This window comes from Rhopalosiphum maidis, chromosome 2, assembly GCF_003676215.2.
Source record: "Rhopalosiphum maidis isolate BTI-1 chromosome 2, ASM367621v3, whole genome shotgun sequence".
NCBI classification, from domain to species: Eukaryota; Metazoa; Arthropoda; class Insecta; order Hemiptera; family Aphididae; genus Rhopalosiphum; species Rhopalosiphum maidis.
This window is the reverse complement of record NC_040878.1, coordinates 61191998-61336176: the sequence shown is the minus strand read 5'-3', so window position 1 is coordinate 61336176 and position 144179 is coordinate 61191998. Positions and strand designations below refer to the sequence as shown.

Here is a 144179-nt window from a genome sequence, read left to right as displayed (position 1 = left end):
GTAAAATCAAGGGACAATCGTCCAAAAATTCAATTATTTAAATTAAAACATTTGATTATTGTCACTCAGTCAATTTTGGTTTTAGCCAAAGTTAGGAGGTTAAAATCACAAAAAACTCAATCTATCCAAATTTAGTATTGAAAATACCTGTTGTTATTTAAAAAATGCAAGTTCAATTGTGAATGCGTGAGCTGAAAGATGTAAAAATTTGAAAATCATCAAAAATATGTATTTAGGTTTTTTACATCTCCTCCCGAAAACCCCTTATCAATCCGGAGTTACTGAACTGAAATATTTAGTGTTACTTTTGAAAGGAAACACACTAAATATTTCAATTTTTGTAATACTTAAATTTTTAAATTAGAAAGTTAGAAAAAAAGAGTTGACTCATCTTTAGTTTAGTAGGTAATCCCTGTTATTTAAATCATAAAAAAACATCACAACACCAAATTATAAAAAATGGCAAAATAAAAAGTAATTGTTTTTATAAATAAATAAATTAGCGATGTATTATCTCCTTTATTTACCCATACTTTATATTTATCTATATACTATATTAAAAAATATTAAAATAATAAATCTTAAATTCTTACTTTGGGAACAAGGAATTAAATACTGCAGACCTATGCAATATTTACTAAATGCTGCTTTATATTGCTTTTCAGAATCTAGTTGAACTGCTTGGTGAATAGCTTCAAGTCCTTTAGCATATGATTCAGTAGTAGGCATATGATCTAAATCTACAAATGGGTGTTTAAAAAACTGGTGATAACTCATTCGCTCAGATGGATTGTGTTTGAGAAGACCCAATAATAAATTTCTACACTCTGAACTGACTTGATTAGGTGGTATTTCTATTGGTAAGACTTTTTTAACCTTCTCACATAAATCTTTTATAGAATCTGAAGCGTACGGAGCACGTCCAAATATACATTCATAAGCAATCACTCCAACTGACCAAAGATCCGCTTTAACATCATATCGATTGTGTAATAACATTTCAGGAGCCATATATAGAGGTGAACCACGAATATTTTCCATTTGAGTTTTTTCACTCATAAAATTTGCTAAGCCAAAATCTAGAACCAAAAATTTAAATTTTAAGTCCCTAATAAAATGTAAAACACAAAAATATAATTATTATTCAAACAGAAGTAACTATAAGTACAAACCTCCAACTTTCAAAGTTAGTTGCGGTGACCTCATAAGTAGTAAATTTTGTGGTTTGAGATCAAGATGACAAACATTATGAGATCTTAAGAATTGCAGAGCCAAGGCTAATTGTTGCATGAATTTACGGCATACTTTTTCAGATAGTCTTTTACGTTGTTTAATAAATGTTGACAAATCACCACCATCACAATGTTCCAGTATAATATAAATATTTTTACGATCCCATATAAAGTCAATCATTTGAACAATATGTTTATGTTTAAATTTTTTCATCACTCCTATTTCAGTTACTACAGCATCCTCTGCACTCTTGGATAATTTACTGCGTTCTATAACTTTTATTGCAACCATATTATTGGTTTTCTCCTAAAAATAAAAACAATAATCATGAATAAAATAATTTTGACAACAATAAATTAACTGCCTTAATGATTACTGATTACTAGAGATAGGATATAATTACTTTTGCATTTTTCCCCTTAATCCTATAAAATACTATCTTAACTGAAAATTTGTTTCATGCTCGCTCCCTTGATTCAAAATATACTAATTTTATTTTACATTTTTATTGTATTTTCAGGTCATATTTTCATATTAAAGGTAGGTTTTAGTAGTTTTTGTATAATGTGGTGGCATTTTTACAAATTTTAGATTTTAAAGAAATTTATTCAAAAATAATTTTTGGTAGGTTTTTGTTGTAACAAATATTATTAGTTATTACCATTGAATATAAATACTAATATAACATTGATTATAAATAATAGTATTTATAATCAATGGTTATTACTTATTAGTTGAATTTATATTTTACTTTTTAATTTATTAATAATAATAATATTTTTTTTCACTGTAAATTTAACTTAAAATTTAAATGTTTACTAAATTTGAATTCCAAATATTTTTTATATTTTTAGGCTGTTTATACATTTTTAAAAGCATTACAGCCCTTTTTAGGTCATTTTTGATACTTAATGAGGTCATCAACATCCTATCCCAACTGATTATACATATAGAAATAGAGAATATATTTTAATGCACAAGCCACTAGGTAAGTACAGTAATCAATACAAAATTAAAGATGCAAGTGTTATTTTAAATTCCATCTAACACTCATTTCAAGATCAAATTATCAATGAAATGATACAAGTTTCTATAATCAACAAAAAATTAATAGCAAATAAAAATATAATTAAGTAAAAGTACCTTGACATGAGCTAGATACACAGTTGACGTGCTTCCTTTTCCGATATTTTTAATTATTTGGTAACCCTTGACTTGTGGAAAGGCAGACATTTTATATTAATTATCTATCTGCAAACATAAAACGTTATTCATAAAAACACAATAAGAACACAATAGTGTTAATAATAATTAACATTAGTCGCAATTGATCATCACATAAACTTATCAAACTTTATAATTAAAACGATCGAATATAAAGGGGCTTACATAATTATTATTTATTTTTAACGAAATTCAATATCACAGCACTTTAAGTCTTGAAATGTTTATCATATCGAGGATTTACTATACGCGTCTTACGACAACTAAATCATAATCAACATTGTTAGCTATTCATTACTAGGTATGTACATTCAATATTTAGATTAAATTACCGTCATCTCGTAACAATAATATTGATATGATTTCCGAGTGACCAGTGTCATACTACCGCCTGGCACGTAAATAGTCACGTCGAGTAAACGAAAACGAGTTACAAGTTACAACTTCCTTTCCAGTTTCCACATATATTCACGTTATAATATTGATTACCGTAAAAATGCGCCATAAAAATTGATAACACGAGGGTTGTGGTTACCAGAGTGTCCAACGTGACAAAACAAATTCCGAAGTAAATGAGAAAAAAATAATTATCGTTCGTGTTCATCCCTTCTTCACATTCATTCGATTTACATAACACTATAATATGGTATTACAGTTTAGCACTTGTCTTGTTTAGCAGTCACTAGTCACCAGTCACCATTCACCAATCATAATATACTCAAATACTGACATACTCACGTAGTCACGTTCATATATTTTTATACGCCGATGTAACGTGTACAGTTATAACTAAGACTAGGATTTATATGCATTTGCGTGTTTTTTTTCCTTAAGTAAAAATTGATTGGTTGTCAGATTTGTCCAGGATTTGGCTTATGCTTCTTTAAATAGAACCAATTTTTTTTTTTGCATATTTTGAACACAATGCATATAATTACATAGTTATAGATTTTTGAGATTTTGATTTTTTTTAACTTAAATTTTTAAATTTATAGATAATATATAGATATATATAAATAGAATAAATATTACCTATCTAATCTTATCTTAGTCGGGCGATCGATAGAATCACCTACACATGATTAAACGACGTATACAGTGAGATAGCACAGATTTAATTTGTAATTTCATTAGTACGTTGTGTGTTGCGTAAATGTGCGGACACTTATACTTAAAAATTTGAGCAGTTTTTACTTTTAATAACAGCATCAGTCTTATAAAATTCCGAAAGTTCAAAGTGAAAGTACCAAGTTATGTCAATTTGTTGAAGAATTTTCAAATTACGTTTTTAAAACAGATGGTAAAATATTATATTGTATTTTTTGTGATCCAGCTGTGCCCGTAACAAAATGTTTTCAAGTTGTACAGCATTTAAATACAAGCAAACATAACAAAAATATTAATTTAATAGCCAAATCTAAACAATCATTCATTAAAAATACATTAGAAAACCAAGATAAACAAACAAATTTTCCTCTAGATTATGTCAAGGAATATTAGAACCTGATATACCTTTATGGAAGTTAAATCATCCATAATTTAAAATTTTTTTAGAAAATTATACAGGTAAATGTGTTCCTGAACAGTCTATAATTCGCAAAAATTATGTTTCTACAGTTTATGAAAATACTATTTCTCGTATTCGTTTGGAAATTGGTGATAGCCCAATTATGTTTAAATAGATGAAACCACCGACGTTGACGGTCGATATATTTCTAACGTCATAGTTGGTCTCCTCCACGAAGACAATTATTCAAAACCGTATCTATTAATGTGTGAAGAACTTGAAAAATGTAATTTCCAAACTATTGGTAAAATATTTAATGATGCGATGCACCTATTATGGCCATCAGGAGTGAAGTACGATAAAGTATTATTTTTTGTTTCTGATGCCGCGCCATATATGGTTAAATCCGCAGATTTCTTGACTATTCTAATCCCCAATTTAATTCATTTAACGTGTTTGGCACATGGGATTCATAGAATTCGTAATGAATATTCTACTGTTGATAAATTAATAGCGACGGTTAAAAAAGTATTTTTAAAAGCTCCCAGCCGAATTATCAAACTACGTGAACTATTCTTGTGTTTACCTTTACCACTCCAGCCAATTATCACTAGATGGGGTACATGGTTAAATGCAGTTGGATCATAGATCTTATACTCTGCTTATAAAAAATTGTTAGTCCATAATGAAATTAGTGGTTCACAGTATGATAATTGTGTTGCAATACTTGATAGCACTCAAATATCTGTGGTTAACGTAAGGCTAGATTGTATCATAAATAATTATATTAAAGAGGATTTAAATACAATTAAACAAGATCATGATTATATACAATCTTTTGGAAGACTGACACCATTTTTAGATGAGATAACAAGTTATATTGCTAGTTTTAAATAAAAAATAAAATAACTTGTAATATATGTCACCTATTTTTGATTGATTGCTCAAATCAAAATTTTAAATTAATAAAATAAAAAGATAGAAATAATGCATTGATAAAACCCAGTCAGGATGTTGTGGAAATATGTCAAGAAGCAGAAAGAACCTTTCGATCTTACAATGTTTTTTTATCAGATATTAAACACAGAATGTTTAATGAAGTAAAAAACAAATTTTACCAAAAACCAAATATTTTTAATGAATTAAATGACTATTGTAAAGGCCAACAATTATTTAATACACACCGAGATCAAATAATAAGTTTAGCTATTTTTACATACTTAAATTCGTTTTCACCATGTTGCTGCGTCAAAAGAAAAAAAGAATAGCATTTCTATAAGGAAAAAATTTACAAAAATGGTTTTATTTCGCAACGAGTAACAAGATAAAATATAAAATTTAATATATGTTATAAATATCTACTTAATGTAATAAATTGTTTTTATTATTAGATGTTAATGTTGTAGCAGTAGACATGTACTATTTTTTTTTTTTACTTGTATATTTATGTTTTACACTATAATTTCAAATATTTATATGTTGACTATCTAAATTATCTATATATTATGGAAATTGTACGAAATTACGTTTGATGAATAGGGAGGATTGTATAATTTAAAAATTAATCCAAACTGGGATGGATATGAACATCTCAACCCGCCTTCCCCGTGAGAGCACCACTGAAGGAAGTACCAATATATCAAGAATGACTGCGTATCACCAAATGGCGCAACCATACAATATGGCGTGACCGTTAAATCGCGCATTTATACACATCATGCGGTTACGTAAGTATTGAAATATAATGATATTCGTGTACCGGCGCTTATTTCTCGCCTTAACGAATGGGTTTCGACTGCACACAAGCGCAAATGCGGACTAATATCGTATTATATCCGCGATGATATTATAGTCTATTTTCGGCATGAGATAGCTCACTCATCTAGATGAGCTCATGCATAGTTAACACCACGGGTTACCTAACCTAGCTTACAACGACCGCATCGCCCACGCTCGGTAGCATGTATAAACGAATTAAAGGCTGTGGGTCGCAAACTCGCAACCACCGAAAACAAAACCGTCGAATGTCGATGGCCAACATAAGCGCAATTTGAGTTTTAAATTTGGGAGGGCTATTATAATTTGCATATATGAGTATGTATGTGTGTATGCTCCCTGAGATATAGAGAGGTGGAAAGAGATATATACAAACCATGTTGGGAGGGGCTATGATTGATTTTGAGGGGGTTAGCACCCTTATACCCTCCTCAAATTGCGCTTATGATAGCCAAAACCAATAACGAAAATGAGCACAACAATATTAATATACCGGACAATAATATCATATATAGAGTATCCCGCGAGGATTTACCCATTAGGATATCTCCTGAAATAATGGAGATATCATAATTCTGGTTTTTTAATAAGATTCACAGGAACAAAAACTACAAATATTTCATGTTATAATTTATTTTTATGTTTTGGTAAAAAAGTTAAAAAATATATTTTTTTATTTAGTTATTTAAAAAAAAATTGAAAATAGCCATTTTGTAGAGTTTTTTTTTCTGGAAATATTGATGTTTTAACATTTTAATTTCATCAATTTTTTGATTTTTAATATTTTTTCGAAAAAAACTGCGAATTATTTATAATACGATAGTGCCATAGTGGTATCGCTCGTTATTCCTTGTAAATTACAAAATGTGTTAGAATTATATGAAATCAAATACAAAAACCCCACACACTAAAGTGAAAAATATCGATGAAATATTGAAATGTTTATAAATCAAAATAAAAGTTAAAATGTTCAACATTCTATTTTAATTCCAGGGGAGAACAAATGCCCCGTCTTATTCCCCTCCGTGCGCCCATACTTATATATATATATATATGCTGCCTATAATAATGAAATTTGTAAGAAGTTGTAATTTCCTAAAATATAGTATATTCGTGTACTCGTGACATAATAGTTATTTTTTCAATACCTTATAAAACTTTTAAACGATTTAAATCTTCAATTAAAAAAGACATTGGAGACTTTGAAGACTTCGGTTAATTGTATACTTACACCTACTATCCAGTGTCAAGTTAAATCAGCTCCAAATAGTTATCTTGAAACCAGTGGCGTCATTTGTGGGATGCAAGGGTATACAAATGCATCCCATGAACAAAATTATTGTTATTTATTTTATACTATAATTTCTATAAAATGATGTACATTTACAAAAAAAGTGTGTTGAAAAAAATTCATGGGATGACTCGACCATGCGAGTGACTGGTATTACTTTAAATTTTCAATATTGGTTTTGCATCCCATAAAAAAATGTGAAATGACGTCCCCCCTGGTTGAAACACTTGAAACACTTGAAACACTTCGATTAGACATTTAGACATTATAATATTATATATTATCATCAGGGCTCGGGACTTTATGTGTTTAAAATCTTAAAAATATGCGCATACATATGCACCAAAAAATATTAAAATATGCATTTATTTTTAATTAAGAAATACATACTTATTCAAATTTAAGTTTTAAAAAAACATATCTTGTACATATTACTAAAAATGTATATTTTATACATACTATATTATTAAAAAAAAGAAGGCAAAATGTCTAGCAATTACAATTTTTATGTATTAAAAAATAATTATTTTATAATTCTAATTATGTACTAACCTGCGTTAGGTAAGTAAAAATAATATTGTCTTCAAAGATAAAAATATAATGTCTTTCCCGTAACGCTATTGATTATCGCCTTATCGGTATTATTGCCGACAAAATCATGTAGATAAAATTGATTAATTTACTAAAAATATGATTTAAGAGTAAATAATCAAAAATTATTTTAAAATATGCATTAAAAATCAATAAATCTTAAAAATATTCATTTGTAGAAAAAATTTCAAAAATATGCAAACATATGCACAATAAACTTTTAAACTTTAACTCCAAACACCACAACACAAATTTGTACCGGATCAGATTTTTCTATTTACTTCCCGAACAAATATGCAAATGCATAAAGTCCTGAGCTCTGATTATCATCATTATTATGTTGCTTTACGCATAAATGTACACAAATTGTCTATACAATACGCCGGACAAGCTGATTCCACATGTAATGTTTATTATTTATATTCATTTTATCTTTTTAGCTTTAAATACAGATGTTAACAGCTATAAATACTTACTACACAAAAACAATTATTTTATTAATCATTCATTATCGTAATAATTGTATTTACTACATAACTATTTTTCCTTTATCTTAGACAATTATTTATAAACCATTTGAATTATTGATATGCATTTGATTTTTTAAATAAACTTACTATTTTAAAATTAAAGATTAATTTAGTTTACTGTATAAATATAAGCTATACAGAACATTCGTTCGCTCATTTTTTTTTTATAATTTTTAATATTAAACATTATACTTAATACTTTAGTATCTACCTAAAATTATACTACATAATTAGGGTTTAAATAGCGAAATAGCCATTTATTGTGATATTTTGATAAAAAAATGTATAATTTCAACAAATATAATGATTACAATTATGAGTGTGTATTTGTATTCTAGCTGATGTTTTTTAGATAATGCGCAGCTAATCGAAACTATATTAATTAAAAAAATATATATTATAATAATTGTTTTAATAAGAAAAACAGTACATATAGTGTTTAGTAAGTAAGTTTGTTGATCATTGTTTTTGTATTTGCAATTACATTGTATAAAATCTGTCAATGATATCTGTATATATTATGAGATCTCGTCACATTACTGATTTCTGTTATATATTCTGTTTCTCACACGTAGACGTAACCTGAGGTTTCTTATAATATATTAATAATGGTGTACTTGCACCCGGGAGGTGCGAAGATATGATGGCTTTTGAAGTTGAACTTCAATCAATTTAAAATACAATAATATTTCCATAGTCAATTTATATTTATTGTTTTATTGTTGAATTTTTTTGATAAAAGATTATGTGTCCAGTAGACAATACGTACGCTTTATAAGGTGTAACAAGACTATTTAATTTTTAACAAACTTCCATTACAAATGTTATTATATTTGTTAAATAGTCCTGGTACACCTCGTATATCTGTATAAATATATTCGAAAATTATTAACGTAAATGCCTTTTACCAAATTGACCGGATACTCGTGAGCCGTGGTTGGTTTATAAATAATATGTTTATTTGATATATTAATTTATGATGTGATTTATAATATTTTATATGTAAGTACAACGTATAAAGTATAAGTTTTGACCAAATATCCAAAGTTAAGTATATTTATGACATAACACACAAGTATTCAACATTTCAATGAAATAATAACTTAATAAAATACATTTCATTGTTGTTGTCAATAGTCATCAGTCATTAGTCAACTTTGAAAAAATTAGTAAAAATATTAAAAAAACACGTTCTAGTAACTACATAATAGATATATTATATGACCTTATAGGTTAAGTATTAATAGTATTTATTCCAATGATACCGTGATACCTACATATTATTTTTACATGAACATTTAATTAATACTTTTAGTTTGACTTAAAATATATTATTTTTACATTATAAAAAATAAAAAGTACAAAATATGATTAAGTACCTAGTAACCTAGTAGGTTACCTATTTAATAGATTTTTTAGGGTGGTGACCTTATGATGAGCCTATAAAAAAAAAGTGAGCCCATGGAACTTAATATTGATAGTACACCTAGTCACCTAGACCTAGTCATAAACGCCTAAGACACTTAAAACACTAGGTTTTATCAAACTAATTACATGTATTGTACCTCTGACCCACTATTACCTCAAACTATTGTAAAATTCAATTCTTGTCTTTAAAATGTGCTCTATGATGAAAATAAATAGTCTACCTAATGATTACTTTTTAATACACGACTGAACACCAGCATCTAAAGCTTAAATTTCATGGCTGATTGCAGGCATTATATAAACTTCTTGAACAACACACCTGACTTACCAGCTATTATTTCAAGTCCTATTAAATGACCTCTCTTGTCATACACACCAATTTGTTCTATTTCATATTTCTAGATCTGCTACTCATTACGAAGACAATAAAGCTCTCCCTTTGCCATTTAATTTGTATTCCTTTTTCTCTCATTTATTAATTTGTCATTTGTTGCTCTTGTAAAACTAATTTTTTATAAAATGATGATGATGAATAAGTGGCGGCATCAGGATTTTTTTCTAGGTAGAGCCAATAGAAGGCCATCAATTATAAGATAGGGCCACAAAAAATTAAAAATAAGAATATTATAATGTCTAAGGTTAGGCCAGAGGTAGGGCCATGGCTCTACCTTGCCCATCCTTGACGCCGCCACTTTCATGAATATGACAATTTTTATGTCAAAATTTGTATGTCTATACTTCTGAGTTGTAATATAACTATATAAGTTCATTGAGAACTTAAATTTTCTTAATTTTACTTGGTGTTATAGGTACCCGGTTTCACCTTTATCAACTCTTGAACTACACACATACAATAGTGTATTTAATGTCAAATTAAGGATTGAAAATAAACAATGTAAAAAATAAAAATGTATTTATTTGTTTTGTATTAATTAATCAACTGTATAAAAACATATTAATTAGGTAGTAGGTATACCTATTTAGTGTCTATCTACATGTACATACATGCACGCACAATAATTTTCTTATAGTAAAATATTGCTTAGATTTCGATTTTATCAATATTTTCTAAATATAACAAACTATGATATCAGTAAATTTAATGTATTGCTTTATTTATACAGTTTGTTGTTTATTTATCAAAAATTAAATTAAACAGATAGTAAAAAAATATGGAAAAAAATACAGAAGGTAATCAAAAATTTAATTTAATTTTCAAATAATGTAAAATATAAATCATATAATATATTAAAAACTTATCATTCAATTAAATTAAACATTTACGTTTTTTATACTAAAAATTAAAATATTAGCAAAGGAATATTTTTCCAAAGTGATGGGCACAATAAAATTTCAATAATAGAAAATAAAACAAAGAAACATGTAAATTAAAATTTGGTAACGTAACTTATTGCACACAAATATAGTTAATTATATCATTATCAAATACTTCTGATTAAAACAGATATTAATTAAATGGTTCAAAAACTATTAAGATTTTCAAATTTGGTAAACATTTTATGGTAAGTAGACAGAATACATATGAATAATATAACATAGAAATATAATAATTAAGTACAATCAATTGAAATAGAAGACAGCCAGCCCATCACTGTGTATTATATTATTAAGTACGCGGTATTCTAAAAGAATAACCAATACCGAACACTGATAGAATTTGAAAAAAAAAATGAGTTTTTTAACAATAAAACCCTGTACTACATATAATTGGAGATTTATAATTAATATATTCATTATTTACACACATAATGTTAATTCTATTTTAAGATCACAGTATTCAGACTGTTCTGAATTTATGTTTTAAATATAACTTTTTTTATACTTAAAAAATATTAAAATTAGAAAAATATATCTACAAATTACAATTCTAAATTTCTTAGATTTCAGTTTAATCCAATAATAGAATAGAGGTAAAAATTACCTAAAATGTCATAAAAACAAAATTGTGTAGGTTTGTTACACAAAATGTCATATTACATTAAATATTTCTAAATATTTACAAAAATTATAATAACTTCTTAGATAAATATTACAGATAAAAACTTAGAAATACTTTCACAGACGTTTATATAATAATAATAATAATAATAATAATAATAACTATTAATGATCACCCCTTAATAATTCCATTAAAAGATTGAAGCTTTGCCCTTCTCCTTCCTTACTCTTAATTGATAACATTTCTTTACCAACCTAATAACAAAACACATAATAAATAAATATAAATTGAATACAATTACAAATCTTACTAATTATTAGTTAGTAAAAAATTATGATAAGGACGTATAATTATAAAAATATTAAACTATAAAATTTAATATTTTATATTTGAACGCTAATCTCATCTCACCATTAATCCAATTTCATAGGATAGCTACATAAAACGATTTAATTGTATTTGAATGTTGAAATACATACTCACATTCACACAATTTTACTTAAATCAGAGGTATTTCAAATTTTTCATCTCACGGTTAAGTGTCTCTTCACAATTAAGTGGCTTCCAAATTATTAACGACATAAAAATATTTTTACATTAAAGGATTTGTGATGAATGACATTAATAATAAAAATAACCGCAATATACAACTGGTCATCTGAATACGGTATGTATCAACAATAACATTATTTCCTTGATAATATTCTAGTTTATTATCAACTGGATATTATTGTTTTCCTTTTCTGTACTGCAATTCTTTTGACCAACATTTAAACACCAAAGACCCATTGAAGCCGTGACACATAGATGGAATACCTCTAACTTAAAATAATTTAATAGTATGTCATATTTACCTGACAAGTACGTTGTAAATCAGGTATTCTTAACAATAATTCTCCAAATTTGGATGGCATCTCGGGATAATGTGTCAGAGTATACTGTTGTAGAGCATGTAATGCTTTTTCTTGAGATGCACGAACTTTTTCTGGTTCTTTCAGATCATTTGTATCTAAAAAATCACAATATTAATATAATTAAATACATCTGTTTGTAAGCCACATGTACATATATTATTGGTTTAACTCATTTAAGTATGTTTCAAAAAATTAGACTTAACATATTACATCATACCTGATGATAATAGTACAATGACTTTCATGGCTACATATTCATAACGATCTACTCTCAAACGTCTCAGGTGCTGAGTGAAATTCAACATGCGCTCAATACAAGGTGCTAAACCTAATTCTCTTGCTTGATCTAAAGAAATAGACTTGCCCAAACTAACACGTATTTCTCCAGGGCTGCTAACTGATCGATAACAACAACTGAATAACAATAGCTCACACCAGGCATTTATTAATAGCGATATCTGATCATCAATCTAAAGAAAACATTTTAAGTAATTATAGTCCTTACATGAATAGTTGAAATATATATTTATTTTATTACCGAAATGTTTTTAAATAAGGGTAAAGATTTACACCACTTGACTATTTTGTATAGCCGATGATCAGCAATGTTGCATAAATTGGAAAGAAAATCTGTTCCTGAATTCTCAGCCATTAAGCGACTCTTAGCTAATTCTTTGGCACCACCACAATGGTTCATAGAACTTCCACTAGCATTTGATGATTCAAATGATCCTTCGTTATAAGTCCATAAATGTTCCACTTCCATTATTTCCTAAAACAATTTTATAAGTGTTAGTTAATTAATTAAAAACTAAAAGATAATCAAATCCTAAAAGTTAAATTTAATATTAAATATTTTTGTTTGTATAAAGTAATTAATCATAAAATTAATTATAATTTTATAGAACATATGAAACCATTAGAAAATTGTATAGCAATCCTGAAGTTAATATTATGTATATAAGTTTAGAAATTGCTATTTCTTATTGGTAGAGAATTTATATTTTGTGATAATTATACATTACTTACTTGCAATAATTGAGGGATCAGTCTGGCTGTTTCTTGGGGTGGGGTCCTGCATGCTCCTTCTTCCTGCTTGACTTTATTGTCTACAGAATTAGTGCTCATTCCAGAATGCTGTCCACTATGCTGTGGCTGCATATTGGAAGGTGGTATTGTGTAAGTAAATGGATAGGTACTACGCCCACCTCTTGTTCTATCAACTCTGATTGCTTCTAGTTTCATACCCATGTTCAAGCACTTGTCAAAGCGGCAAGCTGGACACTTCTTGCGTGTAGCTATTGTAATCAAACATGTTGAACCATGTAGACACACATAGTTCTTGTGATTTTGTACAGTGCGCTTGAAAAATCCTTTGCAACTCTCGCATGAAAATATGCCATAATGAAAACCGGAAATTTTATCACCACAAATAGGACAAGGACTAGAAAAAAATTAAGAAATTCTTTATATTAATATTACTGTAAGATTTTTCATATTTTATTAATTTTACATACAATATACATACCTATTTATCAGTTGTTGTCTTGAAATACCTGATGTTATACCATGTTGTTGACCAATGTCAGACATTGACAATTTCTCTTCATAGCCATTGGTTTCCTCTGCCACAGTATATTCATGGAAATTTCTTTGTATGTGCCTTGGTTGTATTGGTGATTGTGTTGGGGAAAAATGTGTAGGCGAAACAGACAACGAGGAATAACTGTAAATAAAATAAATAAATTTATCATTTTCAACAGTAAAGACAGTACAAGTGTATAACCTATAGTCACATTATACAAGAAAAATATAAACTCTTATAGATTTATGATTTTACCTTTGACTATAACAAGAACTATGCTGTGATCCACCATATTGCGAAGCATCGCTATTATTCCTCGACAATGACGATGGTGTGAATGTAGATGGGGACGAAAACCCTGAGGATGACGGAGGATTATGTCTGGAAGTAATTGGTGACTGTGCAGGTGAGCAACAAGAGTGTATGGCCGAGTCTGGGCTTTGAGTCGGTGGAATGTGTGACGTCTGTTTGATTCCATTTGTTCTATGTTGAAGTAATGGGCTGTAACCGCCACCTAACAATTTATCAACAAGTAACGGAATGTCGTTGTTCGACGAAGTTACTTTGCTCTTAACATGCTCCATCACTCGGTCAACCTGTAAAAAGAATACATAAAGAAGTTAATGAATATAAAATGTATTGACGAGCTTTAAACAAGAAACTCTCACCAAGTTATTATCATTATAAATAATTCGTTTAACTGGGGACGTTTGCTGGTTATTTACATTTTCATTTCGTGTTAGTAAATAATTTTGATTCGCTGTCTGTACATCCACTGTCCTATCTTCTTCCTGAAAATCAGTTACGTTTATGAAAATTTCTATCCAGGTCCGTTTTATTATAATTAGAGAATAGCATTTACTTGTTTCATTTCCGAATCGGATAGTTCTCCTTCCCAGGACATTGGCCGAGGCATGTTTTCTTCAACCGCTCTCATTTTTTTACTTCTCATAGTAACTCCTGAGAAGTCGATCTTACTTACTTCCCTATCGCATTCAGAACCGACTTCATCGATGATGTCATCTTTTATTTCGGTCATTGTACTGTCCTTGTCGTGAGGTTCCTCTGTTGGTAGAAAAACAAAATATGTTATCGAAAGTCGATGTAATTTACAATTTACAATGTATATATTGAAATTCTTTTTTTTACATAGTAGGTATACCTATAGTTATTCTACAGTGACGGCCATTTTCAGTTAAAGTTTTGAATGGATATGTAATGAATAATGGTTCATATTTGAACTAGTTATTATACATTTACTACCCAGGATACATACTGTAATATCATGGTGTTATAGAAATTAAAGGTTGCAATTAATAGAAAAATCAAAATTATATAATACAATATAAAAAGTACATTTAAAAAAAAAAAATATTATCGAAGTATATTTGCAAATGTTTTATTAAATATATTTACTAAACAAAACAAAACAGGTATAATTATTGACTTTGAAAAGTGACAGAAATGGTGTAATGTATATTTTTTAATTGAATCAATTTTGATTTAAATATAACAGTCAATCAGCATATTATATTAAAAAAAAAATTATTCAAATAAAAATATATTAAAAATTAGGTAAATTAAGCAAATTAACATTTAAAAAAAAATTTGTCAATATTATGTAATATTAGAAATTTAAATATATAATCATAAGCTATTACACATTTATAAATAAAATAATTCATATATTAACTAAGAACTAACTGTTATTCAATATGTATTAACTACCGAGTGAAACTTTGTATAATTCATATACATTAGCGAATATATTTAGGAATTCTATTTCTAATTTCTATAGAATAACGCAATATATTACATTATTATCATTGCAATATATTATTATAATTTATAAGCAATGGTTATAACACTTTATTGGTAAGCAAGAGGATGTAAAGACATCGTATTTAGATATTAGATATAATCCCGAACACTTAATTTAATCGGACAGCGGTGTGTAATCATTTTTGGAACAATTACTGTATTACGTCTCAATGTGAAATATTATGTCCTAAGCGATTATGGTTATTATTATATTAGTACCTATAGGTATTCATTTGAGATTTAAATATAGTACATACTCATTTTTACCATAACAGTAGCCAGAGAAATAGACAGATGTATAATTTTATAACGAGAATATCAAATATAAGATATGATAATTCAATTCAAATTTTTACTTGTATTTATAATTTTAATAATCTATATGCACTCGATACATATTGGTGTGTTCACTGGAGTTGAGACAGATAATATTTACAATTTGTATTTATATGTCTCCAATAATTTTATAGAATTTCGTAAATGAGTCAATAGATTTCTTAATATTATATATTTTGTAATGAGTTGTATACACGTTTTTGTTTCGTAAAAAGAATTCGTCAAAAAAGTTTTTTAAGATAAAAATTGTTAGCGAAATCTTATCACCTACTCTCAAATGGTTTTTGTGTAAGACAGGCCATATTATTTATGTTTGTGGCCAATCGAATTATTCATCTAGCCTAGTTACGTTATATTAAAATACTCAACTCGTATATATACCTGCATAATTTATATATAATACCACTTTTATTATGTTTAGGTAAACAAACCGAATTTAATTTTAATAAAATTACTTTGATAAGTTATCCCTGCAAGACTTTTGAATCCACCCCATCAACATTTAAAGTCAAATCATGGCTCGTATAGGTATAATAAGAGAATAATACCAATATTATAGATAATAATATTTGTAAATTGTATAATTATGTTTTACGATAGGCATATGATTTGCTTTATCGTAAGTGATTAATCGTTACAGTTTGGCCCGAAAAAAATAACAGAATAAACATGTAATGATTAATAATTATACTGGAGATAATTAATAAACTTGGTTTGGTTACTGTTAATTTATGATATATTTGCGCCAACTTCAAGCTTATCCGAGAGGATTTCCTGGAATATTATCTATGTTGAGTTATTTAATGAGATGATTTAGATGATTAGTTAAGAAGCTAAGTCAAAGAGGCCAGATAGAGAGTGGATGTTGCTATAGATAATATATGGTGTTTATATGCACTATAGCGGGACATTAAATGTCTATAATTATAGTAATTCTTTTAACACAATCAATTTGTTTTTAAGATGAAATAATGTATTTTTATTCAAAATAAAGTGAGGTCCTTTTGAGACTTTACTGAAATAGCAGCTTCACTGTATAATAAGATGACGATTATCAGCTAAAGGTCGTATAAATACAAATCAATAAAACTAAAATTTAATAATATACTATTAAAGAATAAAGAACACGTCATAATAAACGATTAGGACGCCTCATATCAATAAATTGTTTGTGAAAATCGATTTGCACAAAAGAAAGAACCACTCGGACTAAAGTTACGGTTTAGAAACCATATTTTTAAACAATACAAATGACAATATTTTGGGTGTTATAGCCTTTTTTTTATGTAAATATATAATATACATCATTAATATAAAAAAAAATATTGAAAAATCAAAAAAAAATCAAATTTTAAATCAACAATAACTTTTATATGTATTAATTGTGATATTAAATTAATCGAAAAAAATAAAATTGACACGGCTAATATTGTCATTTTTGTGGTGGATACTTACATTTGATTTTTTTTTTTAACAGTTGTAACTTAATTATTAGTATATAGTTCAATTTCAAGCAAAACTATTCTTCTACATTATATTATAATCTCGTTACAATTCAAAAACCACCGGTTATGGTATCGACACTGAGTAAAGATACTCCAATATATATTTATAGACACCTACACTAAAAACTAGGGTTTTATAATTCATATCGAAATTGCCTACACAGAACCCCTTAAAAAAAACGCGCGGGCAATATTATCATATGCCTATATTATCCCTACGTATTATATAGTACACACCTTTTATCGTGGTGATCTGCGCGTTGGGCTGCAGATGAGGAGTGATCAGATTGATGGACGTGACGGTGACCGGGCCGGACGATACCTGCACGCTGTGGCCCCACATTCTGGTGTCGCTGTCGGCCATGGTCTCAGAACAGTGACCACCGCGGTGACGGGCCGACGGCGGGACGGTGTAGCATCGCGGCGTCTCGCGAGCACCGAAAAGACGACGACGCCGAAGCGCCTACTGCAGCAGTTGTCGTCGGGCGCGCCGGGCCGTTGTGTACTACGTGACCGCGTAAAACCGTTGGCATTCGACGCAGTCCCGGTAATGACGGATGTGGGCGCGAAGGTGATGGGCGGGGGCGCGCGCCATGTCGCTATCGTCTCGCGGGCGAAATTTTATCAGATCCTGCTGTCGACGACGTCGCGTCCTCTGCGCGCTGAAAACCAAAAACGCAAACGTTATTATAGGTATAATATAATTATATGCATAATCAGTATGCGATGATCGTTGGCCATGCACATTACAATATATAACGACAAGGCCGATTTTTTTTTTGTGGTGGGGGAGGGGGGGAAACGACGACGGTCGAATATAAATCCAACCATATAGTTTATTTATTTTTATGATAATATTTTATTTTGTGTTAATAGCTCAATAACGAGCCTTACTCTAAAACAAGAGTGATAGTTAATAACAAAGATTAATAAAATCATATTATAATGTGAAATGAATGACCAATCAGACGTAAAATTTAAAGTGTGTCCTCTTCATTGGTAACACGATTTAAACTTTAATGACGGTATTAAAAGAATTATATGAATAGAAGAACAAGACGTTTTGAAAGGAATAGAGAGAATCTGATTTGGAAAAGTCTGCGGTCGCAACAAGACTAGGTACTTAAATTTAAAGCTTTTTTATACCTATACAGGCTATAAGCTTATATAGTGTATACGTTATATATACCCGGCATATTATACCGATGAGTTATGTTTTGTAATATAAAATCCAGTTCATACCTATATAGATATGATATTGCCACATTGGTATAAAGTTGAATACTGAAACTATTGAATAACGTTCCATATCATATAATATATATATATATATAGGGTTGTTTTTCAATTTTTAATTCTGGACATATTTCTGCTGTAAACACAAACGGAGATATAAAGAATGCGTAGAAGCCGACGTAAATCCAATATTGTTAAGACTTGGTATTTTTCTTTGTGTGATTGTGATGTTTGCGTTAAAAATATGTTAAGAATTAAGAAAACAAATCATAAAATTATTCATTTTAATCGTGTTCATAATAGTATTTGATTTTAAGGGCATATTTCTATTAATTATTATTATAATAATAAATAATTCGTAATAAAAAAAATTATATCCACGTGTAGAGCCTCCCTATTGCAACAATGCAACCCATATAGTGATTTAAAAACATGCGCAAGCTATAAGCACCTTCAGAGAGCAAAGGAACCTATTGATGTACCATGCATTTTTATTGAAAACGGTTCTATAGTTTGTAATTCCAGAAAGAAACATTCAAAATTTTAATATGATACAATACGATTTAAAATTTATGTACCTCAATAATTTGATGTAGGTACACGTTTTAAAAACGGAAAAAATCACCATGCCCTTTCCTTCCTACAATCGAGGACCCCGCATTACGATGTCAAAATAATACGTATAAGTTGCAGATATTTATATCATATTATTCATATTATTGTATTATATGACATATTATAGAACGGAACGTATATTCACATCGCGCGCACGGCTTGTATTATATTATTCATTACGTTTGTAAAAGTTACCAACGGCCGGGCCGCGATTATTTGATTTATATATTATATATTTTATACGCGCTTGTACTGGGGGGCACATTTTATTACGACCGTACGGGCAGATAGGAGAGAAACGTTACGTGTTCGGCCGAGTAACCGCCGAACGGCTACCATAATAATATGGTATATACCTATACATTAAGTTATTACTCGTGTGCAGATTGTAAAAACGAACGAGCCGAGTGTGGTGAAGCAACGACACACACGGCGCACGGCGACGAAACCGGTTGTGTGACCTGACGGCCGAGTGAAATGGCCAATGCGCGCGCGAACGATCGAGGAATGGTCGGCGGCGGCGCAGCTCGAAGGGGTTATTGATGTCTTGGTTGCATTGTTTATAATTGGCAGTGAACAGCCACAGCAGCAGCTACACAAAGTGTATTTGTTTTATTCCGACACGAGACTAATTTTATTTCTTGCGCCTCCAATAATAATGTTATATAATATTACACGTATATCGTTATATACCTACTTATAAATAAACCGTCAGCATCGCGCGATATAATATACATAATAATAATAATAATAATAATAATAACCTATTATTATAGAGTCCAGATTTCTATGTACCAAAAAATGCATTGGAAACCTTCAGATTACGTTCAGTAATGTGTGTGGTATACACTATACAGTTATTTTCAACGTATAAAATTAATACACGTATATCATTATGATAAATTATTCTTAAATAGAAACAAAATTAGGAATTTGGTATTTTAATAATGGTCACGGAGAATTGTTTTTATAATAGTACGCATGTATTATAGGTAACTTTTTAAAACTATTTTTCTTAAATATTTTAAATGTTATTATGGGTAAGTACTTCAAGCTATAGTTTCTGGTTACTGTTCCAAGTTTTTATTAACAAGAAAAAACATTAGGTATTAATTGGTTTACAATTTGTACGCAATTGTCAAACAAAACGAAGGGTTTGTTCCGAAACGTATAATATCATTTTTTTCAATATTATCAAATATAAATTAAACTTTAAGGTCCCTTGCTTATCTCCTCTTAATAGTTGCAGAAAATGTATATGTTTTCTATATTGTCTTTATTTTTATAATATATTTTCTTTTTAGTTTTTCTCCTCATATTTAATTTAATAATATAATTTTTAAGTGATAGGACAAATATCAACATTTGTTGATTTATTGTAATATGTTTGTTATTTTTTGCCCCAGTCCTTATAATTATATTATACTTCTACAAAACTCGCGTTCCATATGAATAAAATATAAAAATACATAAATATACACTAGAAAATACGTATATTCCCGTATTCCGCTACAAAGCTATTCGAACTTCGAAGAAAACCCAATATACACGTATATCTAAACCCCTTAATAAAATAATAACACATGCAAATGTATACTTTTTTTTTATTAATTATTAAATTTGGTCAGCCTAAATAATAATTCATATTATAATATAATATTTTTTTCATTACATATTAAAAAACAATAGTGAACATTGGACAACCATTTGAAACAATTATACTTAGAAGTTTGAAGTATCGTTGCTCCATATGCGGTACATATCGTTAAATCGTAATAATAATACCTACAGTAACATTAAATCATCCTAATACGACAGTATGCATGTATAATATGTTGACTAGGTCGATTAAAGTTAACGAAAAAATGTTACGTCAATATAATATATGTAATAGATAATATAAATTATGTATATTTAATATTATACTGACTCGTCGCTTAATTCATATTCAGTGTAGCTGGTATACCAACTAAACGAGAATTCAGTATTTTTTTTATAATTTGTCAATTTATTTCTACTAATGACCGTGTGTGTACGCTTGATAAAAAATGCAGAATACGCGTGTAAAAAACGATTTGGGCAACGCGGCAATATTCGAAGAATTAAACACTCGTCGTAATCATCGAACCCAGTGAGAGGAATATTATAACATGTAACTCAAACATAAATATATAAATAATATTGTATATTTGTATATAATATAATGTATGTATTAGCGTATACTGCTGCAGTATCAGATCTGTACGTTGCGGTCCCAGTCGGCCGTTGGCAACTCTCTTCGTTGCGCAACAAGTTCCAATTTCACGCGGGGCATTTTTTTTTTTTTAATTTTAAATGTTATTATTAATACCACTGCGGCGGGACGGCCGTGCAGTTTATTTTATTACACCACACGACGCGTTATACCATAATATAGAATGTAAAATAATAAATAACTGCAATTCGAATACAGTTTACAGTTGACCGTGGTCACATAATAATATATACACGCATTCCAAGAGAAATACGCCCTTTCCATTTCCTTTGTACGGTGTTTATGTGATCTGGTTCGATGGAGACTATATTATTCGAGATATTGATCACCTAATCTGGCTAACCTGACAAAAGAGACGAATCCCTCAACATATACAATTGAATTGCAGTAATTCGCAGGCCATCACTCACAGGATGTTACGTTATTCAAACAAGATAGCATGTATTTACACGATTGGACTTAAAAATATAATATAATCTATAAAATAGAATATTCTACTCATATATACCACTGTACCGGCTATACCTGAGAAAATATAGTGCATATAAGAAACTCGAAATGGACTCGGAAGAAGCAGACGAAAGTGGGGATGTTAACTCTTGGAGCATCGACTCACCCTAGAGACAAAGTCCTACAAATTGAAATGGTGGTCTTTGATCTGATTTTGTATGGGCTGTCTTACCCAAATTCATAGTAGCCGGCTATAGACGCTATAGTGCTGTGATTATGTATTTAAGCTTTTTGTGATTGGCGTGATTATGTTATGTGTACATAGACGAGGTCATGTACCTATAAATGTACACAAATAAAATTCCTGATTATACCAATTAGGCAATTATTAATTTTTAACAAATTTTACAGTAGTATTAATTATAAGATAACATAGTTATCTTTTATAACATGTGTTTTCTTTTTTTTAAACTAAACATTTATTTCACTATTTAGCTTACCTAAACACAAGTCTTACACTGATATATATGTATACTACAATAATATATATATATATTATACAAAACTATAACTAAATAATAAAATATACATAATACATGACTATTATGTACAATACGTATCCAAGAGTATCATGGGTCGTCGTACGCGATCAACAACAATAATAATATCATAAATTATTAATTACCGCATTGACGAAGCCATCATTTCTAATTTTTAGATAGTACAAAAAGAAACTCAAAATCCAATATTATTGTTTATTTACTTTATACAGACGTTTTACGACGTTTTGATAAAGTCAAGTTTACCATTGGCTCAGCCATTCAAAATACCTATACGCAAATATAGGTTACTTATAATACTTGTACGTAAATACGTAATATTATTTTATCAAATTTATTGAATTTCCAACGACGAATGAAAAAAATTTAAATTTATATATCGGTTAATTACTACAATATGACTGTTAGTTTTGAAATATTAGCATTATTATTAGCATTGGCGTAAATAGACACAGACATACACGCGCGCATAGAGCAAAAAATTGGCATGGTATATATGTAATTGTAATAATTATATAATCTAAAATTGTTTGATGAGTGAGTGACGTGAACTAGTTGACAGCTAAGTATAAGTGTTTTTGAATTGGTTTCGTTTTAAGGACCGGAAAACATAATAATATTCTCGTAACACCGCCCGACCGCCCACTCGCAGAAAAACGTATACGCTTTTCTCGTTTTCCAGCGGCAGACGTACCGTCACCGTCGCACACTTTCGCACGAACACGAACGCGACACCGTTGAGCGACGGCTTTAGAGGACACGGGCGCCGCGAGGTTGTTTATTTTTATAAATCGACGAGAGGACGTCGGCGGCGGTGACGGCAGACGTTACAAAACTATTACTATACTCGCGTTGACTGTGCGTGCGCTAGTGTGTGTGTGCGTGTATGTTTGCGCGCGGGCGCGGGCGACGTTGCCGCGCAGTTCGTCGGACTCAAAATTCAACCTTGCCAAGGTCAGGCACGGACGCGTGCGCGCGCGCAGCTCGTTTATTATAATATTACTATTATGTGTGCGCGAGTGACCGTCCTCCTGCGTTCCCTTCGTTGCATTTTTTTTTTATTTACTATTATTGTATTTATCACTATACTGATTACTGTGTTGACAAACGAGAATGTGCATTTGCTGTTGCTGCATGCTGGAGCGAATTATGTTCTTTACACCGCACGCCGTTATTTATCATAATAAAGTCACGTAGATAATAGGTATACTTGTACGTAGCCTCTGTCTATTTTTATAGTCCGAAATTGAAGTGTGCATTACGGATTTGAAACTTGTGGTGTGCGTGTATTGATGTACTAATAAACATATAATATAATATACATATGAACTAGGTATAAGTTCAGTCGATCATGACTTAAAACAACAATGCAGGTTACAGGCATTTTTCTTCAAGCGATAGTCCGAGCAAATAGGATAACAAGGAGTAAAGTATTGGAAATATCACAGGGGGGTAGGAGCTTAAACCCCCCGAAATGTATGGTTGGTACGGGTATTAATTTTGATTGTACAATTAATTATAATTTAAGAATGGAAATTTTTTTTAACCCCCCCTGAAATTAATTTCTATACACGCCCCTGGGGGGAGTGCCTACGTTCGCAATTTTATACAATCCCTTCCTCAATGATACAAAAAAAACATGCCTTAAATAGGAATTTATATTTAAAAAAGTGTGAGGTGCTTGCATGACGATCGATCGAACATTATCGTTTTTCGAGTACGCATTGTGTACACAAATGATGAGAAATTAAGGGGGAATTAGATAAACATAGGCTATAGACAGCCATTCCGGTGATTACATGTAGTAATCAGTATAATGTCATGTATATGGTGGATGGGGTGGTAACGGGGACCTCAATTAAAAATCCGTACAAGTTACGTACTTACATGTGACGTACAGCTTAAACTTTAGTATGTATCTAATAATAATTTAACGTGACAATATCTTATCTAATGATACACAATTTTAGTAATAATATTTATGCGTCACGACATTCGAAGATACATTCATCACCGTTACTATAAAGAACGTATTATTATTATAACAATATTTTGTATGCACATAAATAATAAACACACGAACGATGACGGCGGTATCGGGGCCCGAAGAGGTTTGACGTTACGTATACAATAAAACAGGTATATTATGTATAGGTTAGGGATTTGATATATTAAAAATAACTAAGAAAATCACCAATAAAAATGCATTAATGCTGTAAAATTTAAATTATGACAAACACATAAGAAATACAAAATTTTTTAAATTAAACATACATTGTATAAATGCATAATTAATTTAATATTTAATAATTTGTTAATTTAATGATGTTGGATTTGATTTAGTTTATTTATGTTCAGTGATCATAACACTCCGAAAATATTAACTATTATAGCCGTACCTATCGATTTTATTAGATTAGTGTTAATCTTAATTAATTTAAAATGCAAATTAGATTAATTATTTTCTACGATAATAGAAGAATATATATTATACAATTCATTTGGAATCTTGAAATAAACATTTTAGATAAATTTTAAATTAATTTAAATACTAAATGCCTAAAATCATAAAATTCAGTATATCCAATCAAAAAAATTCATGAACTAGATTAGTATCAAATCGAGCACCATCATATTATAGTTATACAATAGTTACCAGTTTACCGCTAGTAAAAAAAAATCCCAAAAGCATTAAAATCTCAGACCCATCACCACTAACTAACCGCCGCAGTAATATATTGTGGGTTACGCAAAAGGAGTTTTTAAAAATAAATCATTCGCATATTTTTTAATTGACATATTTTTTATACCTATATCATCTATTCATCTCCGAAATTAAGGAACACGTGTGAGGCGATTTTTCTTCGTCAACCAACGTATGTAAACGCTACAAAATATTTCTACTGGCATTCTGGCAAAGAACAGATATACCACTTATATATGCACTTGGCCGCCTTCACAGAACACCATTTAACGACGAATGTACGAGTTAACAATGGAACCCGCCATCGCACAATTCACAAGTCGCCACAAATACGGCATTGACAATTATTTATTATTATCATTACTATTATGATAAAATATACATATATTTTATTTTATAATGATATTACGATGTTTACGTATATTACATGTATACAAATGGTATGTCGGTATAGGTAATAGGTATAATGCAATGTGCCGTTATTGCAATATTTCTTTATGTATACATAAAAGAATTTTATTTTTGTGTTACATTTTTATAACAAAAACGTTCGGTTTCTTTAACGTTCGACCCGGCACCAGGCTTTTTTAACTTCATTTAAATCTCTCGAGATAATCATCCACACTGTAGTATTTACTCAAATTCTTATAGTAATAGGTTCAATATTACTTATCAGTAATCATATACAATGAACGGACACCTTCCAATTACAGACATTAGACATTTTTTTAAGAACGGGGATATTTTCACTGCTTTTTAATGAGAAAATATCCTAATAGCAGACGCCTATTTAATCTTTATTTAAAAACAATATGACAAAACGAAGACATAAAATCACGCTTACAATAGTATAACGACAACAAACACCGTTCAAAAACTGATTTTTTCACCAAATTGAATTCTATTTATGGATGTTTGCATTCCTTTTTTTAATAATTTTGTATTTATTTAAATATATATTTATATACAATATTAAAATTATATATTATTAGAACAATTAATTTAATTTAACATCATAATGTTTGTTTTTTCTTTTACGTATTTACCTTTTTAAATTTCAAAAATTTGCCTCCTCTGATATCAGATATTTCCTCGGATATCTCTGTTCTCTGAGTAACGAACGAAATGTTGATAACTCGGAGTGTCTGCCATATTGCTATTTAAAGGTTTTACTATAAATAATATGACGAATTTAAAAATGACCAAATTTCTACTTGTTGTCTGCAATTTAAAATTTATATACATAGGTATCATATTTAACATTTATAGTTAAAATTTTCAGTAAACACGAACAAAGTATTATCGATAGTAAAAAAATAATTTTGACACAAACAACGGTGGTCGGGGGGTAAATATTTTAAATATAAAATAATATTTAAAAAAAAATTGACGTATTTTTATTCTAAGGTGCTCTTTTACTAATTATTATAGTAAGGAGATGGAAATTCTGAAAACATTTTTGAATTTTAATTTTTCGTCAAGTTGATCACATCGATCATTGAGATTGATTTTTCTAAAAATATATATCTTTTGTTATCGTTCTGAATCTTGAAAAAAATACAAAAAAAGTAGAAATTAAAAAGTTGTTATATTTAACTCAACTTTTGAAAAAGTTCATCTTTAAGTAATTTAACGACAAATTCACAGTATCAATAGATCAATCTGTATATTAAAATGAAAATATGTCTAAATTCTTAGGCTTATTTGTGTATTAGACGAAAACACGTGGAAAACCCCTATAATTAAAACTAAAATTATTGTGATTTTACAATTAAACATTTTTTTGAAAACTTATATACTTTTGAATTTTAATAACATTATTTAAACCGTTTATTAATATTTACAAATTTATTATACAGATAAATATATTGGTCATCAGAACGAACAATTAGTGTATTCACACTTTATTTTATGAAAATTCTTACATGACATTTATGAAAAGCGAATATAGATTATCGAGTCACGACTCACGATTGTGAAAGATATATAATATGTAGTGTATTGCAGTTACTCCGTATAGTATAGTTTATATAAAAATGACATTTAATGTAAGTTTCTACTTCCCACACTATAACGGGTTTACAGCCAATGTCGTCTATTCGGTATGAACTTTCATATAGTAATTCAAGGGTTATTTTTGATTTTCAAAATGAAGTGACGGCGCCGAGGAGTACAGCAACCGATGCCAAACATCCGAATAATTGGCACGTGTGGTAACATAATATATGCCATTTTTATTCTAATATAGGATCTTAGATAATACATAGTTTTTATATGCTTGTATCTATAAAGAAAAGTATATATAATTTTTTTAAACTGATGCCTTTAAACTACACTCAATATAGTTTTCCATACCAGAGCACTAATATATTTATAGATATTATATACATATATATAAACAATCTCATTTTACCAAAAATAGTTCAAAATATTACATAAAATATACTTAAACTGTGTTTGTACTTAATATCATCCAGAATGACCAAGATAAAATATTCATTGAAACACAACTGAAAACACATTGATAACACGACGTATCACTGTTTGTATTTGGGATTCATATTCGTGATTATTGAAAATATACTTAAATATGTATGTCTTATAAATAATAATACTTAGAAAAGTTGATAAAAAATAAACAGCATCGTGTAAAATATAAACTCGTGACGACCAACTGACGTATCATATTATAAAATGAAATCCCTAACTAGCTAAGATATGGCTTTACATTCTTCGTAAAACGAAATATAGAAACGGATTAGATGTCTTCTATACGTTAACAATTTTTATCCAAGGTAAATTGAATAATGGTGTTATCTCTAACATTTTTATTCTAGATTCCTAATGATCAAAACCATTAGCAAAAATTATAACAACGAATTCTTTAATATTCTACCTATAGGTAGCATAAGACTTAGCGAAAATGAAGAAAAATTGTATACAATATTATTGTCAATCATTTATCAATACCTACTAAAAAAATGATTTAATAAAAAAAATAAAACAATTAAATTATTAGTTTAACACTTGGGTATTAGTTTTTTCTTTACAATTTAAAATATTTTTTTTAATAGTTCTATAGGCATCAACAATAAATTAACAATGGATATACCAAGTCGACAGAATGTTGAACTATCAATATTTATTTATGTGTTTATTCAATATCTCTTTCCGTCTTTGCGATTGGTATATCATTGAACAATTAATAAAGCACATTCAGTTTATATTCACCTTGTTACCAATGAATTGAGTATATTATACAGTATACACAATACGAAGCATGCAATGTATGCTGCTTTAGTGAAAATTCCAATTATTAAAATAAAATATTTACATTATTCATATCATATTATATTGACTATTGTGATATGTAAAGTGTATGAATTGTATGACACAATCTCTGAAATCGTAAACATAAAAACCAGTATACCATAATATGCGTCGAAAACATTCAAAGAAGCAATATTTGTTTTCATTCATATTTTAATTTTTATGTATTAAGAAGTTGTTTTTAAAAATCTGATAGTTATCCGACTATTATACAAATTATTCAACTATCAAACTTATTCTTCACTTAATGGTAGTTCAATTTCGATATTTTTTATTCAGAATGAATGGTAAAACGGATACCTTTAACCCAATAATCAAATAAACAGTACACATATATGTTAATAATTAATAAACGTAAGGTTGAGTATATCATCTCAAATATGATTTACAATATTATTATATAAAATAGTTATAATTTGTTATAAGCCATAACAGAATAAGGTTTATTGATCACTGTTATTTTTATTCATAAAATTAAGTTATAAAACAATAGTAATACTGTAAGACAATTTGAAAAACATAAATAGAGATTAGACAGGTGATTAAATCGTCATTTTGGGTCACGGGAAAAAATTCATTTAAAAAACGCAGGAGTCCTATAGTAAATAAAAAGAGAGTATACACATTAACCAATACCAACCAGCGAGTCATGTATTGCAATAATGAGTAAACGGTATAACCTGTTTGGATAAATAACTGAATTAATTTAAACTAGTTTAGGTATACATAAATATTAAATACCTATTATGATGTCGTTACTATAGTTACGTTAAGAATTAAAAACTAGTATTTGATTATCAGCATATTGCATATTATCAAGCCATCGAGATGCATATTACACACAATATATGGACATTATACAGACATAAAGTACGAGTACCTCCTATACGGTTAATATGTAGTAATGTGTATTGTATTATGATATTATATTATATATAGTAGCGAATCTATACATAAATGAAAAGTTAAACACCTGTTGAATTGTGTGTCATTGCGTCCAAGTCTACCGTGTTTCGAGGTAAACAAAACGAGATCGAGGAATTTCGAACAATCGGCTTATAATATTATCGTTATATAGAATAGCTGGTAAATTATAATATCGTCGGGTGTTTTTGTTCGATAAAGAGAAAGTTAAGCACTGTGTTATCGATCCGTCTTTGTTCTTAGGTAATTTTGTATAATAATATATCATTTTTTTTACGCGCTTGTCCGTCCATTACACGTTGTTGTGTTTTATTATATTTTATATTGTGGATAAACGACGACGCGTATAATAGCTTTAGGTCAATATAAGTTTCAAACGTGTATTTTTCTTTAACGCACAGCGCGTTTATGACTTCGTGTAATTTCGTCAAACGGAATTTTACGTATTATTTGTCTGCCTGACAGAAGTGCGACTGCCTTCGCAGTGGAGATGGCAAAAAATATATTATTATTATTATTTTATATGATTTGACTGTGCACACAATATCTGCATTTTATTATTATAATGTCAATGTTGTTGACGCGTCCTTTTTTTCTTATCCGGCACAATAGGAATGATATATATATAGTATTATAAAAAACAATCAGAATCATGACCGAACGTAGCACACCATCTGTTCTTTCTCTCTCTTTAAGCGTATACAGTTATATATTTCATACGATCACAGTGGCGCAATTATTCTGTGGGTATAAAGTATTAAGTAGTACAACTGTTCAACAAAGATCATGGGGTTGTTAAGAGGGGCTATGGTATTTTTTATGGGTGATGTAATTTTGTGCAAATATTAAGAACAATAATATTCAAACTGTAATAAACCTGATCTAAGAATTATTAAAAACGTTAAAAATACTCACAGTACCCATTACATACTTATTAATTGATGTATAAAATTAAACTAAACAAAGATTTTTTTGTATTACAAACACAACACTTACCTATCCAACGGAATAATAACTGATTCACGCAAGATAGTACTCAGAAAAATGTCACACTGGACAATTTGGATAAAATAAGGTAAAAATCACGAATATAACGCATAGGTGAATTTGATTACAGTCAAAAGCCAGTTATACAAGGCATTGCTCATTTGATCCACAGCGTGGTATTCGGCATGGTAATAGTGTTCTATTAAAAAAAAAATGTCCTATGAAAAATATTATTTGTATCAAACATTATATAGTGATATCGGTAAGATGGTAATGTTACCAATTTACCATTGCGCAACGGTCGTCTTGAACGCGCGGTTCAATGATATAGTTAAACGTGACCAATTATTGGACGTGTAAAACAGTTATACTTGGTGGGGACACATCTATACTCCGTTTTTTCGCACATTTTTACTACATACTACTGTTGTCTGCTAGAATGGTACTGTGATTTTTAGAACAATATTTTTGTTTATAGACGTCTATCTAGTATCTATAGTGTCTATACAGTTCTACACTACATTTATAATAATAATTATCCAGTCGGAGGATTTCGTCTATATGGACAAGTGATAATAATTTAATTGAAATATGATGTATTACATTATCATCAGATGAATTTTGGTTACGACACATCGTTGTCAGATGTATTGAACTCTCGTCGAACCACTGCGCATACGCGGTATAAATAGAAGAATTTTTACGGATATTCTATTATGTAGATATCGTAAGAGGAATACTAAAACTAAAAACAATTTTGAATAACAGGTTTACACCCAATAGGGCAAGGCCGTATTGATCATCCGACGTGACAACTATTACCATCATAAGAGACTATTAATGGAAAAAACAAATTATATCATTCAGTGACGTGCAGATATTTTCAATATACCTAGCCTAATAATTTTATATTTTTGTTTTTATATATAGATATATACTTTTTGTCTTCTGGTTTTATTTATATTATTATCACTTTGTCTATTAGTTTCATATGTACCGATTATTAAGTAATGTTTGTTGATTTATTGTTTAAAGGTTTATGCCCGTTGATTATAAATAAATAAAAATAAATAAATATATGGGAGGGGGTTATATTAAAAAATATGTTGTATAATGTATAAAAAGATTTTTTTATAGAACAGTATCTAATTTTCTTGATTGTCTTTCTAATTCGTCAATGACCTCTTTAGGAGATATAGACATACCTACCAGAGTATACTGACAACACTGTTAATCCATTTAATCTGTCCTAGTTAGGGTTTTAGTATATTAAACACCCATGACCATGAATGGTAGAAGATGATATTATTATTGAAAATTAGTATATCGGCATCGCGCAAAACATCGAAACGGAATTCATTCAAACGAACGTTGCATAATAATATAGCCTAATACATTTTGTAACACTACGAGTTACGAGTAATAGCTTAAAATTCGCTAAAAAATCAAAACCATCTTAGTATGTCATCGTTGTTTTTCGATCACGCGGTTATGAATATATTGTTTATTATTATTTATTTTTCCAATATTGTAATATGCATCGGCGAGATAATAATAATCAAATCACTTATTATACCTATGGAGTCTCGACGATAAAACAAATATTTAATAAAAATAAAAAATTATGCTGGGAACTCGAATAAATACTTATTGCAGCTATCCGTTATCGGTCCTATACACACGCTTTATGGCTCTGTAGTGTCTTACGGCCTTTTATTTTCAAATACCAATCTTAATTCGACTAGGAATCAATGTTTTTACATTATCTCGCATATCAGGTATGGTACAATTTTATATTTTAACTATTTTTCACTGTATATTAAGCCCAACCTAAAAGTCTCTAGTCTCTATAATACTTTCAGTTTAACGTTCACTCCCTGGGCACAGCTCCTTTTGGGCCAATAGTGTTATTTCGGTCCTATTCACTCCTATTTATTAGGCGAGTCACAGTATTACCCGTAAAGATATATCAAAAAACGGTGGCGGTTGGTTACATTATAGCACCGAGGAGCGGTGACTTCACGTGCATCGTATAGGTTTGGAGTGGGTCGATAGTTGTTGACGGAAAAAAATAGGAATAAACAAATAAACAATAGTGTCTTTTTAAAATGATAATAATATCATCATTATCATCGTCGCCGGGCGTTTAACAGTGACCTTGACCGCAGTTTGACGTGGCCTAGGAAAGATGACCGAGACCGTGGGGCGGCGCGTATCGGCCGTTGACTTCGCGACTATTCGGGAGTTCCTATCACTAACATTAGTGTGTATAATGTGATATCATGATACTCGTATGTACACACACACGTTGTATATACTTATGGAATTATCGTACGTATAATAATAATCGCGTTTGCGACTTCCAAACGGAACCGCGTGTTCGACCAGCCGTCCGTCGACGCGAAATACTATTCGCGGATCACGGAGAAGCGTACGCGGTCCGAGGTAAATAAAAACAAAGAATATTATGGCGACCGAACGCGCGCGATCGACCGTGGATTCCGAAATCGTCGGTATACAATGAAATTACGATTTTGAGTACGGCTGAAAATAAATAACGTTACCGTGGCCCTTATAAGGACGACGGCGGCGGTGCGCGCGCGAGCGTCCGTGCGGCGCGGCGTGCGCGTTCAAGGTCAACGGTCTGAAAAATCGTGGAAAAGGGTGGCGGTAATGTGGTAGCGGCTGCGGCGGCGGGAAAGAACGGTGGCTACGGCTGCGGCGGCGGAGGTGGCGGCGGCGGGGCACGACGAGAGTTCACAAAGAATGGCACGATACCGTTACAAAACATCCGCAGCTAGAGGCCGTCAACCGGCATCTCTGTTGGCCACGTCCGTTACGGCCCCCCCTCTACCCATCTCCTTCCACCCCACGACCGCCGATTCCCGTCCTTCCCTCCGCCCCTCACCCCCCCCCCCCGATCACCGACAAGCCGACACCTCGTGTCCATTCCAGCACAGGAACGCCGCAAAGTTCCGTCGTGCCGACATACAAACAATGGCTGGAAACGAACGAAAAATATTAGTAACAACAATAAAAATAATAATATAACAACAACAAAACTACGGCGGCGCTATTACATTATTATTATTATTATTATTGCACGCGAAGCCACTCTGCGCCGCGGATACCATTTTTTGAATTTTTTTTTTTTTTGTCACGACGGACTACCGACACCTGAACACCGTTTGCGTCTTGTGTACAACAACATTGTTTTGTAAACAACGAGTAGCCTGTCGACGACGCGACAGGACATTACGAGACACGACACATCTCCCGTTACAAATCACTGAATTCGTGTACAATATTTATAGCACTATCGTTGACCTTATGACTCGTGTTTGATGATATACTGTGTCCATTAATATCGTTTACCTGGCGTTCTAAACGTTATCCCGGTAATCCGTTGGGCTGACACCGCGGAACGTGGTGGACGGCAGGACGAAACGGTAGCCAGGAAGACGTCGGTGAACACGACGACAACACGGCGCACGATTTGTTAAGTTATTATATTATAATATATACTATTTACCGTCGGCGAGGGACAACGCTGTTCGCTCTTCTGGCGAATAATAATACCTCCCGTGCGGCCGCGTATAACGTCGAGATTTGGGAAAACAAAAAACAATAATAATAAAAAAAACGGCACGGCTGCGAGGACGACAACAACGACAGCGACGGAACTGAACGACGAACGACAACGGTTAAAACGCGACCGCGTCCGCGACTGACTGCGACTATTCGGCGGCGGCGGCGGCGGCGGCGATGGTGTGACGGTGTGTGGAGCGCTCTCGTGTGTGCGTGTGCGTGTACCAGGCGGCGGCCGCTTTGCTGTTGCACCGGGACGACGGCAGCGGCGGCGGCAGCGACGGGACGTAGGAACGCATATATTGTATTTATATACAATATATATGTATATAATAAAACGATGTGTGTGTGTGTGTGTATATATATATACGTATGCGTATGAGTAATACACGACGAACGAGTGACGGTGACGGCGGTGGTGTTTATGGCGGGAGGGGAGAGGATGGTCGTCGGGCGCGATCGGTGAGCGGTGTGCGCAGGGTGAACGGGAATGAAGATGAAGGTCGTCTGGGCTTGACAGCGCGTCGCACCGAGGGAGCGGAGAGCAGCGACGGCGGCAGCACACGCACGCGGCGCCGTGCACTCTCCGGCTGCCGCCGCCGCCGCCGCCGCGTTATGTTACAGAATGGAAACGGGTGTAAAATATTATTATTATTGTGCACCGCAACGCCATCTGTCGCGACCGATTCGCGTCCCCGTCGATCTCCGTCCTCCGCGAGATTCGCGACTTTTGAACGACTGCGGCGGCGGCGTGCACACTACTTGTGTGTTTATAATCACAAACGTGCGATTGCGTGCGTGTGCGTGTTTTTTTTCAACCGATAAAACTTATCGGGGGCGGACGCATATGCGGCGACTGCGACGACGGCGTTGACCTTTTATTCATTATTCATATCGACCTTGAACCCTCAAGGTCGTTTTTTTTTCACATTTTTGTCTCACGCCCCACACTACCCGCCCGCCCGTCAGACCGCCAGCTACCCCGTCGCTCGCTTCTACCGGCGCGACGGTGATAACAATATTATCATTATTATTATTGTTATTTGTTAATGTTGTACATCATAACAGACACAACATACCGTTTGTTTGTTTAGAAGACGCTCAATAGAGTTTATTATTGTTTCGATTACGTCCGAGCCGCAATCTGCGTTCGGCGCGTGGCGCGTCCCGTGTGCGTAACGCCTACGCACGTCGACGCGCCGCACGGTGCAGTCATCGCGGGTCGATCGAGCGTCGCACGCCCCCCCCCCATCCCCCGTCAATGAATTTATCGGTAGACGCACATTTCGTCGGACTTTTGGAGATTCCGAGTGTTCATACAATTATACGTGAAGCGCGCGCGCCGATATCTTTCGATTTAACATATTTTAACGGTTCCGCCTGTCACGAAATATAACGTACCTACTCCACACGTAATAAAGGATTTATTTTTTTTCCAAGTAGGGGGGTTAAGTAGTCAAAAACATAAGCTGGCGTTTGTCACTATACACTCTTAAAACAATAGAATTACTCGCATTCGTAAATTGCGTAATTATTATTTTCAAAAATTATAAATCATGTCACTGGCGGCCAAACTTATTTTGGCAGAGATCTACTCGGGGCTGTCCCGAATGTATATAACTACTTGTTATGCAATATCAAATATTATTATATTTATATATAATTAAATTGTCAATTTAAAGAACGTGCGACACTGATACGTTGGCAGTCGACACGTCACGCTGAAAACAATAAATATGTTATACTGTTATGGTTAATTAACTAATTTCAATTGTTGGTTGTTGACAATCAGCTACGATCCTGGTATCTTTAAACTGTTATTGGGTTTGTTTTTCACTGAAAATGATCTAAAAATACATTTTCCGTGAATGTTGATAGTCGCCAGTCGGTAAATCGTCATACAAGGCACAGCCAATAGACGTATTGTGAGATTATCATTATAGTTATACTACTTGCTACGTTCTACATTAGTTAAATCTTAAATCGAAATCGAAATTTGTTTTCGAAATTTTTTATTTTACGAGTGAAGATTGGCGACTGTGTATACGTGTAGTAACGTGTTTTATATTTTTTTTAAATAATAGGCACGTGCGTTCAGAGCCGTCCCGAAAGGGGGTTTTAACTTTTAGGGGGTATCCCGCCCCCCAAGTGTACAACGTGTATATGTCAGTTGGCATATTGATACATTAAGTATTTGAGTAAGCACTTGCCAAATTATATTTTTTTTATATAATTTATAAATAATTTTGTAACTACTACAAAGTACAAATATGACGGCATAATAATTCATTAATAGGTGTATTATAATTTATAATAATGATGAAGGTATATAGATTAATTAGATTAAATGAGAAAGTCCGTGATCATTGTCACCTGTCCGGAAAATTTAGGCAGACATTATGTTCTAAATGCAATATTAGTTTACAGCAGCCTAAATTCATTCCATGTTTTTTTCATAAATTAACTAATTACGATGCACATTTTATAGTTACTGAATTGGGATATGATGCAAAAACAATTAAAGTCATTCCTAATAGCGAGGAAAAATTTATAACATTTTCAAAATATATTAGTAAAACGTTTACCATACGATTTGTAGATACGTGTAGGTTTATGGCGACAAAGTTGGAGAATTTAGCTAAAAATCTTTTGACGCTAGATTTTTCGAAATTCCGTGAAGCACCTAAGCATTTTTCTGTCGATGATATGTCACTGGTTACCCGACAGGGTGTATACCCCTATGGATATACAGATGGCTGGTCCAAGCTTGAGCAAACAACTTTACCACCGATTGAAGACTTTTATAGCTCATTGACGGAAAAAAACATTAACGATAGTGAATATCAGTTTGCGACCGAGGTCTGGGAACACTTTGGATGTCGAACACATGGTGATTATTCTGATTTGTATTTGAAAATTGATGTACTTTTACCGGCGGACGTTTTCAAAAATTTTCGTGATGTGTGCATGCAAGCCTACAACTTAGACCCGGCATACTACCTATAGCTTTGACGCTATGCTAAAGCAAACTGCAATAAAATTGGAATTGTTGACTGACTACGATATGTTGTTAATTTTTGAAAATGGTGAGTATTAAAAAAAAAAAATAAATAAATAAATAAATAAATGAATGAATATATTTTTTTATATTAGGTATACGTGGAGGATTAGTTCAGGTGAGTATGCGGTAAGCCAAAGCCAATAATTATAAGGCACCTGATTTTGACCCAACAAAACCAAAATCGTGGCTGGTATATCAGGACTGTGAGTAGAAAATATTTTAAGTTAATTCCTTTTAATATTAACTTTGTTTTAGGTAATAATCTGTACGGATGGGCAATGTCTCAATACATGCCATATGGTGGTTTCAAGTGGGTTGAACCGAACTTGAAAGGTCTTTTTGATTTAACCGTTACCTCTCCTATTGGTCGAATATATGAAGCTGACGTGACGTATCCAGAAGAATTGCATGACTTGCATAACGATCTACCTTTCTTACCTCAAAACGGCGTACCTGTAGGGTCAAAAGTGACAAAACTAATGGCTACTTTCGAGTCGAAAAAGAATTATATTGTTCATTATCGCAGTCTACAGCAAGCCATTAAAAACGGATTAATAGTTAACAAAGTAATTTTTAATTTTATTTAAATATTTTCACATTTCTACATTACTTTTCTTTTATATAGGTGCATAGAGTAATACAATTCAATCAGTCAGCATGGCTAGCCGAATACATTAAATTAAATACGGAGATGAGGAAGAGAGCTTTGAATGATTTCGAGAAAGATTTCTTTAAGCTTATGAACAATACAATTTTTGGTATATATAAATTTAGCGCGATAAAGATTTTATATTAATGTTGTACTTTACAGGAAAGACTATGGAACAGGTTCGTCGTAGGATAAAAGTAGAATTGGTATCGAGTGATGATAGATTACGGAAACTTATAAACAAAACAACATTTAAACACGCAACGGTATATAACGAAAACTTGAGTGCAATAACATTGGAGAATAAAATCATAAAATTCTATAAACCTATTTATATAGGTATGTATTATACACACATTTATATTCTTAATCTTAAAAATTATAAAATGATTTAACACAGGACTCGCAGTTCTGGATATAAGCAAGACACTTATGTATGACTATCATTACAATGTCATGAAGAGGTACTATGGAGAAAAAATATCACTCATGTACACTGATACAGGTGAATTAATAATCTACTTTATAACCAACTTAATTTCTTAATAAATTAATTTTTATAGATTCACTAGTGTATTTGATCGAAACCGACGATTTCTATGAAGATATGGCAAATAACCCAATTTTACTTGATCGCATGGACACGGCGAATTTATCAAGAGATCATCCCTGTTATATTGCTGAAAGAAAAAAAATTCCGGGACTATATTTCTGATTGTAGTGTTTTTTCATGTTAGCGATTGAACCGGCCATGATTAAAAGTATACGAGAAATGAAGAACACTGAATAAAAACGTTTTAAACACGGAGCGCGAGAACGGTTGTGGTGCGAAGAGCTATAAGGCTGGAGAAACACTGAAGAGCTGCCGGCTCTTAAATTGGTTCATTATATATAATATTCATGCTATTAAGTATCAATACATTAAATCTAATACATTCTTTACATTTTCGGTGGTATAAATGCTAGACTTTAGCATTAATGTGTACATTCCATAATGTATATCTCAATGACAATCCGGGATATTACAAACAAATTAAGAAGTATGAATACATTTATATGGCCGGCCGTGTTGGCGGAAGTGTGTCGTTTGCTAATGACAGGATATGGGTCTGTGCTATTAAGTATCAATACATTTACCTAACTGGTTGTGTTTGGGCATATCGATATTGGACAAAACGCGCGCGAAAAAATATATGTCGGTTCCGTTGCGGATCGGGCGATATGATAACATTTGTGATAACAAAGTAATAATACTTGATAACAGTGATTGCGGCGGCAAATGATAAGAAATGCTTGTCACATGAGGAGCGTCTAAACACAGGAATGCACCTTATGCACTCTGCGCATGCGCGTAATTTATTCACCACTATCATTGTTAAGCTGTTATCAATACATACCACATATTATATTTGAAAAGTTAATTATTTTGAATTTGTTTCCGTTTACTACATGTTGTATAAATAATATAATAATAACAATTTAAGTGTTAAAATAATTTACAGTTTGTCATTTCATTTTAGTTGTTAAAAAACATGTCAAATGTATAAAGTATAATAATAATATTTAAAGTGCTAAAAAAAAATCAAAAAACATCTATTAATTTTACTTCTTAAAATAAGAATGTTCAGTTTCGTCACAACTTAAAATATATTTTTTTTTTTTTAGTAGTATAGTATTGAGCTGTTCAGTTTCAACTCTCGTTGGTTTTATTAATTCGTTAGGTTTTTCCTGTTTTTTTTTTTTTGTAGAGAAGAATGTGTCTTGAGTTTTAAGTTTTTTATTTGGTGGTTCATTTACTATCTTACTAAAATCTTCATGTGTCTCGTCATTATTTGATGTTGCATCAATGAATGCTTCTAAAGAGTTTAATTGTTTTAATGCTTGTTTAAGATGTTCACTGTTTTTTATATTGTTTATTTTATTGGCTAGACTAATGGCCTTTTCTTTAAATTGTTCTTGCATATTTTCTGTTTTTTTTTTTTCAAGTGTCTTAATATGAACTTGTATTTCATCATCTTTGTTTGAAGTTGCATCAAAATTTATATTTTCTGTATCTGCTGCTGACAAAATAGCAATATCTTCAGAATTTTCTGTTGACATTGTCTTCAGAGCAACATAATGTATGTGCTTACATATCATAGACTTGATTTGGTAATCAGGACAAGAACATTGAAATGTGTGAACACACAACTTACAAATAGAACATATCATTGGACAACATACATCATCATTATTTTTTTTTATTTTATAAAACTGACTTGGTGTAAATTCACTTTCAACACTCCAGTTATTCTCACTATCCAGATTGATTGTAAGTTCAAGTAATGTACTTTTATTGTGTCTTTTTTTTATTTCCTGAATCCTTGTACTTGTTTTTCCCTTAGTTAATTTTATAATTCTTTCAACTTTTTTATCACGGGTATATCTTCTAATAGTTGTTATACTTTTATCTAACCGCCCAACTTTGCAACCATTTAAATAATGATATTTTATTGTTTTGTGCATAGATTCTAGATGCATATTACAATTTATACCTAGACCTTTTCGATGGCAATATGCCCACAAACCAACTCTATTGCCATACATGCGATCAAAATATATGCCAAAGTCTCTAGTGTCTGGATCATTCATTAGCTCAAGGTTAAATTCTTTTAAAGCATTATTAAATTCATTTTCATCACACATTGATTGAAGAACTTTTAGAGTTTTATATATAATTCCTTGTTTTTCTTTGCGTGTAGGTCCAGTTATCTTGCAAATGTTTTGTCTCCAAGCTCTATCTACATGCCATGAACATAATAAACGGTGAGGTACTGAGCCCATTGTATTTTGGTTACTTTATGTCGATTGTAGTTAAGTATTTACTATTAAGATAATGTAATTTATATAGATATTAGATAATATTGAATTTTTAAAATTGTAATATCAGTCTTGTAAAGTATTTGAATACACATATTTAAATACTATTTAGGAGGTATTTATACTTGAAAAATCAAATACTTTTATACAAATACTTTTGATAAACGAATTATTCGTCAGTTGTCACATATTTTTTATTTTGAAAATTATTATACTATTTGTCTATTTTATTTATATTTTCCATTTATAAATATTGAAAACTCTTGTCTCCTATTGCTGGTTTATTGTTTATTTGTGAATGTGATTATTATAAAATATAAATATACTTACATACAACAAAATTTTTTGGGAATGATATTTTTTTATCCTCTTATTTATATTTCATTAACAACCTACTACCTAATATTAAATAATTATAAAACATTTAGTAAATAGCCTTTTGGTAATAAATTTTGATAAAGTCTAGTTTATGACATGTTCAAATAGGTAATTGGGTAAAATGTAGATATAAATAAACATTATTAAAAGCCATCTCAGCATATTAGATAGTTATTGCTGTCAATGACAGATATAAAGTGTAATGATTTTTTGTTTTAACATAAAATTTGCATTTAATTATTTTAAATACAATAAAGAATAATGGAATTTAATTGTGATACTTGCAAAAGTCAATTTTCTACTAAGTTTACACTTACAAGGCATTTGAAAAATAAACATAATATAATAAATGAAGTAAAACAAAAATCATCTAAATGTATTACTTGTTCTAATTTAACATTTTCTAAAAAAGTATTATTAATTAATCATTTAAATGATCATCATGGAACATGTATTGAAAAAGAAATTATTAACTTTTCAAATGTCTCTGGTATGTATAATGGTTTAGTTAATAAAAATATGCTTTTAATCATTTTTAATAATATATAATTCATTAAAATCTAGAATTTAACAACTGGTTAAAAGAGTATGAATCAAAAAATAAATGTGAATATGTCCTTCAGACGGGGAAAAAAAAGTCAAAAGATGGCCATAGAAGTTACTATGAGTGTGGTCGAACAGGTGTTCATAAAGAAATTGATAGTATTAAAAGATCAATAAAATCACAAGGTAGTAAAAAAATTAATACCAACTGTACAAGTCACATAATATTATTTGAGCATTTAAATAAAAGTAGTTGTGATGTAATATTCTATAAATATCACTATGGCCACCAAGAAAGTGAACTTCAACATATTAGTTTACCAATTACTAAAAAGCATGAAATAGCAACTAAATTATCGCAAGGCGTGACGATGGAAAGAATATTGGATGATTTCAGAGACAATATAGGGAGTAACTTAAAAAGAGAAGATCTTATTACACGAGCCGATTTGCACAATGTCAAACAAAAGTACAATATCACCATACAGGATGGTCAATTACACAAAAATGATGCTACAAGTGTTGATATTTGGGTAGAACAGATGAAACAAGAAGGAGAAAATAATCCAGTTATATATTACAAAAAACAAGGTTAATAATATAACAATAATTTATTTTAATATTTTAATAGGTATATAACATATATAATTTATATATTTTTAATTATAATAAAATATAAAGGTGATTTAATTATACAAAAATGATATGTATTAACCCCACATAAGAACAAAGTTGGGCAAGTTAGTCATTTTTTTTAACTAGTTGATGTTAAGTTACTTTAGTAAAAAAACTAACTTAGAACATAAGTTAGTTTCTGAAACTGTCCAAATTTTTAACTTAGTTAGAAGTTAGTTTGGCAAAAACAGTAACTTAAGTTAGATTTTTTTTAGATTAAAAAACTTTTGTGTTCAAATGTATTATTTTTCATTTAACCGTTCGCGAGTAATAGCTTTTCAAAGTTGGGCGGTTTTGATAAACATATGTTCAAGAAATTCAGAACAAATTCTCCATTAACCCCAGACCTAAAACAATAGTAACATTTAAAAGTGGCACTAATAATATATCAACTTAGATATGTATCTAACTTAACTTTAACTTTTTAACTAGTTAGTGCCCAGCTTTGCATAAGAAAACAATATTAAAGTAGTTTTTTTAACTTTTTATAATAGGTGAAGTAGATGGAAACAACATATTGGACATAAAAGACTTTTGCATTATATTAATGGACCTAAGCCAAATGCATATGTTAAAACAATTTGGAAATGGAAAAATAGTTTGTATTGATGGGACACATGGCCTTAATGCTTATGATTTTGAGTTAGTTACATTATTAGTAGTTGATGATTTTGGTTCTGGATTTCCATGTTGTTATATGTTCACAAATTTAAAGGACACAACAATTTACACAGTTATGTTTTCAACTATAAAAAGTAAAGTAGGTATAATAAGTCCAATTACTTTTATGACAGATATAGTTGAGACGTTTTATTCGGCTTGGGAAAATACAATGGGCTCAGTACCTCACCGTTTATTATGTTCATGGCATGTAGATAGAGCTTGGAGACAAAACATTTGCAAGATAACTGGACCTACACGCAAAGAAAAACAAGGAATTATATATAAAACTCTAAAAGTTCTTCAATCAATGTGTGATGAAAATGAATTTAATAATGCTTTAAAAGAATTTAACCTTGAGCTAATGAATGATCCAGACACTAGAGACTTTGGCATATATTTTGATCGCATGTATGGCAATAGAGTTGGTTTGTGGGCATATTGCCATCGAAAAGGTCTAGGTATAAATTGTAATATGCATCTAGAATCTATGCACAAAACAATAAAATATCATTATTTAAATGGTTGCAAAGTTGGGCGGTTAGATAAAAGTATAACAACTATTAGAAGATATACCCGTGATAAAAAAGTTGAAAGAATTATAAAATTAACTAAGGGAAAAACAAGTACAAGGATTCAGGAAATAAAAAAAAGACACAATAAAAGTACATTACTTGAACTTACAATCAATCTGGATAGTGAGAATAACTGGAGTGTTGAAAGTGAATTTACACCAAGTCAGTTTTATAAAATAAAAAAAAATAATGATGATGTATGTTGTCCAATGATATGTTCTATTTGTAAGTTGTGTGTTCACACATTTCAATGTTCTTGTCCTGATTACCAAATCAAGTCTATGATATGTAAGCACATACATTATGTTGCTCTGAAGACAATGTCAACAGAAAATTCTGAAGATATTGCTATTTTGTCAGCAGCAGATACAGAAAATATAAATTTTGATGCAACTTCAAACAAAGATGATGAAATACAAGTTCATATTAAGACACTTGAAAAAAAAAAAACAGAAAATATGCAAGAACAATTTAAAGAAAAGGCCATTAGTCTAGCCAATAAAATAAACAATATAAAAAACAGTGAACATCTTAAACAAGCATTAAAACAATTAAACTCTTTAGAAGCATTCATTGATGCAACATCAAATAATGACGAGACACATGAAGATTTTAGTAAGATAGTAAATGAACCACCAAATAAAAAACTTAAAACTCAAGACACATTCTTCTCTACAAAAAAAAAAAAACAGGAAAAACCTAACGAATTAATAAAACCAACGAGAGTTGAAACTGAACAGCTCAATACTATACTACTAAAAAAAAAAAATATATTTTAAGTTGTGACGAAACTGAACATTCTTATTTTAAGAAGTAAAATTAATAGATGTTTTTTGATTTTTTTTTAGCACTTTAAATATTATTATTATACTTTATACATTTGACATGTTTTTTAACAACTAAAATGAAATGACAAACTGTAAATTATTTTAACACTTAAATTGTTATTATTATATTATTTATACAACATGTAGTAAACGGAAACAAATTCAAAATAATTAACTTTTCAAATATAATATGTGGTATGTATTGATAACAGCTTAACAATGATAGTGGTGAATAAATTACGCGCATGCGCAGAGTGCATAAGGTGCATTCCTGTGTTTAGACGCTCCTGTCACATGCGCATGCGGGAAAAATATATGTCGGTGTTACGGCGGCGGATGAGTCTTGTCGTCGGCAGGCGGTGGTGGGGTGAGTCTGGTCGACGGCAGGTAGCGCGGATGAGTTTGGATGATTATGCAGATGAGGAAGAGGTTTTTGAATCGGCTAAATCATACTACTAGTGCACTATTATTTTTATATCATATAATATTATGTAGTAAACTTTTACTCTTAAGTTACATACTTCACGTCAGTTATAAATTTATAATAACAAATATACAAATAAATTTAAAAAATAATAATAATAAAATATTTTACATCAGATATTGAATTATTATTTTATTATGAATATATGGAATTATAAAGTATAAAAATAAAATAAATACAACTTTAAAATGTTTTCTATGTATAAAATTTATAATATACTGAATATGATAATAACAAATATTATTGATTAACTAAATAATAATATTTTAAAAATATTTTTTATCTACACTAAAATATGAATCAATATATAAATATCCTTATTATATACATAAAAGAATAACAGGCCTTTTTATGATCCAATTTTGTGACGACACTATTTAACTTTTTTCCAATTTTTTTTCACAGAAATGTTCCAAATAGTCTTCTGAACATCACACGTCACACGATTTTTCATTTCTTTTGATCTGGTGGGGGGATTGGGTTGTATTTAAAGATTACGCGTTTTTAGGGTGTCAATTAATTAATTAATTAATTAAGCGATTTTTTTTTTCAGGAAGTTGTTTCAAATACATTACTACGAGTAAATCGCTCTTATTATTACAAATTTTATTTTATTTGTCATTTCAGTTATAAATATCATAAATTAAGTTAAATTATAAAAATGGTTATATATTTCATGGCTAGGCTTTAAATAGTTTAATTATAATAAAAAAACAATTTATAAAATACGAATCGATTATTTAACACACGAGACACGAGCGAAGCTAGGTTATTCAGCTATAGTATTATATAGACCTAATATATTAGAATTATTCGTTTAAATATAGGTAACTGTCTGTTCCATACTTATGTATGTAACGTCCGACTGTCTAATTTATTGAAATATTTAATTTAAAAATAATTTCGGTGTTTTGAATATTTACCAAAATAACTATTTACTTGGTCCACGTCTTCATAGTTCTTTCTCTTCTTTTCTGCCAAATTGTTTTCTTTTATTCTGAAAAGTCTACTTTTCTATCCTTTTATCAAATATCAACATGGTACATTCAAGTGTTTAACTTATATGTTTCGAAAACTACCTACACAATACGGGGAGCATATGCAAATTACAAATAATATATCTACTTCCTCAACTTGTGTGTATTATGAATTCTCAATAAATAAGTCGAAACAATTTTAAACGTATTGAAAGAACACGCATTGAATCAGATATGCATGATACGTACCTTAACACCAATAGGAGTTCAAACAAATATAATAAATAACAAGATAAACTTAACACTAAATAGTTAGTATGTTCTTATAAGAATGTGAGAGCTAGAATTAATAAATTGAAACAATAATAACAAGCCAATTTATAAATAGTTATATATCAGCATTGAATATTTAAAGTTGTCCAACAATTCAGAGGATCCATATCAGGGTTTCACGAACTTGAAATTAGGGTGCTGTGAAATTATTTTAAACATAAAGCAATCATATATATATTTAAAAAATTTTTAAAAATAATGACTATGATAGTTATAGGCTTATAGCTATATCGTATGTGTGTTGAATGCTTTATTAATAAAAAATATTGTATATTTTTATAAAATATAATAATGTAAATAAATGATAAATAATAATAATATGTTTGGTTACAAGTTACAACTACCTAAAGAACTCGAAGTTATAAAATATAAATCTACAACACACTATATTGAAATTTGAAACCTCTAAATGTTAAGATTCTAAACTTTAGAACATACCTTAGGGTGATTAAAAAATGGCTGGGAACCTCTGCATTTATTTATTTGTAATATACTAATATCTATCTAATTATTATAATTTATTTTTAATGTTCTTTAAATAAAAATAGAATTGTATGCCTATGCCCTTATAATAATTGTACGTCTTATAATTTAAATTTATTATTAATCAAATAATATTTTTGTAAAAACTGTAAAAGCTAATTCTATTAAAGTCAAAATAAAAAAAAAATATATTATATAATATAACATAGGTACCTATTATATATTTGACTACAGATACACCTATAATCTATATTATACGCCGTAGTAACGTTCTGCATTTAAAACACATAGTTTAAACTTTATAGACCTATAGTAATTAGTTATTACTTAACTATTAACTAAATATTAACATAACTCAAAACTGTACAGTCGTACAGATAATACATATCTAAAAATGTGTACCTATTTATGTATACTGTTACAGTATTACTGTGTACATATTGTTAATTGTAATTTTATCAGGTATTAAAATTATAACCAACTAAGTTGATTGTTAGCGAAGCTTATAGATTAAAATATTAAATGATTGTATAATAAATATTGTAATATGATTCAATTTTAATCTATCTTACTATATAGCAGGGATGGCCACTAACCTAACTTTGGGAGCCACAAATTTATAAAGTTGATTCGAGGTGAGCCACATTGTAAAGCAATGTTTATAAAATTGAGATACATTTTTCATTTTAAATCAAACGAAGGAACATTTATTTACATTTAATTTTAGTCTAAGTTTGGTTCAAGAGCCGCATGCGGCTCGCGAGCCTCGCTGTGGCCACCCCTGCTATATAGGTAATTTGTGGAACTCAAATAGGTACTGAAGACCGAAGTGCATTAAATTATTTTTTTATAGGTAAATATAGTGTCTATATAAATATACTATTATATTATTATTGGTAATAAAAAGGAAACTTCACAGTCTTAATGTACCTATTGTGTTCTACAACTGTAGTCTGTAGAACAAAATAATTAATTCGAATTAAACAAAGATCTAACTACCTATATATAATAACTAATAAGTATACTTATTTATTAATTAGTAGCGACTATCACGTAAGTAATAAGTATAACTGTGTAAGTATTATATAGTTCAGGGGCAGCCAAACGATTTCAAAGTCGATCGTGTTAGAATTTATTTTTAGGCTACGCATCACACGAAAATTAATCATGGTGTTTAGGTTTTTTATGGAAGTCGATCTTCAAAGGTAAAGTATATTTTTAGTAGACCGCAGCCAAAAAAGTTTGTCCGCCCCTGACATATAGATACTTAATAAGCAAATACTAATAAATAGTAAAAAATCTATATTCTGTATCTAAGGTCATGTAAAAACCAGTGCGACATTAATTGCCGATCAGTAAGCAATGAGTACTGAGTCATATAGATATAGTGACCACGATTAGTTTATTAGGTTTATTTAAGATAACGATAATCCTGCAGAAGTGTAGGTATTTATAAATAGGCATAGTACAGATGTAACTGTCACTATAGATAAGTAGGTAAATTATTTTAGTGTTTCAATTTAAATTTTGTTTTGAAATAGATTCTAGAAAAAAAATGCATAATATATTCGTCAAACTTGGACATTTTATAAAAGACTTTTATAATTAATTTATATGATATTTCAAATTTCAAATTTATAGTGTGTAGAAAAATGCTATTGATAGACTGACGGATAATGCCAGCCGGCGGGCAGTAGGCACCGATTATTGGTTGTGTTAGCCGCAATAAGCGCATTGCACACAACATTTATGAATGAATTTATTTTTTATTTTGATGATTCGTTAATCTCTCAAATCCCTGTACAATTTTCTTGTAATTGTTTTAATTTTTACTAAAAAACTAGAATTGGAAGGAAGTGATAAGTTGTGGGTAGAAACATAGAAAAACTGATTTATGCGAAATATATCCTAAACCGGCTAACCTAAGTATTGGTATTCATATTTTTGTTTGTAGTTTTTAAGAGGAGTATGGCCATACCCGCATGTGTTGACACTCGTTTCTGTCTTAAACCATAAAAAATTTGTATTCAGCAAAACACATTTTGTGACGTCAGCTTTAATATTAAAGTAAATTGACCTATTATACAATTTAAAGGTAAGAAACTAAGAATATTATCTAGAAATTACATATCTATGCTTTTATTGAAATCATAATTTTTAAGTGAGTTATAACTTATAGAGTTATAACTATGTAAAATATTACAACTTTAAAATGTTCATAATTCACTTTAAAATTAAAATATCAATAAATGCATGGGTATATCGTTTTCTAGATAAAATTCTTATTTTCAAATTTGGTAGTAAGAAAATTTACTCTAATATTAAAGCTAACGTCACAAAATGTGTTTTGCTGAACGCATATTTGTAATGATGTACGTTAGTAAGACAGATACAAGTGATACAATACGTGCGGGATGGCGTCCTCTTGATGTTTTTACACTGTAAAAATGTTTGTCCGTTTAAATGTTTAATGGAACGATATTTTTTATGCGAGTAAAAACTCATTTACGATCACGGAAAAAAAAATAAATATGAAATATTATCCAATTTAGCAATGGTATCAAATCATTTCCCGGTTTTTTCACGTTAAAAAAATATAATTAAATCGTTTACTAATCAAAAAGCTAGATATGTAATATGTTACCTACCTACCTATAAAAAATGTAATGTTATTTTCTTATGTCTTTTTTAAATTGCGTTTAATTTTTAGTATTATTATACGGTTTAAAAATATGCATGCAGTATGGGATAATATTATACAAAATTAGGTACTTATTTCCTTAATTAGGGGCGGCAAATTTCTAGTGCCCATAGTTATTGGCGTTACTGTAAAAAAAAATCCTGTTTCTGCAACAATCGGTTTGTGATTTCCTTGTATGAATTTAAATTATTTGGAAATTTCAAGGTTAGTTTTTTTTTTTTTTTTTGATACCTGTTATCTGTATTGTCCTCTAACCGACAGCCGGTTACAGATACCGTTCATATTCGTTGTTGATTCGTTGTCATGATTAACTTGTCATTTTGTGTATTTATCAGTAACTATAGTAAGTTGTGTGATGTAGTGCTAGCAATTGCATACTATGATCTCTCGTTAGAAGTCTCAAAACTCAAAGTACAAATTCGAAAGTTCTAATTCTGCGTTCAGTTTTAGATAGTTTATTTCTAATTTTTTTATGAATAACCAAAATGTTAAGCATTGTTTCAATTTATTCTTTCAACATTAATTGTTAATTGTTATTTATTATACCACTAAAACATTTTAATTCACCTATAAGATAATTTTTAATTTTTATAAAAATGGGTGTACTCCCATATTGTTATGTCCGCTGCTGTAAAGCTTTGAGTAAAAATCCGAATTTTACTAAGATAATTCACCGTTCGTTTTACAAGTAATTAAATATATGAACAATTATTATTTATTGTTTAATATTAATTTAATTTAATTATTTTAGGAATTTTGTAAAAGAAGATGATACATGTATTAATCGTTTAAAAAACATTTATAAATCCAAAGTCTTACCTCTCGAAAAACAATATTTGTTTCACGAGTTTCATTTGCCTCCATTAACCGATCAAGATTTTGATGCAAAACCCATGGTACTATTTGTTGGTCAATATTCTACTGGCAAAACATCAATGATAAGGTAAATGATAATTTGTTTAAATCTATGTTAAGACATTATTGTGTAATTTTTTTTCATTGAATTTGTTTTAGATATCTAATTGAAAAAGATTACCCTGGTATTCGTATAGGCCCAGAACCAACAACAGATAAATTTATGGTGGTCATGGGTGGTGATAATGAACAGTCTATACCTGGTAATGCTCTTGTAGCTGACCCATCTAAACATTTTTCTGACCTGTCACGATTTGGAAATAAGTTCTTAAAAAAACTTAGTTGTGGAATTGTGAATACTCCATTATTGAAATCCATTACTTTTGTTGATACACCTGGTATATTATCGGGAGAAAAACAAAGAGCTCAGCGAGAATATAATTTTAATGAAACTTTAAATTGGTTTGCTGAGCGGTCAGATATGATAGTATTGACTTTTGATGCTAACAAATTGGATATCTCAGATGAATTGAAAGCAGCTATTGATGTATTGAAAAACCATGATAGCAAATTAAGAATTATTTTAAATAAAGCAGATACAATTGAGTAAGTTTTGTAGTAGGTTGAATTCAATATTGTATTTTTAGAATAAAATAATAATACATTAAATAATTACTCATTCTCTATTTATGGAATACATGAAAATATTCAATATAAAAGTACTCTAGTATAATTGAATTTAAATTTAAATTTATACTATACAAATAGTATTAAATATTAGTATTGTATGACTGTAAATAGGACTGTAATAATAGGAAAATAATTTGTATAATTTAGTTTAAACAAATTGTAATTCTTTTTTAATGACTTATATTGAATATTTAAAAATATTCTCACATTCTTGTATAATTAAAACCTAAATTTAACCTAACTTGATTGTTTTTTAAAATTATGGTTTTCAATTTGTAAAATATATAATTTGCTTAATTGTCTTGACTTAAAATTAAAATGTTAAATGGTTAGATAAGATTTATTTATATTTTATAATGTCTTGAATTTTTTTATAATAATGAGTTATTAATTTTGTTTAGAGAAAGACTAAGAGATCATCCTCTAAAAAATAGAATAGTTTAATTACTATTTATCCAATATCATTTAATCATGTTTTTTTCTATTAAATAATTATAATAAGCTGTAATTTATTATTACTATTATTATTTTTTAAGTGCAAGATCAGTGCTAAGAGTTCATGGTGCACTCATGTGGGCTCTCGGAAAAACAATAGATTGTCCAGAAGTTCCAAGAGTGTATGTTGGTTCATTTTGGGATCAGCCTTATCAAAATGATGTTAATCGGACGTAAGTTTATATTAAGTTAGTTTGTTGTTTGATTAACAATTAAATTAAAACTAAGGCAATATATAGTATTAATAGTTTTTAGGTACTTAAACTTTGGTATAGCTGATAGTAAATAATTTTTAATTTTGTAAGAAAATGATAACTACTTGCACTGAAAATACTGTTTACTGGTATTTAAATTCTATAAAAATTGAATTTTATATGGAAAAGTATTTTTCAAAAATATAAGTTTGTGTTGAAAGCAAATAAATGAGTATTTACAAATTTATGATTGACTGTTCAGAAATCAAAAAAATAATTGAAAAATATTGGAATTGAGATGATATTATACTATTGTATTATAGAAAGTTTAATTTTTGATTTTTATTAAATTTTGTAAAAAAGAACCTTGCTTAAACACTTATTATTAGTTATTAGTTTATTACAACATATGGTATTCAAATAATTGAGATTATTATAAAAATAAGAAATAATGGTTGATTTATGCTCATAGTAATTTTGTATGCTTACATTTTAATGTTAAAACTAGTATTAAATTGTATTTTTAGTATGTTTAATGAAGAAGAAAATGACTTATTTCAAGATATGAAATCTCTTCCACATAATTCATTTATATCCAAATTGAACCATATTGGAAAGAGAGCAAAAACAGCAATTGTAAGTATTAATAATATGTATATATAGTATAGTATGCTAAATATGATGAAATAAATAATAAGTAACTTCATCATACTAAATTGATATCCTATTTAAGGTACATGCATATATAATGAGTGAACTCAAGTCGCGTGTTCCACTATTATCAAGAATTATAAACAAAAGTAATCGTCAAAATGAACTGATAAATAATTTGGAAAATGTGTTTGCTGAAATCCAAGATAAATACAAAAACCTTAGTGTGGGCGATTTTCCAGATGTTGAAAATATGAAGGTTAGAATAATATTCTTTTGATTTCTAACATTAAATTATATTTAAAATTTGAAATTTAATAGGTAATATTAAAAGGAAAAGATTTTTCTTCTTTCAACAATTTAGATGAAAAATTAATCAATCGTGCCACAAATTTACTGGATGGATTCAGTATGGAAATGACAATGAATGAAGTACAAGTACAAAGTATGTTTTTATTTAATATAAATTTGAAATTATATTACATATTAATACCAATAGCTAAGATTACTTAGATACTTAAGAAATTAATTTGGGCATAGTAATACAATCATAAATTGTTTTAGAATAGTTAAATAAAAAATGAAAATTGTTCTTTTTGATAGTAACTTTAAAATTATTTATAAAAAATACATTCAATATCATTATGTATCTAAAATAATTTATCATTGATTGATTAGTTATAAACTTATAACTTATCTGGAAGTTAGATTGTAAAATATTCCAATTTATAATTATTTTAAGTGAAAATTATTTTATGTTTTTTTTTTGTATTTATATCCTCTAGAACTGTATCCATTGAGTTTTTAATCACAACATAATTTAAATTATAAGATTATTTACAATATGTATAGTTAAATATGAAAAAATGTTGAGTAGGTTGAATATTCTTATAAATAGTACTAATGATTTAGTAATGTTTTGTTTGGGAGATTCAGACAAGAATGCACGATGTAGTCTGATGATAATTTTGGCTTCTCATTTTTCCTTATCAAAAGTATGATATTCATTTAAAAGTTGTTTAACTGTTAGATAGTTATCATAACTGACATAAATGAAGGATTATTTAATTAAATGCATAAATTGTTGTATAGATACCAAGATTTTGTAAAATTGTAATTTTAATATAGCTAATAATATTATTGTTAATTATATAGTTATATTTATAACTTACAGGTAATGTAATTCCATGTAAAAATGATGTTTCAACTCCTTTTAATGCTAAAACTGAAGGGATTGATGAAGGCAAATTTGATCAAAGATGGATTGTTGAATATTACAGGGAACCTTTTGACAATATTTTTAATAAACTAGCAAAGAATGATGGGAAAGTAATTCGCACTGGTAAGTAAATAGTAACATAGGTTATACTATTATAAATTTTTGATTCACAGTGTTTGTAAAGTTCATTTGAAAATTAAATTTGTTTATGTTCACTTTCTTTTATAAAAAACACATTTATATTCATGTTCAAAAAAAAAAAAGATCACATTCAACTTAGTTGTTCGTTTTAATTATTATTTTATAAATCTTTAAATAAAACTTAAAGTTAGGTAAAAATAACTTTTGAGGAAATTCTTTTTTTTATGTATTTATACGTATATATAATATAGTTAATAATATTGAGAAGTATATACCTGCTTAATGTTGGTTCCATTTTACAAATTGACAATTTAGTAAATTTGAGTACAGTGGATTCAATTTTGTGTTGTTAACTTTAATATTACAATAAATTAATTTATTGTCAAACATTAAGTTAAAAAAATTATTTGTGTTTTATTTCATTGGTTTTTACTATATTTTAAATTTTAAGTGATTTATAAGTATTGTAACATTATAGAATATATTATTATTTACTCATAGATCACTTAATAATTATTAAACTATTGTAAAAAACTAAGAAGTGAATTTATTTAATTTCTTATTAGTTAAAAATATAAAATTGGAATTGCTTGGAGTAAATTGTAATATGTGTGTAATACAATAAACAAAACATCTTAAGTATTGTTTAATAATATTTGTCAACGCAATAACATGGTAATAATATTACAAATACATTTAAAACAATAATTTTATTTGATTAACCTAAAAATTAAATCATTTAAAGTTTCTTACAAATATAAATTTTGTTTATGTTCTATTTGATATAAGTGAGTGTTGTTCATAAAATTTGATTGTAAACATGAATGTATTCTTTCCTAACACTGAAAATTATTTAGTTTTGAAATTAGTATTTTTGTTATTTGTCATAATTTAAGTACTATAAAAAGTATTTTCTGTTAAATTTTTTTTTTTTTTTAGCTGCTAAAGAAGAATTTCTAAAGTCAAAATTACCCAATTCAGTATTATCCAAAGTATGGAAATTAGCTGACCAGGATGAAGATGGTCTTTTGGATTCTGATGAATTTGCCTTGGCTATGTATCTAATCAAAATTAAATTAGAAGGCTCTGAATTACCCGATTCGTTACCAAAACATTTGTTGCCTCCATCAAAAAATGATAATCCAATCAATAATATTTCCTAAAGATTTAAGATTTTGAATAGGCCTACTACAAAAAAATTTGAATAACTAACACTGTGATATTTTTTACTATAAAACATTATTTTAATACTATTAGCTGGAAACTTTTTATATATTAATATTTAACAACAAATATTATGATGTATTTGTGTATGTTTGAATTAGGTTTTATAATATTCATCATTTATTCATAATATAGAAAAAAAAAGTTACCAAATTACAGGAACCAACTACAATATTAGTTAAACATGATAAAATAATTATAAAATGTAATTTTATTATTAACTGTTCATATTTTACTACATGATAGTATTGTACTATAAAATTTATATATTTTTAATTAAAATTGTTAAAAAATAGTAAAATAAAACACAGGTGTAATAATATTGTTTTTTTTAATTTCACATTTTTATATTTGTGAAAGCATGAGATATTTAATTTGTGTCTTTGACTTTATGTATAAAAATAAAAATAATTTTTGCATATTGCATTTACAACTAATAAGATAATTAGTTGTAGTATATAGTATACTACCTTGGGGATAATTTTCTTACAGTTCCATTCCCTTTATGAAAGAAATTGTATATTGTCGGTAACACATAATCTATTTATAAAATGTTTTTGAACGTTGTATGACTATTATTGACTAAACTAAGATCAGATTACAGTGATGTAATTACCAGATGTATTGATCATAATTAATGAAAAATGACCCACATGATTTTAGTTCATTTCTGTGTGGAAAATTGTTACAGAATTTGTTATTATTCTTTTATTTTTATGTTGTGTAAAAATATATTTTAATAAACTCAAGTATAAATATTTAAATATTATTAACTGATGTGTTCCATTGAAAATATTTAATGTCTAAATTTTAATTTTTAATTTTTAACTGACAGAAATCAATTGAAGTTAATACAAAATAGATTCATTATATTATATGTATTTTTTTGTAATAAAAATAAAAGTATATATTGTTAGGTTTTAATGTTGGTAGTTTGGTACAGAATCTATATTTAAATATGAAAAATTCATTATTGAAATCAGATAATATTTAAATAGCATATTACCACATCAATACATATGGTTCAACTATCATATTGTTTGTTTGTTTTTTCCTAAGCCAAATCTATGTCTGATTTAATGATGAATATTTTAATATAGGGACTTAGGGTTTCTGATTATATTTCTGGTCGTGTAAAACTGTGAAGTAGGATTTATATATTAGATAATACATACCTACGCGTGGGCTCAAATGAACTATACTCAACAGTATTTATTTTTTTAACTATCTAGTACCTACAATATGTTATTAGATATACTTACTATTTGTTAATTTTTTGACTAATAGAATACAATTCAATTTATACTCCTATTATTATTTATAATTGGATTAAGTTTATGCATCTAGTATTGCACCTACATTGTGTATAAAAATTGGTTATAAAAACCTTTGGTGTAAACGTCAATTATCTGTTCTAAAGTTGTTCATTCTGGGGTTATACAAAAGAAAAATATAATAAAACCAAATCAATTCAGTCAAAAACTGGATTTGCGTAAAAATTCCCGTTTTTTTTCCCATTTTTCTCTCTATAGTAAAATACAAACTATACATAATTTATTATGAGAAACCATTCTCAATGTTTAAGATCGAGGCGTTTCATACACACAGTCACACACACACATAAGCATAATTTAAAATCAATATATTAATCGTTCTGCTTCTAATCTAAAATTAGGAAAAATACTTCTTACACAAAACCGGGTTACAACAAAATCGATTTTGTTTTACTGGTGTAAATAAAAATTGAATAACCATTAATCAAATAAACTTGAGATTTCCACTAACTTTTTATATTAACATAATATGATATATTATAAATAAGTGTCGAATTTCGATGTATGTTTTCATGTTAGTCAAAATTTTTGAAATTTGAGTACAAGGTCCATCATACGTTTTTTATATACCAAGTTATAATATTTTTTTATGAGCGTTTAAACTTATAGAATATTGACGAAATTCATCATATTTGCAAATTATTTTCTAGCTAGAAGTTACTAAAAGTTCATAAAAATATCTAAACGTAAAAAATATAATGCAAGATTATTTGTAAGTTTCTATTTATAACAAAAAAAGTTTATTAAAAAATCACATTCAACTTTTGATGAGTGTTTGGAAGTTTAAATTTTACAATATTGTTATGGTTAAGTTTTGTAGCCGATAACATCTTATCAATTTTACTAATATATCTATTATTTTTATTTAAAACAATAAAAATATAATTAACAAACGTGATAACTATAACAAATATTAAATACAATTTTAGCACATTTGTACCTATAATATATAAGTATTTCATTATTTCTACCAACGCTGTTGTACTAAATACGTATGTTAAGTTCTCAACGATTAATATTTTGTTCACACTTTTTATTTTTGATTTATTCTGTGTTCATTTTTCTGAAATAATATAATGTAATATTATTTATAATCATGAAATTTATTTAGTTTCGTCGGTTATGTTATTGCCAATTTCAATATTTTTTAAGAAACAAATTACTATGGCACTAATTTAGATGGAGATGACGGAGTATCTTAGATATCCATTTAAATTATCTAAGCATAAATATTTTCATTTAGATTTATTCCCATTATAGTATCTATTTAAATACCTTGTTATTTATTATATGTGTTTCAATAAATTATTCAAGTATAATATAAAATACGGTCACGGGACATGTTGTATAGGCAATTGAAGCACATTACAATCATGGACTATGCCACCATGGTTATTCGTTTTTCTGGTATGCTTCGTAAGCAACGAATTATGGTCATTTTTTGAACTATGTTCTTAACTTTCCCAAAAATTAGACATAGTACACTAAACAATTAACATTAACATTATATATATATATATATATATATATACAGGCACACTGTTATATAACATCCAGAAAAACATACTGTACAATGTACATCCGATTACTGATTAGTTATATGACTATATATAATAATATATGATACATTACTGATATATAATATTATCATCGATCTTATAACGTTATAATAATTATTATTGGCATTATTGTATTCACATGGTAAATATTTAAAACACGAAGTTTATGTTCGTTATTGGTTATAGACATTGATAAACTTTCGATGTTTGATGTACAAACTTTGTTGTATGGCCACTGAAAATCGACATTTGTCGTGAAAACTTTGTCACGCGACCAGAAAAATTCGAAATTTGATATGATGAATAGTTCATATCACAACCAATAGAAAATATCGACACCTCACTAGAAAAAGCCGACGTTTGACCGACAAAAATCTTCACACCAGTCTATTTCTAAAAGTAGTTTAGTGGAGACAACAATACAAGTGGTTATGAACAATAACAATTTAACTTCAACGTCACTGTTTTCGTAGTAGTCATAGTAAGATATGTGATGGCGTAAACATCAATCGACCATTTTTTGACATACTTCTGATGCGCTGATGGTTTTTTTGAATCGACTTTTGTTAGTCACAAGGATGACGTGAAGAAGTTTTCAGAATGGATCTCGTCTTCTGAACTTCGACATGGGTCGACATCTGAGAGCTACGAAAAATGTTTTGCTGATCGACCATAGTCTTTTGCAGATGAATATTAGTGTTGAAATTTGATGGCTTCGCGAAGATTTTTGATAGTCAAACATCGGATTTTTCTGGTGTGTAGTGTCGATATTTTTTGTTAGTTGCGAGATCAACTTTTCCAAAATATAATGTAAATTTTGTGCAAACATTTAGAACTTGAAGTATTGATGTGAGTACGTGACGTAATTTTACTTATTTATACACAATAATTCTACGTTTGCCCATAATTATAATAATTAACTTATATTATTTTATATTATATTAAACAATAAACATATTAAACTAATATTATATGTATATGTATAAGTATGTACTTTATAATGAATAATTTTATAATGTATAGGTATTAATGAATTTAAAAAAAGTTATTATGTATTATTCTAAAAAAGCGAAAATTAAAATTTTTCGTTGATCACATATCTAATGTCTCTTTATCTAGTTTTATGTGTCAAAAATTATAACCTTAAAAAGTGGAGTAAATTATCAAAAATAATTTTTTGATGTAACGCAAATACAATTTTTTTGGTGAAAATGCCCGTTTGAACACTTGCAGAATACACCGGCATCCGAAACCCTAATTAATGATTCGGGTACGAATCCCCGATTATGTTTTATAATATTAATGATTATATTTGTTGATTTTAAAGTCAACCTTTTAAATATTAATATTTACTTATTGCGTGTTATTTATAAAACTATTTTGTTGATTACTATGGTGTATGGTGTTTTAATTTGCATTGACTATTACTCTTTACTGAATGTTACCAATTTTTTTTTTTTGTAACAAAACTTTCTTTTTTACATTAATACATATTTATGTATACATATCTACGATATATTTTATACATCTCTAAGGAATGAATAAAATAAATAATCTTTAGATTGTAGATGATTGTTGAACAGAGTGATGCTATTCCTGTAGGTTTTGGGAACTGTGATCTAATATTAAGTTGGTAATAGTATCTATGTTAGTTACTCTATAGCCAAGGTGGATATATATGTATAAATATTTACCTCGGTCATAGCCATTTATAATTACTTGGTATTGATAGTTACAGAGCATTTCTATCTTTCGAGCTTTGACACCGGTTATTGGATCGACGAAAAGATGACTTAAATCCGAAGGAGTGACTAGCACGTTATAGTGGTAGGGCTAAAGTTGAAATATTGCTAAAAAGCAATATGAAATATGGGTACAGTCATAACCGCGTGGCAGGCAGGTAAATAAAAAAAATTTCGGGAGGGGGGTTCAACCCCCCTCCCCCCGTATACGTGCCTGATGGAAGGTATGTACGTAAAACGTTATAAAACATTTTTCATGTTAGTTTATACTAAACATTATCAATATTTTTAAAATTGTATAACGAATATATTTATGACAATCTTACGTATACACATATTTTACTCAATTGACTCTTTATGACTTATTTTGTACACGTTTAATCTTAATTGCAAAAGATAGTATAAATTAGATAATAAAGATATTAGTAGATAGGTAATAGTTACTATAGATACGCCTATATAGTATATTTTAGTAGATATTAATGGCATACTAAACCATAAAACGCGTATGGTAAATTATAGCTATTGGAATTGGACGGATGAGTACCAAAAATATTTGTAAATACTAAAATAATATGTATATTTAGTAATGAACCAGTTGGAAATTTTAGCTATAATAAAATTTGTCAATCTCATCGACATTATTGTTATAATAATTATACATAAACTATAAATATTAAAATTATTGAAAATTAAAAGCTTATATTATAATAATAATCATAGATCGATTGATTACCGAGTGTCTGATTAAACTTGATAAATTAATATTATTAGATTTGCAGCGAATATTCTATACAAATATCGGTGAATTTTATAAAATTTCATTAATTATTACAATAATGCCTTTAAAAACGAAATCAAATTTTCGTTATCACTACACATAGTTATTATTTAATATACTATTATTTTTTGATTTAATCGGTTTGTATTGTTTGTAGCACTACTTAATACTGTTTATTATAATATATGGGATAACTCAATGATGACACCAATTAGTTATAAGTACTTACTACTTATATATTATATATACATGTATATATATATAATTATTATTACCTATTTTTATTGTAATAAAATATTTTATTTTTAAGTGTTTATTATCGTTTAATTTTATTTTGTTTGAGTATAAAGTAACTAAAATTGTATTAAATATAATAAACATTATTTTAATATCGTATTTAAATTTAAATGATCAAAGGCTATTATTTAACGCAACTTGAAAATGACTGAGCACAACTGGTCTATTGATATTAAATGTTTTGATGGATAAATATTTAAAAAGCTAATTTGAATATCCATTAGTAACCTCTCTCTATAACCAATGATAATTAATGCTTTAAAATACGGATACAATTATATATTATGTTGCTTCACACACACACAGACACACACACAAACACATCACACGTCTTATGATGTGTCTGAATATTCCAATCACGAATCAGGTATCATTCTAAGGTAACCCTCCTTTACTCTCGATTTGTCCGATGACATTCCATTGATACTTAGTCTGTAAATCCACAACTATTAAATACTAATTTGATTTTGTGATTTTGGTTATCTATTTGGTAGATATCTACCGCTATTGTGTTAATAACATTGTAAAAATAGTTTTATCACCTGCAACAACTGGTTAAAATCTATAGACAGTGAGCAGTCCAGTTCATGGCTCACATTTTACTGCGAAGCTCTGTTTTTGTGACCCCACTTGTTAAATGTTTATAATAACAGCATAACGGATATTAGTTTAATTATCATTATACATTTTAATTGTTTTTCACTTTGGTTTTAATTTAATTTATAACTTTAAAATGAGCAATACGAATAAAGAAACATTAAGAAAAGTTATCCATAAAAATCCTCCAGGAAAGGTAAAAAAATTTATAATTTTATCAAATATAATAAACTATAGTTTTTTGGTCTTTTGTTGCATTTGTAAGTAAATTATTGGAACGCATTTTGAGGGGCGTTCTATTGACTTCTTTTTAATAGGTTTGGATTAAGGAGTGAATTTTTCCGACTTCCAATTACAAAATGGTTGTATACTCAAAATTATAAATATAATAAGTAATTTATATTTTAGAAATTTTAAGATTTCTGTAAAAAATACTTATAAGGAACCTTATATTAAATTTACAAATGTTAGCTGTTAAAATTTAAAATGTTATAGGTACCTACATTTTAGATTCTAAATGGAGCAACAATTTTACAATAATCAATGTGCTTTTTGTGAATGTACACATTAATTAATCAATAGTGTTTCGATTTTCATCTTTGATGATAGTTTTGAATAATAAATCGTACTTTAAATATCAAAAATTCCCAATATTTATTTCTTCAATCGGGAAAAATAAATAAAAAGTTAAGGAAAAACGGGAATTTTCTGCTAAGCCAGTTTCTGACTAAATTGATTTCTTTATTTTGTTATTATTTAAAAACGAAGAACCAAATAATAAAACAATATATTTTTTTCCTATAATGCTAATAAAACATTATTTTCCGTGTCATAATTATTGAAAATATAATGCGAGATTCCACATAAGTTGTTTTTTTATCTGTATAAAAATATTAAAAACACACTGGCATAATTTTTTTTATATGCATTTGAAATAAAATTGTTGTCAAATGCAATATTTCTGGAAAAAATAACTTTATAATAGCTATAGTGTTTCCCAAAGGGTGTGCCGTGAAATTTGAAAGGTGTGCCGCGATAACTTGAACTTTTTTTGTAAAAAACCATATAATGATTTGTTTAAAAATACTTAAATATAATTAATATAAAAATGAACTTTAAAATTACAAAAAAAGAGATATAATAATACATTTTAGTGTAAAACGTGTGCTTGATGTTATTTGCATAATAGTTCAATCCTAGGAGGGATCGACAATTAACACACCAGCATTTCTTGTTCAACTGATAAAAGTAGTTCACGTTTTTTATTTCTAATATTTGTTAATGCGGAAAACCTAAGTTCACAGAGGTATGTTGTAGAAAATGGTAATAATAGGTATATTTATTAAAGTTTTTGTAATTATCGGATACTATGTTTTAATAAGACTCCAAAACTGGAACAGTTTAAGTTCTTTAAATAAATTTTAATTTCAATGAACGATCAGATTGAAGTTCTAAAAGTTGTTCTTGTTCAACTAATCCTGTAGATGTGATATTACATTTGATGTCACTGCAAAAGGATTGCGCACCCAATCATATTCATTAATAGGCAAAGATAAGAAGTACTTTTTCATTTTTTCTTTTAAAATTGTGAGATGATTAATTATCAAATCAGATGTTACCTACGTATTATTCGATAAGTAGATAATATTTATTCAAAGTGTGCCGTGACTAATAATAACTATTAACTAATAATAATGTGCCTGGTGCCGCGATAGGAAATGTTTGGGAACCGCTGAGTTATACCGAAAAAATATACCATGGAATATACTAAGTGATATAGGCATATAGGCTGTTATTATATTGGACTCGTTTTTCATATATACCTTTAATAACATATCATTAAAATATTGAATTCAATTATAATACATCCATAACAATGATCCACTCGAAATCTATAGATTTATAGATATATAGATATTGTACAGCAAAGCGATATTTATTTGCCAACTATTTTAAAGTTTTTAAATTATTGTGTCAAAATGTTAACATCAAACGCAATTAAAAAATTGTGTGAATAATGAATATATTTTTAATTGTTATAAAATCAATTTATGAGGGATTTTTACCGAGCCTAAACATTTTTATTAACACTATAAAATATAAAAATATTTTAAAATTTCAATTGCCTATAAATAATTTTGTATAAGTCTAAATATTTTGAAAATGTCAGTATGTTTGTGTGTATAAAAAATATATTTTAAGTTAAAATAAAACAAGTTTCAAGTTCCCTAGCGTTCTTATAAATATATATTTTTTTAACGAAAATCGTTAGAAAATAAATTGTTATTTTATACGTTTATGGTTTATCTAATGTCGTTAAAATTTGAATTTCAATAGCTTATAAAAAATGTACATACCTATTTAACTTAACACTAAACTTTTTGAAAAATTATAAGGAATCTTGCATTCATTTTTTAAATCTTGGGTGTTAAAATTAATATTATAAATTTTGATCTGTAAAATAATTTTTAAATATCCTTCATGAATTTTGTAAAAATATAAACTAAAAAAACTTGTTAAAAAATTCTTTATCATATTAATCAAAAATTAAAAATATTATTAAATATCACACGAATTAAAGATAAAATACACCATACCTATAAAATACTACGTAAAATAATTATTGGATGGACAATCAAGAATATAAACAAGTGTATTATTATGAGACTATAACTCAATAATTCATTAATGAATTAAAAATAAAATCAATCTTGTCGATTATTAGTTTTGCTTAATATTCCTCATTTTCCCTAATTTTTTTCATGTTTCACAATTATTTTGAAATTTTTTTTTATACTTTTAACTATCAACTAGCCTTAATTGTATACTAAGACCCATTCAATTATGAAAATTGAAACATTTTTACTGTTCCTAATGGTGCAAAAATAAAAAAAAACTAAAAAAACATGTGAACCAATACGTTTATTGCATCACTCATAATTTTATTTAGTACGGACAAACTCATTACGACTGCAGCCCGATTGAGTTATAGGTATATGTAATAAAATCGATAATAATATTATTGATTATTAATGGTTATAAATATATCTTAATTCGTGGTTTTTATAGTATATAAGTATATAGGTAACTATATTCATATTATATTAATGACTTTTAGAGTATTTCCGTTAAATAATTTATATCACGAATAGAGACCATAGAAGGTAATAGAAGTCGAAAGTTAGTGGCATATTTAGCGGTGTTTGGGGGGAGGGGGGTAATTGTTTTGAGCGCCAAATTCTGAATCTATTGTAAAGGAATATTGGTGTTTGTGGATAAAATCACCTAATTCCATGGTGAATTTTTAATTTTTACGTTTGGTACATGTACTTACGTTAGTCATTTTTTAATTATTTACCATGCACCTGATATTAATAAGATATTCGTGAAAATAAAATAAAATAAGTAAAATGTTGGGGGGACTCAAGTTTTCTAAACAAATTTATGAAAAAATTCGTTTTGAAGTGTTAAGATTTGAGAAATTGTTGAGGAGGAGGTTATTTATAGCATTATATGATAGGCTGTGTTATTTAGCACCTTATAATTATGTCTATGTCGTTGTTGTTAATGTAAATGCGATGATCTACTTGATTGTGAACTTGAAGCGTCAGCTAATATCTAAATATTTTAATACCGACATTGTTGAATGTCATTGATCAATGCGACAATTATTATTGTAAGAAGATATTTCAAATTTGTTGATAAACATTTTGACTTTGCAAAAACGCTTGAAAATTTAATACAAGATTCTACATCATAGATTTAAATATGATCCTATATCATTCTTATTATAATACGATTTCGTAGTTATGTTATAAATACCTATAGTTAAAAATCTATACAATTTAAAGTTTTATAGTTATGGCTTGACAATTTAATGCTGCAAGATTCATGATATTAAGAAGTTAATAGTTATTACTGAAAGCCAAAAATATATAATTACAGTATTTTATTAAATGATATTTGAAGTTGAATTTTTTCGAAATTGTATTTATAAACGAAAAATAATGATTTTAGTTTTATTGTATTGTAATTCAAAAATATTATTCATGCGTAGAAGTTTTAAGTTACTTATGGTAAACTGGTATTATATTTTTCTATTAACAGTTACATTTAAAAAATATTTAGATTAATTTTAAGCTGTTGCTTATTTATATCCCGAATCTATTTTCATTTTTCTACGGTAAATACTACAATATTAACATGAAAATTCAATCAAATTTATTTAGTAATATAGGCTGACTGATTATCTCTGCTCAGAATCACTTTTCGTGTATAATAATTATTTATCATTGTATTCAAATTTAACACAAAATTCATTACAATGACCTACTTAATGACGAAGTACCTAGCTACTGTACAGTAGACCATTATCTAGTGCCCGCATTTTTGTTTACCTTTGATTGATATATGATAATTGATAAGTGATTATGTGTACACCCTTTATATTTTTATCCCTCGCGGGAGAATAAATAACCCATTTACTCCAAAAAAAATTAATTTGATTTGGGTACAGTCTAAATGCACCAAAATAAACAAAGTGTATTTTTTCGACAACCTATATGCGTCAAATTTACCCGTGTAAATATTATTTATTTTTTTAATTATATATAATAAACGGGGTTTAAACCCTTTAACAATAAGTAATAATTGTGAGTACAGTTCTGCAGTTTATCTTATAATATATTTTGAATACAATCCAAAAAAAAAATAAGAAATGATAAAATTAGTAGTACCTATGGTAATAGTTAACACCTAAATAAAGAATAATTATATGAAAAAGTAAAAATCGTTAATTAACAATGAATAGTTAGAGAAAAAAAACCGAGTTGTGCATAGTAGTAAAAAAAACAATAATTTAAACAATTAAATTTAAATTTAGATTTAAAGCCATATAAACATTCTGTCTGAATAAATAACGCGACATAGCAAAAAAATCAACATGATCCATTATAGAGTTGGCCAAAGATAGTGCTTTGGGGAAAATGAGGTGGAACTGGTGGAAGTATAATTATTTTTGCAAAGAGAAACATGAAATAAATTAGATTTTCTTAATTAGTAAGTATGTATTTAATATACATCACAGTGGTTTTAATAACCAATGTGAGATAACAATTCCGGACAATAAATAATATCATTTAATAAATCATATAAAAACATAATGTCCACGATATTTCTCCTCAAATCATAAGACGCGATCCCCAATTGGGTAATCTGCACATTATATATATTATATATATAATCTCTTGATATGGGTATATTTAATTTAAAGCATAATAGTTTTAAAAATGTATATAGATCATTTTCAATTAAACTAGTAAGTATACCGAATCTGTATATTTAATCGTGGTATATGGAACCACTAAAAAACAGACCATACTAGGACAATTAACCACCTCGGGGGCTGGCATACAGCTCTTAACGGAACTATATGTTGACCACATCCAAACATTTTTGTCCTGATTTAGAGAGTTAAAAAATTAGCATCAAAATGTTGAGCTTGATATTTTGTCCCGAAAAAATGTAATCAACCTCCAAAAATGTGAAAAAAATACAAATTGTTAGAAGACAAAATAAAAACTGCAAGAGTGGAAAATACTAATTTTTTTCTTAATCGTACAATTATGATAATATTAATTCCTAAAATATATTATGTTTTAATTTAGATTTGGAAATGAACAAATAACAATAATGGAATAAATTGTATAATAAATTCTATTTTATTATGATTTGACGAAATTATGTATTTCGGCGATATGGGTTTCGGCATGATGGGTCTAATTCATTCGGAGGGGATTGGGCCATAGGGGAATGGTAAACTTCTATAAAAGTAGATAATCGTTTACACTCACACACATAAATATATAAATAGTACTTATTTCTATACAAGATAGTGTTAATTTATGTACATGCGTTATTATTAAAAAGAAAGTTTGAAAAAAGTTAATGATAAAAATAAAAATATAAAACAAGTAATTTGAATAATATTTTTTTTGCAATTTTGTCCTTTTGACAATTTTAATCTTTATTCCGATAACCCTTCACTAATATCTTATCACATTATTTCAGATTAATTTATCCCCTTTTCCATCTTTTTTTTTAATTTAATTAATTTGGTTATTAATAAATACTTAAATACTTCATTTGTATTTGAGATTAATAAATCAAAAATGTTAAGTATCTACGTGTTAAACAACCAAACATAATTATGCCGTTTCATTAGTAATCAATAATTATTAATTGTATCTACATTATTTTTATAAATCAGAAAATATTTATTAAGAGGATGTAGTACCCGCATGTGTTGGTTCCGTCTTACACACGTGCGACATAGCAAATTTTCGTTCATCAGTTTCAATATTGTGCTGTTAGTTTTGATATTAGAGTGAACTGACCTATTATAAAATTCAAAGGTAAGTTTATTATCCAGAGCCCCACGTAGCGTTGTATTGATATTATTATTATTTTTAAGTAAGTTATGATCTTTTTGAAACTGTACATTTTAAAATAATCATAACTTACTTAAAAATAACAATATCAATAAAAGGCTACGTGGGGCTCCGGATAATAATCTTACTTTTAAATTTTATAATAGGTCAGTTTACTCTAATATCAAAACTAACAGCACAATATTGAAACTGGTTAACGAAAATTTGCTATGTCATACGTTTGTAAGACGGAGACAACATATGCGGGTTTTACGTCCTCTTAAAGTGATTAAATAACTTAATTATGTAAAATATTTTATTGAAAGAATAGTTTAACAGTATTAACTAGAATCAGAATATTTAGTTTTTACATCTCATATTTTCACAACGCAGAAATATTACAACAGACAACATCATATTACACAATTATAAACGAAATTTGATAATAATAAAATATATTGATAGGACCTTCATAATATTAAGTTCATTATTACAAGTCAAAAAAACGAAGGCATAATAAAATTGTGAAAAAGTATTTTAACTATTAACTAAAACTATAGTACATTTTTTAATGTTTAAAAATTGAAGTAATCGATGACCGACAAAATTTGACCAGTCATTAAAACTCTGCTAACCCTACTTTAAGTTAAACATATTTAAATTTCCTCCACTCAGTGATGTATATAGAAATTAATTTCAGGGGGGAATTAAAAAAATGTCCATTCTTAAATTCCAATTAATTATAGAATCAAAATAAATGCCCGTACCAACCATACATTTCAGAGAGGGTTTGAACCCCTAACCCCTCCTATATATTCCACTGCCTCTATGTTTTAATCAAAATTTAATATTAATTTTATAAGAAATGTTGATGAATTAACTCCAATCATATTAAATAATGATAGATGTTTTTAAAACAAAAAATGATTTATGTTTTAAATGACACCAAAGTTATTATGATGTTTAAACAAACTATTTTAAAAATTAAAACAATTAATCTTTTTTTGTTTAGGCTGTAGGTATCCGTAAAAAAGAAATGTTAATCAATATATACGAAAACAAAATTAAATATGAACCAAATCTCAAATTCTCGAAATTAACGAAAGAGTTATCGCAAGAAACTGGCATCGGTATTCAAACAGTTAGAAAAACTGTACGTAAATATTGGGATGGACAAGCCATAACAGCAAAAAAAAGACCAATTCGACTAACACTGATTGAAAAAATTGACAATTTTGAGAAGTGTGCAATTCGCCAAAAAATTCATAGTTTTTGGTTTAGACACGAAATACCAACTTCAAAAAATATATTACTCGCCATAAACGCTGATTCCAATCTTCCATCAATACAATTTAGCTCATTAAAAACACTATTAAAAGACTTAAATTTCGAATACACGAGATGGAATCGAAATAACTGTGCTCTTACGGAAAGAAAAGATATTGTATTATGGCGTCGAAAATATCTAGAAGATATAAGGCGTTACCGAGAAGAAGGTAGAACTATTTATTATTTAGAAGAGACGTGGGTCAACATCGGGGAATATTCTCACAAAGAATTATTGGGTGATATAGAGCAATCTGGTAAAAGCAAACGATTAATTGCCGTGCATATTGGATCAGCCAAAGGTTTCGTTGAGGGAGGGCTTTTATGCTTTGAACCGAAAAATAATATGGCTAGCTACCATGACAACATGAATGGTGACATATTTTATGATTGGTTCCGTGGTATTTTGCCTCTACTCGAGGAGAACTCGGTTATTATTATGGACAACGCGTCACACTATTCGGTAGCAAATCACGTACCCACCATGTCCTGGAAAAAGAAAAGTATTTTAAAATGGTTTGAAAATAAAGGTATAGTATTCGATAAACCAATGGTGAAGTTTCAATTAATTGAAAAGGTGAAGGAGATAAGACATACCGTCGACATATATAAAAAAAGTGTACAAGAAGCAATAAATTATAATAAAGCTATTCTTCGTTTACCGCCGCACCATAGTGAATTGAATCCAATACAATCTGCATGGTCGGCTGTAAACAATCACTTGAAAACGAATAACTACACAAGTTATAATTTGGACGATATACGTCAATTAATTAATGACGGGGTCAAACTAGTAACGCCCGAGATGATGGCCAATTTTGTCGATCACTCAGTAAAAGAAGAAAACAAACTTTGGGACCTTGATTTTATTATCGATGATTTGTTGGAAGAAGTTGTAACTGAATCAAACACTGCAGTAACTATAAACTTAGTTACGTCTCCCGAATCATCCGATTATTGAACTAATTAATGTTTTATATCAATCATTATAACCTACCTACTTATTATTGCAATATTTTATTTATGTGTATATTTTGTTCTTACGCAAATTTATATCTGAATTTTTTATGATGATACGATATAGGTACCCATACTATTATTTAAATTGTTTTTTAATAATATTTTGTATTTTATTTATGACGAACGTTGTTAAAACAACTTATTTATGACGTTTTAGGTCACTATTGTGTTATCAAATTTTAAATAAAAAAAAAATATTTTGTTATTTAAGCTTGTAATTTGCATATTGATATTTGACTGTGCACATGTACCTATATCAAAGGTTATAATTTCATAGTAATAATAATAAAAAAAAAATGGGAGAACTCACTCTACTTTCTGTTGTATAAACGGTGTTGAGTGATGAGCTTCATAAAATTGAGTAAGTTTAATTTAAATTCAATGATAAATCATTATTGAACAAAACACTATCTTGAGCAAAGGAGGTCTGTCTATATTTCTAAGAATACTTTTAACTTATTTATATTTATATTATTGATTTATTTTCTATTAATAGTAAACATTGTAATTTTTTGTTTAAATATCTATATATAAAAAAAAAAAATTGTGCGTTTATATTTTTGTGATTTTAGGTTTACTTAAGAAGAATTTATAATCTTTATTTCTATTTCGCTTTATTTTAGTTTTTTTATTCGTAATAAAAATGTTATCATACATGCATTGAAAAAAGTATACAATTTTAAATTTCCATAAATAGCACAGATAAACCAACATAATAATTATTTTGAAATGTTTAAAATATCGAGAAAATATTAAAATAAATATAGTAAAACCTAATAAGTAAAAGTATTAGGAATTATTTTTATTATTATAATTTATAATTATTGATTAAGTTATATTTCTATTATTCTATTCATCATTACCTAATGTACTCTCAGTAAATGCTGTTGATTGTTTTGATTTGATAATGGAATTTATATTTTATAATTTATGTACATAATTAATATTTAATATATAAATAAATATACATTTTTTATAAGCGGTTATTTTTTATTTCATGCTATTTCTTTATTTTTGAGTGAATTTACTGTTACTTCTCGTTTTTATAATTAATATCTAAGTAGGGAATTATCTATTTAAAATTATTTTTCTCGAAAAAAAATTCAACTGAGAGTGCAGTATCCATTTGATATTTTGTTTCACTGTTAATATGATCTATTAGGTATACCTTATTACACGTATCGTCTACCTACTTGTGAATAATTGAATACATATATCATATATGTATCTGTTATGAAGATTTATCGCATGAGTATTTTTTGTGTTTTTCTCATAAACATCAATTTTCCATAACACTGATACTGATATTATAATTATAACATATAGTGTTATTTACTTATGTTAAAATTTTACTTCTCATGCAACGCGGGTGCAATTTCTCAAAGTGTATATAATCTCGAATAATACTTGAATATTATACAATTCATTAGATACATACCATATAATGTACTTATATATTATTGTTTGCTACAGTGTTTTGTCGAAAAAAATAATACTTTATTATTTATTGCAAAAGATTCATTATGCTAAAATAAAATAAATTCTTAATACATACCAGTTATACAAAATTACAATTTCATATGTTTCAATAAAGAATAAAATAAAATATAAATTATAATGCTTAAGTATTAAAAAGAATGAAAAAAAAGTTTACTACAATATGTTATTAAGAATAATATCAACATACATAATGAAATATCAAAAGAGAAAATTGAATTCAAATTAAATACAATTATTGAAATGGTAACGAATTTATATAGGTACTTATTTTAATAAAAATGGGCGATTTATAACTACACACAACACGTTACATTATTATCATCATTTGAGTTAGTGTGTAATTTTTGGCTTTAATGGAATTTATTACATTGTACCTACTACCTATATATTGTAATAATTAAATAATACAGGTAAAGGTCAATATATTTCCATAATAATAATTGCCATTTAGGTAATATAATTAAATGTAAAATGTATATTATGTTCTTATTATGTACTGACCCTGGTCAGTCCAAAAATTACAATGACATCGATTCTATAACATATTAACAATACAGATAATATTATTACTGTGGAAATCTAAATGTTATTTAGCATTGATTAAATTTTAAATTCTAGATATGATAAAATGTTTTAAGCAAACGGTTGAATGTTAAAAATCGAATACAAACTGATCAGATATACTGTTTCTTTTTACTTCTTCATTTTGATTTTCATTTGAATCTTCGAAACTAGCCGTTTTGTCAGTCACTAAAAAAAAAAATATATGAATTTATTAACTATCAAAATTAAATAATTATAATTTTTCAACTTCTAAACAAATGAATTAAATAAAATATAAATTGTATAACTCTTTTTTAATTTTTCTTTAAACCATCATTTAAATCGATTATTCCAATTTTGTTCATCTGGAAAACGTTAAAATTATTTTAGTTTAATAATGTTGTCTGATGTCTTTTTCGTTTTCGCTCTCATTACTCCATCACTCAATGGGTGTTCGTAATTTGAATCTGAACTCGCAGGACAGATAAGTTTAAAATTATACAAATTTGAGGCTGACCAAATAAGGATAAAATAATAGTATAATAGGTATAATATGTATTATGCATATGGGTGCTCACGATACATACCACTAAAAATTTGCCAAAAAATTCTACACCAGGTGTGAAACTGGACCAATGTCATTATGTATACTCGTGTTAGTTGCGTGACACCAGTTAGTACACCACATAATAATAATGTCATCTCTCGGGGTTATATGCTACACTTGGTTTATTAGTTACGAATCATAATTCATAACATATACTGTATAATATATACGTTCATTTGTTTCGTCTAGACTTATGAGACCGCTTCGTTATAATAGGTATAACATGAACATTGAACAATGAAATATTATAATTTATAACTATGGTTAGAATGTTGTAACAATTCGCACATTTTTTAGTAACATCTAAATATAAGTAAATAAAATAGAGATAAATATTTTATTTATAATTTGCATATTTTGGAAATATTGAATATCACTACCTACATATTTTAATATATTAAAAAATGTTTACTAAATTGTATTCAGGTTATTTGTAAAATTTCCTTATAACGTCGATTAATTTAATGCTTTAATTTTTTATTTATCAATTGATCTTAGCCTTATTCTTCACCAACAAAAATGTTCAATTTTATTTAATGCTAATATTGTTTATCGACTATCACGATAGCATTTCATATCTATATAAACTACAAAGTATAGTTATATACTTAAAGTTTATGATCGGTGAGTGAGAATATTATGGTATCATAATCCTATTTTATGATTATGATTCACAATAATTTATTAAAATAAAAATAGTATGATCCAGTTTAGTATTGCCTAATCATGGGATGGATAGTTTTTTGAATCAGAACGCAGTAATTCAAATTTTGGAATTTTTTCATTTATTCGTTAATTATAATTTATAACATATATTTAAATATAGGGTTCGGGATTTCTTACATTTGTAGGTTTTTTTTTATAATGGTCGTAGATTATTCTAGATGAGATAAATTTGTTTTATGAAATGGCGAAACTAATTACTATGAGTTTAAATTTGCATATTTTTGCATATTTCGTTATATTTTAGGAAAAGTGCATAATTGAGCAATTTTTAGTATATTATGCATTATTTAAATTTGTATGCACGTAAAATTGTCGGGAAAAATTATAGTTAGAAAACATTTAAAAATATTTTTTGAAATTAATTAAGGTCGTATCTGATTCATACGTCTGTTTACGATAGTTTCTTTGTCGTTTGAGAATCAACCTTTTTATCGACATTATCAATAATTGTATATGTACTAGTTTTTTATAAATTATAAATTACAATAAATTAGTTTTTTTTTGTGATTTTAATTATGTACTTACCTAATTTTTAAATTTTTATTTTTATAATTATAATTTGCTTATGCGTTTTCAAAAACGAAAAAAAAAAATTAGTTGCATATTTTAAGCATATTTTGATATTTCTCAAGTATTGAGTACTACAGTCTACAGATAAACTTATTGTAAGTAATAGTTATAAACTGTTACTATGTGGCAGTGTTTGGAAGGAACTCGTTCCAAAAGGAACGGATTCCTGGAACGAGTTCTTTTTGTAGGAACGAAGCTTGGAACTGCTTCCTTTAAAAATAAAAGAAAAAGAATATGAACGAATTCTTTATATTGAGGAACGTGAACGAAAATCAAAGTTCATCTTGAAATTTAAAAAAACAAATTTTTTATTTAATTTAGATAATAAAAATCAGGTAAAATAAAGACAAATTAAATCTATATTATTAATTATTACACATTTTTATTTTTTTATATATTAATTCAATTATTTAGTACTCAATTCCTGTTTAGATTCATTTTTTTAAATTCTAATATTAATTTATCATTATTATCATTTATTTATTGATATCAAAAATAAAAAGGTAATATTCTAAAACCGTTAGATTGGGTAAGTTAAAAAAAATGGAACGATAACTGGAACGAGTTCATATATTAGGAACTGAACGAGAAACGGAACGAGATCCATTTAAAAAGGAACTTTCCCAACACTGCAGTATGCGGGCAGTGGCTATAATAGTGGATACGGGTATAGATAATATAATATTTCTACTAGTAATAGTAATTAGTAACTGATAAAATAAACGTGATTCGCAGTATTTTTCAAATGTAATGCATTTCCAATTAACTTTATATTATCAAAATTACAAAAGTAAATATCGTTTTTACGTTTTCGGTTATATAATTTTAATGTTTATTATTGTATTTTTAAATGTTATTTGATATTTCCGATTAACATTATTATATTTTTAAACGTTATTTTAATTTTATGTTTTAAGTTAAGAGGATGTTATACCAGCATGTGTTGTCTTCTGTCTTACTAATGCAGATCGTAGCAAATTTGCGTTCAGCATTAGCAGAACACATTTTGTGATATTAACTTTAATATTAGAGTAAATTTACCTATTATCAAATTTAAAGGTAAGAATATTGTATAGAAAATGTCATATGATTTTATTGATGTTATCACTTTAAAGTGAGTTATAGCTATGTAAAATATTAAAACTTTAAAATATTCAAAACTCACTTTAAAAATAAATGATATAATATCAATAAAAGCATATGACATTTTCTAGATAATATTCTTACCTTTAAATTTTATAATAGGTAAATTTATTCTAATATTAAAGCTAACATCACAAAATGTGTTCTGCTGAACGCAAATTTGCTATGATCTACATTAGTAAGATAGAGACAACACATGCGGGTATAACGCCCTCTTAACTACTAAGAATGCAAAATAAATTGTAAATACCAATAAAATTGAATATCAGCATTACTGCATCAAGATCAGTCGAATTTTAGAAAATATATACTTATAATAATAATAAAAAAACTATCAAATATTTTATATTTTATTGTTAGCGGGACGTGTGTCCATTTTGAATTGTTTATACCTATAATATGTTTAAACAAATGAATACAAATGAAGTTTTCATTGAAGTGATGTCATATATATTATGTCAAAGGAATAGCGTAAATAAATCACAAACATATTTTATAAATAGCGTTGTTTGTAGTATTGTTTTAATTTACATATTAAAAGTTTATTATTGTTAATTGTTATTTTAAAATTATGTTTATTGATATATTTATTTAACAGTATTTGAATTTGTTCGTTTTTCATTGATTGATATCGTATATTTTTTTTAATAGTATGAAAAATGTTTTGGTGTTTTGTTTTCAAGAGTATTATTTTTAACATAAATGAGTTGGAAAATAATTTTATTTTAACATATTAAAAATTAAATAAAATCAGATTTTTTAAATATTTTAAATATCCTTTCTAACAATGCTATTTTTTTCAAACCAGGATACCTGGTACTTCATGGTGTGGCGAAAATGAACTGTGTTCCGGTACATTCCAGTTCAATCATTTAGTCGGTTAGTTTATACCTAATATTTTGGGTGTATATTGTATAGTTATGTTGACAGAAAATCATAATGTATGAATTTCAATAAGCGCACAATAGCGGAGGCCACCGCTTATACGATTTCGGTTTCAATATACATTAATTTTCAACAAGCCTTTATCCTTGCGGATAGTGATAATCTGATGATATAACCTCCGACTAAAAACAAGGCACTATATTGATTGGGTCTTGGGTAGTCCATTTAGTTGCCAAACCTGTTGTGAGCCTGTGACGCACACTAACGTTGTTGGTATTGTATGTTAAGAACCGAGAAGACATCAGTACACTATAATAATTTTTCCTTTCCGACATAAACGCATAACCTAGGTGCATGGTAAATATGCGTTCAGAAGAACCAATTGTATGATGTTAACTTATCATTAGTGTAAACATTAGCATCAGAGTGGATTTACTTATTATCAAACTTAAATATAAGAGAATTATCTATTTTTATATGTTAGCTATTTTACAATATTAATTTTTTTTTTAATATGAGCATTTTTAAAATTTAAATATCATAAAAAAATCCAACATTTAAATACAAATAATGTTTTTATATTGAGATGTAACGGAGCGAAGAACACAATCAAATTTTGCGCGATTTTCAGTTGCAGAATATGGAAATATGTTGATGAAAGATTGCACATAGAGGAAGGCTGGTCCATCAAAAGGATACGTCTTTAACGTGATAAACTGAAAACTCTGGGTATATCAGTAACGATGTAGTAATGCAGTATATTATACGGGTACACCTTCTTTAAACAAGATAGTAAGACACATAAGCATGGGCATAAATATGGGGTGGGAGGCTTAGGAAGGTTTAAGCTATATTATGTTACTTCATTTTAATAGATAGATAGATAATCTTTATTATAATAAATTATATAAATTATTTAGTCAATATTTATAACCAATGGTAATAGTTTTAGGACTGTGAATTGAATGAATTAAAATTAGTTAAATATGTATGCATGATGCATTTATAAACAGACAAAATATATGCACTAAAAATTCCAAAAAATGTCTGTACTAAAAAAAAATGTTGAAATTAATAAAATTAATACATTTTAAATTCTTTATTTATTTAATTACTTTCTTTCAGTTAGATTATGTCTACTTATTTTATCTGAGATTACGAAATTATATACAGATTTCGGATTTGTATAGATATCAAACAATCATCGGGTAACAAATTAAGTTAAATTTACCCAGCTAAAAATATAATAATTTCATTGAATGACTGGAAAGATATACCTAAATATTAAGAAAAAAAAATATCAATATGAAAAAAATCACGAAAACACGTATTTATATTACCTAACTCAAAAATATACAAAATAAAATTTCGTTTTTGAACTCTAAACAAGAAAAAATAAATTGTGTCCGAATCTACAAGTATTTTATTAAACAGTGTAACATAAAAAAACCATGTGAATACATTAAATTCACAGCCCTGGTAATAGCTATAAATATAATAATAGTTATAATATGTTGTTATAAGTTTCCATTAATTTTCGTTTTAATCTTTTTTAAGCAGTTAATGATTTGTTATAACATAAATTATAAGTATAGTTAGTAGTTATAAAAACAAACTTTCGCACTGAGTGCCGCTGCGTTTGGATGAAATGTATAATTTTGTCCGAGTAACAAATGCGTATACCTATACGAGTAGTGAGTTACAAATACACTGTGTCGTCTAAACATAAATATCATTCATTATTAAAATACTTATGCAATAGATAAAATGGTGTGAATAAAAACGAATATCTCTGAGAGATTCTATCACTGTTTTTGTTTTTGAAACCTTTTATGTTCAAGCTCTATGCATTTGAAAACCCTATGTCCACGCATGTAATATAACCAACCGACTTAAGTCGACTATACCAAATCATCCATATATAATTAACCATAAAATTTTCTAGAAACGGTATCACATAAAAAAGCGTGTGCACAGTTTTAAAGGTTTTATAATATATCAATTAACACTTATACTAAATAAGCTAATAAATTGAAATTAGTTCTGCTGAACTCAAATTCATTATGTTACGTAATGTAAGGTGTACCTTACACTTAAGCCAGAGAGAGAGAGAACAAATAGGGCGCCGATATTCTGTATTAAGTGATATAACATACTTATATTTAGTCCTCCGTACCATTCGTACCTATAAAAGTAGTGAAGTGTACTTTCAGAAGTCTGAAAGTATAATATTTGTATTCATCATGAAGTTAAATTAAGATAAACCATCCCATTTTTTAAAAAAAAAATATTGATTCTCGTCTTCTCTGTAATTTGATTTTAAAATGTAAAATTAAAAAAAAATTTAACATTTATTATTATATGAAATTAAGAAAATAAAAACGTGGAATGATCGATCATGACTTTGTAAAAAAATGTAAATATGTTTTCAGATTTTTATCGCATTACTATTACGATCTACGATATACGATGTATACTGCAATATAATAAAATCTCCTGAATGCCATTAACGGTTCAACAAGGACGGAATTGGTTTGAACTGGCCATTCAGAAAAAAAATTATGAAGTTACAAACAAAAATAGATACTGATAATGGAGTTAATTTATAACGAATAAAATGATTCATTAGTAAAAACAATTATTTATCATTTTTTTAAACTAATTGTTAATAAGTACAATTTTCAAAAGAATTTTCTTAAAATGAATACATTTGATTACAACTTATATTATGTTCTTATAATATATATATGTTACAGTAAAATACGTTAAATTTATGTAATTATAAATTAACGTTACCTAATAGATAATAATGAATATTTTGCTATAAGTTTATAACGTTAATTATTTAGGATTTATGTTAATTCCAAACAATATTATAGTTTACTATGTTAAGTGTATTAAATGTTTGTATTATCATTATTTATTTTTACATAATAATGAACTACGGTATTTCGAATTGCATAATTTTCCAACTACTCGACAAGCGGTTTAATAAGATGCTTTTTAATATTTATTTTTAAAATATCATATTTATGACTTATATACCATTTAATAATTTTTCATACAATTTTTTTCTCCTAATGTTTTCATCGCAAATTCTGAATGTTTTAATTGTTCGATACGATATTGCACTTATTCATAAATGGTTAGAAATGAGTTATTATCTTTATGTTTTGTTATTAATTATAATTGTATTAATATTGTTAATTTTGTTTTCTGTATAAAATCCATCCATATTGAATTGTAATAATTAATATACAATTTAAAGAAAATTAGTACAACATTTTACGAATATTTTAACATATACGACAATAATATAACTATATCGATCCAATGCGTACTGTGAAAGGCTGATAAAAATCTATCTAAAATAATTATAATAGAGTCTTATAGTATAGTAAGCCCCACTAAGCTTATTTATAAACAAAGCTATAGTAGTTTTAGTTAGACACAGAACTAACCTATAGTAAATATAAAGTGTAAGTCTGTATAGTAACCATATTCCGTTGTTCTATCTACTGCGGCTAAATTACTAACTTATACCATTTAGATAACATTTTAACAGCATTTTTATGATGTGTAGAAATAATTGGTAATTAAACCAAAAAAATAATTAACCACGATAATTACTAGATTTTAGGTAACTATTGTAACTTACTAGAAAATAATGTTATTTTGATGTATATCATCATTTATTGTAACATTTTTTTTTAGCTTGTATAGCCCATTTAGGGCCTTCGCTGCTTCTACTATTTGTTGCCTTCTATTTCTGTCTACACACTTTTCTAATTTTGATCCTGGTGCACATTCTTCGAGATCTGATTTTACTATGTCTATCATCCACCTTTGCCTTGGTTATCCCCTAGGTCTTTTCCCATCGATAGTGCCAATCATTACGTCTTTTATTATGTCAGTGGATCTTCAGGCATGCCTCGTCCATTCTAACCGTTTGCCTCTTAAAAAGGACTTGATATTGGGCTTTGAATATATTTGGTAGATTTTATTATTAGTTCTTCTTCTGTATTCACCATTTTCTATGATAGGGCCATAAATACGTCTTCGTATTGTCCTTTCGAAAATCAAAAGTTTCTCTTCATCTTCCTTTGTAATCGTCTACGTTTCGCATACATAGGTCAGAACTGATAGACAGCTTGAGTAAAGTCTAGATTTTGATTTCGTAGATAATAACTTTGATTTGAATAATTTTCCTAGTGCGAAGTAACCTTTATTAGCGGCAACAATTCTTAGTTTTATCTCGTTATGCATATTATTTGAATTATTTATATTAGTTCCTAAATATTTAAGGTCGGTAACAACCTGAAAAGTATAATTGTCAAATATTAGGTCCTGTGTGTTTCCAGCCCTTCTGCCTATGACCATCTACTTGGTCTTATCTTGGTTAATATCGAGTCCCATTTTCTTAGCCGCCATTATAAGGTCAGCCATTTTTGTAATAATTTCTTCACGTGAACACCCAATCACCATATCATACGCATAGGTAAGTATCGTTTTATTTCCAAGTAATTCCATTCCTTGATAAACTGACAAAGATCTTATTATTTTCTCTAGGGCAACATTAAACAAGGTGGGTGATAATGCATTACCTTGTCTAAGCCCTGTATCTGCTTCAAAACTGTCTGTTATTTTTTTCCCAAATCGAACTTTGTACAAACTGTTAGAGTAACATTCTTTCACCAGTTGGGTTAATTTAGCTGGAATTCCAAATTCTTCTACGGACTTCCATAACTCTTCTCTTATAATACTATCACATGCCTGTTTGAAGTCCACGAAACATATTATTATTATAACACATTATTGTAACATATATTATATATATTATAATAATTAACGATTCTTTTGATGTGAAACATCTAATGGTGCGGTTCGGTAGTGAGACCGACTGTTGCGTGGCGATGCCCCACTCGTTGCTCGTCGGCTCAATTCGCCGAAACTCGGCAAAAAATTAATAATAATAATAATAATAAAATAATAATAATTTTCAATATTATAAAAAAAAGAAAATTATTGATGTTTCACATCTGCCAGGTGTCCGAAAATTTATTTAATTTAAATAATATATTACGGTAAACAGAAATTAGGGAGAATTGTCCCACTTACTATTTACGTGGGTACATAGAATGGTTTATTATAATATTGCAGATGACTCGTGTATAGATCGTAAATCGTAATACTACGAAACATTTACAAATGACTTGCAGGGACCTTGGATTTATATTAGGTATGTATGTATGTATGTATGTATGTATGTATGTTACTCGATACTATTGATACTCAGACCATTTAACCAATACAATATAATACATTTTCCAAATTAATCAGATTACTGGCTACCATGAAAAACTGTGATTTACAATATATTCAATTTCACTTTACTGTGATTAAATACACTGCAGAGTTAGGAGTATACTCGGGATCACTAAGAAGGGAGGTGATTGAATTTGCAAACCATTGATTATTGAAGAATTCTGCTCTTAACCCTACGTATAATTAAAAATAATTAATTTATCAAAATTTTTTACAAATTAAATATTGCGAATACACGATATAACATGCCAAACAATTAACAAAATATGTATGTAAGTAATTACTATAATTGAATAGTGTTCGCTAATTTAATATTTGTTTGGATAGCGGAAAAATAAAGTAAAATTGTCGTCTCGTACAACCTTGTACGACGGCGGCAAAATGTACGTATCGAATATCGGTAAATTAGTTATGGATGCTATAAATGAACTATATAGTTACAATATACCTAAGTCATATCGCAATAACCGTATTACGTTGCGGCGATATACCGAATATTATGATGCATTGCCATTTGCCATTACATATAATCAATAAACAGCGTTCCCATTTAATGTGGTTGTGGGCATACAACCAAATACGTTATAACCATGAGAATTATTACATCGAAATAATTTTATTATCTATTATGACGTATGCAGTATATGCACGTATAATATATGCGCGCGTTTGTGTGTGCGAGTGTATGCATTTTAAATGCATATACTTTATTTATTATGTTTCTAAGTTGGAATTATAATAAAGAATAAAAAAAAGTTTAAAAAACTGCATTTCATATAAAAGTATACAAGTTTGACTATTCATCTCGGGGCCATGGATGAGGTGGAGTTTATTTCCCCGGATATTCCACTTGCGACAGTAGGTAGGTATACCACTACCACACTCGAATTGCAGTATTGACGTTGTACGACTATTCTCGGTTTACGTATATCTACGTCATTTTATAGTTTTGTACAATCGTCTCCAACGACATTATAACAAATCATGCAGAATATGACGCCGACCGTTTATTTTATACCACGATACTGTATATAACAGTTGACCGGAATATAATTGATCACAAAGGCATGCGTTTGGTTAATTAGGTGGGCATTGGACAAGTATATGTGTGTATTAATTGCAATTTGCGATGCTACAATATGAATAATTTTGCTGTTTTTGTTACAGTACAATATATAGTCGAACTCGACGTCACCACTCGATGCACAATTATTATTTACTTGTATAATTGGATTTTTTTTTTGTCTACATTATGTGTTTATTGGATAAAAACATAATGCTTATAGCTATACCGTATAAAAAAACTGTAAAATGAATTAAATAACATATATATATATATATATATATATATATATATATATATAAGGAGGTTGGTAAAATACAGCTATTATATAGGTATCTAAGTGGATAAGTACCATTCCGTTTTCTTTGTATTCCGTGTAAATCGTTTGATAACGCGTTATTATAATAGTATAATATACCAAATAGTTGAAAATATCCAAATATATTTCATTGTGTGATTAGTTGGATGAGTAATATCTTTAATGATCTATGTTGTATGATGTAGGGTCTGCCTGGGTACCTGAGGGGGCCCAGGCAGGAATTATTTTCTGGGGCCTAATAATTTTATACTGCATTTTGGAGTAACACAGTACAAGGGCCCAGGAACTAAAATACGTCAAGGGCTCAGACAGGAATCCTGGCCTTTCGGCCTTGGCTAGGCCGACCCTGGTATGATGTGATTGTTACTTGTTAGTAACAACACTAGTTGTTCATTATGAACATAAAAATAAATTAAATTTATATTTCGATGTATAATGTTAGTTGTTCCATTCATGTCCACATGTATTTATAACAAATAATTTAAAACATAATTTTTAATTATTTAAATATTATATTATTTTATTATGTAGATAGTTTAAAGTATATATAAATATATTATATTATATAAAAGTTATTAAGTTAAGTATAACTATTATGATATATTATTTTAATTCATACAAAATATATGTATATATTATAATATGTATTTATATATTATTATGGTTCAAATATAATATTGACAATATTGTGGATTAACTGGGTGGTATGAAATGAAAGGCATTGATGAAGCTTAGATTGTATTTTATGGAGGGGTGCCTAGAGTGATGATAATTTTTTTTAAACCTCTTGCATGAATAAAATAATGTATTATTCATTACTCTAACAACAATTTTGTTACGATTTACACTTCATAGATCCGTTGTCTGAATAAAATGTTTGCAGGAAATGTGGAGCAAATAAGATGTCACGCTTTATTATGGGCAGTATATTATATTGGCCATACAGTAAAATTACTTGCCTTATTGAGTTAGCTCTACTAGGTTTAAATCCTGGTGCAGCCACTGGTTGACTATTAATATTAATCACTAATGAAATGGTTTTGACTAAATAAATATTATTATTTTATTTTGTGAATAACAAGAAAATTCTGAACACGGAACACTGTGACGATGGATCAGTATAGATATCTATTAAGACCTGCATACACTGCACTGGTGGCAGTTGTAGCATAGTCAATTACCGAGACAATATAATTGTACTACAACCACTGCAATATATGCGAATTGCAAGCCTAATAATATAGTTAGCTATAGTAAGACGTATTATAAATAAATAGAAATCAATATGTAACAAAATAAATCAATAAATAGCGTTGACAGAAATTCACTCACTCGTGTTTATTTTTCCGTTGACGCTTTTACTTCTGATAGTGGACATGACGACTTTAAATGGCACCTTATCGATTTTGATGATCGCCGAACCTCGATTCGGTTCCATCGTCAACGTTAGGCTCCTACAATTTGAAAAGACATAGTTACGATATGACCTTAAACAAAATAGACTTAAAAAGTAAAAAAAAAAAAATGTGTTGTGAAGTTCAGATTTAGTTTTACTTGCCGGCAGTCGGGTTCACTGTAGTAATCCACGCAAATCGAATTTGAGTCCGGCGGCACTCTCCGGTGACGTACGCACTTCAGTTCGACGACATTTGCACGATTCTTGTCTTGTCCAGTGAGCAAAGCGAATCGGTTCAGACTTTTGTTCGTTACTAACCGATGGTTGCGTCCCGGGGTGCACAGTTCCGTGTGGCTATGGCCCACCGTCGTACAGCCCGATATGTAGTTCCGGATCGATGAACGGAAATGTGGATGAGAGAGGCCGTAAACTATTGGATTGTACACTACAGACGCCTGCAGAAATATGGCATGATATTATGTACCACGTATTCGATTATTTTAATTAGTAAGCGTGGCGTCTGGCGAAGTTACCTAATATTATAAGTATATATGTTTTCAAAGCCTTTGAATTATAATCGTTACGATGAGTCAAAACTATAAAAAGATGTGTTATGGAAACAATAATATAATATATTTCTACACAGTGTGGTATCTTGATTGGAATATTGGATAACAATTAGATAGACGTGTAGCGGGCCAAGTGTAAGCAATCGTATGGAACTGTGCAGCAGAAGCACAGTGAAATAAAAAAAGTTATAAAAATTCTTCTAAGTGTTTTTTCTTAATTGGAAATAATCCCAAGTCCAAATGACCGAATTCTGACACAGATTGGTGTGAAGGTGCTTGCTTTAACTTGTAAATCACATCTGAATTAATCCTATCTCGGGCTCTTCTATATAGGTGCTTTCCTCACTATACTTGGCCATATCCCTTAAGTTAGAGATGCGCAGCGTTGCGTTCCCACGGTTCATGCGTTCTCGGGTTCATGTGTACGCGTGAAGAGGCATGCAAATGACGTACCTCTCACAACCAGATATTTTAGATTATTGTAGCTCACAGCTGCACCTATCTGGTTTACTGTTCACATCATGTTTCTTGTACCTATTACCTACGCGTCGCATTTATTTTTATATGAAATTTGTTTTATAATATACAAGAGGAAAATTCTTATTATTTTTATGACTCGTGTATAGCAATAAGTATCAGGACATAACCACATAACAGACCTATACCTATCCATAGTCATATAAAGTATTGTTGTACTTTACTCTACCTCGTTATATTCTGGAATGTGTTGCCTACGCCGCTGTATCTTGTTATATTGTTATAGAATATCAAAGCACGTTACAGACGTTTAGATTTTTAATCGTGCTAAGAAAGTGTGTATAGTCAATGCGGTAAAATATAACAAACATTGTAGATAAATTAAATATTTAAGTTGAAATGAGAATATTTTCCAGTAAGTAAAAGGCAAGATATTTAATGTGATGATAAAAGTCAAAAGATCAGAATAAAAATAAATAATATTATATTAATTCTGAATTCATAAATGATCTTTGAAATGATCATTTATTGAAATTCATAGTAAACAAAAATAAATCATGAAAAACTGTGTTTTTTACATATTTTCTACAGCCATTAAAATTATCTGACGAGTATATTTAAATATTTATATTTATTTAAGAGGGGAATAAGTAGTTGAGCGTTCAGAATCATATTTTATAATATGTCAATTTAACGGAGGAATCTATAATCTTGCGCTGGGGGTGAGTGAATAAACGAATTGAGTTTCAACAGAAAATCGCATAGTAGGTAGGTAATTGAATAAGGCGTATAAAGTGGTACAAAACATTAAAATAAAACGATATGTGACACGTAACATTTTCTTGAATATTTTATAGCTAATATTATGGCAATGAATAAATTATTAAGTAGTCTTTAGTTTTCGACGAGTTTACAATTTAAGTATTATATAACTTTATATAGGTCCATAACATGGATCCAAAATGTAAAAATTATTACAAGCGCAGTCCTTTGAAATTTTAAATTATTTGGAGTGCATTGTGAAACTAAATAATACAATTTGTGAATAAATAAACTATGTGGAAATAAATGACTTGAAATAGGGTTTTAGTTTTAAGCACAGAGTAATGCTATTAAAAGTTATACTATTACTTCTGTATTAATGAAATTTTAACAACTCGATATCAGCTCAACATACTAGTGTATATAGGATAATCACTGTATGATTAAATTGATTCGCAATATAAATTTATAGTAGGTATTCATTTGTTATACGAATAGTAAGCCTGCATAAAAATATATCAATTAAAATTAAACTTGTATAAGTACAAATGACAGTCATACTTAAAATATACATATTTGAGATATCGCACAATAGTTTAATGAATGCAATATTAAACCTATTATAGTACCTATTACACTTTATGATATAAGTATGATTTGATTATAATTTTTTGTATAGAAATGTGATTAATAGTTATGGTAACTTAGCTGTTGTATATTATAATAACTATACTGGAAAGTTAATCATTATTTATTATTAATAAAATAAATGTTATTACTTTTGTATTGTAAGATCACGTATTCTATTATTTAATATATTATTTAACCTATTGTTGATATTATTTGAATGATAAATTCGTAATTCACACAAGAAAAATATAAAAATGGTGAATAAATAAATCATTTGTTTTAAAATATAATATTAAATTAATCAATTATAGAATACCCGAAGAGGGCCTTTTAATGTTTTAATTTTAATTTTGTAATTAGATTAACTTTATTCTTAAATGAATTTATGATGCTTAAATGATTATTTTATATAATTGTAAATTTTAATAGAAACAAAACGATCAATATAAGCATTAATATTTGTATAGGAAACTATAGTAGAAATGTATGTTATAGCTTTGGGTATAACATAAATCAAAATACTTAAAACACTAAAAAGAACTTAGTCATACATGTTTTTTTTTTGTATTAAAGTATAGAGTTTTAGAATTGTTAAAAAAGGAGATACATTTATTCGTTAGGTTGAGCTGTAAAAGAGTTAAAAGTTATGAAATTTTTTGCAACATTTTTATTTTGAACAATATAAGTATCTTCGTCCGTCTTACGCATCAATATTATAATTTATAATATTAGTCTTATCTAATTGACATTTTACTTATTATCATTTATTTTAAGTTTTGTATAACTTTTAAATTATTTAATTTTTTAAATTTAAATACTGTGTTAAACCTACTAAAAACGTTAAAATATTTTATAATCAAATCAATTTTAAATTAAATACATTTTTAAAAATAAATAGGTACCATTATTCAATAATAGGAACATAAAATTAAACGTTTGTATCTCTGATACTTATATTTATATTACACTATATTATTTATTAAACATAGCTTCTAAAATAAGAGACTCGGTGGTGATCACTCACTACGGCTCTAGTCAGTGTTGTATTATAATGTAAACTTTTAAACTTTGATAAATTATTGTATTCAGATAATAATTGATAATGTTCAGTTCATTTAAATATTATATAATTATTTTTATTTTTTTTTTATTAATTAATCCGCGGCAATAAAGGCCATTGGATGGTTTTTATTAATTTGTAGGGGGGGGGAACGGTAGGTTGAAACAAGTTGTTTGTATGTGTGGCAAGGATTTGTCACTAAAATGCCGGGTGGTCATCCATTCCGGAATTAGCAACACCGGCCAATACGTACGCTCAGAGCGTTTCCGCAGTTGAGTGTACGATCGCACTACACCAAGCCACTATATATATACATAATTATTATAAATGCTGATTTTTTTTTTAGATAGTTTAGATATTATTTATTTTTAGTTTGAATATTCCCTTATTAAAACATATTACAGTTAATTTTATACTCAAAACACAATATTTTAAATAATGTTAATCGAATTATAAAAAATATACCTAATTAGGTATATAATATTATGTTATTTATAAAAGAATAATATATGTTTCGTCAAAGTTAAAATATCAAATAAATAAGAACGATTATAATCAAAATAGCGCCATAGACGATTTTTGAAGTATCAGTGAATTAGTATAAAATCATGTGGCAAACCTTAGCACATATGGCTGGAAGAGCAGAAATCCATGGCTCTATCTTTGTTTGATTTCCAAATTGACCAACAAACGTGACAACAGCATATGGAGTCCAAGATGCTACAAACAATCCAATGAGGATTAAGATTATATAAGACGTCCTTAGTGCAGATCGAATAGGTACTGCCTGACCTCGTCTGGTAACGTTTAATGCTAATCTGTAATCCCAACTCTCTGTAAAAAACGAAGTTTTAATAAGTAAAATATTAAATTGTAATTAAAAAAATTATCACGCGCCTACTTTGAAACACGTACATAAAATTATAATTTTTTATGCAAACGTTATATACATCATTATCGATTGGACACGGAGTTTAAAATCTTAGATTTAAATTTAAGAAAATGTGCTTTTTGTTTAAAATTTACGATTTTGTTTTTGTAAAAGGTATTCGATAAGATATTAAACATAATATAATACACGAGAATGTTATTTATATTCTCTACAAGTTTCGTTTAAAAATTACTCAGAGTGAAATTATTTTACTCACAGGTTATTTCATTGTCACACTCTGTAAATAATTTTAACTCTTTAAATCGACAAATCCTAATATAATATACAATGTTATATATATTATGTAGTTAAAATTTTTTAAATATTTGATGTCGTGATCATAGGGTTAATTGCTTTTAAAATATTTTATGACCAAAATTATTATTATATTGTGAGAAAAGTGAGAAATTTTATTTACAACGATGTCTTATTATTTATATTATATTTTTCTACAAAAATATTTCACTGACAAAAGATGTATTCAAAAAATGTTATAAAGAATCCATCGAGGTCAGGAATAGAGATTTTTCAAAAGTGTAATGTGTAAGCACGTTATATACATACAAGTATATCAACAAACTTTGAAGATAACATGTCAGCAGGGATATTATACATATTACATAGGGTGATCTATACATTGTTTTATTTTTGACCGGCTTCTTTTATGTTGATAAAATCAATTTTATAGTCAATAAAATTAATATTCCTTTAGTTCAGCAGGGAATTAGACTATTGTACGATTAATGAATTTGAAACACACAAAATAAAATCCATAAGTTCACAATAAATAAAATAAGTATATTCCAGTATAATTTGTTTTAATTTCCATAGCGTATTAATTGATCTATTTAAATAGACAATTATATTTTGATTGATAATTTAAATGTAATCATTATTACTGTTTTATAACTATATAAAGTAGTCAACTAGTTATATTATTTAATAAAAAATATATATTTTGTCTGATTTGTTGAAATAATATTATGTTATTGTTTCGTGTAAATGAAGTCACTATTTCACTAACCTGTGCCCAACGATGCGACATTGCTATTACAATCTGCCATTTCTTTATTGTGGTCAAGTATTGATACAATAATGAATATATAGCAATATGCAATGATTGAGACTGGCAAAACAAATCCGAGCAACAACATATAAATGTAAAATAACCTATTCGATGTGGTCCTGGTAGTATAGTCCCACGAGCACGATGTTTCGAATCCTTCCAATACGTATTTTGACCAACCGAAAATCGGTGGCAATGTTATTGATAAACAGTATATCCATACAAATGCACACACCTAAAAATAAAATAAAGTGTAAATGCATTATTGTCATTGATTGATATTTGTGTTTTAAGACTCAAAATTATAAATTTTATCTTAACATTGAAATATAAAGCAACATAACATGATATTCATTCTTAATGAGTGGATTATAATAAATAATTATAGATCGTAAAAGAAAATTAATATATATATACATTTGTCAGGACATACTTTTTAATTTTTTAAATTATTTTTATAACAAGTAACAGCTCATCGTATCAGTAAATTAACGTTTCCGTCACTCACTTTCGTTGCACCCTGTCGCGTTAACTTCCAAGATCCTGACACTGGTTTTGCAGTGATCACTAAGTATCTTTCAATTGCTATGGTCGAAAGAGTGACAATTGAAACCAAACCAAATTGTCCCACTCCGAAAGCATATATTGTGCATCCTGAAAAACAATGAGCACGGTAAATTATTTGTTTTCGTTTTCAGATGACGTTACACGCTATAAATATATTACATTAAATATTACATACCTACTTATCACTACCCAACCCTTTTTGTCTTGCAGCGAATAATAAATATCACAAAACTTACAATGGCACTGTTAAGAAAATTCATTTTTCTTCAATATTGCTTTTAGATGAAGAATACCTATTACAAAAAGAGGACGTTATTTTTAATGTCGCTGGCCGTTTCTATTAAACGATATTTACAAATTATAAATGATCTATTGTACACATAATTCATTAAACTTATGATAATATATTACAAATTAAATAGTCAATAGTCCTCGTTATATTTTTGTAATAGGCGTTCTTCGTCTAAGACTAAACGATATAGTTTATTTTGAATGAGAATTATTATTGATGGTATATCATTATATAAACAGAGATTCTATATACGTTTTTCGTGTTTTTTTTTGCCACAAAGATGGTGTTTAATTAACTGTTATAGTTAATATACAAATTTACTTTTATTTTTTATATTAAATGTATGATTTCTATGTTTTTTGGAACGGTATAATTTATAATACTAGTAAAATCGGGTTTTTAAGATATTATTTATGCAGGAAAATCGCATCTCAATCGCAATTTTAAAGTGGCTTCAAATTCTTCACTACATAAAAAAATATGCGTTTTTGTTGTTGTCTTTTTTGATTTTCAGTCTGTACATATTAAATCACTATTTCGACCCAATTAATCCAAATAGAATACGTTGAACATGAGTTTTAAATGATATCAAAATAAATGTAAGTATACTATGTATAATAAGCAAGTTATTCTAATATTATCCACGTATAAACCATTCACATAAAGACATGTAGGTAATTGAATAATTTACAGAAAATAATTGTTTACTTCTAAGTAAATCAATATATATACTTACATGTATATACATCATCATCAATACTCTAGTTCTAACTAAAATTTACAATTTTTTTTTAATTTTCGGTAAAAAATTGTTTAATAAATAAATACATTATTTTAATAATATTTATAGTTAAAATATACATTTAAAGTATAGGTACCACATGTAACATAATCAGAGTTTCAATCGATTATCACAGTGAATAAAACCAAAGTAGTATAATATATTATTATGCATGTATAAGAAAAATAATTTTTAAATTTATGTTTTTATTTTTAAATATTCATTAAAGATGTTTAAAAATATACAAAAAAAAATTCGAAAATTATATGTATAAAAAAAATTTTTTTTCATAAAAATGTTATTAATAAATGTTAGTGATCTTAGGTTTGTACCAATATTTTGTAATGTGGAAAGTTAGAATAATATAATATTGTGTACTGATAGCTAAATACTATTAAGTTTATTGTAAATGCAGGGCACAAGAGGAAAGTGAGAAATCTGTATGATATATAAGCTACTTATTTCAATTTATTTCAATATTAATTGAAAAATATTAAAGAAAAATGTTAATAATAATCTTTTTGATGTTGGCAATAATCATTTTTAAATTTCTTTGAAATTATATAGAAAACGTCTAAATTTGCACAAAAAGATGACTTGCACAGTTCAAATTGTAAAACGAGTCCTTAAGACATTAAAAAGTCTATATCAAATTTAAAATTATGCAGTATGCACAAAAAAATCCATTTTTTAAATCTCTGTATCGGGGGTGGCCAATATTATTTATGTTATGTCAAATAATAAAAAAATTGAAAATGTGCCATAAAAATTTAACATTTATGCATTCACTTTTTAATAATATAATATATATGTTATATTATTTGATGCTAGTATGTCATTAAATAACATCAAATCTGATACAAAAGTATGCGTACTGTAGGTTGGCTACCCCTGCATTGTATCATGAAACATTTTTGTGCTTACTTAACATTATCATATGATCAACCAGAATAGATATAAGATTATATAGATTAATTCGTGATTCGTGCTCTAGAATAACGAATCATTGTTTCCAATTTCCACAAAGAACACAGGTTTATAGACAATTTTACAATTTAATTTTTAAATTAATGTTTATTGGTCGCAAAATTCTACCTTAAAATTTTTCTCACACTATTTTTATAAACTTGGCATCCAAACACCATTGAAAAAAATCACTATGCTACAAAAAAGTGAGACTTATAAATTCATAAAATATTTTTAGGAATAATAATTGTTATTATTATTCAATTAGTTGTATTAATTAATTTCAATCCAATATTTTTTTTAAAACGATCAAATTTATTAAAAGAGGTATCTATAGTAAAATAGTAAGTTTAGTAATTTTTTTTATATTGACAAACTCTATCATTATAACACAATTATTTGGATTACTATTATTTTAATATATTTGTCTAGTTTAATTTGAAATATTTATATAGTTACGAGTAGCTATATAAAATAGATAAAATAGAGTATAATAGCTAAAATAATTCTAATTAATTATATTATAACACTAATAGATGTAACTGTAAGAAATTTTAAAAAGATAAGGCATTTAAAATATAGAAAATACCATTAAACCAATGTAGTAGAAAATTTAAATTGTTATTCAACCATTAAATGGATAGAAAATCAGACGTGTTTCGAATACAAATACGTTGTGATAAAAAAATGACGCAATATTAAAATTCTCAAGGGTATGGTAATTATGAATTTGGAAATTTTTTAAATTGATACTTCGAAAAACTAATAAGCTGATTTAAATGACATATTTTTAATTGGTCTTAATTTATTATTTTATTAATAATTAATTATTTGTTTTTTTGTTGCATTTATAGAGAGTTACATTTTATAATAAAAAACAAGGTAGGCAAGAAAATGGTAATTTTTTCATTTTCATTCAATGTTTGTGTTTTTGTTCTAAAATCACCCTAGAGTAATTTTTTTTTATATATTTTACATAATATAATAGCAACTATGTAGAATTTTTTTGCATCATGCATGAATTTTATAAATAGTTATTAGAATATATTATATTCCGCAAGTGCTGTACCTATAAATTTATATGATCGACACGAACCCAATCCAAATTAAAATATCTAAACATTTCTAAATTGAATAAAATCTTTAAAATCCAACGATAGAATATATTTTCAAAGTATGGTAAGTTAAGAAAAAAAGTAGCTAATTAATTAATTTTGTGGAAAAACTAAGCTCATAAAAATCGATTATTGGTGATAATATTAATTTATTACTTGATGAGAAAAAGTCTAAATTATTTTCAAGTTTTAATCTCATTTTAAATACGTCATCCAGACACTATTATTGGTACTTTAAAAATAAATATTTTTTCACTGACATTAGTATATTTTACTAATCTAAAATATATTAACCCAGAAATTCAAAATTTTTAATTTTGAAAAATTAATTTTTGGATTATTTTTTTTTTTTTGTCATATATAATTTTACCGAAATGGATTTATGTTTTATATACTTTTGCTAGATAAAAGAAAAATTAATTACATTTTATATTATATAATGTCATTACCTTTGATCTACTTATATATCTAATAATAATAATATGTTAATATTTTATGACATATCGTGGACTCATTATAATTTTGATATTTATCTTTATGTTATCTTTTAGTTTTTAAAGTTTAACATATAACTTCTTTCTAATGCCTTATTGGTATTGTTAAAAAAAGAATATCTAATATGGGTGACGGTGTTAGATGAATTTACAGTAATGTTTGATGTTTGTTATTATTTACTTGAATACTTGTTTTCAGGCTTTATGGTCACCTCCTTATGCGGGTTTAAATTAAAATTACATAAGTGTAATGTCGTTAATCGTTATATTCATAAAATGTGCAGGTTGTATTGTTCAATGTGTAAAACAAATTTTTTATATTCTCACCATTAGTTTCTATTATTTGAATATATTACCGAATCGAAAAGTGATAATAATATATAGACAAATAATATTATGTATAGTATAGGATAGTCGGATAATACGATATTGATACAATATTTTATAATGTTCTGATTGCATATTTCGAATTTATAGAAAATAATCACAGTATTACACCATAAAATATTATATACCTAGTTCCTAAACAGAACTCAAAAGACAGATTTTATTAATTTTGTGGTAATGTTAGAAAAATAAATTGATAAAATAATATGATACAAAACTTAACAACATAAAATGAAAAGTGTCATCACGTTTTCGTAATTTCTTAACGAAATAAAAAAATGTTAATGTTCAATTGGAAATTAAATTGTGTTAAAAATTTAAAATGTATAAGATATACTTAATACCATACATATATTATTATACTTGTAATAATAGTAAATTAATCCACCCGTGAATAATGTTTTTAAATAGATATAAATACAAATTCGTTAATTTTTATTTTTTTGAAATTTGAATTATATTTATTTATTCTTAAGTTTTCATAAATAATTTTAACATAACTTGGTCTAAAAATAAAACAATCATAATAAAACGTATACAAGTAGTTTCGTTCTATAGATGTAGATACGAGTATATAAAATAATCAATTGTTCGTTTCAGATGTTTGCTCTATAGTTTGAATTATCCTCGTAAACACCAAAACGTCAACCAATGATATATTATCAAATAATATTAGTCCCTCATAAATTATAAGCTTGTACATGGAAAACATTTTTTTATATAACTACTTGATCGAGCTGACAATTTGCACCTTTAAAATATAATTATAAAACTATTTATATAGCTAAAATATGTAACTATTTAAATTAAAATAAGATATAGGCGTAACAATATTTGGTTTTATTATGCATTATATTTTTAAATATAATAACTATGAACTTATTATAGTGTATAAAAAATTATAACACCAATTTAAGACATTGTAAATTATAACATTTGTTTATTAATATTCATATAAATCTTTATTACTCTTTTATATTTTACATTTATTATAAAATGCCAATTATATTATGTAATTTTATGCACGTCACACGATTATGATTACATATTTTCTATATTGTATACACGTATAAATTCTTATACCATCAGCGTACTATATTGTTTATAAAAGTGTTGTTTAGTTTAATATTGATAGATAACTATAATAAATGTTACAGTTCTTTCTCGATATGGTAAAATGTTAGCTGGTATATCAAAAACTATTTAGGTATATTACATAGTAATATATGATATATATATATTCATATTGAACGTGTTAAGATTTTAGACTATATTTACCATTGTATCATTTGTATCATATAATTATTTTGTTTAATTAAAACAAACATTTATATCACTAGTATCTAGTACAGGGGTTGGGAACCTATTCGTAGGAAAGAGCCATTTTTAAAAAAACTACAAAACTATAATATCCAGGGCTATTCAAGGGGGGGGGGCGAAAATAAAACCAACCCTCCCCCACCCTTTAGCATTATTATATATAGTATATACAATATACATATAATATAAAATATACATACGGATTATAGGTAATAGTATAAATGTATAATAATGTTTATATATTAATAATATTAACACACTTTAACATAATGTATTAAAAAAAAAAAAAAAAGATATAAATGTATTGATTTATAAAATGTATCTTGTAAATTAGAATTATTACATTAGGGTATGATAATATACAAAACTATGATAAAATATTATCCGTATTTAAAACGAAAAAAATATTTTTCTATCAAACCATAAAGTACGAAAATTTGTAGAATGGTTAGGATTGGGTCAGCGATATACTAAATTTAAAAAACCAAATCCCAAGGAGGGGTGATCCACCTATCACCCCCTCTTATAACCGTCACTGATCCAGGGAGCCGCACAGGTTTGAACAACCTTTTTTTTAATTATGGTGTATAAATTATTACTTTATTAGTACATATATTAGAATAAAGATAGTATTATTATTTCATTGAGAAAATAATAGGCATTAAAAATATAATAATACGTCTTAAATTTAGAAAATATAGAAAAACTTTATTGATCACTATAATAACGTAGGTATAATATAATTTATATTTTATGGATCTCGATTGATAATTATCCAAAGAGCCGCATATGGCATGCGGCTCCGGAGCTGCAGGTTTCCGACCCCTGATCTAGTATGTGCACATTGTGACGTTGAGTTAGTATGTTATAGAAATACGTCAGTGGTGTCATTTCAGATTATATTTGATGAGGGTAAGACTATCACCGGCCGAATGACTCCACTGAGGTACACATTATAGGTAGTTATTTTAAATTTGATAATATTCATATTATTACTTTTACTTACCTATGTCATCAAAGATCCATTCGTGTTTGAATGAAGACACTGCTGACATAAAATGTAAGATCGAAGTAGCAAAATCGGCAGTGGCCAAGTTTAATACGAATGTCGAAAATGGACCTTTCAATCTTCTAAATCTAAAAATATAAATAATTTTTGATTTACTAACAATTTTTATATAACAAAAAAAAAAAAAAAAAATTAAATAATTGTTGCTTAAATAATTATTTTAAAAAAAAAAATAACTGTGATTAAACATTTGTACAATTTATATAAATATCAAATTATATCGGAAGCGATTTATTTTTAAAGTTAATATTTTAAATCAATAATTTATGACTCATGAGCGATACGTCTAATATTTATGAAGTGAAACAATACCTTATAATACATTTATTGTCTTAAAATTAATTAAGCCATTGTAAAATTTTCAGATTTATGCAAGGCTTAAGCAAATTAAAAATGTTAGGTATATTTTAAAAAAGCTCTATTGGTAAACGATTCTATAAACTAAAATAATTCAAAATTACATATTAAATCACATTTATGATATATAAATCACCGAGAACTCATAAAAAAATGTATTATACGGTTTAATAAAAATTGAATTATGACGTAATAACGTTAAATTGTTTTCAATATTATTGTTAAACTAAATAATATTATCAGTCCTGGTGATTTAAAATTTAAATTATTATTCACATTATTATGGGCTAAATCGTTTACAATAGAAAAGAGAAGTTTTTATTTGAAAAACATAAGATTGTATCTTTTCAGGACATTCCATCAGTGGCGTATTTGAGAGTTCATGTCTGGGGGGGGGGGGAATTTAAAAAGAGTTTACCCAACCACTCACACAAACTTACCAAGACATAATGAATTTTATATTGCAATTGCACCTGTATAATCTATAAAGTAATAACTAATAAGTTAAACTAATATGATAAAAAACACAACATATTTATAAAAAAAAATCTATATTTTTATTCTTTGTATTAGCAAATCTATTTATAATATAATCTATTGATATGGTTATAGTATGGTGTATGTTTAACCCATGTTTTCAATGTAACAAAAAAAGCAACAAAAGTAAGCAAAGATAAGAATTAAAAGTATTTTTTTAATGCAATTTAAGAAGAAGAACAAGTCCTTAATTTTAAGCAATATAAATATATAAATATATATTAAATATATATACTCAATTTCGTTAAATTAAATTTTTAAGTCAAAGAAAAAAGTTTTTTTTGAGTCAATTTAACTGAAACACAATCATTTTTAAATAAATATTTGTGTTTTAATTTAGTTATATAAATCATTTTGCTAAGCATTTTTTAATAAAATAATTATATATACAAAATATTATATATATAAAATATATAGTAGTATAAATATATAGTTAAAATATTTTATAAAGGCTTGCTATTTTGTTGACATGCAGACTTTTTTGTGCTTTAATCACTGGTTCATTAAATTATACATATCGCACGGAGAGTTGAAACAATAAAACTTAACAATGAATGACTAAATAATTGTTATAACACTATACATCATATGAAGAACAAATCAACAAAACTATATAAAATATAAACAAAATTATGTTATGTGCGTAAAGCACTAAGGCGTAACGCAAGTCGCAAACACTATAAAAAAAAATAGTCGTTTATGTACAATCATGCTGGAGTCGGTTATCATAAATAATAACAGATGATGAAATACCCTATACCCATTAGTTATATAAAATTTTTCCTGGTCTAAAAATTCTCGGGGGGGGGGAGGCGATTGCACCCATCGCCCCCCTCAAATACGCCACTGCACTCCATGGAAGAATTACAATACATCTCAAGAATTTTAAAATTTAGTCTTTAAGTATATTTATAAATTCCAAAAACCTGGTTTTGAATAACTGTGTCATTGAAAATAAAGAATAGGCTCACTTGGTAAATAACTATGGACATGCTCGATTTTAGTGATTTTAGTAAATCTTGTTATAAATTATGATATTTAAATCAAGTATGAATCATTGTAAAATTAAAAAAAGTATTATAATAAATCTTTTTTAGATTCTTTGTTTTGAATTATAACCACGAATATCTTTATGGCTATATGTACAGTGTACACTGTGAGAATGCTTTAACCGGTGATGTATTATTATATACTATTTAATTAGAGGTTGAGTATTTAATGAGTTGTTTGTCGTATTTTTGAATTACTCGTGTATTATTTAATTTTAAAATTCTAAAATAAGAACTGAAAAGTATTTTATTCACCTATTGTTATTATAATAAGTGGAAATTAAATGGTAATACAACACTTAAAGCGTTATTCATACTTACATAATTATACGTATTATATTAAAACTAAGGTGATATTGTATTTGCATATTATGTCGTCTCAGTTTTAATGATGTACAAGTAATGTCGGATTGGCAAGGTATCGGACTACCGAGTTTTATGATTTCTAACGTTTGATTACAGATATAGACAGTACATGATATAGAATATTTAATTTGTGATCAGCAGAATCCGTTTTGTGTTGTTATTTTTAATTAAATGGTAAATTGACTTATTATTTATTTGTTGTTTATTTAAACGGGCCGAAGCCCGATAAATGATTTATAAAATGTTGTACTTAATAATAATAGGCTAGATTTAAAATATAAATTAAATTAAAATTGAGTAACGAATAACGAAATAGATCAAAGGAAAACAGTAGAAAAATAATATTTTATAGCACAATAATTAAATTAATAAATTATAGAAAACATAAAAGTAGTTATTGATATACCCTAATAACAAAGGGTATGGTCAAATTGCACTTATTTTAGTCGAATTGCACTTGGGTTTAAAAAAGGTAAGGGTCGAACTGCACTCGGGTAAAAAATAGGTAGTGGTCGAATCGGCGCATCCCAAACGGCTGGGTATGTTACGATTGCGTATGGACCTTTTTCATTATTACGATTGCGTAAATTCTACCTACCCAAAATTAGTGCAACGTTGCTGTTTAGAATCTTGAAAATTTGTAGTATAATTATTTTAGGAAATGCTTGTATTTGATACGATTTCACAAACGTTACTGCGACTATTATTCCCAGGCCAATTCTTTTCAATTATCTATAAAATACTATAATAAGATAAAATTAAATGCCAAATATTATATCGTTATGACGTTTCGCACTTTAGCATCCTTATATTAGTATACCACCAACTTGTCATTCGATAAGTCATTAGTATTAGTGTTAGTGTCATAGTGAGTAAAAGTGCGGTAACCATCATGGAGAATTTTTTTAAAATTATTCCTTCAGAACGTGGAAAAGAGTTAGCTGTAGTCTCTTCTCATAAATATCGTTTTATAAGAAAACGAAAATACGAATTATTAAAAAGGATATGTTACATTAAAAGTTGTTATGCCAGCATTTTAACTGATGCAAATAAAATTCAAGTTAATGCTGTAATCAGTGAGCACAACACGAAACATTAACAAACTATCAAACTATTGACCACCAAATTCTCAGGGAAAATTGCAAACGGAAAGCCACCGATTCAATTTCAACTCGTCCAAGCAAAATTATACGAAAAGAATTACTGACAAATTTAGATACAGATATTGTACATAAGGATATTTCTTCTGCCTTAAAAGCCATGTATATGGCAAGACGGAAAAACTTTCTTATACATCCAAAATCTTTTGACGAAGTTATAGATATAATTTTTATTATTTTTATACTATGTATACTACCAATTTAAAATAATATAAATTAATAAATACATTTTGTATTTTTTTTTATATAAAACGGTCGAACTGCAGTTGGGCTCAAAAAAAGTATTGAAATAAAGTTATCATGCATTTGAAGGGGTAAATCATTTTTCGAGGTAAATTAAGTGGTTCTTCATGGTTATGTATTAACTTATTAACTCACACCGAAAAATAATAGTAAAACATACATACACAATAAATCACATTTCAACTCTTTTTTTTGAACGAGTGCAGTTCGATCATTACCTTTTATCGATCCAAGTGCAATTCGACCATTTCTTTATAGGTAATAAGTGCAATTCGACTACCCCGACTAATAATATCTATTAATATGATTACAAAGGGACTCAATTAAGCTAACATTGAAAAAAATCGATTTGGGTATCATTAGCTGATCTAGTGGATCTATTTAAAGGAGCATTTATGGTGTAGTTTGTTCTGTGCAAATAGTTATGAGAAGTATAAGCAGACCTAGTTTGTCTTTGAAAAATATAAAAATTTGGTCAGTACTGTTGTGCGCACAAAACTACCACTCGTTTAGGAACAGTTGAAACTTAAACCCATTCACATGGTTTGTGCACAGTTACCTTTTAGTTACACTGCATGTTAATAATTGTTTATTAATAATTGTTAATAATTAAAACTTGTTTAAAAGTATTTACATACATTTTCCTTCATACTTCACATACTTAGGACAACGAAATTAAAAATCAACATTTTTTACAACACGATTCTTAGTAAATTTAAAATAAATTATTTATACTAATACAAACATTTCCACGTCGCGATTAGAAAACTTCACTAATTTCTAAATCTATGTTCAGTAAATATAGGTTAGAGTCATAAAATATATGTTCACACACTAAGTTCTCGAGTACACTGTTTGTTGGTAATTTAATAATATTTTCGTATATTTATTGATGATTATCAATGCCCAGATTGGTATGGATATGTAAAATACAATCATAGTCGTGTGCGCAAATCAGTTGTACATTTAATGTCATCGCATGCCTAAACGAGTTCCGATTTTTCAGGTGAAAAATAAAAAATGTGCGCAAACAAGTTGCAGCCAAAAATGTATAAAACTAAGCAATTCTGGACCATCTATGAGCCATTAACCAATCTAAATAATAATTTCAAATCAAATACATTTCTTCGGACAAGGTTGCTCATATTTAGTGTGTCTCATATATAGGCTTAAAGTTATATTATAGTTAACGTGACCATATTTTTTTTTCTTCAAAGCGGGACACCTATACATTTTAATAAGAAAATCATATCATTTAAGATAGTTATTTTTGTACCATTTTTATCTATGGACTATGGACTATGGGTTTTAGTGTTTTACGTAATACATATATATATTACGTAGTTATACTATACGTCTATACGTCTATACGACTATACAGTATAATAGTATAAATAATGTATGATTGTGATTTGTGATCAATAAATACTTACCACAAGTCGACTTTTCTTAAAGCGGGACATTTTTGGGTTCTTTAGGGACAGCGGGACACTTAGCTCGAAAGCGGGACGTATGGTCACGTTAATTATAGTGAATGTGGTTGTTGTGGAATACTACATTTATTTAATTTAAAGGTAATAGTATATTATTATTCGCGATATAGTAATATTAAATTTAATTTATCTCGTAACCTTTTAAGTTTAAATTTAAAAGCGACTTATGAGTATTTTACAATAAATAGTAACATTCCGTGTAGTTAAAAGTTATATAATTTAAATTCAAATAAAATGTCATTAAAAGCAAAATTTTAATATTTTTACTATTAATTTTGATAATAGGTCAAATTACTACAGTATTAAAACTAATAAAGTAATAACACATAATAGATTCTTTTGAATGCAAATTTTCTAAATTGTTGGCCTATAAGAAGTATAAGACATGTGAAATGTAGAAGTATTGCCTCGAGTACTTTCATACAAGAACAATGTTTAAGTTGTCGAACATCTTTGGCCGTTCTCTTATAGTTGAATATTCGTCGCAATATTTAGCGAGTTATCTTTTGTCAGTTTGTCACTGTTATCCACCTTTATTACATAATATTCCTATAATATAAATTCATAAATGTTTTATTTTGGGATTTACTATAAAAACTTTTAAATTGATCTGTAATTAGTAAAAGTGAAATTGAAAACCTATTTGGTGTTTTGTGAATGCGAGGTATTTAAGGGTAATCACGAATTGTGAAATACGATGCTTATTTATATGGGTGAACCTCATTAGCGACGGGGTTTTATTTTTACAATTTCGACCTAAATTTTGTTAAATACGTATATATTGTACCAAGGTGGATATATATCCACCTTGTATTATAATTATAACAAAAATGATGATTACAATAAACAAAATCAATTTTAACCACATCTTATCTTTAAACAATAATCTATTACATTATGTTATTTCCACAGTTCTTGGTAAAATCCCAATGAGAAATTAACTTCTAAAAATAGGTCTACCTATGTTGCCATATGGCAACGCACGGCGCTAATGAAAAAAAAATAAAATAAATTGCAACACTATTAATAAACGACGAGAATTTTTGTTTTTGTTTTACTGAAAACCCCTATTTTAATATCTCACAAAATGTTCAGATTTTCAGACGCCAATGTTATATTCAGCTACAATAAGTTCTAAATAACGAGAAATATGTAAATAATATATTCAAGATACTAGGTAGCAGGTACAATAGGTACATACGTGATTGATGTATGTCTAACCTTAATGCATTGCTCTGAGTTTATTACATACTTACATCTTTAGAAAATGGGCATTGTGTTTAGTCCGATCAAAAGTGATGAAAAGTGGTCGCAAATATATAACTACGTCGTTTTGTTCTGGAATGTCGTCGCAAACACATTTGTAAACGAAAACCCCTAAAAATGGATTTAATCGAAAATCGCTAAGTGTAATAGCGTGGACTGTAATAACAGTTGGTGGTTACCGTTTTCCATTAAAGCTGACCGACAAATACCTAACCGATAAAGCGGTTATCGCTGACCAGGACCGTGGTATAAAGTTTGCCGGTATAGTTGTCTTAAATTTGGTAATCGTGGTCCACATTTTTTTATAATAATATGGTTTATACTAGTAAGCAAAACTACAGTGGCCATTTGCGGTATTGTCTGCTTTCAACGACTTTAACAAATTGTTTTCGTATTGTTGTCCGAGAGTACGTACAAATAAATAAATTATAATATCGAATAGGATTTTGGAGTACGATGAAATTTCAGTGAGACGAGTATTGTATACGTATTACTATTTATATAATAAATAACTTTAAAATTGTTTTTTTTCTTCTTGATTATCGGTGTAAGTATTGGATAAATGATGATTTAACATATTATAAACTTAATAAATTGTTGATAATTATTATTGTAATTTAATCTTTAGTTCTATTTTACATAAAAAAAAATAATTTCCAATAACAACGATACCATGGTTCTTTTCTTAAATAATAATAAAAACTAACTAAATAAATAATAATGAATAGCTGTGGTTTTATATTTTGTGAACCGTATAATTTCCAGTCATTCGTTTTTCTACATAATTGTGAGCCAAGAAAGGGGGTTTAATGTAAGACGCACATCGTGTTATTCACATCTTTAACAGGTTCCTTATACGGATAGACAATTATTTACATTCATATGCTTCTGTAACCATTAGTTGTATTGACATTATTTAGAATTAATTGTATTTACATATTATAGTGTGACGACGCGTCGTCGATTTTTGGGTGGATTTATTATATAAAATATAATTTAAATTGGTAAATATTAAAAACATAACCTCAATGTATTTATGTATAATATATCAATATTATTTTTAAAAAACAGTTAAGATTCTCATTATATTTACTCAACGTTAATACATCCAATAAAACAGTGTATAATATAATATTATATACATGGTAACTTAAATTTTGTACTTTTTAGTTTAACTTAAATTAGTCATATTTCAACTGTTTAAATGTAAAAAAAAAGACTGATTAAAAATATTCACTTTATGTACATAATATTGTATTATTATCGGAACTTTTCAGAGTCTTTTCAAATGGAGTAGGTATGTTTTTATAAAAAGTATACCTTCAATAACATTCATTCGTATGTAGTGCATCGTAAAAAATGTATTTATGTTATAAAGGTAACTTATCTAAATATAGGAAAACAAATTTAAAAAAAAAATTGTTATTAACTGAATATTTCAGTCATAATTTAACAGTGATAAAAATCAACGTATAACATAGAAAGTATATGAATAATTAAATTATCAACTTAATTATATGTGCCAAATCGTAAAGTACGAAATCATACTTTAATGATAATAAAGGATGCTGTGATTATAATAAAAATTGATATTAATATTAATATTTGTAATTGTAAACTTTATTGTGTGATTTTTAATTCAATATTAATTGTTTTAATATTACGCTTTATTTACCTTTGGACGAATACATAAATTTATTTTCTATTAAATTTATTAAATATTATTAACACTTGTTCCTTACTTCTAGAATTTATTTCCTTCCTTCCACATAAATTATTTAGAACAATAATATTCCTGAACATACTTTGTATCTATTACCAGACTAGCTATAGTCAAAATAAACCATTATAGAAGATTTTGAGATTTGGAAAAGTATCTAGATTAAATATTTATATTGGCAATAAGCATTTATGTATTATCAGTTAACTAGCCATAGCCCGTGATTAAATTTCTTATATACGAGTATTTAGTTATTTCAGTTATTTATCTTATAGTTTAATCCTGTAATATGGTTATTATTTTACGAAATGTTATTGTTCATTATTTATATAATTATCAAAAATATTTTATTACTGTGCTCAGCTAACTATGGTGATTATATTAATAAAATAAATAAATAATGAATATTATGAACTTTCGACCTCAGGAAAATATTTGTAATTTTGAATATTATATTCTATTTCATGATTGTTCATCACTATCCCCTTTTAAAAATATTTTCTTCCCTCATTATTTGTTTTAGTAAGCTAAGGCTATAGCTTTCCTGATATTCAACTTTTTCTAAATTTTTGTTCTCTTAATGTTATGGTGCTATTATTTTTTTTAAATAAATCTTTTGAGTTTCTTATATAATCGTTTTTATAAATTATAAAATTAAAATCATATAATTGAGGTTAATTGCTGTGTTGTAATATTTTTATTTATAAAGACAAAATAAGAATAATAAATTATTATTAAAAAATATAAAAATTTTTTACATTATGTCCGTATAAAAGTAACACTTAGGTTATTTTCCCCCTATACCACTTTAAAGTACGTCTTTGAAAATTTCAAACTTAGTGACTTGATAATTATTAAATGTTGTTTAAATCGGTTTTTTTAATTTAATGTAGTTATTTACGTATAAGTGTATAAAACATAAATAAAGCATTACTAAGTAAAAGTTTTGTTTTAGATTATTAATATTTGTTAATTAAATATATTTATTTAATAAGTATTATTATAATACGGTATAAATTATTTTATAATCAAAACATATGTTTTTACAAAAATGTCTATTGAAATATATTAATGTGAACGACTGTTTTATCACTAATTATAAAGAAATAGGCACTACAATTGTTACAACTTCAGAATAAATGATTTTTAAAATTTTTAATGACGTACATACAAATTAGATGTAATATTTACCAAAAAATATTTAATATTAATTAAATGTAGTATAATATATAAACAATTTTTTTTTGTAATGTCTCCATATAATTATAATTAATAAATATATTGTACACAAACACACAATTATTGTATATGCCGTATATGGATTATACTATTTATGATTTGATATTGTAATATTGTATTTATATATCTTTGGTTATTGGTTAGATCAAGTCGTCAATGTATGACGTACGTGTGTCTAATTTAAATATTTGGTTAATTTTAAGTAATACCTACAAAATGTTATAATTTTTGTTAAAAATGGGAATAATAAATTTTTTTTAGTTATACGATAATTGATCGGGTTCTCTTAGAAAACTTTATGTCTTCTCTAAAGTATCATTTGTGTTCAATTTTCAATAAAAGTTATATTAGATGGCATTTTTTAAAGCACATGGTATATTTACTAGGAAAATGACTTAAAAAAAAAAATCAAGACATTTTTATGTTATAAAAATATAATATTTCTCATTTTATTCTTGTACTATGTAAAAAAAATAAAAAATCTAACAGAGGAAATATTTAAAAAGACCCCATGGATCCACAACTGCGCTTCTAAATCATTAATAAAATGAATATGTTGTATAATTGCCAAGTTTTGTTAAATTTTTAATGTAAAACGCTTTTGGAATGTTTTTATACATTTAATATTTCATTTAGGTCATACATAAGCTATATGAAAAAAAATAAAAATGATAATTTAAACAAATTATACTTTACCTGGTAAATACGATGAGAACTAAACCATTTCCAATCAAACCCACAATTCCAATAACCGTGAGCAGCATGCCATAGGAAAAAAATATCATCGGGCTTGTAAGTTTTTCGTTGACATTTTCATCTCCATAACATTTTTTACTCTATAATACGTTTAATTACTTAAAATAAACATGTTTTTATTTTCAAATTTCAATTATCAATATTACATGTACAGGTTATTATTATTAAGTTTGTTTTATTTTGTTTAAGAAATGATGCTGGTTAGAAATAAATATTGTGGAAATCTCCAAGCCTCTGATCCTTATCATATTTGAAATATGGATTTTTGTTCATCTTGTTTGTTTTATAAACATAATTTAAGTTAATTAATAACTGTCCAATTCTAGTAACTGCAATGGTTTAAATTTAAGTAGGTAGGTAGATACTAAGGCGTTCCTAAATCTTTCTAAAAATAATTACTCTCAAAACCTTAGATAAAATCCAAACATAAACTCAAATACAACTAATATCCCTCCTGAAAATCTATTAACAACTTAACTTTCCTCCTTCTTATTAGAATTAAAACTAATAGTTAATCCCCTAATTTAACTCCTTACGATTGTCATAAATAAATTAATATTAAAAGATGATAAATAGACAAACTAATATTTACTTTCTCAATATATTTCTCTGGAATGCAAACAGAATAAAATGACACGAACCCGAGCTATTCAATTTATTTATTGAAAAACAGATAGACATCGTTTTAATCTTTGAAACCCACTGCATTACAAATTCTAAACATTTCTTTCCTGGATATAATATATACAGATCTGACCATCCTGATGGAACTGCTCACGGCGGATCTGTTATTGTAATCTCTACCAAAATTAAATGCCAACCTCTACCAAACCTTCAGACAAATACAATCAAAGCCGCAACAATTTTAATCACTCTAAATTATATTCCAACTACTATCTCTTCAGTTTACTGCCCTCCACGACCAGCAATATCCTCTCAACAGACAAATCGATTTCTGAATTCCCTAAGTCAAACATTTCTTATTGGTGGAGATTTTAATGCAAAACATCCTCAATGGGGTTGTCAAGCTCAAAACATAACATGTCGTATGTTTCAAATTATTATGCAAAACGTAAATTGTTCAATATTATTTCCACTTGGACCTACATATTGGCCAACACACCATAATAGACATCCAGATATATAAGATTTTTTTATTTCTTCAATCCCCAGACACATAAATTATTTTATCACAAACTTAGATGATCCAACAAACGACCACAGCATGCAAATAAGTGGTCAAATTACTCAAAATCCTCCTCATCCCTCTTTAGCTAAAGGACCTGTCAACTGGGACCATTTTTCTAAAAATTTAGAAAATCTCACCAATTTAAATATCTCACTTAAAACAAATGATCAAATAGAGGAGGCAGTCCAAAATTTGACAACATCAATACAAACCGCTATTTTCAACTCATCGCATGCTATAAATATACCAAATAGCTCAACAAACAACAACATTCTCTCTCTCCCTATATTCGTGAATTAATTTAAAAAAAGCATAGGGTACGTTCACGTTGGCAACACTACAACCTTCCATCCGACAATTGATAAATCATAAAATTTAGTTAAAAAAAAAAATACAAAAATTCAAATCAGAATTTTCTCAGGAAAAATATCAATTTCTTACTATCTAAGACGGTTCTCTGTAGAAAACCACGAAAAACATATTCAAAATTAAAGAACAAATTCCTCCTTTAAACGATCCAAATAGTATACTAGCTGTTTCAGACATCGATAAGGCCAATCTTTTTGGGAAACATCTCTCAAAAATATTTACTCCTCACCCAAATATAAATCCAGATCCTGAACATTTAAACACAATAAAAACCTTTTTAAATAGTTCATTACCTATGAATCTCCCAGCAAAGCATACCTCTCCAAATGAAGTTAAACAAATAATTAACAAACTAAAAATAGAAAATCACCTGGATATGATCTAATTTCAAACAAAATGCTCAAACATCTACCAAATAAAACAATTATTCTACTCACATTCATTTACAACTCCATGTTGAGGCTCTCTTACTTCCCTTTAATATGGAAGTTTTCCATAATTATTCTCGTACACAAACCTCATAAACCAAAACATTTAACATCTTCTTACAGGCCAATCAGTCTTCTTACTACTTTGGGAAAAATATTTGAAAAAAATATCTTGAAAAGAATAAGACCAATAATAAAATCACAGAATTCACAATTTTTCACTCACAATTTGGTTTCAGAACTAATCATTCAATAATACATCAAATCCACCGTCTCACTGACAAAATAGCATCCTCTTTTGAAAACAAAAAATACTACCCTGGAGTTTTCCTAGATGTTGCTCAGGCATTTGACCACGTGTGGCACAATGGCCTGCTTTATAAGTTAAAAAAATTTCTCCCAGCACCTTACTATTTGTTAATCCGTTCTTATCTTCTCAACCGAACATTTTCAGTCAGGCAAGGCACCTCAACCTCTCCACATTTTCCAGTATTTTGGAGTCCCCCAAGGTAGTGATCTCTCCCCTAACCTGTTTTATATGTATACATATGATTTTCTCACAATAGCTTACACAACTATCGCAACCTATGCTGATGATACAGCCATTCTTACTTTCAATACAGATCCTGAGATAGCTTCTTCTGTTCTTCAACACCACCTCGATTTAATAAGTATCTGGGCAACACCATAGCGAGTCAAAATAAACCTTGAAATATCATTTCATGTCCCATTCACACTCAGAAAAAAAACTCCCCACCCCTTCAACTACAAGGTGTTGATATTTCTATTACACCGAAGGTAAAATATCTAGAGATCATAATCGACAAACGACTAACTTGGGGCCCACACCTTAAATCTAAACGAAAATTACCAAATTATCGTTTACACACACTTCGCCCAATACTTAAATCCAAACTTTCTATAAATTCAAAATTAACAATATACAAATCTTTTTTAAGACCCATATGGACCTATGGCTCTCAAATTTGGGGTAGCGCCAAACCATCCCGATTACAAACCATCCAAGCATTCCAGTCCATATCCTTCCGTCTCATAACATCTGCTACAAGGACTTAAAAATACAAACTGTTGAACAACTAACTAAACAATACTACACTAGATTTTACAAAAAATTACATCTACACCAAAATCCTTTCGTGATATTTTATGATTCAATAAAAAAAAAAAAAATCAATAAATTAAACATAATTTAAATCTGAAGGGTTCTATCATTGGATGGCCTCCCTTATCATGTCATTCTGTCATTATATTATATTATTGTTTTGTTGTACATATTATCACATTTACTTATTGTGTTTTTGTTAATACAGATTGTAAATTTTCAAAAGAAAAAAAAAAGTAGATAGATATATATTATTAATAAAAAAATCTTAATTTCTTAATAATTGCTATACATTGATTTTTAATTTTTGCTAGTATAATAAAATTTTTTTTAAAATTAATTCGTACAATGCAGATAATTTGATATACATATATAAATGATTTAAGATAAGTTAAAATAACTAAAGAAAAACAATATTTTAGAAAACTACATCATACATTTATCAGTCTGTAAAGCAATAATAATAAAAACAAAATAATGTCCCTAATGTTTATACAATAATTTATAGTGTATATAATTTGTATTTAACCTATCGAAATTATTAGAATAATATTTTTAAAATAGCACTGTTATAAATATCAGAGTTAAAATTAATAAACTAAACTCGCTTTTTAGGTAATTACCCATATTATTATGTTTATTTTTTCATGAATGTTATTAAAATATAAATTGAGATCAACTTATAGTTTTTGAACACAGAATAATTAAAATGCTTAACATACACTGTGTAGTTTTTTTAAAGAGTTCTTTAAAAACGATGGTATTACATGAATAGAAAAATGTATAAAGATTAATTAAGTGAAATTAGATAATCCTACGAAAAATTCTATTTAATTTTACCTACTATTTTACTTTAAGATCATTGCATTAAAATTATATTTTAATATTTTTAAAACCTTTAATGCAATATAAATATTTTTTATTTTTACTTTAATATATTGATACTTGAGAAATAAATATTAAATTAATTGTTGTTCGACTTTTTTGATATAGATAAAAGTAAAAAAGTTTACATAAATAATATTAAAAGTTTTTAAATCAGTATTATTGAATTCAATATTTTACTTCAAGTTAAAATGATTGACCTAACTCATAAACTTTATAGAATAATATTAAATATACATGTTGATGATAAATTGTAATATCTTTAGAGAACAAAATTAATTCTGAAATAAATAATATGGTTATAATATTGATTTATGTAACTGTTAGTCTTTTATTTTTTTAAATAAAATATTCATATTTGATTATTTTTTTATTCTAAATTATTTACTTTCTAGTATACATTTATAATATCAATATCATAACCGCATTAGGGTGCCACTTAGAAAAGTTGACTTATGATACATATGTCTTAATATTATTGATTCGAGGGTGTTAACCAACATTTTAAAATTCCTTTTAAAACAATATATTATGGTGTTTAAACAACTCAATTTCTAACCACATTATGATGGACGCTTTCTCCTCTTATCGATATAATAATATGTATTTAATTTACAAATACAAACAAATTGTTACGGGAGGATGTGTACATTTAATAATTTAATGTACATTACACAGGGAGTATTTAAATTATTAATTATTAATTGTTAATTAGTATTATGGAATTTATTAGTTATTACGTCGTATTAAATAATAATAATAATAATAATAATAATAAAAAGAAATTTTAGTATCTAGAATAGTTTATTTTTTAGAACTTTATAATAAAATTTAATTGATTCTATTTATAAGCCAAGTTTAAGTTTATTTGAAATATTTAAAATAAGATAAATTTAGTCATTTGTTATTAATTATGGATAAATAATAAAATAGTACGCGACAAGGTAAAGACGGAATTAAAATAATGGTTTTCAAGAAAAGCAGAAGAATCATTGATGCCATTCAATCATACAGTAAAAAAAATTGTATATGATTAAATAATAGATGGTACAAACAAATTTTTATGAAATAAAATATTTTTTTTTAATTGCTAAAAACCTATAGGGAATATTGAAACAATAAAAAATAGATATTATCGAATTATTTTTTCGACATTCATGTATTCGTGTATTTTACGATGGTCAATATTTTTATTGTGATTATACTGATTATAATGTAATATTAGATTGAACGTTTTATATATAGATATATAAATAATACAATATAATATTATAATTATCTATGTGCTATATTAATATTATTTTACCAAATAGTAAGTAATTGCATTATTTGTGATGATAGTATTTTAAACAAGTAGGTATATAAAATGATTGGTTTTTGTATACGTACTTCGTTTTTGCACATCGCATTAAAACTGGTTAAATGGTTCGACATCGATATCTTTTGGTTTTTGGTTTCGGTGATATTATCGCATTTGTATTGTTTCCAATTTCTCACTTTTCGAGGAATACAAATAAAACAATTATTATTTTTCACATAATATGGTTATAAAATATAAAAATGATAGTAATTATGATATTGTATATTTTATTAACTTATTATTTTGCTATTAATTATGGTTATTTAGGTCTCTATAAACTAATACAACGAAAATAAATATTTTCAATATTATATAATACCATATGTATTATTGTTTTCATAGTAAAATATATTACTTCACCCAGTTTTCCATTTTGTTGGTGATTATTGATGATTTCCTCCAAACGCATATTTTTTTAAAGCTCACATGATATACCTACAACAAAAACACAAGTTTTATTTACCAAATCTTTATAAGAAAAATAATATACAGAGCATGCCATTATGAATAAAACATACAAATTATATATTGGTCCAATGTTCATAATATCTGTTACTTTAAGTATGTATACTTATAAATATATTTATTTTAGTGCAAAAACAATATAAACTTCTGTTGGAAAAAGAAATGACAGATTATTTCCTTTTTATTAATATTAATTATTATTGATTTATTTTAAATATAATTTGTATTCTAATAAAGGATATATAAAAAAATGAAATAATTTTACGTAACTATATATATATACGTATATAGTTATAAATAATACTCTTTTACTTTTATTTTATACGTTGAATAGAGTGAAAAACCGTTATTAGTTTTTTAATAATAGGATTTTTATTTATTATTGCTTCTTTTTGTAATGTTTTATAATTTAATTTATTTATATTAAATATAACCAAAGGGTCGCAAAAAGTATTACATGTAGTATGACCCTAGTACCTATATGGCTACATCTTTACTAGGGATCATGTAAATTTCTAAATTCCATTATTAAAGTAGATTGTTTTTAAAAGGTTGTGACAAAACAAGAAATATCTTTAAACCATTCAAATAGTTTCACTTGTTGTACATTTAGGTTTTTCAAAGTATTTTTATCCGCAAATATTTTATGTTTAGTTTAAATATCGTTATTAAGTCATATGATATTCCACAAAGGCCATAATAATATACAACATTTACAATGGTTTTTTTTGTACTTAGATTTGTTTAAAGTGATTATAGGTATATTTAAAAATATATTACTTTTTATGAGCGGATGAGTTAGATAATGCATAATATTACTAGTTTTATTTTGTATATGTGTTATTTTACTGTTATATTTTATCATTACTTAAGGGGTGGATCTGAATATTTTATTTATAATAATATTAGGATAACTAATAAAAACTATTGTAAAAATCAGGATACTGCTTAATACTTATTCTTGACATAACCAAATTTGTTATTCTCTGTAATGACTTGAAAATTTAACAGAATATTAACTGCATTTTAAAAATATTTTTTTTTTTATGAGCTGTTTATTTACAATTATACAATTTTTTTCGTCTTTTTTAAAATGATATTGGTAACATTTCTTTCTGAGTATAAGAAAATTTAAAACAAGATTCCTCATACGTTTTTCTTAAAAGATCGAAAAATATCAAAAACTAACTCATACATTTCTCTTAGTATTATAAGTTTAAATGTTGAATATTTTTTAGATTTTATATTTTATTCAAACAATGTTAATCGTAGATAATTTAAATTTTTTAACTATACTCAAGAACTTAAAATTTTTTCAAAATATTTAGATTTATTAATTGTATTTGTTTTACGAAACTTATCTGGATAAAATTTTAAGTTTATTATGAAAATACTAATAATAATATAAACAAAAGTAAGACATGAACTACCATAAAAATAGATGAATGTTCAATCTGCATTCTTTACTCAGAACTATTTTTCGTAGATTATTATGGGTATCATTGAATTTAAAATTAACATACTCATTACAGTGGTCAGTGACCAAGTAAATTAAAATCTACTATACAGTAGAATCGATTTCCTAAATTTAATATTTAAAGAAATTATAATATATAAACAGTAATACTAATAATTGTTCTTTTTTTCACTATGTTTTATGTATTATAATAATATTTTTTTTAACATCTCAAATGCTCAATTTATCATTATTCTGTATTCAACATAAACAACGCTATGTTTATAAGGATACATCATGCATGCCATTTAAAGCTTTATAATTTTGTATTACATTTAATATTAATATTATATAATACATATAATATAATATATATATTTATAATAATTTTTAAGATAGTATGAATTTTAAATATTAAAATATACCAAAACTAATATACCTATATAATATATACATATAAGCTAGTTTCTTATACGGTTTGTGGAACAAGTGCTCTTTACAAATTTACGATACCATCATACTCTTCACAATTTATTATGCTTTTTTTATTCTACTTCCTAAATTATCCAGCTATGTCGGAGGTTGAGTAGTGTGGTTGTGTTTTGGAGAATATAATATAGGTAATTTATTTTGCAAGGTGGGTAGTTAATATTTGCAGTAGAAGTACTCAAACATTGCTAGCTATATCTGTAACATTGTAGTTAAATTATATCATATTATATTACTACCAATACGATTTCATTTATACGACGAATTATAAGAAGTTAATAATGTTATGTTTTTATAGTTTATAATTTTAGGTGGACAATATTGTATGGAATATTATTATTATTTTAATATTATATTTATTTATAAATAATTATATAATATATATATATATATATATATTATATTAATAGTGTGAAATTGTATATTATAGTATATTATAATATAATGTACACTTTTGAAAATTTTTTTAAATGTGTAATCTTCATTTATATTTAGTTTAATTATCAATAACATTAAGTTATTTAATAATTTGTTTTTAAATTTAAGTAAATTATATTAATGACCTTTATTAATTCTATTCGTAATCTTCTTTTACAGACTTTTTATGTAGGTCTTCTATCAACATTTTCAAAAATATTCAAAACATTTTTCCAAGAAAGACTTATTGAAAGTCTTCAAGTAATTATATGTTATAATATAATAAATTCTCAATCACCATTTTGGATTCAGGTTCAAGCACTCTACTATTCATCAAATCCATCGTACCGTTGATTTTATTTTTCACTAGAATGGATAAAAAACAATTTTACACAGTAGTAGGTACTCTTCGATGATTCTTGGCTTTATAACCAGCACGGCTTCTTCAAAAGCTTAAAAAATATCTTCCTGTCTCTTATTAACTTATTAAAAAGTGCTTCCTAAAAAAAAAAAATCAAAAATTTGTAGTAAACGTAAACAATGTGCGTGTAGTTATTATAATCATAACAATAGAAGATCTTTTGACAAAATCTTAAAATAGATCATTTCTTTAATATTTGTTTATAAATGGTACAAATCTCCATAGTTTGTATTCGGTCACTCAATATTAAGCTTCTCTTAATTTTAACGATTTAGACCTTATGTTTATTTGTCGTTGTAAAAATAGTGCTATTTCGTTTTATTTTTATAGTTAGTACAAAAAATGTTTTGAATTAAACAATTATACTTAATGCATAAATTTTTTTTTTGTTACATGCAGCTATAATTTTTTATTTATGTATTTTTAATAAATCAACTGGAACTCCATCTATACATGGTAACTGACTAATCATATTAATTTTTAAGTAGTATAGGTACTTAAAAATTTCAAACATTAAAATTTGAATACATTTATTATTTAAGGATAGAAGTAATGTGAAGATATAGAAATAATATCAAATAGTATGGTGGTGTATTGTATTGACAATACATTACATATATTCTGTTCAGTTCACCTTGGAACTTGGTAACTGCTACGATTTAAAAGATAAAATAGTGGTCTGAAAATTATATTATACTACAAATAGATGGGCAAGTGAGTACCGCTTTACAATACTATTAAGTATATATATATATATATAGGTATCAAGTAGAATATATCAAATATCATGGTATTCAAATTTAATAATTTATCCATTACATTAATCTATCACTCACTAGACGCCTACTGTATAGCAAAAAGAATAAGTAGGTAATATTGTAAAATTAATTTATATATTTTGAAAATTTTATTGAGTATAGAAAAATGTATAATATTTGTAAAAGTTGTAAGTCCTTATATTTTTAAATTATAACATTACTCTTCGTTCTATCTTTTTTCATTTAAATTTGAACTTAAAAATGTTCTAATATATTTTTAATATTTTTAATCAACTATAGTAAAGACTAGTAAGGATCCTTGCATTAAATTTTCAAATTTATCAATCAAATGAAACATATTTTAATATTTTGAAAATTGTATAATATATAGAAAGTAATAATATAAATCGAAAAATTAAAAATAATATTTTGCTTATTTTGTTAATTTTAAGGAAAAAATGATTATTTAATTTATTTTTAAACGCATATTAAACAAATTTAATATTTTCTTAAAATGTTGATTATTTTATCTTAATTTAGGTAATTTTTTTCGTAATTTTCGTAGTTCACTATTAATTTTACGATACCAGTTGCGATGTGCATTTAATCTATATCGTGCTAATAGGACGAAATACTATCTTATCGTTGATATTAACTTATTAACTTTACTTTTCGTTTATATTAATTGTTAATTCGTTGGTAAATTCGTTTTACATAGTTGACATTTTATAATATTTTTTAGCTTTTTTATTTTAACATGATATGAAAATATCAACTAATGTTTTGCTACATTTTAAAAATTAAAAATTAATTTTTCCATAGTTTTACATTTGTATTTGTGTATAAATTATAAATAAAATTTTTTTCGGAATTTCAAATATTTTTTTTGCATTTTAAATGCACATTTTATAATATTTTTTGTGTATATATTGTCTATTTTAGCTTCTATAACTCTCGAGTCCTAATAAAAACTAATAAATGTGATGGATTATATATACGTACATGGAAAAAAAAACACATAAATATATACACATAATTTTAAAATTATTAAATTCATTGCTCCACTAAGAATCTAAAAAATATTTTTTTTAGATCACTGTTATTTAAAATTGGAAAAATTTCCTGGTGCCAATATGAACTTGATGGGGTATACCTATGTCAGTCTGGTTCTATAATACGAATTATGTGCGTTAAAATTGAGTATAATATAAATGTTCACAATGGTCTCCCAATTATCAGATGTTACGCGTTTGTTACGGTTTGATATGAATTCTGTTATCTTAATCATTTTAAGATAGAAACTTTAACTTTAAAATTATTCAATATTAATTTTTATGTTAGTTATTATTCTTTTGGGATTTGATTTTTACGTCTTACGTGCCTGTATAGAATTATACATAACTTATGAAGTGATAAATTTTCATTGTTTAATAGTTTAAAAATATACCAGTGATATTACTGTGGATTAAGTTCATGGAACACTTGTGTGGACCAATGTAAGATAAACCTACTCGTTTTCGAAATAACGATGGTCACGTGCGTATCGGAGCAAAATAACGTCACATTATATATGTACACATAATAATAATGTATTTGTCTTTGATCTACACACTCGAATTAGTCGTGCGTCCATTATAATATGATCGTATTTATTTTTCTGAAATATTGTATAGTTTGTGTGATCGTGTAAAATTCCGGTCACGGCTAGTGTAGTTATTGAGCCATATCAGTATTTTTATTGATCGAAGAACTAGCTTCCGTAAAAACCATCGGATATGATGTGATGATTTCCGGATGAATACTGCACAGTGATGTACTTAGAATTTTTCTTCGGCATCAATTTGGTTTAAAGAAGAAAATTGTATAAAGAAATGTGTTGCCTAGATAATCAATGCTTCGAATACAAAGAAAAAATATTAAATTTATTTGTTCTGTCTCCTGTTATAAATATAATAGTTATATCGTGTAATTCTATAGAACGTAACAATTAACATTTGTTTTAAACGAATGACTTATTCTCGAAACAAACGGTTCGGTAGCCCAGAACTAATAAATAAATAATACCCCATTAAATTCGAAACCATTTGATTTGGAAATAGTTTATAAGCGAATTTTGATTAAAGCAACATTTGCTGTATGACTGTACTATGGTCTACGGGTATTCGCTGTAATTGAAAAATTAAAATAATTAAAATAATAGACATATCTACCAAAACCAATACAATTCGCTTCAATCAGAATTTAAAACATATTTAGCTTTGTGTAACTTCACATAATAGTTATAATATATAGGTATTTCAAAATTAGTAGTTTTAATCTATTTATCTTTTCTTTTTTTATAAATGATGTTAAGTCTAAAATTGAATTAATGGATAATAAAATGTACATTTTATTTTTTTATAAATATTAAACAGGTATTACATTTTCTATTTAACAATGTAAATAAGTATTACTGCGTAACAATATACATGCGCTTGAACAGTCTGTAATTTGTAGACGCAAATTTAGCTTAATAATATAAATACTTTTAACCCCATCAAATAAATAGTGGTATTGAATATAAAAATAATGTTCTAGTCAAAAAATATTTCTAACATTTTAGTCGTTATTGTTTTATTTTAAATTTATTCGACAACATTTTTTTTTATAGTTATTTTTTTTATATATTATGTTATTTATAAATTGTCCCATGTTCCAATGTACTGACTATTTGGTGGTACCTGTAAGGTACCTAAAACTAAAGGACAATGTGAAGCATAAAATGCGACTTGTGTTGAAAAGAGTTCACAACGAATATTATTACGACCATTTTTAATTAGCCAAGCATTATTTTTTCATACAATAAAATTATGTATATAAAAATATGATATTTAAAAAAAAGTTTTTACATACTTGTTATATTGTATTTTATGTTTCATTGTATGTTAAATGTAATAATAAGTTATCATTTATATGTAAATAAGATTCAGTTAAATATAAATTATTCGTCTTTAACAGAACAATTTTGTAATAATTATTACTAGGGTTTAATTTATTATTTGAAAGAAAGACAATTTACACATCAACGATTACTGAAGTATTAAAACTGCTACTTATCACGAATTTGAAAAACATATAAACTATAGACAATCATTATTTTTATTTTTATTTATTTTTTTATCTGTATAGATACTTAATTATATGCATGATAATTGTATTCAACGATTAAAACCTATTATTTTTGTAGGAAAAAAGTTTTAGTTACATAATAAAATATTGAAATTGTTGAAAAGGCTTCATTAAATTCTAAAGAGATTGAACCTCTTCAGTACCCACTAAAATTTAAACATGAATATTAATATTCCATAATACATAGAATTAACAAAATATTTTATACAATTGTTACTTGGTATTTTGATTAGTTATTTATGTGTACAGTAAAAGATGAGTAAAGATTCAATCCTATCCAACTAGCTAGCGAAAATAATAATTATTATTGATTTAGACGTATTCATAATATATAAGGTAATATGTAAAGTATATGATTTATAGATAATACACAGTTCACAAATAAATAAACGCGATTTTAACGGTCTTTTGATTGTCTTGTATGAGTTATGTATAATTTTATAAACTTGATAATATTTTCGTTTTAATAAACTTTAACGATTGCGGCCCGTTTGGGTTAAAGGAATGAATATGAAACAATATCTCATACATATTATTAAACATTAAATAAATAAATACAATTTATATCTTATTTTAGTGTTGAGTTTCGATAATAAACCGCTATGACATAGAACGATAAAAGTAAAAAATATTAATATGTTATACCATCATTCGAGAGAAAGTAATGTATTTATAAAAAATATAAAATTATCAACCCGTTGGATACTTATAAAAATACAAAAAAATTATTTTTTGTTTTTTATAATAATATATATATAATGCATTAAGGTCGGTAGAATATTTTTTTATACATAGAGCATCGTACAATCATTGAAGTCACGTTTGCCTGTACCTACAGAGATATAATTATCCGTCAAGTAGTTTCTCCATACTTCTCACGCTTGAAGAGGGTATCTGTTGGTATATTCTTTTACAAAAATGTCGACTCATCTTTAGTCTGTTGAAAAAATAAAACTCTTTGCACTTGTAAAATATGGTCGTTGCAAAAAAAAAATTGCATAGGACTTACATTAATACAAGTACTAGTTGTATGCCTCTCATAAGAAATTAAAATAATTCTTTTATCATTTTTCTCGTTTTTATATGTTCATACTCTGTAAGGCCAACTCAGTGAACTTAAAATATATATTTTTTAAAAGTCAATAATTATATAGTTTCAAATTATTTTTAGCAACTGCAGAGTTTGGTTTGAAATTGTAAAATCAAATGTAACAAAAAATATAATATAGGTATAGCTTTATAAAATATATCGAAGAGAAATCAGAAAATAACAATGAAAATGTGTCTAAAAAAGAATGGTAGGTACAATACAAAATGAATAGTTTTACGTGTTTAAAAACCAGATCGATATTTTTAATGTTTCCAAATTAATAAAATAAATTTATAAGATAATCAGTAAAAAAGATAGATATATTTTGTCGCTAACACCAATGATTGGCTAAGTAAAAGTAAGTTAAACTTATTATTATGATTTTATATGTTGTTTTGTATCTAATTAATTAAATAGTTCATAAAAATTAATTAATTAAAAGTTGTTGTTTTCAATTAAATTGTTGTTTTACTGATTGAATTGTAAACAATGTTAATTATATTAGTTATTATAATCTATATTGAATATTTAAATAAATGCAAAATCATCATTAGTTCATTTTTTATTAGTTGTTTTAGGTTTGAGAAACTTTCAATGGATAAAACAACTGAAATGTCTTATATTTATGTATAATTGTAGGTTAGAGTAATAGATAATATTATATTTATGAAAACAAATCATTTAGTTTCCGTGGTTAGTTTGTCATAAAAGGATTAATATTACATTTTTTTTTTAAGTTAACTAATACAGCAAAAATACATTTATTTTTATTTGAAGATTTGAAGACAAGCATGATTGTCCGAGAATCACGAATCAACCACATTAAAAATAACACTGTAATATTTTTAATAATAAAAATTAAATTAGATATTAGATAGATATTATATTCCAAGTTTCGTGTTTACAAATAATAATACTATGATAATATACTGCAATTCTCCTATAATTGCTCATTCCTAACTTAGCTTGTTGACATTGATCGTAAACATGTATACCTAACATACTTGGAGTTTGAACGGTATAGTTATCAACCTCAACAAATATAATATCGCAGTTTAATATTGATTGGAAGATACGTCCAATATTGACACAAACTATAGCATTATAGCACCGAAATAGGTTGATCTTATCGGTGAAATTTATCAATCTACGTATCTTAGAATGTACCGTGAGGTTCATTAAATAATTTGTAACGCGCGACTAGACTAATTAGGACATGACATAATATATTGATTATTGAGTACTTATAAATTATAATCCATAAATGCATTTAATAATTAAATGACGCAATAAATAGTTGATTATATTTTGGATATACTTTATTAATTAGGATAAAGGTTAATTATAAAGAAAAAATATCAACTGTTTAATCTAAGTATAAGAAAAGTGTATTATAATTATATGTGTACAGTAGACAACAGACCGCAGTAAATCATTTGACAGAGATGAGTGAAATGTACTGATTAAATCATAATTGATTTTGTTCGGGTAATTATAACTAATAAGTACTCGTCAACTTAAAAGTTTAAAATAAACTTAACTAATTATCATATCAGCACCCAGAATTGTCATAGTCAATGATTTAAAAATCATTATAACTTTTAAAAGTATTTAATCAATTCAATAGAAGAATAATATTTGATATTATACACCTATAACTTATACTTATTTTTAGTTTTAAAAATTATAATAATATATATTTATGTCGTATGATTCTCCAATAAACTATTTGGGCAAAACAGTAGGTATATGAACTTGATTTATAAAATCAAATCCATATGTGAGAGGAAAGTAAATATAAGAAAATCGAGCAATGGAATATAAAATAAATAAATTTTATTTTCCATTTATTTTTTTACTAAATAATGACTTAGTATAATTGATTTTATATTACAGTTGAAATTTGAGTATTACTGTAACGTTAAGTAAATATACATTATGAACAAAATTGTAGCAAATGTAAGTGAATACGACAGTAATGTAAAACAAAAAAAAACAGTGTCATATTATATAAAAACTAAAATATATCACCGATACAATTTAAAAACTGTGATAATTACTTTGCTGAATTTTAGGTATCGATTATTCTTCGTCATTGGAAGTCCCAGTAATAGATGTGTTAAAATTAATTCAATAACTATTCTATGACTTCATTGTATCTATAAAAAACGATTCTGAGCTGAAATGGTCTATTAACCTATATTTATAAGGACATTTTATTATATATAAGTAAGCTACTTTTCTATTAGTGATAGGGTAGGTTGAATTAATTTTATCCAAAAACCAATAGCATATAATATTATAATAATACATTAATTATTATTATAATATTACAAACTTTTATTATATTATGAGTCTAGGGTCTGGAATTATATTTATTAAAAATGTACATAATATGTAGCTGAAAAAAAATTATTCTTGTTAATTAAATTGGAACAAGTTTAAAAATATGTATAACACGTATTAAATAATTTAAATAGTTGAGCTGAGTACATTGAATTTATATAATTCATTGGCTCATTGTATTGAACGTTCAGAATAAAAAGCCTTGAATGTAAACTGCAATTAAAAACAATTGGTAGATTTTTATAATATCGTATAAATTATCTGATGAGTTACAGAGTTACAGTTTATTATTAAACACTATTTTCAAAAAAAAAAAAAACACCATTCTGTTTTCAGAAAATATGTTTTCGAATAAATAAAAGTTTCATTGTCTATTTGTCAAAGAGTAATGTATTAAGTCACAACATATATTTTTATTTTTACACTAATTTTTCGACGTGATACATACATCAAATATATTAATCATATTGTTATCGTGAGCTTTATTTACAAAAAATTATCAATTATTGAGTAAAAAATATATTTAAAAATAATCAAAATGTGAATGCAACTAAAAATAGGAAGTATCGTTAATATATTTTTTTAAACATATTGATAACATTTTTTATAAATGTTGAAATTTTTATTATTATAATTAAAAATGTTCTAGACACGCAAAATCAAATCCAAATCATTATAGGTAAAAAATAAAAATGTGTAAATGCAGCAAATTTCTATTATTAGTTATAGCTTACAAGTCAATACCGCGAAACAATGGAATAGATTTGTGGTATATGTAGCTTAAAATAATTAATCTTAGTATCTAGATAAAAATCATTGTGTTTAGAAAATTAAAATTTAAGTATAAAGTAGAATATTCAAGTTTCTACAGTAAGTTAATATTTTTTAAATTGCAATAAAATAACAAAACTCGATTGAGAACAAATCATCAAATTATCTGTAAATATCCAATGTCTTCAACATTTTAACTTTGATCTCTTATAAAAAAAACTGTATGTGCTTTATCGTTAAGTTTTTTTAGTTTCAGTTTAAAAAACTTATGAGAATTATATTATTAAATTTAAAAGTTTTAAGTGTTTAATTTGTTAATTTTTTTAAATCTATAAAATAATTTGTATAATTTGTGATTAAAACGACCTTAAAATTTAAATACTTATAAAAATATGTGTAAATAACAAATTATTTTTATTAAACAAACAAAAATATTTTAATTTGATAAAATAAATAAGTATATTGAATTCAAAACGTTTAGTTAATGTAATAATTGTTGATTATTCTTCTTTAAAAAAAATTAAGCAAATTTATTTATTTAAGTTTTTCGGTCTACTGCATTTGCAATTATTATAATGATTAGTAAAAATTAATTCTATCTGATGTATTAATAATTATAATTATTAGTTACATTACTCTTTAAACTAATTACATGTAAGTTAAGTTAGAACGTTGGATGTGGAAAAAAATCTTTCTAAAAATCGAGTATAAAGAGAAGTTATACTGTTGTAAGAGTTATATAGTTCATTTTTATACAAACACAATAATAATATGCATTACGTAAACATCGTAATTATTTTACTGCAAACACTTATGTATAAAAAGAACACTTGAAAATATTTTTTCTTGCAAAATTTGAATTTATTCTAATGTAGCATTTTTGAAAACAAAATTATACTTTTTATAATCTTTGAACGTTATAACTTATTATGGTTTTTCTTATGTTGAATGATAAAAATATTTTTAATTTTATAAATCTAAATAGATCATTTTTCAGAGAATGTTGACGTTTAAAAATTAAATTTTGAACTAGTAGTGAATAATATTATAGTTATAACTAACAAGTATATTTGAAAAATTAAACAAATGGAGGAAAGATGAAATATTTTTTTTTTTTGAGTAATAAGAGTAATAAGTATTATGTAAAATAACATTTTCAAAAATATTGAGGGTTTTTAGGATACTGAACTCCATTGTCAAGGTTTAAGATTAGCCTAGTATAAGTACCCATTAAGTACACTATATGTATCATGTATTTATGTATTACTATGATTATTCACGTAACGTCCCTAACATAATATGTGTATTGCTAAAATTAAAGTCTGGTTTGCTTAGAATGCTTAGATGCTATAAAGTATTAAGATTCTACTTTAGTCGCGTTTTCCCTTTTGTATGATTTTTCCGCTTGAAATTTTTATTACCTTCATATTAAAAATTCTAGAGACATATATGTAGGTATATAATATATATATTTCTTCGATCAATAAAACGACTAAGCTGTGCTATATAATACCTATACATATTATGCTAATGACCAAAGAAGTCGAAGCTGACATTTTTTTTTAAATTTCAAGAACAATAAAAAAAAAAAAAGTACCTATATATTTCAAATACAATTAATTTAATTTTTTTTTTTTTTTTACTATTTGAAGGAGATTGAATATTAGTTGTTTTTTAGGAGCGTTTGTTATAGACGTTATACCAAAAGAAGTTGAAATATTTCAAATAATTATGAATAGTGTGAGTGAATCACGTGTGTAAATTTCCGTTTTACTTAACACGTTGTTTATAATCTTTAAAATTGTGTACTATTTGTCGACGCATCCCAAACGGCTCCCGTTGAAAAAGGTTTTACGAACAGGTAAATTCCTAAACGGCTCCCATTGAAAAAAAATTTACAAACAGGAAAATTCCCTAACTGCTAACGGTAATACCGGTATACTAATTTGAGCTTTTCTAAGTCTTTGGTATAAGTAAATTAATTTTATGAAAAAAAAAAAAAACAATAGCCCATTGTGCAAATAATCGACGAGTGTTCATTAAACAAAATAACACGCATTGAGTTTGTAAAAAAGTGTGCAAAAAAAATTTACCAATAATTTAAATTTTTGATTTTTTTAATATATTTATATACATATACACACGTTTTACATTTTTTTAACTTATTCTTAATTTAATTCACAATAACGCAATAATATAATATGCTTTTTATATTTTTTTAACTTTAAAATGTAACTCACAATAATATGTGCTTTTTTATATAATTTTTATAAATTTTTTTTATAATTTACTTAGCGTTCATCAATATATTTTTAACCTCACCTCTTTTGGGACAGTTCTAAGTCTGTATGAAGTGGGAAAGAATTTGTGTTGTAATAAACCGGAGCCGTTTGGATAATTATCTGTTCGTAAAACCTTTTTGACGGGAGCCGTTAAGGAATTTACGTATTTTTTAAAACGGGAGCCGAATGGGCTACGTCCCTATTTGTTAACCATATTAAAGAATAAGGTATTGATGTGATAAGAAATTTTAAAGCGGATTTGTTATATTATCTACTTAATATGATAGGTAATGTACCTAGTTTATCTATACCTCGCAGAACCCAAATGCTATTACAACTTATTATTTTAAAATTTTTATTTATTTATTTTTTAATGAACATGAATTTTATTAAATCTACAAAATTAATAAGTTTAGATTCTGAGTGAAGCAATGAATGTATTGATTTTTTTCATGATATATATATATATATTTTTTTTTGAGTTACATGATAAGTTTTCGATAAAAGTCTCAGTATTTTAAGTACTTATTTTTATAATCACGAAAAACATACATTAAATTAAAGAAAAAAACCAGAAATTTTATACAAATTTAATTTTTGACAAAATCGAAATTTTTTTTTTTTTGATATAACTTAAAAACTAATGACCGTAGATCCTTGAAATTTTCATGTTTATATTATTGTTTTTTATTTACGATAAAGTTATCAAATTATTACAACTAATTTTAAGTTATTATAAACAAAAAAAATTTTTTTAATTTTTTTTTTCGATTAAAAATTATTTTCTGGGTACAAATGTTTGAAAATTGTATACAAAGTTCTTTAAACGTTGTTAATTTCTTAATTTTCTTAAAGCTAAAATGTTGACAAAATCTATAAAACCGCAAAAATTAGTAAATGATTTTATTTTCATAACTAAGATTAAATTTAATGTAAGGTGCTTTATAGGGTTTTCAACCTTTATATGAAAATAAAATTCTACCGGTAAGCCAAATCAATTTTTATAAGTATTTCCAGTTCAAATGTTTACAACATTCGATACTAACCCGTAAAATAATTATTCTCTTCAAATAATTTTTGATATTTTATCGTATTTTAAAGATATAAAATAATAAAAGATACTTGAAATTTCCATCAAATGTTTATACTATCAATTTTATTACACAATCGAATTCTCAGATCTTTTAAAATTCTTTTTTAGTTTTTTAAAGACATAAGAAATTCACACATTTTTTAAAAATTTTTTCTTAAATGTCGAACAAAAAGTATTTGCATGTTTAATAATAAAATTCTTGAAAATTTAATACAAGGTTCCATAAAAATTAATTTTTTATCTGTATAAAAATATTAAATTTATTTAAACATATTGTTTAATTATTTTGTTATAATTTAAAAATATTTTTCGTGGAACTTAAACTTTTATGTATTTTATGTTACTATAATATGAATTTTATTATACGTTATATTTATTTTTAGATACTATAAATCTATTTTTATTGTTTTATAGTATATTTTATAAAAGTATATTATTATATTTTGTGTTATATAAGTTGATATAATATGGTATAAATATGTATTATTATAATAACTAAAAACTAATAATATAATTAATTTAAAATTTTTGGAAAAAATATATCGACATACTATAGTTCTAAAAGTAAAATAAATTAATGGCTATATAAAAAAACATATCACTTGGTGATTTAGGCTGATAGACCGTTTACGCTAAGAATAGTTTTTCATATGTAATGATATATCAAACTTAACATACCTATAATAATAAGTAATGACTTATTACATATTTTAATGTATAGCAGAGAGATATCAACTTACCTAAAGATTTATTATATTACTATAAACAAATATATTAAAGCTTATAGTTTAAATTTTTACCAAACTTTTTACTTTACCATAACTTTTAAAATATAGATTAAACAATTATATAATATGACGTATACCTAATTATATATAACGAAAAAAAAAATTAATATTTGTTAGATATTTTAAAAAAAAAATGCAATTATAAGAAAAAAAGAATATAAATTCTAAGTTAAGTTAGGTAAATTCTTTTCATTTTAATACAATTGATATAGAGACAAAAAAAAGATAACGATAAATATATATATGTTTAAAAGTTGTGGATGATTATGTATTAGTATAGGATAAGTTTGATTTTTTATTGTAATAATTAAATAAGTAATAATTTTAAATATAAGAGTACATATTATATTCTTTCTATTTTATATTTTGCATCTACAAAATTATAAATTTTATTTTGTTTTGTTTAATTCTTTTATCAGTGTTCATATAATAATTATACATATATATATATATATATATATATATCATATAATTACTAAATTCATTAGATCATAATTTTATTTATATTCTTATAACTTACAATCACAATGCTTAAAAGTTAAAATTATAGATAAACTCAAAATCTGTAGAAGAATATAAAAATATTTATATATATTCGTACCACTTCGGTTTTAAATTAGGTAAAAAATGTAAATGTATACTTTTGATACCTAATTACTCATTATTGGAATGAAGAATTATTATCATTTCAAGATTATCAATATTTTTAACTTACATAGTATGAAAACTAATCATAATATAATTTATTTATTTTCATCTTTTCGATTTATTTTTAATTTAGTATAACAAATTATTTTTAAATTATTCTAATACAGTAATTTACCTACAAGACCAGAGTAGGTAACATAATATAATATTTATCAAGAAATTACCTGTTCTCAAATATTAATATTTATCTGATTATTAAATTGATACTATCTTATAATCCTAACAGCAAAATAAGCTCTATAGATTTAATTAAAAAAAATAAAAAATAGTTTATTATTGAGATATTAGAAGTCCATAATACGACATATACATCTATATAGGAAGTCTATAAGCATACAAATGAAATGTTTAAAACGTATTCCAAGTGGTATTTAAGTCAAGTACCATTGTCCAAACTATTAGTGATAAGAAAATTAGATAAAAGTAATTTGTTTGTATTGTTTAAAGATAAATTTCTTTTTATTATACATATTTATTACTAACGCATCTTTTGACCATTCGAATCTTAAAACCGACTATTTGGCATTCAGTCAGCTTAAGATGCATCATTGATTTTGTAATAAATACTTAAAGTAGCTTACTAAGCGACGTAACAACCATGTACCATTGTGTTATTATATATCTATGAATTATATGTAAATTGTATAGTTATTTTATTTAATAATATTTACAGACATTCTATAGGTTGCTTTACTTGTAAAAATAACTTAACGATTTATATAAAAATAAACACAAATTAGATTAATTAAAAAAGTGTTCATAATTCATGTTTATTAAAAATTTAAATAACTTTTCCTGAAAGTGTATATAAAAACAAATGCTGCTAATAATATAATATTAAATTAAATTTATGGTTTTTAACTATACATTTATACTGAATATATTGAAATTACCTATACTTTAATTCAATAGTAATATATGTATATAATGTATTTACAACTTTTTAGCTTATTGACAAGATTTTAATAAAAGTAAGCTTCTTTCGATTTGATCAAATTTAATGAACTTTGTAAAAACGTATAGAGAATTAACGTGATCAAAACTTTATTTAATGTATTTAATACTTTATTTTAATTTGTTTAAAAATCGTAATTTTATTAAAATAACGTATAAAAAAAATGTAGAAATTTACTCACAAATGTACTATATGTATTATAGTTACAGCTAACAAAACAATAGCTGATAGTTGAAAAAAACTCGATTGATGTAACGGCAGTTTTATTAAAAATTAATGTGTGATTTGTTGTTATATTTTATCTAAAGACCTATGAAAGCGTTTAATCACTATTTAAAATAAACAGGAGTTAAATTATTTTTATTCATGTTTGATTATTAAAAAATAATAAAGAAATAATGAACCTGGAAAAATATTTTACAATATAGTTATACAATTCGTTACAATGTTCAAAATACAAAAATTGTTAAATAAATAGAAAAAAAAAACTGATGGATTTGTTTAATCGGATTTACATAATATATGCTATCGATATTATATTCTTATTAATTTATATGGAATTGAAAGAATAAAAAAAAAATAATTAAAAAAATGAGTTTATTTAATGTATTATTTGAAATATTTTTATAATCATAAAATTATCAACTTACGTTTTAAGTGTGTTTTCAAGCCATCGGCAGCGAAATCCTCGCACCTGTTTGCACGCGACATTCAACGCAGACTGGAATGGTCTTAACACGGGTGGCGCATCGACAGACGCACTCCCTCCGGCTCTCTCCGCGTTGTGTGCGCCCTCGGATGCAACTAACGCACTTCATTCGTCCCGCACTCAGTGTGTTGTATGACGTTCTGACCCTGACCGTACACAAAACTGGCCTACTAAAGGTTTTAAAAAACATTGACGACCCTAATTCTGAGGACCACAGTTTATAGGTAATCCAACCTTGGGTGGATATCAAATATAGTTATTACTTTTATAACTTAAGTGTAATTAATTATTGTTGCTAATTACTAGTAAAATAATGAACGATAATATTTAATAAATTAAATTAATTTTACAGTTACTTGAAGGAAAACCTATGGATAACCTTGTATTGGGTTTTTTAACCTTAGGTATAAATCACAAAAATTTTATGAATTTTAAACTTTAAAATTCCTAGCAAATTTTTGCGATTTTAATATGTTTTGTAAATTTTTGAAATTTAAATGCTTGTAAACAAAAATTGTGACTAACGATTTTTGATTTTTTTTTTTTTACCACGATAAGTACAGTTTATAATAAACTTTGTATTACATTTTAAAGATTTTTTGGATAGCCAAATTTTTTTTATCGGCATTTCAAGAAAAAAAACTTAAAAAGTCGAAAATTTCAATTGTCTATAAGTAGCTCAAAAAAAGTCAAAATATTTTGAAAATTTAATTCTGAATAGATAACCATAATATAAACATTTGGTGACAATTTCAAGTATTTACAATGATTCCTTTTTGAGTTACAGCAAAATCAAAATATCGATATTGTCAAAAAGTGGTTATGCGTAAAAATTTCCGTTTTTCCGTTATTTTTTTCAGGGTTTTTTCCGACGTTTTTGAAAACTACTGGAAATTTTTTACTTTTGCTCCCCCCCCCAAACAAAAAAGTACCAACTAGATGAATTTTCCTTTTCAAAGAGAGGCTGAAGTCGACAATTGAAGCATTATTACTACTCCAAAACGTGATGTCAGACATAAAAATAAAAATAAAAAAAAACACACATCATTGTAAAATCAACACATTCATCACTCCGTTTAGAATCTAAAAACACAGGCAGTACATAGATATACGTGCTAAGTTGTTTTCTTGCTTTCCTTATTTCACCCTAGATTTGTATTATTGGTTTAAATTATAAATCAACAACAATAATCGTTTTATTTAGATAAATACAATAGTTTTCTATTTATTTATAAATTTTAGAAAACTCTAATAAGCGACAAAAAATAATACCATTTTCAAAGAAAAACAGAAAACAATTTTATACACTTCGCTACCCACTACACAATAATAAAAATATTTTTAATATTTTTTAATTCACTAAAATTATTATATGGAAAACAAATGTTTCATAGTATGTATGTGCTTATTAGTTGTGTTAAATTTATAAAAGAGAGATGCTTTTAATAATAGTAATTAATTATTAAAAATAATATACATGAAAAATGAAAAAAACTACTTTTGTTAACTTTTTTCAAGAAATTAAAATTAATTAATTTTACACTTTAAAAGACCAAAAATGTAACATTTTATATTATATATTTTTTATGCATCAATTGAAATGCATTGGTCTTAGAAAAGGATTTATGTATAGTGGGATTAAATTGAGTATTCATTTTAGCTAAACTTCATTGAATACCATAGTAATATAAAGGCATAAAGCCAGTAAAAGGTATTATGTTTGGAATGTAACGTTGTCATGACTTACTTATATACGTACACCATTACGCAGTCTTTAATGTTTAATATTATTCATGGTTTATTCAAATAATAATTGTGATCATTTTAATAAAATGATAGGTATGTTTAAAATTGTATCCTATATGTTGTTGAATTTCAAATATTTAAAGCATAAATTGTAAAAGTCTAAAGAAAAAAACTCAACCACATTTTGGGATGCCATCGATTTCGAGAAATTTGTTTTAAGATCTGAAATATTTAACATTAAACAATATTAAACAATAACGAAATCATTAGTGTAGTGATTGTTCTACTGTTAAGATATTCAAAATTAATTATAACAGATATGATTGGTATACCATGTACGATAAATTATGAACAATATTTATACACAAATGAATCACAATGATAATATACTGTAACACAAAGTAAATATAATATTAATATGATAACAACTTCTGAATTATAGCAATGACCGAAAATAATGGGGAAATTCTAGAGTATAATTTTAAGTTAATTAATATACATTCAATATGATTAAAAATATAACATAAAAAGAAATAAGGACAGAAAATTAGTATGGTTTTTGATTACTTAAATTGACAAGAAATTTTAATAGAAATAATAAATATAATAAATAATATGATGGAAAATATTTCGTTTTCGCCATTGAATAGTTATTACAATTTGCTAAGTATATAACGCACTTTATGATACTTCATCATTAAGAAATAAAAAATATATATATATGTATTTAATTTAAAGGATGATAATAATCATTTAACATAATAATTTCGTGAAAAAAAGTTAAGGAGTTAAAAAAAAAAAATATTTTAAGAACAGAAATTATATACGTAAGAATAGAATATGATTTTATATGTATAGTTTAATATAGTCAAAATAATTTGCTTATTTTTTCGTATAATATGAAAGAAATAATAGTGTACATAATAAATATTAAGCTATGGTATCAATTAAAATAGACAAGAAAGAAAAAAATAGAAAAAAGATTGATGTCCTTTCATTTGAGAATATTCTGCAACAGTTATAATATAAAAATTATTATAACACTACAAAATGTTAAAATGAAGGAAATTAATAATATATTTTAACACTACTTATAATTTAAATGAATAAAACATTATCTACAGCTCAAAATACTCAACATCACGCCATCCCTCCATCAAACAACAATGTCAGGAGGATCTCCAAACAGTTTCAATCGACATAATATAAATATAATATTATATAATAATATAATATTTAGACATTTTAAACGAACATAGTTAGATTAAATATGATAAATTAAATCACTAAAAGTCGTGCTATCAAATACTAGGCTAATAATCGATATCAATGTTTCTCAACGTTTTTAGTGTGACTACTAATAACGCGTTTAATTTTTTTGTAACGCCTAAATAATTTATACACTAATAGATTGCCAACTAAATACTATAAAAATAGTAATATTTCTTTGATACTTATTATTTTTTATTTAGAGGATCAAATACATATTACAGATTAGATATTAAACTTAGTTACAGTTAATCTACCCCCTATGTAAGTGTATGCAGCTTATATTTATACTTTGAAACTTAAAGTACAGATAATGTAGTTGTTTGTAAATGATGAAAACTTTTTATTTATTTAAATATATACAATTAAACTAAATTATATCTTACTGTCATGCGAACAATACAAAACCACAAAACCATTTCTGATTCCACGTTTTCCGTTTTAAATTATGTATGAATTTAGAAAATATGATACACATATATATTTGTGATCGAGATTCCGAATTGTTGTATTGCTTTAAATCATTTTTAGACGACCCACAAGGGGATAGATTTTATGCCAATAAAGTCTGTACCTTTTATAAAATAACTAAAATTTATTTTATATTTATTATGCTGAATACATTTTGATATATTTGTCGTATTAGCATAGCTAAAAATTATTTAAAATTAAAAAACTATTTTCAATTTATTTTACATTATGATTAATTTAGGAGTTTAGGATTTTACCGGGTTCCGTGAACTTCTGCAGATCGACTAAGTGTTTATTGCTCGACATTTGTAAATTATTCACAATTTTAATGGGACGGTCAAAATGCAAATTTAACACTGCAGTATTTGAATGCATAGAACATGAACGATGTGAAACACAACGCCGAATTTACGTGTTATGCAATTCAAAATGTCAAGTATGTTAGAAACATTCCTACTCGTTTTATATCTCGTTTTCATTCCGTTTACATAGGAAAATACGTCAATCCGTAATTTTCCAAATAATAGAACCGTTAATTTTCCATCTAACGTCTCTCACCATCAATATTTGTGGTTGTTTGTTAAAAAAAATGAAATTGTTTAATTCAAATTTATATTACTAAATTAAGTTGTACGTATTTTACGTAGGTACGGATCCATGTCAAAAACATAAATACTAAGCGGTTTGTCAAGCCTCGATGATTTTAAAATATATAGGTACTTAAAATTACACAAATTACTATTTAATTTGAAAAATAACAAATGACGAGAAGGCTAAACCTTCGTTTGTATGGGTTTTACCTAGTGGACCAAGAACCATCACTGTATGTCAAAAAAATACATTTTGTTATATAAAATATAATAATAATAAAATTACATTAAATCGTAATTATTTTCCTGTGCGCAGAAATTATACATTACAAGAGGTAAACATTTGTTAAACGTATATCTATTTTTAAATAAATCAATTTGCTCTATTGTAAATATTTATTATTTTTAATTTTATAATTTATTGCATTTAAATTTGTTAGGTATATATATTACACATATATTTATATGTTTTGTAATAATATTATGTGAAACAAAATAATACATTTAATTCACTTAACAATACATTTTAAGATAACTAATATTGTTTATTTATTTATTTATTCGTATGGCACTAATAACATTCAATAGTTATGACCAAATTAACGGATGTTGTTAAAATTTCAAATTTTTTCAAGTATAAACAATGTATTTTCATAATTAAAATACTATTTAAATTACGTCAAATTGTTTATAATTGATATTAAAAAAAAAAAAAATAATAAATAAATAATTTAATGAATATTAATTATTATAAAACATAATGTATAATATATTTTTTAATGATTCAATACATAATGTAGTTTAATAATATATATATACAATTATAATTATATTTTATCAGAAGTATCAAACTTAAAGATTATAGAGATTTCGATTTCCTCGGGTCTGAAAAAATTAATAAATAAAAAAACGGTGCGTAATTATAATAAAAAAAATTGAACTAAGAGCACACTAAATTATAAGTCAAATCAAACAAAAAAATATTATTTGTAAAGGGACTGAATCGATCTGTAGACAATTGTACACATTTTTTTTTTTATTTAGTGTGCTATTCTTTCAAATCGACTAATGAAAGACTTCCGGATAAATGAACATGTACATTAAAATAATTTCTTTGTGACTACAGCTTTTAGTTTTAAAATGAGGATTTTGCTTATATTCTTATTTGAATTTATATAGCAAGCAATATCTATATTTATAGTTCTTTTGATAAGTATAAAAAACTTTATAACTGAAATAGATAAACTTTCAAGGTATTATAACATGGATAGATATATTAAATGCACCTACTCATTTATTATTTATTAATTTATAACATGGATTTTAACCGGTAAGCAATTATTTTCAAACATAAGACGTCTTATATAAGCATATACTATAAATATACAAAAATTATATTTTTATTATTTTTTATCCTGAGCAGAGAGAGTGGTGTATACTGGTCTCGCAATGGTGTATATGTGTTTAAAGGCGTGTGTGGGTGTGTATATATTTTATATAATATGTATTTATTTATTTAGTACATTTTAGAGTAGAAAAAAAATGCTTTAATCGTCTAATAGTGACAGTGGTTTTTGATAGAAAATTTATGAATCTAGTTCATGTCTCAAGAAGTGTCGAGTAATAAAAAATCTTAGTATTTTTTTTTAACAAACGGAAAAATCAAAAAAAAAAAAATATCAGGAAAATGGGAATTTGTACGTATTATCAGTAGCTTTCAATAAAATGTATTTTACTTAACACATTCGTTACATTGACCTACTTAATGTCAAGATATCCTCAAAACTTACTATATAGCGAAGCGATTGCCCCGAGCTTTTTCATATATATATATATATATATATTGGTGCTATGCTATTAATGAAACATATATTTTATAAGTTTTAATACAATTGTTTATACAGTTACGATGATAATTTTTAAAAATGAAGATATAAATAAATAAAAAATGAATATTTTTTCAGCTCTCGACATAACACAGCAATATTAGTATAACTAATATATAGTATTATAACAGTACTGTGCATAGTTTTACAGTTGAGACGACGTGTCAGCAACGTTCATTATGAAAGCACGAATTTCACACATTATTTTTAAGTTGGTCAACAGTTGAGGTTTTGGTATTTTTTTCTTTAATAATAATATGTGTTCATAGCACAAGAGACAGATAGTAGTCCAACCGTAATCTGGTGGGTGGCCAATTGACCTTTAGAAAAGCTTCAGGTGCATCGTGCATAATATATGACATGCGCCTTCTACTGTTCGCATTCACACGTGTGCACGTACATAACTGTGTCATACAGTAGGTACACGAGAATCGAGTAAATATCAGTGCTTATAGTAAACTGCATATTGTGGACGGTGGTAAGCAATATAGCGTTGTATAATATATAGTGATATAGAGTACATTATTTTCAACGCGTTTTCTACATACATCCAACATTCATTTTTTTAATGGACTTTTATTTCAATAGAAATTAAAAGTACAAGAATTAGAGAAGTAAAATATTACGTAACGTTAACAAAAAACTAAAATACCACATAATGACATGTACGAGTACAATATGACAACAACAAAAATCGATTAATTTGCGTATAATTTTAAATTGTGTAAAATCTTTACTTTAGCAAAGAAATATTATTTTTTATACCACAGAAAATAATAATTATTAATTATATTTTATCAATCGCAAGTTGAAGATATTAAATAATAATAATAATAACTCTTATTTACCCGCGTCTCATTCTTAGATAATACAATGTAATGTAGGCTATATACATCGACTACGTATGTGGTGGTGGTGTTTTTTTTAAAGGGCAAAGCAGATGGACAGTTTATGTTTTTTGTTGAAATCAGATTGATAATATCGTTTATTTTGTCGTTATGTATGATACAATGAAAATATTGAGTCGAATTTTTATAAAAAAGTTTATCAATACATTTTGTGATTTAAGTATGTCGTGCAATCTAATCTTTTATTAGCTATGATATTTTCTTATTCCGAATACTTCCCCTAAATAATATTGTCTTTTCAGCGTGCTTGCATTATAATGGGTTAGTTTTTAGCCTTGTGTATTAATATGAATTTCACGTAAGATATAACACGGCGTATTGAGTATGCAATATTGGTTCGTTCGAGTAAATTTAACGGTAACCAAGAATTGTAGATTTTTATTAAAACATTCTATAAGTTAAATATTATTAAGAACGTAATACTTTTATTGATCATAAAAACAAAGTGCATTTAAGACTAAACTTGTTGTATAAGTTTAGGAATCGACCATAAATACAAATATTTATAGGTATAGAACCACAAGAATTTGATACCATAAAATTTAAGTACAACAATGTGCATTGGCATTTTTTTCCCTATGATATTCGTTTTAATGATTTTTCTTTTGTAATGAACTTAACCTTGTCCATTGTAGTCTATTTGTATTTAAAAATAAAAAACCAAAAAATTATTTAATGTTTGTAAGTATATCAAGTTTAACAACATAGGTTAGTAGTAGGTTTTAGTATTTTAATCACATGTAAAACTTTGTAGTGTAATGTTAAAACACATCAAATCATGTTCGCAAAGGATACATTTATAAGTATAGAAATTCATATTTTAATCAGTTATGTAGTATTCATTGTTTAAAAATAAAAATTTTATAATATGATCTATAATACATCCATCATGAAAATAATTTAATTAACATTCATCAAATGGAATATATTTGTAAACTAAGCATTAACGGAACAAAAATGTCGTTTTGACTATAAATATATTATGACTTTGGAAAAACTATTCATCAAGCTTGTATTGACAAATATATTTTTTTCATTTTAAAGCTGTAATACATAACAACATTTTTTTTTATAGATATTAAAGAATTTCATGTGTATAAAAATAAACTATTGTTAGTTAGTTAAAATGGTAATTTTTGGCTGTAAATTCACATGCAATTTCTTACATTTAGAGGGTATACATATCTACATTCCTTTGAACGCAATTGGAATACTTTGAAGCATATATTTATTTTAGTCAATGTAAATAAAAAAAAAAATCATTAATACAGCGATTTTTATTTTTCTATTTAAATTGTTTTTATACACATGAATTAAACTTTCAATAATTGTGATAATTTATTTGAATTTCAAGTTTCTAATTTTTTTATTTGCTTAACTTATATTTTTATATGATTTGGTTTATAATTATTTATACAATATCTAAATTTGGATTATCATAAAAATAATTCTGATAAGATTTTTCCATAAAAAAAAAATACATTAATATATTATAACTAAAATTTAAAATTTTTGTCAAAAATAAATTGTCATCTATATTATATGTTACCTATATAATACATATTATATACGTTAAAGTAAAAAAACTTTATAACCATACTCTCTAAGAAGTTTTATACAACTACATCTAGACATATGAAATTTTTACGAGCATTTCTTTCACCTTAGTAAAAAACAATTCCCAAAAAAATAATATATATAGACTTAAAAAATATCAGTATAAATAAAATTATTACCAGCCCAGGTTCTGAAAGACTATAACAAGTAATAAAAATTCCACTACAATTTAACTTATTCCCCAAAATATGCATCAAAATCCTACTTTCAGAAAAAAAACTTACACAAGCATTATTTTATCAACCAGACAACTATAACTGACCAAATAAAAAACGGATTGGAACCTGGACAGTGAATAATCTAAAAAAATATTTCAAAAATTAAAGTATGTAAATAATATTGACATTGGAAAATTGTTTAACTACAAAAAAACTGTTAAATTGTATGTTAAAATTTGAAATTAATTTAAAATATATAACTTATTAAACGTTACAGTGTACTCTCGATTGTCCGTGGAATGGGTGGCAGGGCATCCACGGATAAGCGAATTGCGCGGATAATCCGATAAATTAAAATTACGAATTAAACGTATCAACAATAACCGAAAATTATTATTATGTATTAAACAAGCGTATTATATTTTACGTCGTTATCGAGTAATTGGCTGTCACAACCCAATTAAACCGATAATTATGTATAATTTAAAGATACATATTTTTTTTTATATACATATTGGTATGTAGATGATTTCGCGGTAGACGACGGATAATCGAGAGTACACTTTATGTCCTCTCATATCATATGTATGAATTAATCTTATGTTATAATTAATTGATTATTGAAAAATTAAGTACATTCTGTAAAGGTAGATCATGAATTCGTTTAAAATTTCTTAATACGTACTATAGACATTCAGCTAAGCAGTAGCGGTAATGTGGTTTTGATTTAAAAAGATATAATAATATTAATAGAGTTATATTATATAGTCACTTCATGCTTCACTTAAGTTAATGTTGAGGAAGAAAGGCGAATGCCTGAACAGTACTCTGTAATAGACTTAAATTTTGTATCCTGCTCTTATAAATCCTATGCATTTTATTCTGTTGTAAGCAATAATATAAAAACACAATATGTTAGCGTATAAAGTGCGTTCGGAAATCATGAAAAAACTTTGTGATAAACTTCGAATAATAATACCAGAGGATTGGTATGATTATCATAACTATTAAAGCATTTTATACGTCCAGAAATATTAATACAAAACATTTAAAATAAAACTCACTCCGAGATCTTAATATGTCCATTTTATAATTTTAATATTTCTTTAATATTTCTTTCTACAACAATGAAACAGTAGGTGTTCGTGATATTTGATATGACGTCACTATTGCATATTTTTAAGTCTAGTAAGATGCAAGTTTTTTTTTTTTTTTAAAAAGAACAATGGCGTATTTTCTTTGTCTTCGTGTTCTTATCAAAATGAGTGTGGCATAAAAAAAAGTAATACTCCCTAGGTATATAATGGTTTTTTTTTTATCATTTATTTGAAATATAACATCTGCTATCTACGTACTATATATATAAGTATATAACACCTTATGTCCGTCCGCTATCACTCCGTGGTTGTCATGGTCACATAAAATCATACATGAACATTTTTTGACGAATCATTTGTTTTAGTTTCGATAAATATATTCATTATTTGTGGTGTATAATAAATAAATACATTATTAAATTTTTTTCGTCGATATTTCACTCATTCGATTTTAAATTAAGAGCGGAACGATTAAGTATTGAAAATACATATATTTTTTTTTGTGTGTATACTATATATGTACACAATCTTTTGTAGAAAAAATTGTTTAAGGAAAGTTTATGAGGAAGGTTTCTGAACTTTCTCAAGAGTTGACAATTCCAATTACTTAATAATTGGTGGGCGGGGGAGGAGGGAAGTATACACGTATTATTATATTTTATACATACAAGGACATTTTAAAATGCAGTGTTATCGTAACCTAATGTATTACGTTTTACAAATTAAATTGCTATAATTGCAATGTTAATATGTCATAAGATATACTCAGTAAATAGGACTGACTGTCTCTGTTCAGAATTGTTTTTCGTATGCAATAATATATCACTGAATTAAAATACCCTAACACAGCTATTACTGTAAACTACTCAATGACAAGGCAAACTCGACATCTACTTTACATAAGAGCAGTTATCTAATATTTACGTTTTGGTTCTTACGTTTATTTCGGTATACACGCCAGTTATTATTGCGTATATTGTTCAGATTACGTGATAATATTAATTTCCGTTATAGTATTGTCAATTTTAGATTTATTATTCGAAAAACGAACACGCTGAATTTGAGATATATGTTTTATATTGATTACATTGGTGGTTGTATCTCGAATCAGACTCAACGCGATGTGTCATTAATAAGACGAACTCGATATTTTTTTTTTTAAGTATTGTTTAAATTTTTTTTTAGTGTTTATATAATTAAGTATGTATAACATGTGTTTTATATCATAGTCTTGATATAAAGCTCTTAGAGATATTCATCTTTTAGTTTCGTATATATTGATCTTTATCAATATGGAAATGCAGTTTTTGACTTTCGCCTTTAAAATAATTATCGTCCAAGTTATTCTGTCTATAAGTGTTCTGTTCATTAATAATTATTCAAAGAAAAAATACGCAATGTATAAGGACATTTGAAATCATTATGATGGTTTAAAAAAATATGAATACCTACAATTAAATAATATTGACGTTTGAATAATGAGAATATATATTATATATACATTTATATTTTATATATATATGTGTGTGTGTGTATATAAAAAAGATAATTCATTATTATTTAAATAGTTATTCTCTTTTGAACAGTTTTCAATTAGAATTCTAACCTTATACAATTTTAAACAATATTTTTAATTGGATGAAATAAATTGGAATATGTTTCAGTATTAAATCGAGTTGATGAACTTAAATAAATGTTTAACACGTAATGGAATTAAGTTATTTTTTTAAGTTGTTATCCATGCTCAGATTATAATAATTTTTGTATTATTATTAACCTATATCTGATTTTACTATAATTTTATTATTTTTTTAAAGATTAAATATCAACAATATTTCAGTTCACATAACAAAAAAAAAATATTCATAACTGTAAATTATTTTTAGCTTGTATAGGCGCACTAGTTCACTTTACATAAGTCTGCAGAACTGAGTACTTAGACCTAACCTGTATAATATACTACATACTATTATCTCAAAATTAACAATGGTTTGAAAAGAAAATTGTTTCTACATTTATTTTGAAAGCAATATGAAAATGTAATAGTACCTACTTATAGGTTGTATTATATATTATACTATTATACTTTCATTAAAATATTCTAATGTCATAGTTTTTTTGTATCATAAAATATAAATCATTGAAAATTAAATGATACGATATAAGTTTTAATGATGTTCCAAATTTGAATTGTTTAACAGACAGAGGTAGTCAACAAATATGAGTGCCATTGAAATTGATTTTAATCAGAAAAAAAAAATATGTTTATTTTTTAAATTTTTCTTTGCCACTTTCTTGGACAATAATATTTTTTGTTTTCATCAATTGCATATATAAAATCACTTATAAGTTATAATAAATAATATTTAACGTTTTAATGGGCGGAGGAGTGGTCCAACATTATATAATATACAGCGCACCTCTATGCTACTCAATTCCAATCATTACTTTAAATACTTATAATATCACTAATTAACGACCCACTCGTTCAAAATTTCAAATTTGTATCAACATTCCCAGAAAAATATTTTACTTTGGAATCTAATGAATACGCATACAAGAGTATGCGCGTATATTACAAATATATTATTTATAGAGTATTCGAATGTGGGATTCCCAGTGGGATTTCGTGAGTTAAAATAAAAGCGTAGAGATAATAAATTTAAATAAGCTTTATCGAGCTTATTTAAGCGGATCTGTGTTCCCTAATCAATCACTCCATATTCAACACTGTACAACATAACGACACAACACACTATTCACTTGCATACTCGATTGTTTAACCTCCCTTCTCTTTCACCCCTTATAGTAAAAATGTTCTATTGACCATTAAATGGTCGTATAACTCTATTGATCGATTATATAGTCCCTTAAGATGTTGTTGCTTTTTTAGCGGTATGGTTTACCATAGTTTATTGAATTTACTGTGGTATGAAAATCTTGCGTTCGATATTTTATAAAATTCTTGTCCTCAAAGAACTACGTAAGTGGACAGTGTTTTGCGTTCATTGTTAGTAACTTTGGCGAATAAGAGAGACGTCTAAAGCCACTTACTTTCTCATTTCTGAAAATTCTTTGACAGCTCGTTAGTATCTCGACGTTTAATGTCAGCAACTTAGTGAAACGGAATAGGCCTACTAAACCACTTATTTCATTGCTGCAATCAGCAATATTTAAACATTAGTGAGTAATGAAAATCAAATCGGCCCTCGGTTTAATTGTCATTACAAATTTAAAAGAGCAACTTAACTTATAGTTGTCGTTAGTGGAACTCAAAACCTTAATTTATCAGAGAGACCTTTTATATAAAAAATATAATAGTAAGATAAAATATTATAAGTTAATAAATAGGTGACAGGGAAGAAAATATATAAGACATTTGTAACATTAAAATTGTCCTCGCTTTTAATTGCCTGCCATTTTAAATTTTTTTTAAATCAGCCTACATCGCAACTTTTTTATGATATCTTTATAATTGTCTTATCCTAAAAATTCTAAATCTTGTGTGAATAGCATCTCGTCAATCTAAACTTAAAGGGACCAGACCGTGATTACAGAAAGTCCGGATTAAATGAAATCAGCTTTGAAATGTTTATGAAATGAGACTCGGATATTAGGTAAGAATACTAAGACTGTTAAATCGATGTTTTTTTATCATGCAAATAATTTAAATAAAGGATAAATAGCAATATACATTATATTATGATTTATTTATTAGTTGTAAAATCTAAATATAAAATACAAGTGTACCTTTAAGTATTTTTGTTTTATATGCTGGTCCGAATTAACCGGATGTCCGGGGACTGGCTAGGTCCGGATTAACAAGGACTCTATTGTATTTATAAATATTTATTATTTTATTATTATTTGTTGTAAATTATACATTATTTTATTTTTGATTATTTATTATTTATTTATAAATATATTATCGTTATCAAATCTTATAAAAACGCATTCAAATATACTTTATGTTTTAATTAGTGAAATTCTTTATTTAAAAAAAAATTGCTGTTAAAGTGATGAAACAGATACAGATATTATGTTATAATAATAGTATAAAGATAGTTTCTAAGTAATGTAATAAGTAAAATAACAGAAAAAATGTAGGCAAGTGGATACCACTCCGTTGTATATTTAGTTTCAAGTGTGTCATTGTTATATGGGTGAGTTAAATTTGAATTAGCAAAGTATCAAATATTTTAATAGTGTGTCGCCGTAATATAAAGGTCGATAAATACTGGTATAGAATATCGTTTTTGCTTAATCTCATCGGTATTTCATTAGGGCTAACTTAACTTAACCTAATCGTAG

The 144179-nt window shown here is 26.8% G+C and overlaps 7 protein-coding genes and 1 pseudogene across 16 annotated transcripts in view; 4 read left to right on the top strand and 4 right to left on the bottom strand.

Moving 5' to 3' along the window:
* LOC113552243 (serine/threonine-protein kinase ULK3-like) overlaps window positions 1-2947 on the bottom strand; it is a 5366-nt gene extending 2419 nt beyond the window's left edge. For 2 of the 5 annotated variants that reach the window (XM_026955012.1, XM_026955007.1), the window contains exons 1-4: window positions 2623-2930; window positions 2377-2484; window positions 1173-1539; window positions 594-1079 (exon numbers count right to left, since the gene is read on the bottom strand). In XM_026955012.1, the coding sequence (XP_026810813.1) occupies window positions 594-1079; window positions 1173-1539; window positions 2377-2466 (943 nt within the window). In that variant the 5' untranslated portion in view covers window positions 2467-2484; window positions 2623-2930. Of the gene's footprint in view, window positions 1-593; window positions 1080-1172; window positions 1540-2376; window positions 2485-2622 lie in introns of all 5 variants that reach the window. The other 3 variants (XM_026955008.1, XM_026955009.1, XM_026955011.1) reach the window with 3 other exon arrangements.
* Window positions 2948-10945: 7998 nt separating this feature from the next.
* LOC113553369 (nuclear hormone receptor FTZ-F1 beta) lies at window positions 10946-34508 on the bottom strand. Its single transcript, XM_026956676.1, has 11 exons — window positions 34137-34508; window positions 17939-18363; window positions 14902-15104; window positions 14708-14830; window positions 14295-14635; window positions 13983-14180; window positions 13484-13898; window positions 12993-13226; window positions 12672-12924; window positions 12395-12549; window positions 10946-11794 (listed from the first exon to the last, which is right to left on the bottom strand). The coding sequence occupies exons 2-11, from the start codon at window positions 18063-18065 to the stop codon at window positions 11705-11707; spliced, it is 2139 nt and encodes a 712-aa protein (XP_026812477.1). The 5' UTR covers window positions 18066-18363; window positions 34137-34508; the 3' UTR covers window positions 10946-11704.
* Window positions 34509-37055: 2547 nt separating this feature from the next.
* LOC113552532 lies at window positions 37056-38774 on the top strand (annotated as a pseudogene).
* Window positions 38775-39661: 887 nt separating this feature from the next.
* Window positions 39662-40882, bottom strand: LOC113552531. The gene is made up of 2 exons (XM_026955396.1): window positions 40061-40882; window positions 39662-39997 (listed from the first exon to the last, which is right to left on the bottom strand). The coding sequence occupies exons 1-2, from the start codon at window positions 40880-40882 to the stop codon at window positions 39662-39664; spliced, it is 1158 nt and encodes a 385-aa protein (XP_026811197.1).
* Window positions 40883-41391: 509 nt separating this feature from the next.
* On the top strand, window positions 41392-44528 carry LOC113552530. The gene is made up of 3 exons (XM_026955395.1): window positions 41392-41786; window positions 41861-42430; window positions 43009-44528. Exons 1-3 carry the CDS (start codon window positions 41558-41560, stop codon window positions 44526-44528), a joined length of 2319 nt encoding a protein of 772 aa, XP_026811196.1. The 5' UTR covers window positions 41392-41557.
* A 5353-nt stretch (window positions 44529-49881) lies between these two features.
* On the top strand, window positions 49882-55191 carry LOC113551992 (EH domain-containing protein 3-like). The gene is made up of 9 exons (XM_026954623.1): window positions 49882-50242; window positions 50306-50497; window positions 50569-51015; window positions 51636-51767; window positions 52316-52424; window positions 52522-52698; window positions 52761-52884; window positions 53614-53781; window positions 54739-55191. Exons 1-9 carry the CDS (start codon window positions 50151-50153, stop codon window positions 54960-54962), a joined length of 1665 nt encoding a protein of 554 aa, XP_026810424.1. The 5' UTR covers window positions 49882-50150; the 3' UTR covers window positions 54963-55191.
* A 6147-nt stretch (window positions 55192-61338) lies between these two features.
* On the top strand, window positions 61339-70286 carry LOC113553900. The gene is made up of 2 exons (XM_026957466.1): window positions 61339-61529; window positions 68774-70286. The coding sequence occupies exons 1-2, from the start codon at window positions 61470-61472 to the stop codon at window positions 70046-70048; spliced, it is 1335 nt and encodes a 444-aa protein (XP_026813267.1). The 5' UTR covers window positions 61339-61469; the 3' UTR covers window positions 70049-70286.
* A 1430-nt stretch (window positions 70287-71716) lies between these two features.
* Window positions 71717-130199, bottom strand: LOC113551712 (rhodopsin-like). Of its 6 annotated transcripts, none has more exons than XM_026954118.1 (12): window positions 130068-130199; window positions 115336-115537; window positions 112571-112645; window positions 112240-112346; window positions 106797-106936; window positions 96608-96738; window positions 90188-90333; window positions 89638-89914; window positions 88302-88516; window positions 84347-84639; window positions 84121-84242; window positions 71717-72357 (listed from the first exon to the last, which is right to left on the bottom strand). In XM_026954118.1, the coding sequence occupies exons 3-12, from the start codon at window positions 112617-112619 to the stop codon at window positions 72260-72262; spliced, it is 1578 nt and encodes a 525-aa protein (XP_026809919.1). In that variant the 5' UTR covers window positions 112620-112645; window positions 115336-115537; window positions 130068-130199; the 3' UTR covers window positions 71717-72259. The 6 variants fall into 6 exon arrangements, with proteins under 6 accessions (XP_026809919.1, XP_026809925.1, XP_026809923.1 ...); XM_026954124.1 differs by having other exon boundaries at window positions 72260-72357; window positions 112530-112645; XM_026954122.1 differs by having other exon boundaries at window positions 72260-72357; window positions 112566-112645.
* Between the last annotated feature and the right edge of the window lie 13980 nt (window positions 130200-144179).

Excerpts from the sequence above, each read along its gene's own strand:
- LOC113551712 (XM_026954118.1), bottom strand. The coding sequence starts at position 112,619 with ATGCGTTTGGAGGAAATCATCAATAATCACCAACAAAATGGAAAACTG. Across the intron at positions 84,243-84,346 it reads TACAGTGAACCCGACTGCCG|GAGCCTAACGTTGACGATGG; the intron begins GCAAGTAAAACT and ends TTCAAATTGTAG. Across the intron at positions 72,358-84,120 it reads CAACGGAAAAATAAACACGA|TGACTGACAAAACGGCTAGT; the intron begins GTGAGTGAATTT and ends TTTTTTTTTTAG.
- LOC113553900 (XM_026957466.1), top strand. The coding sequence starts at position 61,470 with ATGAGCAATACGAATAAAGAAACATTAAGAAAAGTTATCCATAAAAAT. Across the intron at positions 61,530-68,773 it reads ATAAAAATCCTCCAGGAAAG|GCTGTAGGTATCCGTAAAAA; the intron begins GTAAAAAAATTT and ends TTTTTTGTTTAG.
- LOC113552531 (XM_026955396.1), bottom strand. The coding sequence starts at position 40,882 with ATGGGCTCAGTACCTCACCGTTTATTATGTTCATGGCATGTAGATAGA. Across the intron at positions 39,998-40,060 it reads ACAAAGATGATGAAATACAA|GCCATTAGTCTAGCCAATAA; the intron begins GTTCATATTAAG and ends TTTAAAGAAAAG.
- LOC113553369 (XM_026956676.1), bottom strand. The coding sequence starts at position 18,065 with ATGGCCGACAGCGACACCAGAATGTGGGGCCACAGCGTGCAGGTATCG. Across the intron at positions 14,831-14,901 it reads CCGATTCGGAAATGAAACAA|GAAGAAGATAGGACAGTGGA; the intron begins GTAAATGCTATT and ends ACTGATTTTCAG. Across the intron at positions 14,636-14,707 it reads TTTATAATGATAATAACTTG|GTTGACCGAGTGATGGAGCA; the intron begins GTGAGAGTTTCT and ends TTCTTTTTACAG.
- LOC113551992 (XM_026954623.1), top strand. The coding sequence starts at position 50,151 with ATGGGTGTACTCCCATATTGTTATGTCCGCTGCTGTAAAGCTTTGAGT. Across the intron at positions 50,243-50,305 it reads ATTCACCGTTCGTTTTACAA|GAATTTTGTAAAAGAAGATG; the intron begins GTAATTAAATAT and ends TAATTATTTTAG. Across the intron at positions 52,699-52,760 it reads CAGATGTTGAAAATATGAAG|GTAATATTAAAAGGAAAAGA; the intron begins GTTAGAATAATA and ends GAAATTTAATAG.
- LOC113552530 (XM_026955395.1), top strand. The coding sequence starts at position 41,558 with ATGGAATTTAATTGTGATACTTGCAAAAGTCAATTTTCTACTAAGTTT. Across the intron at positions 41,787-41,860 it reads TAACTTTTCAAATGTCTCTG|AATTTAACAACTGGTTAAAA; the intron begins GTATGTATAATG and ends ATTAAAATCTAG. Across the intron at positions 42,431-43,008 it reads TATATATTACAAAAAACAAG|GTGAAGTAGATGGAAACAAC; the intron begins GTTAATAATATA and ends TTTTTATAATAG.